The sequence below is a fragment of the Topomyia yanbarensis genome, chromosome 3 (genome assembly GCF_030247195.1).
Source record: "Topomyia yanbarensis strain Yona2022 chromosome 3, ASM3024719v1, whole genome shotgun sequence".
Lineage (NCBI taxonomy): Eukaryota > Metazoa > Arthropoda > Insecta > Diptera > Culicidae > Topomyia > Topomyia yanbarensis.
Window position 1 is genome coordinate 290493168 of NC_080672.1, and position 116117 is coordinate 290609284.

General features: G+C 38.2%; 4 protein-coding genes across 5 annotated transcripts; 3 read left to right on the forward strand and 1 right to left on the reverse strand.

The window, feature by feature from the left end:
- The first annotated feature begins 436 nt into the window (after positions 1-436).
- On the forward strand, positions 437-41336 carry LOC131693318 (uncharacterized). Of its 2 annotated transcripts, none has more exons than XM_058981039.1 (7): positions 437-1208; positions 13691-13800; positions 22997-23514; positions 23639-23833; positions 23892-24108; positions 24175-24364; positions 31348-41336. In XM_058981039.1, the coding sequence occupies exons 3-7, from the start codon at positions 23279-23281 to the stop codon at positions 41076-41078; spliced, it is 10569 nt and encodes a 3522-aa protein (XP_058837022.1). In that variant the 5' UTR covers positions 437-1208; positions 13691-13800; positions 22997-23278; the 3' UTR covers positions 41079-41336. The 2 variants fall into 2 exon arrangements, with proteins under 2 accessions (XP_058837022.1, XP_058837021.1); XM_058981038.1 differs by lacking the exon at positions 437-1208 and adding an exon at positions 10793-11189.
- Positions 41337-60245: 18909 nt separating this feature from the next.
- LOC131694048 (protein nervous wreck) lies at positions 60246-89621 on the forward strand. The gene is made up of 9 exons (XM_058982403.1): positions 60246-60766; positions 60845-61074; positions 78510-79593; positions 79651-79783; positions 79842-80398; positions 80525-80765; positions 80834-80953; positions 81037-81059; positions 84325-89621. The coding sequence occupies exons 1-9, from the start codon at positions 60746-60748 to the stop codon at positions 84964-84966; spliced, it is 3051 nt and encodes a 1016-aa protein (XP_058838386.1). The 5' UTR covers positions 60246-60745; the 3' UTR covers positions 84967-89621.
- Positions 89622-101754: 12133 nt separating this feature from the next.
- Positions 101755-103578, forward strand: LOC131689779 (protein lin-7 homolog C). Its single transcript, XM_058975072.1, has 3 exons — positions 101755-101806; positions 101887-102153; positions 102211-103578. Exons 1-3 carry the CDS (start codon positions 101770-101772, stop codon positions 102498-102500), a joined length of 594 nt encoding a protein of 197 aa, XP_058831055.1. The 5' UTR covers positions 101755-101769; the 3' UTR covers positions 102501-103578.
- Positions 103579-103720: 142 nt separating this feature from the next.
- Positions 103721-105231, reverse strand: LOC131689778 (actin-related protein 6). The gene is made up of 4 exons (XM_058975071.1): positions 105162-105231; positions 104957-105059; positions 103915-104904; positions 103721-103860 (listed from the first exon to the last, which is right to left on the reverse strand). The coding sequence occupies exons 2-4, from the start codon at positions 105034-105036 to the stop codon at positions 103731-103733; spliced, it is 1200 nt and encodes a 399-aa protein (XP_058831054.1). The 5' UTR covers positions 105037-105059; positions 105162-105231; the 3' UTR covers positions 103721-103730.
- Between the last annotated feature and the right edge of the window lie 10886 nt (positions 105232-116117).

The following is a 116117-nucleotide window of genomic DNA, read 5'->3' on the forward strand; positions in this document are numbered from 1 at the left end:
AATTGTTGGTGATGCATGATAACTGATTCAAGTGTAAAATCATTTAAATTAAACGTGACAATTTTTTACCGTGCCTAAATACAAAACAACACAATATCATTTCGTCATAGTAGAGTGTGGTAACGCGTTTTGATTTTTTAATTTCGTTTTAATTTTGTTTAAAAATTTGGAACTGGTGGTATACCCCGGTCAAACCATTCGGAATTCTGAATGGAGTCAGTACTCAAATGCAACAACCGATTCTGAAACCGATTGAGTCGGAATCGGTTGGTGCATTTGAGTTGGAATCCATACTGACTCCATTCACAAATCCGATTATTTTTTAAGCGTGCAAGAGAAACTGTTATACTGGTAGATTTTGGGTATTGATGAGCGTTTTCTTCCTGCACTAGCGACTTCGATGATGTTGACGTTTTTGCTTTCACAAAATCGTCTGTATTTTCATATGAAAACTCCCAAGGAGTCTGTCTGTATGTCGATCAGAGGATCTTTTTTTAATCTTGGTAGTGTCAAACTAGAAGAAAACTATTAAAATAACGTGAATCTGGTTTAAAATCAGTGATCCAATGCGTAATGTTTTTATTTGAATGTGCAAAACTATATATTCGTGGGTAAATTTTGAAAAATGGAAAACGCAGGTACAGGCGAGAGATTGTAATTGTTTTGAAGGAAGCAGCAGCGAATCGATAGAAGGGATTGATTATCGTCATTGCAAACGAAAAATGTAGTGTGGAATAGTTAGTTTTTGGTTTGGACAACCTTTCTATACGCATTTTGTTCTGATTGAATTGTGGCATTCGGCGCAAACATGATTTTTTTAGAATCTGGTGTTGGCTAGGTGAAAATCGAAGCAGGTATGGCTGATCGAAGGGTGTCGCAAAATTTTGCGTGATTGACTTGTCTCTTACGTCTACGCTCAAGCTAAAGCATCAACAAGATGGTAACGAAAAATCATTGGTTTATTAGACATCATCAGTATGATAACTACAATCAAGTGAAAAAATAGTCATATTCTATAAAGGTGGATCCAAAAACAAGATTTGATTGAAGTGAACATTTAACAAAAAAAAATGAAAATTATGTGTACGATATGCAACGAGAGGGCGCTCGTGTCAAGGTTGTTGCCAAAACTAAAATATGCGACTGGTGTCATCTAGTGGCATCAGCTACACATAACGGTACATCGCAGAAATCGATGAACATAAAAGGTAAATATAAAATTGCATGTTTCGGACAGCGTCTACCTGTCGTCCAGTGGTTTTATTGACCATCTTTCCTCGATAGATTCTCGAAATCGATAAATCATTACGCGGAATTCAGTTCTAGATTCTAGAAAAATACTTACAAATACAATAAGCAGATTGAAGGCTCGGAGCATGTAGCCAAACGCATGAAATTTAATTGATATTGAGAAAAACTAGTTTAAAGTTTGAATCGATGTGTTTTTGAAGTCATCTTACTTCTAAATTTTGTGTTTTTCACAACACATAGTCTACGACTTCAAGAATGTCGTAAAGTAATATAATTGCAGTAAAACAATATTTTGAGCAATGCTATATTTCTCCTTAGTAGAGAACAACTAGTTATGTAAAAACAATTTTTCTCCATTATTGATCAAATTGCTTAAAACCATCTTTGCGCGTAAAGAATACAAAACCTTTACCGAAGTTTATTATGGAATTTGCGTTTCGGCTACGTATCATCAAAATCCGACACTAACTTAGTGGCAGGACTAAGCTAGCGCCGGATTGACGCTAGTTCCAAAAAACCTTGCCGCTGAGTTCCAGCAATGTTGTAGTTGAAGTTAAGCACGTCTCTTGTGCGATGAAAACTGATGACAAAATATTTCGCAACACTAAGAATCAACATGTTTCATTGGCACCAATTATAAAAAGTATCAATGAGAGTACTTTAATTCTCGGCATTTTGCTTCATTTCTTATGACAAAAAATATTTTCAAGTCATCAGCGAAAAACAGTTTCCCTCCACGCGTTAGAACGAAGACCGCATCATTCACGAACAATGGAAATAGTAACGAACCTAGTGTGTTACCTTGAGGAACTCCGGAGACATTAGAAAAGGATTTAGACACGTCACCAATTTGCACGCTGACCTCGCGGTGTACAAGGTAGGTTCGAAGCCTGTGGCTGAATCTCGTGGTATATCCTGATTTATCAAGTTTTGCTGGCAGTAACTCGTGGTTAACTGTGTCGAAAGCGGCCTTAACATCTGTGTAGACCGTGTCCACCTGGAGTTTCTTGGATATTTTTTCTATGCAAAACGATGCGATGCTAATTAGATTAGTCTCAGCCGATCGACCAGGGAAGAATCCGTGATGACAGCACCTCGTTGATAAGCGCTTCGAATTTTTTTGGCGACTCTCAGCGAAGTGGTTCCCAGGTAGTTCCCGATGTTGCTTTTGTCACCTTTCTTGTGTACCAGAAACATGACTGAACACTTCCAATCATCGGGACACATTGAAAAGGTGCGTCAGTGGGATCGCTAAAACATCGGAACTTTTTTTCAGAACAGCAGTAGGCATAGCACTTGGTTCTGCACCATGAGACGATTTCGTTTTTTTATCTTGCAGAGATAACCTATTGTTCTGAAATCGGCCATGAAGACACTCGGGAAGTAGCTGGCCAATTGCATTTTCTCGCCGTCGTAGTCGTTACATCGCCATTGTAGACCATCCTAGGCGGAAGGCCCGTTTCCTTCCTCTTCGTATTAACAAAAGCCCAGAAACCCTTCGGATTTCGTCGTAAGTTTCGTTGGATGCGATTCATATATCCTTTGTACAGCAATTTATTGGAACTGCGGTACTCATTATTGGTTATTGTAAAAAAGCGCTTGAGAATAGGGCGTCGTCGATTTGTGTACGCACGTAGAACTTTGGCACGGATGCGTTTCTGATTTCGAGGCGTGGCGTTAGACCAGGAAGGCTTCCTGGGAGATTGATATTTTGGTACGGATTTTTGAATACAGTCAAGGAATAATCGGTTATAAAGATCGACCGCAGCATCTACGTCCACTTGATCAAGTGGTACACTCCAGTCGATCAGCAATAGGGAGCGGCGTAGTGCTACTAGATCAGCTTTGCGTAAATTAAGACGATTTACAGCTAAACCTTTTTCATATTGTGATGAACTAATGAAGGTTGTGGATATTTCTAAAGTGGGATGATAGTTATCTAAAGGAACGATCACACTGGAAGCTTCGCTCACAGGGCACTCAGGCAAAGCATTCCCGTTGACGAAGACAAGGTTAAAAAAACGAGATTGATGGTTGGAAATGGTGCTTACTTGATTTAGTCCGTGAAAAGCCATGCAGTCCAGATGTCAGCGGCTGGCTGGATTTGTTGTCCAGAAAAAACCCACATGAGTCTTGGTTGGTTGAAATCCCCAAGGACTAACATCATTTCGATTGCGTCTGCCTGAGAAGAAGCGCGCTCTATAGTCAGGATGGAGCTGCGTAATGGAGCAATCAAGTCGTAAAAGTAATTAATTCAAAGTAATTCTTCATCTGCGTAGTAATCTTCGCCCAAATTGCTTCAATATTTGATGACCTATCCACAACAAATTCAAAACCGAAAAACCCTGTAGAACGCGCGCTTATTCTGCATGTGCTAACATGCTTACAATTTCTAAGTAATCTGAGATAAGACATTGAAGTTACAAACGATTTTGTCTTGCGCACCAATGCAGTGCACAGTGTTTTAAAACGTCGTTTTCGTGCTCAAAATTAATAGCGTCTAAACCGTTAACTTTAGAAATATAGTTTGTTCGGAGAAGTTGTTGCCCTTATGATTGCAATATACTCCTGTAGATGTGCAATCATAAGGGCAACAACTTCTCCGAACAAACTATATTTTTAAGTACGTATTTAGTGATTAATTCACCTATAATATGATATACGAAATTTATTTTCTGAGCTAATTAAGATAGAGACTGTGTCTTCGGCAAATTTGTAGCAAATGTAACTACAAAAGAAATTGCTGAAGGCACCATATATCTAGCTGTAATAGTTTGCAAGTTATGGAACATATTATATGGAAGACCCCTTAAAGTTAGTTTTCTCATTATAACTTTTTTAGACATTCTCCCACCTTCTTGGAATCTTCCAAAAAAGTTATTTGCGGTATCGAAACACATATTTTTGCCGAACATAGTTACTTCCTATCTTTTGAATTTAAAAAGATATTCCAAATTTTGTGATATTTTTGGGGTAACTTTCACCTTAAATAATTCGTTAAGGAGCAAACATCATAACATTCCGGAAGTACTAGCTCTTTACTTTCATATAGTGGCTTGATTGTTAGTCGACACGATTCTCCCCGAGTGTTATGTTCAAACAATTTGCCATCGCAGTAGCATAAAATGAAATATTCAAGCGCACTGCGACAAGCAGCTTCATCTTTTCATTGTACTTTCATGGCCGTATAAATGCAAATAGAATAATTTAATAAATGCAATAAATAAAATTAGTTGAAATAGAATTACTAGAGTAATTATTCATGATTGACGAACGGGTATTGCATTAGGCCAAACTTTATTTTTTAGAGAACTAGTGACTTCTTCAATTTGCTTCTACTGGTGATTAGCAAATTCTTGACGAGTATGTTAAGTCACCAATTTGGACATGACATAGAAATGATAGAAATAGAAATAATCGGGGAGATTCACCAGATATACTGCTACTGTTGTACTGAGGCTGATGAACATGTAATTTAAGCAACCTTTATCTTTAGTTGGGTGAAAACTAATTAGGCATACTTCAGGACCATTTTTGAGCAACGCGGTGTTATATAGAATCGGTGCATTAAGGTGACCAACCAATTATGGACCCCTAAAGGAAGTGAAATCAAAGATAAACTCAAGATTACTAGGTCCCATACAAGCCATTGCAAAATTATGGTTCAACAACCGTGAACCGGCGAACTCAGTAATAGTATGCTCTGATTGACCCCTGGTTAATAGGCGTCGATCGCACCGACAAAATGCCATACACATCAAACAACGTTGCGAAAAATCATTATGTAAACACGTTGGTGAAGTCATTGCAAATAATGTACATTTGTAATGGAACAAAGCGAGTTATTTCGTTGAGATGAACAGGCCTGTTAAGCATGTCCGTTGTGATAGAAAATATGTTGGAAGAAACCTACACTTATATCAATACTAAATTATAAAATCTGCTGGTTAGCTGCAAGTTCGCACATAATTTAAGGTAAAAATTAGTTTGGATGACAATGGTAACAAGAACCATTGTCATGAAAACGAAGCATAAATTGACGCCGTTATATGTTTCGTAATGTGTCATTTGATTTCACAATTCAACTGTCACCATGACAGTGGACCGTTTTTATTGAGGGGTCGCACTTGAATGGTACATGGAAAATCGCTGACCACCCCTGATAAACGTTTAATTATTCAAGTACTTAACGACCTGTTCAGGGTATCATCCAAACAATATGTGGAATCGTTGGACTATATGGGTTAAAGTTTGCGTATAATATTTTTTTATTAGGAAAATTACGTTAACGTCAATAACATTTGCTAGCCTGTTTTTTTAATACAATACATGTACGATTCTGCTCCAAAATTACTGTTCTTGAAAGAAAACTGTCAGTGGATGTTTTATAAATTGACATAAACTCGAAAATGAAATTTCTTTCCAGTATTAATTTTTCACAAACATTACAAACACGTAACATGCACAGTACCAAATCAGACAAACTTATTGAATCAATAAAACATATTACAATTGTATATTTAAATCCAATTTGAAAATGTCCACCGGTTCCTCTTGGCTATCGTTGAAATATGAAACGTTTTCGGTGATATTTTTGAAAACTGGATTCTGTTTTATTTTAAACGATTAGTGATGAACTCATGATATTGAAACTTCGTAGACAACCCAAGGAATGTAATTGTTGCATCAAATCAAACAAATGCAGAGAAACCTGGCAGTGCAGGAGGTAAATACATTAAAAGGGTCCAAAATATATAGAGGTCCAAATTAGGTTGGTTACCCTATTTGCTGTCTTATTTCAGATATTTAAATACTTCTAAGAAAAATCAGTCGAAATGCATGCTGGTTATGTTAGACTGGAGTCTGAATTCTGGCAGAAGCCAACCGGAATTCCAACTGGGCTTAGAGTTATGGCTGAACTGTTCTGCAAGTTGATCGGAAGCACTCGTAATTTGCAGGCGACGGATTCTTGTATTTTACATTCTCAATCCATCCTGCGTCGATTTCGATTACACCCTATTCTCCAAACGAGTGTTAATTTCTAGTGCAACCTATTAATCTAAACAAAATAATCCGTCGCAATGTAAACTTCGAACATTCAAGTTTTTAGATATGGCTTGACTATTTATTTATTTATGACGTTTAAACGAGCAAATTCTTGACGAATTGGATTGTTATTGGAGCATTGAAAAATGTTTCCGGTACTAACGTATTTTTGTGTATTAGCGTATTTTCGACGTATTATCGGCGTATTGAAAAATTCTTCCGGAAGTAGCGTATTCTTAGTGCATTAGTGTATTTTTGACGTATTAAATGTATTAAGGTATATTGAAGCATTTCTCGTATATTTTTTTTCAATTGAGTATTTTTAATTCACTTTAAATGAGGAGTGAACTGCCCCGAGGGGCAGTCCACATCCCATTTAAAGTGAATTGAAAATGCACGAGAAATACTTTAATACACCTTAATACATGGGATGTATTTAATACATTGAAATACACAAAAATGCAGCAAGGATTTTTCAATACGCCGATAATAATCCAATTCGTTGAGTAATACACTATGGAGTCAAGTCATACAAATTTCACATTTACTTCGTGATAAATCAAATTCAAAGTCGGCGGTAAAACATGATGATGAGTTATCTTCTACCATAGACCATGCGGTAGACTTGGGTGGAACGCCCAACTCCTACTCTGCAGAAGGCAAAAAATTCTTCACATTTCCTTTCGATCATGCCCATATGAGCCTGCCTAGTTCTAGTTTTCCGTTCTAAGTTTATAACTGATTCGCTCTAGAATACCTATCCGTCTTTCAATTTCATTGCTTTCGTTTCTCTTAGTCTCAAATTTGCCGAAAATAGCCAACAAAATCGATACAGTAGAACCTTGCGGCAATTAAAACGTAGTAACATATAAACCTATTCTAAGACATTTTCTAAATTTTCCCTTTTAATGAAAAGTTTTAGAAAATATTGTCTTAGAGTAGGTTCCAAAACCTGTGACTAATGTACACATCCATATAAATCAGTTTCGGGCTAAGCACGCATTTGATATTTGAGAAACAATTGTATATGACATCCGCTGAAAGTTTCTCAAGATGTTCTAGTACCAGGAGAAACTGTAAGTACTCCGGAACAACCAAGGAGAAATTGTATTCGCTTCTTTTGTTTGCAAACAGTTTTTGTTCTGTGGAAATATTTGGGGGGGCAATAATTGAGCATTGGAACTAAATAATGAATGTCAATAATTGAACATCCCACTCAAAACCACCCGAAATTCGAACCAGAATTTTTTTATTTGAAATTCTAATTCGGAATATAGGTAGAAATCTTTAAAATTGCATTCAAAACTTTTTTTTTTTTTTTTTTTTTTATTTCGATTATAGAGGTTTTAACCTTAAGGTCATTCGCCTCTTCGGGTTAGAAAAATCTCTTGTGAAAAATTTCGAACCCTATGTGCGGGGTCGGGACTCGAACCCAGGTGCGCTGCGTACAAGGCAATCGATTTACCAACTACGCCACGCCCACCCCCTCATTCAAAACTGTTTCCAATTAATATCATCATTCCGTACATTTAAAAATAGTCCCAGGGTACGTAGAGCTTCTGAACGAGCTAACTCCAACACTTACTAGCATGAGTATGAAATTTTGTTATCAAGAATTTCCAGAAGTTGTGTGACCCTCGGCATGATACTGTACCTTGACGTGGTCCGGGGGCTTTTCCACCAGAGCAGTATTGCAGTGATGATATCACATAGAAATTTGGGATACGATTATTTTATTTTTAGTTAAGCTACATTGTGATCAAATTTAGTACTTAACTTGGCGACCTTTATTACCCACTTATGACACGGTCGAAATAATGTGCAATGTGGGCTTGGGACTAAGTACTTTCTGAAGAAACCTTGGGCTTAGCGACGAGCCCCGACTTGGGACTCTCCAAAATTTGGACTGTACCATGTCAGGGCTCCCGAAGAGGACAATATACCAAACAATCTTTGAGAGCCCTACGCGATAACTCATGCACACCTACGCCCGCGATCTCCAAAGCACGATGGTACCTCGTTGATAAAATGATCGTGATAGCATTCACAAATTTACAAACGCTAACCCACAGGCGCCCGTGTTCGCGCGGTCACGGGTCGATCACGCCCGGAAGTCTGCTCGATGGTCGCACGACTACAGAACCGAAACTATAGTCGCGAAGCTGCATACACGCCATCACACGCGACATAAATAGGCCCACGCGATCGTATATCGCTACCATACAAATGCCATGCTGCGAAAATTAAGTATCAAATTCACGGTCCGCGCGCGATCGTCTAAGAACACACGTGAATATGCGAATGGAAACACGGTCGTAAAATCGAATTTATACATGCGAAGTTACATGCACACTACCACACGCGACATACAAACGCCCACGCGATCGAACACGTTAACGGACAAACGCTGGAGCCCCTCGTGATGATGCACGAAATCGAGACGTCCCTGTGTTTGCACATGTCTGTACTGTACAACAAATATCATTTAGAATCACGACCCGCTGCAATTGATTTCGTCTGCAATTGTAGCGAGTGATTCCGACGGGTAGCTCTTCCGACACCCTAGCTCTACAGCTCCAGTAGAACAACTCTCGAACAAAAATCCACACACTTTTACGCTATTAGTGAGCATCCACGCCAGTTCAGACATGTACGCACCCCTGGACTCGAACGCTAAAACTTACATATTCCACACACAAACCACCACAGTATGGACTCATAATTAGACATATACATACATACAAAATTACATATAATAATTACAGGTTGCCTGTGTTCAAGGCATCATAGTTTCGTCCGTCAGGTCAAGGATGTATGAAACCCGGTAGCTACCACCCTCGGCCCTAGCTGCCCGTAAAGGGACAAAAAAAGGATTTCCAGAAGTTGTATGTACATTATGTTATGCTTTCATGTTGGCGTAAATATTCGCTCTGGCTTGAAGCCAAATTTAAAAACTTGAATGATCGAAATCTGCATTACGACGGATTGATTTTTTAGATGAAGATGATTCGATCGAAAGAAACCTTCGTTTGATTTACTATTGTTATTGAAAAAAACAAAACAAAAGAATCCGTCGTAAAGCCGAATAAAGCTAATATCATCTGAAAACCACGATTTAGTGCAGGGAGGAGATTAGACCTGCAAGTTTCCCAATATCTGAAAAGAATTAGCTAATGCTGGTTCAATAAATGGTCCTAAGGTAAGCCTGATTAATTATCCTGATCAACCAACCATCTTGAAGAAGCCATTAAATTCCTAACAAATAAAGTTTGGCCTAATACAATACCCTTTGGAAAGACATAAAATCCGCCCTAATAACTTCAATTCATTAAATAATGTAATTTTTGTTGCATATATTTCCTTTCCTTCCATCAATATAAACATTTAAACGTCAGAAATCCGTCTTCAATTTAATAATCAACACATCAATACACTAGTTTTATGCAAGTGTATGATTTGATTCACTATTTCATAAGACTTATGAAATAATTCATCAATACACATAATGAATTTCATTTGAATGAAAAATACACAAACACATCTTTAATGCTACTGTATTGCTATACATAAGAATTATGAAATAAATCATTAATAATCATAATACATCTCATTTCGCAAAAAATAACCAAATACGTGCCCCAATACGGTGGTTTGAATCGAAAATACTGAGGTCAATCACCCCTCGGAAGTTCCCCGATAGTGTTTTGTTTGTTTGTCCGTGATATGCATCTCACGCAGAATTTTATTTATGCACCGATAGCACACTTTTCTATCTGCCTCTCGTTTCTTCTGCTGTAAATTTTATGCATTGAACAAATTTGGTCTATAGACTTATCCGGCTGGGTTGGTATTGTGCTGCTTTGACGTTTAAATTGCGAGGACAAAACTTTTACACGGCGAATTAGGAGGCAAACAAACCGCTTCTGGGTCTGAGGGGAGAGCGGTAGCATAAAAATGCGAGATTTCAGTGTGCGTATTTTAAACGTCAGATATCTCAATCCACTCATTGAATGCTTACTAGTAGTATATGCATTAAAATGCATAAAAATCACAACAGAACAATAGAGAGGGGAATAGAAAGTATGCTAAATATGCATATTTTTGTATCTCAATGCACGAATTATTGTCGAATTGTCTCGGAAGGTGTTTATCTAAAATATCGATATTTATGCTTTAAAATATCGATACAGTATCATCCAACTTACACAATACATAATATTTGTATATGACATATAACTATCAAACCAAATACGAATTAGTCATTTAGTCATTAGTTTTTTTCGCGTGCTTTTTTTTTAATTCAATCTCGAGTGCTTTACACCGCCAGTGGATCACTGATGCGAAGCACCTTCCAGCACAACGAAACATTGGTTCTCCGTTTTCATTAATGTTTTTCGAACTTCGAAGATCGTTCGAAAAGGATGGCGCGAATATAGGAGTGCGCGAAAGCGAGAGAGCAACCGAGGAGGAGGAGAACGCACACCACCAAGAAAAAGATGGAAAATTATAATGGCGGCGCTGTCTCGCCGTGTCGATAATTTTCTCAAATTAAACGTATTAAATTCGGTTCGGGACGACAATGTTACGCGTTTCTGAACGGTTAAAGTGGCCACAAACCTCCGGGTAATTAGTGTTTGGTGCGGGCGTGATTTTTAGGGCAAATATTCCGTGAATATAGTGTCGAACAGCAATTGTTGTTTACTCTTGTGAGAAACTTTTTCACTCTTGGTGACTTCGCAGCAGCTCCTCCATTCAGCATCAGCCACAGCAAAAAGCTGGTACAAGATATAATAAAATAAGTAGAAGGGAAAATCAGCAGCAGCGATGATGAATATTGTTAACTTTGAAACTACAACTTTTCCTTTCTGGACATTGCACAATTGGAGGAAAAAGTGAGTGAATTGTGTGTGTATGATTATAGATTAGTTCCTAGCAAAGGTGTTCCACAGCAGAAAAAAAGAATGTGAAAATGCACTAGCAAAATGATCGCGGGAATCGATTGATTGATATCCCACCTTCGCCAAGTTGGATACAGGCGTAATAGCTAGAACCAGTAAACTTATATCTAAGAAACATCCAGTATACTAAAAAGGAATTTACATTCAGAGTCCTTTCATGCAAAAGGAACTCCATGTCGTCACCATAGACCCTACCCCGAGCCATAGGAGACTGCTTAGACTTTCCATTGCCTATCTATGTCTCTGCCTACATCATACAATAAGTACATTATAGCAGTTTCTCATGCGCTGCTCTTCTGGCTGACTGAATCGACCTGCCACTCTTCGCTCGCATCTTTCGTCCCGTTGCACAGTGTAGAGTGCTTTTTACTAGCGTTGCCAGAATGACGGTGACGGTAACTTGTTTGATGCAATAATAACTGTACTTAGTGAATTTTAAAGTAGAAAAAAAATCAAAATTTCTGCTATTGTCTGATTGTGAGTTTTGCAAGCAAAGTTTTTTTTTCCTAAACCAACTTTTAAGTTGGATTCAAGCTCCGTAAAGTACATAACAATAAGAAATACAACTTTGTTTCAAAATAGGCTAATAAATTGCAACCTACAGCAACACGGATTTTGTACCTTGCACATTCGCTAGTAGCTCCCTCAGTGTTGTGTAGCTATAGATGATTCTGTTGGTAGTTGTGTAGGTCTGGTGACGATGACGGTGGCCCGTTACTATACTCCGTGCCTCTCTCCATGCCATTGATCATGGGTAGCAGGCAGCTCCTGCTGTTGCTGTTGCTGCTCATTAACATCACTAATACATTGGAGTGATTGTGTTGTATACTTTACGGTATAGTTTTGGTGTCAGATAAAGACAACGTAGACGGCCCATCTGCTCTAGGAACACGTACATTTTTGCGTTGAAGACGGGCACTAGTTCAAATTATTCGCCCATTAAGTATTGCGCGAATATGAACAAAGTTTGATTCAAATTCTGTTGTCTCCGCGGTCTGGGTGGTGGGGTATGATGTACAGGAAGGTGTTATACGGTGATCGTTCTTTGGTCTATTTGTTTACAAACAAAAAAATTATTAACAACATTGATGTTGAATCCGAGGTGGTTTTAGGACTCATTGATCTTGATGCAATTCGCATTATTTAAATCTGTGCTGATTTGTTATAAATACACTAGCCTTGGATGTTTTGTTGATAGACCGAGACCGATCCTTTAAGAAAAAAATGACGTATTCCTAAATGCCTTTTTTACTTGTGTTCGATTGTTACATATTGCCTTCATGTACTGACTCGCGCTACTGCACCATTGTAGTCAGAGATATCTGCATTTAAAAAAGGGAGTTGTATAAAATTGTTCGGTTTCACAATCAATATATCTCAACAGATCAGGAAGAAAGACGTCCACCGTTTTCGCCGTGGGACACGACTAAAACTTCAGTTATAGCAATCAGTTTATGGGCTATCACTTTTATAACTGCAGTTGTTTTCTTTTGGTCTAGAGGTTGTACAAACTGTCAGATAGATATGGCATAAGGGCAAAAAATATAGGGGTATGCATAAAAGAGATAATTTATTCCAATCTAGTATGAATTAGTGTAATCGGTGTTGCACCGGTGTAGTGCAATGTTGAAAACAAAAATACATATTTGAATGTCATGTAGGAACGGCTTACACCGCGAGGTGTTATTACACAACCGTGTTCGTTCTTTATAGCGTAGTCGATTTTACAATTGCACTACAACACCATCGTTGCACCGACGACACTCGCTCGAATTTGAATTTACACGAAATTTTCCTATCCTAGTGTTGTAATAAGTCTCTCTTTCCTACACTACACGGATGTAGCGCCAATTTAAAAACGAAAACGCTATTAAACTTAGCAACGAATCAACTCTCTTCTCAATTGTCTCAGTGCTGGCTAGCGACTTTTACAGCGTTGGTATAGGCCATCCAGCTAACTGGCATCTCTATCTCTACATATAGAGTTTGACAATAGCCAGCATCATTTTGACAATGTCAAAATTTTTGAAATAACATTCATTGCTAAAATCAAAGCTGCTCTGATTCGGTTATCGAAGAATCGTTTGCGTTGGATAACCAATTGTTTTCATATACAATGTATCATCAATATTGGCTACGGAAGAGTGACTTCTTGCTTCCCTTGTGAGGCCATCCTCCTAATTTTTATCACATTTATGTCATTGTTTTTGCAGCACACTCCAATAGTGTAATACTCACACTTGCTGGATACGTTTCTTCCTGATTCGAGGTCGTTTCGTCTATATCGTAAATATTCTTGTAATATTGACGTTCGAATCGAATTTACACAATGTCTGAGTGATTTTTTTTATTTGATGTATCGTTTAGCTTTCTGTTAGGATACACATTCGATGTAAACTAATCCACACAATTTTCTTTCTCCAATATTTTTCAAGGAACATAAGGATTTGCATATATGTCACGCATGACCCCGCGACGGGCAACGACAGCAGTTTTTATTTCTGCGGATAAATGTAATTCGAGCGATTCACAAACAGGCGAAAACGTAAGTATTCGTGATAGATTTCTCTTTTGCCCTGACATTGGCTGTATACTGTTTCTCAGGAATTTATAGCAATGGCATTATTGTTTTGGCGTTTTGTTGCTACATAATCACGTTGGTTCACTCTATCCCTGTCTTGCCTTCGTTCATTCATGGTTGATCTGGCGAAGTAAAATAAATGATCGTCAGCATCCCTTCGATAGTTCAATGACGACGAATCGAGAAACTGTACGTATACGTGTGTGGTTCATTGAAAAAATAATGGAAGAGACAGCAGTCACAGCATCCATCGTGCGAAACACACATGAGTATGTAGTTTAGCATTCATCACGCACGTCTTTCGAACTTGTATTGAGCGTAGTGCACTGTAGGTGTGTGTTTTTCGGATAGCACCATTGATCAGCTCTGCTGCTTCTATTGCTGCTACTGATTGAAGTGAATAATGTTCGAAGAAAGGGCGAGACCCTGAGGATGATGAAAAATGAGTACGAAAGGAGAAGAAAACACCTTGATGACAATGAAGGAGGTGCAGTGTTTAATTGTGAAGAAAAAAGTTTTTCGTTTCCTAATCGTTTTCTCTCTTCTCGCAATGAAGTTTACATGCTCGCGCAAGGTTGAAGCTGGAGGAGGTTAGTTGGAGCGGTTGAGTTAAGTGATAAAACGAGATGGACGAAAAAGTGATAGAGAAATCTGCATATGGGAGAATATTGTTATACTGTCGTGCATTGTACATATCAGTACAGTCTGATGAGAAGAAAATCAGGGAAACACAAAAAGCAATATAAATGAAAGCATGAATATGTTGGTGAAGTGCTGTTGTTTGTAAGTAGTTGTGTGCTGTACAAAACATGACACCGAAGTGTTAGGCGTTATGTCGTCATGTTCAATTGTGATTTGTTTATTTGAACTAATGTGTGCGATCGCCGCGAATTGGAATTGAAGGATGTGTTTTCTTGGATTTAATTGATTATTGATGTGATAAGCTGCCACGATGAATTGTAACCTAGTGTTGAAATTTGAATCGTTGCGTTCCTATTAAGCCAATACTTCAATGGTGGAGTGTTCGAATGAAAGCGTGCGATACAGTTATGAAGTCCTTTAAGCTCTAGAAGAAATACATTTGCTACAGGTGTGAGAAAATATTAATGGGTGATATGATGTTATTCACCGGTCAAATCCTCAAATATGCTTGTAGAATATTGGGAACTTATTTTCACGTACACTACTTGAGGTTTGTTATTTCCCAGTTATCATTTTTAAATGTTCCGTCAGACTAAACAAACACTGGACCAATATGATTTGCTGGAGAATATTTTCGCCTTGCATTTCCAGGATTTTATCCTCCATTTGTAAACTGTACCTAATTACTGTTAGATTAAATATTTAAGTTGAAAATCAAAACAAGAAGCATTTGTGCATAGTGATATCCGAAATTTCATGATAAGTAGCTTGCGGACAGATATTAGGGCACACGCAACTCTTATCTTGAAACAGACATATTGGCATGCTGTATTCGTTTCAAAGCAGTTGGCAGTATTTTTGTAATCAGCATAGATTTGTAGCACTAGCCCTGCAATTGCCCTATTCATTACTAGTGCGCTGTGAAGTCTATCAAAACAGATCAATTTCTGCAACGGAATGCAGTTACAATACCAAGGGTTTGTTTTGCTTCAAGTACACTGTAAAATAATACGAAAATGAAATTAATTTTGGTTAAACCGTTGGACTGCGCGATTTACCAGGATTACGTTTGTCTAAATCATCCCATTGAATCGTCGACGACTAACGGTCGAAATTACTTCGACGGATCGAAAATGAATGTCGATTAAATGTCTCGGAACCAGATATTGTTTGTATACAAAACATGTCGCTAGACTGAAATCCATTAACTGAATAATTCCAGGCCAAATGCGAAAAATATGTTTTATTCGAACCATATTTTTTTTCAAATATTGGTAGGTAGATGTCGTAGCACGGATAGACTCCACCGTTTTTTTTATTTGATATATATGACACGACTGCGTTAGGACTACACAGATACAAAAATGTAAACTTGTAGTTTGTCCTAAATATAATAACTGGTACTCACTACATAGTTAAAAGATGTTTTGATAATTTAGCTATTGCTCTAGCAACCAAGAATTGATCCACTTGGTTTCATATGAGGTGACTTAAAACAGTAATCCTCAAGTCACGCTGTTTCTCCGTGCCGAGGATTGAATGGCTGACATCAGGACTATAATATGTCAGTCGCGCACGGGCCGTGGGTCTTACCCTTACTGTGTTAAGGAAACTCTGACACAGTGGACGTTTGTTTCTTCACCAATCGTGAGATTTAAACGATGGTCATGTCCCTAATATCCATTTCGGGGTCGCGATAGGCGATTATAAGCCAACCTGTTTGTTATCTAGCTGCTGCACAACAAATGCTGGTGATGAAATTTGAGGTGTTGTGATCAAGTATGGTTAGAGTAGCACAAATTAGTCTTCATCATAAACGCACAGCAACTATGAATCTATCCCGCCTTGTACAGGAAGCTTCTTTAGTCTTGGTTCAGGAACCGTATTGCCACAATGAATACTTATATGTTGGAAAACTACTCAACCCCGTCTTCGTGGCTTTCAACAAAAATGGCATAGCAAATCCACGTGAATGGCTCGTGCATGTGTACATGCGAATAGTACTATTGACGCATGTCTTATATCCGACCTCACAACTCGCGATATTTGTGCTGTCGCAATCAACATGACTGTTGATAACATAACCAAGAAACACGTCTATTGTTCGACATATTTGACATATAACGAACCTTCGGATGATTTCAAAAGGGTTGTATCACACTGTGGCAGCAATAGGGGTCCCTCATGATCGGCGGTAATGCAAATACCCACCACATAATTTGGGGCAGCTCAGATATCACTTTGAGATGCACCGAATTGACGGAATACTTAAGCAGTACAAATCTGCACATAATTAATGTAGGAAATCGACCAACATTTGCACGAGATGGCAGAGAAGAGGTGTTAGATGCACTTCTCTGTTCTGACAGTATTACGCATGAGTTGGCAAACTGGCTCGTACCAAATGAGCTCGAATCGTCGTTATCTGATCATATGTACATTGTCTTTGATCGTTTAAACGTTTCGCTAGATATCGTCACATATCAGGAATATATATTAAATGGTCTTGGCGACTAGGTTTCAGGGGTATCTTCCGACAATTGACTTAACGTGACTTGGATGAGATCATGGATAAAGCAAACTCACTCACAGTAGCAGCATACCAAGAGGCTTACCCGCTTCGAGTTATGCGTGATTCTAGAGGAACACCTTAGTGGAATACCGAACTTGTTCGACTCAAAATGTTTTATAGAAAAGCCTGGAATCGCAGACGCAAAGACGGGTTGGAAGCCTTTAAGTTAGCTCGCAAAGTATACAGAAATGCTCTTCGATCATATGAACGAAGTGGTTGGAAAAGCCTCTGCACAAAAGTCTCAAGTCTCAACGAGACTAGCAGATTAAATAAATTACTTTCGAAATCGAAAAACTTTCATGTCAATTTCATTAGAACTGCTAATAGTTAATATTCGTCTGACGAAGATGTAATACTCAACTGTTTTTGTCACACACTCTTCAGACTGTACGGATCCATCGCTGACGACTGCCCCTGAGTTTTTTTCAGGTAGTTCTGGTTCTTGCTCGTAGAATTGTGACAACCGAATCGATCGCTCAAAGAAACATTCCAGTTCTGCTATAAAAAGGACATAAACTCTTCAAGCATATTTTGAAAAAGGGTCTTACTTGTAATTTCGCAACAGGACACATTCCTTTAGCGTGGCGGGAAATACTGTAGAATTCATTCCTAAAGGTGACCGCCTCACTCATGAGGAGGCAAAGAGCTTTAGACCGATCAGTCGGTCCTCCTTCCTTCTCAAATCAGTGGAACGTTTAATCGACCACTACATTCGGAATGTTAGCTTGGGTGAGCACCCGCTGCATGCAATGCAACATGCATACCAGCAGAGGAAGCCTACTACCATCCTGTTACACAATGTTGTCTACAACGTTGCACAAGTTTTTTCACAAAAGAAATCAAATTTAGGAGTTTTTCTCGAGATTGAAGGACAATGTGTCTTTCGAATCCATTTTGCAAGCAGTACGAAGTCACTGGATACACGCAATGTTTAGCAACCGACATCTGTTAAGACAAGTAGAGAAACTGAGTGTCTGCAGATGTCCTCAAAGTGGTGTGCTGTCACCACTTCTATGGAACCTTGTCGCCGATGGCTTGTTGATGAAACTTAATGAGCTTGGGTTTCCGACCATATGGTTACATGTGTTGTTAAACAATGGTGTCTTCATGCGGGAATCCAAATAAAAAAAATATCAATGGTGCTTTTCACGCAACGACGAATTACAACAGGAGCTCGTCCGTTGCAGTTTGACTCTGAAATTATTGTCAAGTTAAGTATGTTGGGGTAACTCTTGCCTCAAAACTTAATTGGACAGCCTACATTAATCTAAAAATCAAGAAAACTTGCATGGTCTTCGGCCAATGTATATGGGCTTTCGGGAAGTCTTGGGGACTCAAACCCAAGTACATTCAGTTTCAGGATCTACACAACAATCGTTAGACCAATACCGGCATACCTTTTCGGTGGCAGAAGGGAGAAGTCATGACAATCCAATCAAAATTAAACCATCTTCAAAGATCTTTACTTGCGATAAATATACACTTGCTCCCAGTGACCTTACACTCACATGTAGTTTTCCTTTTAAAACTTTCAATGTTAGGATTTCTCCTAGCGATGAACGGCTGTCTGGCTGGATGGAGCGACAACTGGAGAAATATGTAGTTTGTGATACTGACGGTTCTTTGTTGGAGGTCCGAGCCGGTGCTGGAGTCTATTGTCGTGAAGTGAGATTGAACCAGTCTTATTCGCTTGGTAGATACTGTACCGTATTCCAAGCAGGAATCTTTGCGCTTCTGTTTGGCGTACAAGCGACAGTTCAACAGGGAATTTGCGGTAAAATAATCTATTTTTGCTGTGACAGTCTGGCTGCCCTGAAAGCACTTAGTTCGACAGATTCGAGATCGAAATTAGTAATCGCATGTCGAACGCAAGTCGAAGAATTTTACATTTCAAATGCTATCTACGTTCTATAGGTATCCGCTCATTTCGTATCTAGATTTTTGGTTCTCCATATATAGATGAATCTACGTACAGAGAGCTGAAACAAGGATTTGCTATTGTTCCCAACCCAGTGTGGTAAAGAGTTATAGTTTAAGCCGCAATTGAATGACAATATCTCTTCGGGGGTGTTGTCATTCTATTATCTCAATATCCGCTCGTGGCGTTGATATATTCACCTACTGTTTAAATAAAATTTCTAAATCCATTCCATTCTAATTCCGGGGGTGCTGAATGCTCTGTCTTAATTGTTCTGTGACGTTATTTTCCTTACCCCCACCTTTACCACTTCTCCAATCATTCCCATCAGGGAAATGATGAAAAATCAGATCACAGGAAGACACAAATCTCTTATCAACATGGGGAACGTGCGATTTGAGCCAATCGCTACTGATTCCTGATTCCACTGAATCACTGACATAGTAATGCAGGATCGGCTTCATATGGGAGGGTTGTCCCTGATACTTCTCTACAAACGCTTGTGTTCGCGCGATCTTGAATCTGTTGCGTCCGAAATTCCCTATCCTTGGCTATAGTACCATAGATCCAATGCCTTCAGATGGACCAATTTATGCAAACACGTTAACATACAAATGCTTAAGTCTTTCGCGATCATCCACGTAACGATTTCGCAAACGTCGTAACATCCCGGTGGGGGGAAGCCCATTTGGCATAAAGTAATTTAACATAACGTCGTTTGGCATAAAGTCATTTGGCATAAAGCCACTTGGCATAACCATAGCGCGATTCAAGTGGTCATTTGGCATAAAGCCATTTGGCATAAAGGTCATTTAATCGATTAAAACAAAATTGAAGATAGATTGCCATTTGGCATAAGGGCCACTTCGCATAATGCTCATTTGGCATAATGGCCATTTGGCATAAAGCCATTTGGCATAATAGACATTAAACCTAATTTCTCAGTTCTATTTGATTAACATGTAACCGAAATAATAGGATACAAAATTGGTAATTTTCTGGTATGCAGTTTCCCGAATTACCATTGCACGATATGGACTACAGTCGTGATTCACTGGTTGGTCAATTTTTGACTGGACCACTTTTTATTTGGAGCTCCGATAGTTGGATCTGAATGACAAAATCTCATGTCAAATTCATTTTGCCAATCAAACTGACAATAATTAGAGATTTGACTAGATGCATTTTCGGTCCAACTAGCGAATCAAATTCGTTAGTTGGACGACTGTCCACAAATTGCCTGAATTTTCCGGAAATACAATAAAACTACAGTCAACACTGAATTTGTCCTAAAAGACCTGCTAGGCAGCCAACTGCGCTTTAGCTTTCCACTTTCTATTGAACATGAAAATTTGCTTGAATTTTATTCATTTTAAAAGCAACTATGAATTTCTAAGAGTTTACATTATTCCGAATATTGTCAATTCTTCGAATGCTTTTGATTTCGATAATAACTTAAAGCGTCTGAGATTTTGCCTTCTTTTACATATATGTAGTAAATTGCTTTTAACTTTTAATTTTATTGGTTTGAACTTTTTTCTTCTTGTGAATATGAACTAGTCGAGATTTTTCCCACATTTCAATTTCGGAAAGCAAGATACTATATATCTCGAATTAGATTTCATATTGTATAAGGAGTAGTTAGGTTAAAAAATTGTAGCAATCCAAATATTCGTAAATTAAATGGTTAATACAATGGTTCTTCTTCGCTCGTTCCCTCTAATTGATTTGACATGAGATCTGTAGTTTTAAAATAGCCTATCATGAGCAAATTACAATTACAGATTTTTTGTTGCATGACATTTCACAATTTTTTTAACTTTCATGCAAGATTGTTCTAAATGCAAATATTCTCAATGCGCAAATTCCATACTTACTTTAGTTTTCTATGTAATCAATCTGACATAAAAATATTCTTCTCACTGAAGTTTATTCCTTCTTTCAAACATGAGCAGTTCTTGGAATCATACTTATTTCAGTGAATCAAAACGCCATAAGCATTTGAACGGGTACTTTCATACTTTATGCCACATGGCTCTTATGCCAAACGGCCGTTATGCCAAACGACTTTTATGCCAAAAGACCATTATGCCAAACGACCGCAATAGCATTCAATATCCTGTACATTTTATGCCAAATGGCTATTATGCCAAATGACCTATCATTTTTTTCTTATGCCAAACGGGCATTATGCCAAACGACTTTATGCCAAACGACGTTATGCCAAATGACTTTATGCCAAACAGGTTAGCCCCATTCCGGTGATAATGTGAACGTCTCAGCAGTTATATATTTTCAAAGACGGTCCTAAGCGTGAAACTCCCGCGCTCGAGCGATCATCAATCGATCACTTCCGGAAGTCGCTATCCTCGGTACCAGAAGTCGGTCCATACCTACAATTGGACCAATTTAAAGAATGAAAGCTCTCATATCACGTTCCATGGCGACATGACGGGAAACTCTAGTGATATGGCGTACACAGAAAACTAAATATCAGAATGACGGTCCGCGTGACCATTCAAGAACACACATATATGAACGGCCACACGGTTACAAAATCGAATTTGTACATGCAAAATCGCGTACAGGTTGAGCACAAGCGACAAACACGTTAACATACGAACGTTTAAGTCCTTCGCGATCATCCACGCACATCCACGTCCGCGATCGCGCAAACGTTTTAGTAGCTCGGTAATAAGGTGAACGCTTTAGTACTTACGAAGTTAAAAACGCGGTCTCAAACGCGAGTCCACAAACGCCCGTGTTCGCGCGAAAATGGATCGGTCATGTCCGGAAACCAGGAGTACTTGCTCCAAATTTGAAGCAAATCGGACAAGTCTAGCTACCGGACCAACGTGCCCGAAGTTTGTATGAAAGTTTTCGACAGTTTACATGGAGAAAACCCACTAGCGCGCATTTTCGCCGCTAGGTGGCACTGTATGCATCGCATCATCACTGTAAGTGAAAACAAGGAAGATTATTTAATTATCTACAACTTTGTCGAAGACTGCTAGTCAATCCGGCTTTGTAAAAAGAAGTTATTAAACTTTTAACGAAGTGATGTCTGAGTCAGTTTTGCATGGGGCCTAGCAGTGCATGGTTGTGTATCGGTACTCGATTCCCACCAACTATTATTTTTTGTGAGCTAATGGTTAGATTTAGCTGAATAGTATGTTCAGAAGATCCCATACAAACTTCGAGCACGTTGGTCCGGTAGCTAGACTTGTCCGATTTGCTTCAAATTTGGTTCAAGTACTCCTGGTGGGACTAGGAACCGACTCAGGGGTGGGCCGATAGGGGTCATTTTTTTCTTGTCACTCTAAGGTCCATACATTCAGTAAGACCAATAAAAAATAACGTTCATATTCACTAGACAACACGGGCGACATGAACGGGCACTCTAGTCATATGGAAGAGTTCACAGCATCTGAACCGTACACTAAAAATTGAGTACCAGATTCACGGTCCGCGCGATCCAAGCACACACGCAAATATGTGAAAGGCACACGATTATAAAATAGAATTTATACGCGCGAAGTCCCACACACGTTAGCACACGCAACATATAAACCCACACGCGATCGAACACACTAACGTTCAAACGCTCGAACCTTCGCGATAATACACGCGATCGCGAAGTCCCTGCGCCCGCACATATCTGAATCGTGCAATGAATATCACATTCAGCCGATTTTCTAGCTCTACAGCTTCAGTAGAACAATTCTCGATGAAAAAATATGCAAGCAAACTTATTGCAGTAAGGGATAATTTAAAAAAAAATACAGTTGTTTCATATTGATACTCTTCATCGTAGCAAAAGTGTAATTGCGCTGAAATTATATAAGTTTCTTAGGAATAAGCAAAACACGCATGGTTATAAAGTCTGTTAACCCGAATTACGTGATTTCTATCAATATTATTCACTAAAGAAAATATTGATGCACGATCCAAAACAAACGCCAAAGCAATTTATATGAATATTACTTGATCAATTATCGATTTCTAATTTGTTTTCGTTTCTCTTTCAGGTTATCATATTCAATACTTACCTTAACGTAATAACCAATATTAAATAAAACATTAATCATAAACAAAGTTTACATTAACGTACATCAAACCACTGTAACATAAACCAGCAATCATAGTAGCGGTTTTTCGACACATAACGGCTTAATTGATTGCGCGTCACTAAAGTTTTTAGTCTATCGGATAAACCAAGTTTAAAAATCTTCCATATCGGACATTGACTGTCCGGTATCCGCTCTGCACAGAGTGGTATACGACGGCAACGAAAATCGGTCTGGCAAAGTATGTCGCAGAAAGGACAGAAGCGATCGAATCGTGCCGATAATGATGGACCACCACCGAACAAGAAACGCAAGGGCCGCCCAGCGGTGTCGTCAGTGGAGGACGACAACTCGCTTACGTCCAACACCGGTGGTCCGACGACGCCAACTAAGAACTGGCAACCAAGGGCGGTCATCGACCTTAAGATGTCCAGCATCTATAACCGTACTGCACCGGAAGCACCGGCTGAACTGTTTAGGTAATTTAGACTTTTTAAAATAAATGCAGATATTGCTCATAAACCAAAATCAGAGCCTTTTTTCCTTACTGTTATCTTTGACATAAAATTGTTCCATTTAAAACCCTTTCATCTATGTAAACAGGAAGGATCTAATCAGTGCTATGAAGCTACCCGACTCCGAACCACTCGCAGCTGATGAATACTGGGTTATTAATGACCAGTGGAAACAGGATTGGGAGCGTGGCGTACAAGTTCCGGTGAATCCTGACTCCTTACCGGAACCATCTGTATCATTTTTACAAGAAAATCATTACAAAAAGAGACAGGATTTTAAGCTGTTAGTATACCTAAATCATATTACCTATATGGGAGTCTAACTTTTCTTCGTATTCCAGACCCAAAAACAAATATATTCGGATTACAAAAGATGAATCATTCTCACACGATCAGCACTACTTATCGAACACGCCAGCCATTTCTGAACAAGTGTGTTACTACGATCTCGATCGATGTGACGAGGCGTGGTTGAAGATTTTCAACGGAGAAAGGAATCTAGCCGGACTGGTGCCAGTGACAGACGAGCAGTTTGAGAGGGTTGTTGAAGAACTAGAAGTATGTATTGCTGATTGTTCACAGGATTTCGATCTTAACCATTATCCTTACTGGAATATTCCATAGGTTCGATGTTGGGATAAAATCCAGGCAATCATGAAGAGCGAAGAAGGTCTTGGCATTGAGTACGACGAAAATGTGATTTGCGATGTTTGTCGGTCGCCGGACTCTGAGGAAGCGAATGAGATGGTGTTCTGTGATAATTGCAATATTTGTGTGCACCAAGCTTGCTACGGGATTACTAACATACCGTCTGGTAAGTTGAAAAGTTGTGGGAACAGATAGTGTTTTGACGGTTCTATAACATGCACTCGAATTTCATTCGCCCAAAAGTCATTTGCCCGAATGTCGTTCGCCAGAAAGCTATTTACCCGAGGGACCATTTACCGGAATGTCACTAATCAGAATAGACGATTTATATGAACGCCATAAGCCAATATGGACCACTTGTCCGAATGTCACTAACCCGAATACACCGCATTCACTCAAACATAATATAAAATCAAATCAAACGGAAGGCAACCCTATGTTTATAAGACCATTTACTATTGTTACAATTCTTCCCACAAACGGAATACAACATAATAATACTAGTGTCCAACCAGCCAGCATGCTTTTTTAGCCATTCTGTCCCAGTTTTCGTTGCTATGGTCAGTTCATAAAATGTGGGATAGTGAATCGATTTTTCGGGGCTTTACAAACCAAATTTTTCAAATCGAACCGTGTTGCTCATATCAGTGCCGTTAAAAATCAAACATCACCAAGCGCCTATCTTCATCATGTTCTACATCAACGGGGATCAGAAAACTATTAGCAACAGCAACCACCGCCAGTTAAATCTTATTTTGATCACCAGAAAACAGTTTTGGGCATATCTTCGTCATAATCATTGATCCATTGCGCATCATTTTCGTCACCGACTCTAGGTATTGATTGGGATTGCTATGATTTTCCGGTTGCTGTCAGCTGAGAGAAAAAATCCACACCACCGGCTCCGTTGTGCCAGAAACACAAGAGTTTATTCCTTCTTTCAAACATGAGCAGTTCATTGAATTTGTATATCAAATAGCCAACGCAAGTAAACTGGCGATCCATTAGTAATTCCTTCTTTCAAACATCAGCAGATCTTTGAATCTGTATACCAAATAGCTCTAGCAAGTAAACTGGTAATCCATTCGTTTGCGTGGTTTACTTAAAAATAAGGAAATGATTCTTTTTCCTATAAGAGCATTTCTTGAAATCTGTATAACAAATAGTTCTTGCAAGTTAACTTGTTATCCACTCGTTTGCCCGGTTTACTCACACTTAGGAGTTGATTCCTTTTTTCAAACATGAGCAACTATTTGAATCTGGATGCCAAATAAGTTCGAAAGCAAACTGTAGATCCACTCGTTTGCCCGGTTAACTCAAACATAAGAACTGATCCTTCTTTAAAACGAGTAGTTCTTTGAATCTATATGGGTCATTCCACGCGAAGTGATCAAAAAAAGATGCAAACTTGAAATCGACCTTCACGGATTTGAACAAAATTTGGAGGAATTGTTCATCTAGGGCGAATATATAAAAACCCAAATTTTTGTGTCAATTGAACCACCCCTCGGGTCATGGGAGCACCCCCCGTTTTGGCAAATTGCCAAAACCCTTGATTTTCTTTTGATCATATCTCCGGTTCTATTTAATCTAGAATCAAACCACAAGATGGCTTTTGAAGAAAATTGTTCAAGGAGACTATAAAAAATATTATTTTTTGCCGACAGTGTTGCCAACTATGCAATTTTTTCAGTTAAATATTAAAAGTTATTTTTTCTCAAAATACGTATATTTTAATTTTGAAAGTTTTAATGCCATCGCGTTCCTCAGACATTTTTACATAAAAAACACTTATCATCCCAATATAATATGAGCGCATCCTGAGATATACCGTTTTGAAGGGAAAAACTCCGATTTTCTCATATAAAAATCCATTTTTATTGGCCAAAATTGAGAAAATCTTCAAACTATCATAAAAATCGACCCTGATCTGCTAGAAGCAAACCAAATACGTAGTTTTTCATCATTTCTCGTCTACTTCACGAAAAATTATGTTTGAACTCAGAATACTCAAGTTGGTTTTTTAGTGTTGTGCGCTTGCGATTTTATATGGGAAATTGCGGTTTTTTCTCTTCAAAACGGTGTATCTCACGATGCGCTCATATTATATTGAGATGATAAGTGTTTTTTATGTAAAAATGTCTGAGGAACGCGATGGCATTAAAATTTTCAAAATTAAAATATACGTATTTTGAGAAAAATTAACTTTTAATATTTAACTGAAAAAATTGCATACTTGGCAACACTGTCGGCAAAAAATAATATTTTTTATAGACTCCTTGAACAATTTTCTTCAAAAGCCATCCTGTGGTTTGATTCTAGAGTAAATAGAACCGGAGATATGATCAAAAGAAAATCAAGGGTTTTGACAATTTGCCAAAACGGGGGGTGCTCCCATGACCCGAGGGGTGGTTCAATTGTCACAAAAATTTGGGTTTTTATATATTGGCCCTAGATGAACAATTCCTCTAAATTTTGTTCAAATCCGTGGAGGTCGATTACACGTGCCTTGATCACTTCGCATGGAATGACCCATATACCAAATAGCTCTCGTAAGCATATGATAAATCCACTTGTTTCACCGGCCTACTCCAACTTGGAGATTGATTCCTTCTTTCAAACGTTTCTATGAATCTGTACTGAAATCGAAATTATTGTACATTGTGACAAAAGCTGTTTTCGTCCTATAAACCCATTCACCCTTATTCAAAACGACCGTTATGCCAATTGTCTTTCAACGCATAGCATAGTCTTATGCTAAATATTCAAAAAAACATAATTTCTTATGCCTGACGATAGGTTCAGTAAATATGCACAACGCCGCATTATTCAACATCGGCGACGTCGCATTTTTCCACCCGGAACACACAAATGCGATTTGAATCACATCGATGAACGTTACACTAAAACATGGGACGGAGAATCTTTTCTTAACAGTCAAAATTGACTCTGATTATGGTGTCATTCTGACACATCACCTACGACTATTAACACAGGCAACAATGTGAATAATGTATGGAACATTCAGCACAGTCCCTTGTCAATTTGCACAGTTTTTCACCGTCCACGGAAGTGTTGGCGAAGAAAGTATCGCTTCGTTTCATTTGGTGCTATACGTAGTCCGAAAGGCTGACATTATAAATGAAAAGAAAAATTTATTTCAGTTTAATAAATTTAATTTCCTGCTGTGTATTTTCGTTTCGATATTTTTTCGGGTGAATGGGATTCGGGCGAATGCTATACGTTCGCCCAAAAGCCACTTTCCCTAATGACATTTGCCCGACTGTCACATACACCCGAATGCCATTCACCCGAATGCCATGAACACCCAAAAGACATTCGCCCGAATGCCATATAAACCCGAATGTCATTCGCCCGAAATCCTTTCACCCGAAAAACATCGAAATGAAAATACAACACAGGAAATTAAACTGAAATACAAATTTTATTTGATTTACATTCAATCCTAAGAACCAAATAACGTTAAAGTTATACCTATTAAACAGTTAATCCTATTCTTTTGAGATTTAGCTGGCGGTGCACGCTGTGGTTTATTCAATTGAGATGATAATGATAATTCTGTCGCCAAAAGTTTTCTGATCTCACGTGGTTTCCGATCTCGCAATGACGGCGTTTGATATAGAGCATGATGAAGATGGGTGCATGGGGATGTTTCATTTTAAATATCCGACAAAGCAACAAAAACTGAGAGAATGGCTGTAGAAACATGCTTGCTTGCTGGACACTTGGTTTGTAATTTAGTTGAAAATGGGGTGGATAAAAGAGCCCTTATTCATATCATTAGTCAAGATGTCACCTTAATTCGTTGATAACTCGGCTAACTGCTAACTGGATTGCGCTTAAATAAGTTTCAACATCTTTGCTTCGTTCCTAAGAAGCAATACAATGAAAAATCTGACCTGAAAAATAAAAGTATTTTACATACTCGTGTTAGAGCAAAGTGAAAAGTCAAGTACAACGCACCCTTTTGCATCGTACCATTTAAGGTAATGGATTGAATAGAGATAGCAGACATTGCTCTAACTAATGCGTTCAAATGAATAGGATGCATAGAGGCGCTAAGATTAACTAGGGCACAGTTACCCTGTAAACATTTAGATATTTCGCTCGCCTATCATATTTTGATGAATTATTTTAAACCAATAAAATTTCGTTTTCTTAAAAATTCTACAGTGGTGTATTGTTCTTTTCATTCAAAATAGTAAAGATTTAGCTGAATCCGCAAATCTTTGCATCGTATGTTCGCTTTCCTTCGCGTTCCGTCCGACTTTGCTAACACTCAGTGCGATATAAACTAGCTATAACCCCTATGTTTGAGTCACCCAAGCAAACGAGTGGCTCTTAGGTTTGGTTGCAACGTGTTGCCGCTTTCGACGCACCGTGGGCTTGGCGGTGGACTCCAGACATGCATTTTTTATGCTTGGGGATTTGTAGCTTGGAGACCTTGGATTCTGTTGGTCCCTAGAATCTAATAACACGGCGCGCGCTTCAGGAGGTGGATAGAAGGGATACCCTGACGACTGGCAGATTGAATTATTTTTGCTGTCAATTCAACTAGATCCAGACCGATGCAGTATCCTATGGTTGTTGGTTCATTACGCATAATCGAAATGGGGGGATGGATTTTACCAATTCAAAACCATTCTAAAGTATAAATGACGTTTACTTTAGAATTGCCCAATGTTTAAATTTAAAATTTAAGTGAGCTTTTCAAAGTAATCCCCAGTAAAAATTGAGGTTTTATGGTAGTTTTATAGTCAATCATAAAACTTAGATTGCACTTGTAGCGTGCTATAAAACTTCAATTGTTACTTGGGATGGGACCATATCAATACGAATGTTCAAAATCTACCTAGTAATCTTGAAGAACCATCATCCATGTGAACCAAACCGGAAAGTAAAGTGGCTATGTTCCCAAATATAAGCAACTTTAAATAAGGTACATCGGGGCAAGTTCATTTGAACCTCTCTAATAAAATCATAAAATAAAGAATTTTCAATCTGCTAGTGGCATGTATTAGTACATTCTGTTTATTATTGTTAAAAAATGAACATGCATACACAATTCCTAGAAAACAATATTCCAGAATGCACCCTTTCCCAGAAAAGCATTACCCAGAAGTTCATTCCTCAAATATTTCCCAGAATTTTTGGTAAGATGGAGAAAGCACCCATATTAATTTGAATTGGGAAAAATCTTATTCGGAATGTTGTCCATTTTGCTCCCCTCGAAGAGTACACTGTTAACAGCATTGGACAATAGTAGTCTTTTTAAATATAATTTAGTAATGTAAACATACATGTAGGAAAAGCCTTAGAATTTAGTAATTTAAATTTAATTTTTGGGAGCCATTTGGCAACAATCATCGGAAGCGGTGCCCCCTTCTAGAATCCAAAAGAATAAAATAGGAACTGATGCAGTGTAAAACTTTTGAGGATAAGCCGTCGGAAGCGGCAATCCCTCGCAAGCGAGCCTGATATCCATTCGTGTACCCGATTTACTCCAACATAGGGATTGATTCCTTCTTTTAAACATGAGCAGTTCCTTGAATCTGTATGCCAAATAACTCTTGCACGCAAACGTGTGATCTTTTCGCCTGCCCGGATTACTCAAACATAGGGGTTGGTTTCTTCTTTGGAGCTTTCTTTGAATCTGTATTAAAATCGAAATGAATGCACAATTTGACAAAAGGCGAGCATATATCCTTTTTTGCATTGGACATGTTTCGTGCGTAAACGTACGATCCGCCCAATTGCTCGGTTTACACAAACATGAGGCACCAAATACTTTCGAAAGTATAACTTACGCTAAATGGTATTAAGTTTTATTCGACCAAATTTTGATCGTAGCACTCTTTATGGTACACAAATACTTCATGTAACTGTTTCAATCGTTTTCTATTCCATTTCATTATTTCACACGTTTCGTCACTCAAAAGAACGCCTAAAACCGAAGAAATACTCAATCATAGACAAACTCTCTTCGAGAACTAGCGAAAACTAAATCCGAATTTATATTATACGCACTACAATGCACTAATATTAGTATAGTATAGTATCTATTGGTGCTCTGTATTCAAAGATCGCAAAAGTAGCCTTCCCCATATGTATTGTGATCATAACAAGCATTTTTTTTATTAAGATTTCAGAGGTTTTAATTTCTGTCGCCTCTTTTTTCGGGTCCGAAAAATTTACTAACTACGCTATGCTCCCGCATTTTTGTGAATATAAGCTAAATGAAATGATTGTTACGAACTTGGTTGAAAAAAAAAACAGAATTTTCGGTCAAATAACTGAGCTTTGGTACTCTCTGGCAAAAGTTTTCCGGTTATAATTTCTTTTGGGGATTTTTTTTCTGGGATTTGGTACTTTCTGGAAAGTAGTTTTTAGGGATTTGATACTTTCTAGAAAATATGTTTCAGGGGAAAAAACTTCGGCATTTTATTTTCTGGAGAATGCTTTTCGGGAAAATGTTATAGAATCACTGTGTACACTGTACATCATATATTAAAAATCTACTAGACCAACCTTTGTGGGATTTTGTACAAGAATAACAATGCCCAGACATAAGATTCCACGATGACTTGTTGATTCTTAAAGCAGCCCGTAAAGTATCCCAAGTGTGGTCGGAGTTATCCTAGTGTAGGATCTTGATTTAATTCTTCCTAGCTTCATTTTCACTTGCTTATTTTTCAACCAATGCCGGTACTGGCAGTCTTGGACGCTGTTGGAAAACGATCTCGTTTTATGTATTGTATCACCAGGCTCTGAACAGTTAACTTGTCTCTAGAAACAGTAGAACTTCTTCCGCAATTTGCGATGGGTTATATCAACAATTCAGTTTCCGCATTTTGAATATGGTTTTTTCCTCAAACCTTTTTTTAAATCTGCGTGCGTCTTGCCGGAAACTGTTGACTCATAGACATTGCAGGTATTTTTACGTGGTTTCATTCAACATAGCTTTTCGTTTCGTGGATTTTTAAGACGAAATAAATAAATTTGAATGGCTTTAAAACGGCACGTAAGCGACTTTAGTGTACAGAATAAATAAACCAGTGAAGCATATTACGATGTCTATAATATTTCAAGTAACTAATCTCTTCAATCTTTCCTTCCTACACTTAACAGGTCAATGGATGTGTCGAACGTGCTCCATGGGTCAGAAACCGGACTGTGTACTGTGCCCAAACAAGGGCGGTGCGATGAAGTCCACTCGGTCCGGTCAGAAGTGGGCTCATGTTTCCTGTGCTCTTTGGATACCCGAAGTCAGCATTGGTTCCGTAGATCGTATGGAACCTATTACGAAAATCTCCAGCATACCGACCAGCCGATGGGCACTAATCTGTGTACTCTGCCGGGAACGGGTAGGTGCCTGTATACAGTGTTCGGTGAAAACCTGTAAAACGGCATACCATGTGACATGCGCCTTTCAACATGGACTGGAGATGCGTGCAATTATCGAGGACGAGAACGCCGAGGATGGAGTCAAACTTCGCTCGTACTGTCAGAAGCACGGCGTCCATAAAGGTAAACGTGATAATAAAAATTCCAACAACAATACGGGCTCGGCAACCGACGATGAAACTGTCAGCTGTGGGGAGGTGAAACGAAAGAAACGCAAAGACATGACCTCAGAGGAACGTAATCAAGCGCGGGCTCAACGCATGCAGGAAATAGAAGCTGAGTTTGATAAGCATGTTAGTGTTAAAGATATTAGTTGTCATTTGTTAGATGTTGATCAGGAAGCTATTCATTACATTTATAACTATTGGATATTGAAACGCAAATCCGGTCATAATCGTCCTCTCTTACCACCTAAGACCGACGATGTGGATATGGTTGCCCAAAATCAGGAACAGGCGGACGATTTAGAGAAAATGAAAATGTTCGTTCACCTGCGACAGGATCTCGAACGGGTTCGTAATCTGTGCTACATGGTTAGTCGGCGGGAGAAGTTGTCTCGCTCATTTTTCCGCATGCGGGAACAGACATTTCACAAACAGATCGCTTCCCTGTGTCAGCGGACAACTGATAAGAAAACTTTAGACGAATCTACAATCGATGTTATTATGCAAGCGAACCACGGTCCTACGATATATGATAGACTTTATTCAAGTGATTCCGTTAGTAATAGGGCAGTACTGAGTTTAGAGGATATGTTAGAGCGTATAATTGGTGTACATAGTAGTAGCAGTTCTGGAAGCAGCAGTAAGATTAATAACCGTAAACAACAGCAGTCGCAGCAGCAACATCAAGCAAAAGAAAAGGAAAATGTTGGTGCTAGCAATAAAAAACCTACAGACATTAACGGATTAAACAAAACCACCCATCAACGGCAGACGATCAACAAACAGGATAACAAACGAACATACATCAACGGAGTCGCACGGCGAAGTATTAGCGATATTTCTAGTGAGAGTGAGGCTCAGTCGCGACGAAACATGACCACAAGTGCTAGCTCTGCAGAAGAGGAGGATGTTAAAAAGAGTTCGCCACCGGCAACAAAGAAGAAAGCACGCCAAACAAAAGCTGCAGATCGCAAGCGAAGAAAAGTTGGCTCATCAGCTGAGAAAACCCGCACCAATTCGATGGCTAGCTCGAGCGAAGACGAAGGTAACGTTCGCCTGAAACCCGTGGCCGGTATAACTGAGATTCCACAAACTAAGAAAAGTAATCAATCACGAAACCAATCACTACGACAAATGGAGCGGGAGTTGGTTGACGATCGAATGCATCTATCGGATTCAAACGATAGCGACGAGATTGTACCAATTGTGCCACGTAGTGGTAGTCAGTCTGGGGTACAAAATACCTACGCAAATAAGAACATGTTGCACATCTATTCTGATTCGGATAGCACCGATAAGGATAAGACTGATAATACTGCTAGCGATTCGCAGCAACATCCGTTCCGTACCAAAGCAGCTATGAAAGAGTTTAATCTAGCCGAAGCGGACAAACTCAAGCAGAAGTCAGTTTCACCGGTGAAAACCTTGAAAACGGCAACTGCAACATCGACCATAACATCAGTGTCTGTGGGACCTCCAGCTTCTGTTCAAACAAAAGCTGAAACGAAGAAGACATCTGCAGAACAAGTCAGTGCGATAGTAACACCGGCAGCTAATAGCAGCAGCAGTAGTGGTTATGGTTCAACGAACAAAACTAACAAAGAAAGTGGTACCACCGCAAGAAGAAAGCAGGAGAAGGAAAAGTCTGCTAATAAACCGAACAAGAAAGAGTTTTCTACTGACTTCCTCGTCGTGCCTCAGCGTGAGGCTGCCAAGAAAGCCTCTGAAAATTTGATGAAAACCAACCTGGCCGCACCAGTGCAATCCTCCCTGCAGGTTACTTCCAACGTCAGTCAACCGTCAACTACCAAAAAAGAGGTTAAAGAAGGTCGAGATGCTGTATCTAGTAGTAGCAGTAGTAGTAGCAGCAGTAGTTCCAGTAGTAGTAGTAGCAGTAGTACTGGAAGTACAAGTTCCATTAGCAGCACTGGGAGCAACAGTAGTACTAGTAGTAGCAGTACCAGTAGTGGTATTAGTACAGGCAGTGGAACAAAAGACATTGAAGTTAAAGTTGCTGCTAACAACAACAGTAAACAAACGAGAGAAATTGTGTCTGAAGTGCCCCAAAAAGTTACAGCTGTCGCGAAAAGAAGTAATAGCAAACCTATCAAACAGCAACCCCAATCGGTAGTTGAACCAACACCAAAGCTATCGAGTGACAAAGACCGACATGTAGAAAAAGATAAGCGAGACAAAATACCAACCAGGGAAAAAACAGCACAGACTAACCGCGAAGAATCAGAAAAAGATAAGGCGATCGTCGAAAAATTGCGAGAAAATTCCAAAGAAGCATCATTAGTTGATATGCTGGCCTATGTACCTCAACGTCAAGCCGCAAAGAAAGCCGCAGAACACATTAAAAGCGGCATGGGAAAACCGGCAGAAGCAACGGCTGCTACTCCAGTACCAATATCGGTGCCGACTGCTACAGAAGAACAAAAAACAAAAGCTTCAACGAAGGCGGTCCTTTCTAGCTCAACAAGTAGGAAGGAAGAAAAGAAAGTATCTACCACTTCCAGTAGCTCAAGCTCAGAAACTAGTTCATCGTCATGCTCTAGCTCTAGTAGCTCGGGTTCGGATAGCGACGAAGAGGAGGAAGAGAACGACAGCAAGAAGACAGCTGGAGCTCCGTTATCAAATAAAGCTGCTACTACAGCGGCTTCCAAAGGTGCTCCAGCGTCGCTTACTGGTAAAACGGTATCAAGTGCCGTACGGAAAACAGACCGACAGATGCCCTTTCTTGACAAGAGTAAATCTTCCGAGTCTGGTTCCAGTTCTTCCTCGTCTGACAGCGATTCCGACTCCAGCAGCAGTCAGAGTGATGACTCGACGCGATTACAAACTAAAGATAGCAGAAGGAAAACCGTCACATCGAAGCGAGAAGCTAGTCCCAAGAAGCAAATCTGTCGTAAGGAATTCGAGTCCGGAAAGAAACAAATGGCAGCTACAGCAGGAAGCAAACCTGCGGCGAATGCAGCCTCACGTCCAACTGATAAGGCTACAGCTGCCGCTAAAAGAGAATCGCAATCTCCAGTTCAGGATAAAGCCGCTAGTACTGCCACTGGTTACAGAGAGCACAGCAAGGTTTCGACCGTACCCGTCGAATCTAAGTCGGGAAGTGGCAGCAGCATTGCATCCACAAAATCTGCACTACCCGTCAAAGATGCCAAAATGCCTCACGATCGATCCAGAGCTGCTGACTTGCTCAAATCGGGAGATCATTCTAAGAATGTCGCTAGTAGTAAAATGATTCCAAATCGTCGCAACTCATGCCTCGTGACGACCAATGATGTAAAACCTATTGCAGTAGTCGCGGACGCAACTAGTACTACCAGTAAGTTTGCATCGCTTCGAGGTCGACGCAAATCTGTTTATGTAGACTTCGAACGGGAACGAAAGGAAAAGGAGCGGTTGGCGGCCGAAGCAGAGAAGATGATCAAGGAAGAGCAGCAGAAAAAGAAAGCCACGGTTGCTGCGAAGACAACGGCTACTCAAAGAGTTGCAGCTGAAAAAGCCGCAGCCGCTGAGAAGGCAGCAACCGCTGAGAAGGCAGCAGCTGCTGAGAAGGTAGCAGCTGATGAGAAGGCAGCAGCAGCTGAGAAGGCAGCAGCAGCTGAGAGGGCGGCAGCAGCTGAGAGGGCAGCAGCAGCTGAGAAAGCAGCAGCAGCTGAGAAGGCAGCCGCCGCTGAGAAAGCGGCCGAAGCTAAAAAAGCGGCTGCAGCTGAGAACGCTGCAGCTGCTGAAAAAGCAGCAGCTGCCGAGAAAGTGGCAGCTGCCGAGAGAGCAGCTGCTGTTGAGAGGGCAGCTGCAGCCGAGAAGGCAGCGGCCATTGAGAGTGCAGCTATTGCGGAAAAAGAAACTGCCGAACAAGCTAGGACCCTTGAGAGAACTGCCATTGTAGAGAAGGTAGCGACAGCTACAGTATCCCCTATATTGTCAGTTTCGCCATCTGTTCGGAATCAGAGAACACCTCGAAGGGAACAGGAAATACCAGGTCGAGGCGAAAAACCGGATCGTTGCAGTAATCGTCGTGTTGGCCGAAATGAAAAGGAAGATGTAATACTCATTGACGATTCTTCATCGCGAAGCAGTAGTGGCAAGAAGGAAGATGATATTGCAGGAATTCGAAATTCTCCTTTAATAGTCGCAACTACCGACAAAGAGAAAGAAAAAATATTGATGATTCCAGAAACTCTTTCGCAGAGCCGAGTAAAAACCGATGAAAAGCAGGAGGATGGTGGTGTGAATGTCAGACCAATTAGTAGCACTGGCAGTGATAAATACTCAAAGATTCCAAATACTAGTGACAAAATTAACCTAAGTGGTAATGAGGGTTCAATTGGAATCGACATTAAACATATTGCGGAAGAACAGAAAGCTGACATTAAATTACCGGTTGCCATAAGGGAAAAAGGATCTTCTAGCAGCAAGGAGAAATCATCAAATTCACTGGTTGACAGCAAGAAAGATATTGAGATCATATCACTAGTGGATGATTCCAGATCGAATGATGGTCGCGACGTTGTTATAGTGGAAGATGGCTCGAATGATGCCAAAGTGGAGAAGAAAAACGAGGTTGCCAAAGTGGAAGAAGATAAAAAAGTATTTTCTAGTGAAGCGTTGCAATCAGTATCTGCACCTCAGACTGCTGCGACGAGTGAATCCTCTATTGCGGCAGTCGAGGAAAGAAAGCAATTTGAGTTAGAATCGCTGGCCATGGCTGCCGTTCCCCAGTCGAATATTCCCGTCACCTTATCGTCTTTCCAAGCAGCTCCAAACATGGACAACATTCCAACTACCACAAACAGTATGAGCAACATTATGAACAATTTCACCAACAGTAATACCAATAACAGTAGCAATAATTTGGCACCCAAGGATGCTGGATTGAACACTACTGGTGGTTTGTGTCAGTCGATATTCGACTTACTATCGCTGCCGGCCGTGAGCGAATCGGTTTCGGATGATACGTTTGGTTTGAATCCGCCTTTGAATTTTCCTTTTATGGAAGATGGCAAAGAAGATACCCAACGAGAAACACTCAATCTTGTTGAAAAACTAAGACAAAAGTACAAGAAAGGTACCAGCGTTGGTCATGATCATAAGCAGGATGAGAGCAAGGATTCTCGTTCCGAAATCATATCATATGATGATGTGAAGCTTTTTGAAACTGTTGGTCAACCAGTTGCATTGGACTACAATACCAGTAGTAAAGACATTCCTGCAATTGCACAAGCACTCGAGAAAAGTAAACCCAACAACGATGTGGAGTACTACAAGTACAACTCGACTGATGACGTTGCTAACTCTTTGCATCACAGTAAGAAGAACTTGAAAGAGGATCACCTGGATCACCTGACAACCAGACCGTCCGACGAGCGTTGGGTACCTCCATCAATGTTGCAAGACCACAACCAACAACAGCAACAACTACCTGCCACGATCAATGATAATCGAAGAATGCTTCACCAACAGCAACCACAGCCTCCCAGCTGTATGGAAGCAGCAACTTTGCTCAACAATCAATCCAGTTCGAGTAACAACCAGAAACAACAGTCGCATATAAGTGCGCAAGTGTCAGGTTTATTTGACAGCATGGTGCAACAGCAGACCAATCATCACCATCATCAGTCACAGCACTCGCATCTCGACGATATCAACCAGTTGCCCGAATTGGACTTTATGCAGACCATCAAAAGTGTTGCCAATCAAAGTGAAGCTACCTCAATGCTGTTTGAAAACTTACAGCAGCAGCGTCGTTGGAACGATATTATGCCGAATCAGAAGAAACATGAATGTTCCGTTATGCAGGAAAAAGAGAATATGTTGCTCAAACAACAACAACAGCAACACGATCTGAACGCCAATAATCATCGCAATAAACTCAATGATCTCAACAACTTTATGGATATCCAAAATCAGATGCCGCAATCTCAACCTCCACAGCAACAGCCTCAGCCACCAAACAGTTTGAATCCGCTGGAACAGTACAATTTCAACGAAACCTCGCAGTATCCTGGCGCTGTAGCTCTGTTCCCACCGACCAATGTACAGGTTCCCTTCCCATCACCTGGTGCTGCCATGTTTCCTCCGAATTTTGCCTCAAATTTCCAATCTGGCAAACCGCAACAGCAACCGCACCATCCAATGCTACCAACTGCTGCAGCTGGAGGTCAACAACAACAGCAGCAATCGGCGGCATCTATTCAGCAACCTGCGACAGGAACTCGTGGCGGTGGTAAGCCAGATGAAATGTCAACAGCCAACAATCTGTGCGGCGCAACATTTACCTCATCATCACATAACTTGGCGTTGACAGAAACTATTGTATCGCCGCCAACGCCTCAGCAACAGAAGCAACCAATGACACCACAGATGGCTGCATCACCGTTGTCTGCCATGGTATCACCCAACAATCAACAACATCCAACTCCAGAGCATAACTTCATGATGAACCATTCTCCAGCAATGATAGGACCACAGACACCACAGATGCAACAACAGCGAACACCGCAACAAGATAGTGCGGGCATTCTGCAGTCATTGGATCAAAACAGTGTACCTAAGAAATCACCTACCAAATCCTCGCGATCTTCCTCACGCATTCAAAATCAAGGCAACGACTCGTCAATTGCATTGGGTCAAATGAAATCCCCGAATATTAGTCCGGGGAAAAGTCCGAAAACGTACGATCCCAAGCCTCAGCAGTCGCAACCACTTGCAGACTCATTACGTGGAAAACCATTGAAACCCGAAGGTGGTGCAAAGCGGGGACCACGAGGACCACGAACAAACAACATAAATCAGCGAGGTGCTATTTCCGGGAAAGGCAAACATGGAAGGCAAGGTCGCGGTGGTCGACAACAGATCAGCTTTATGCCACAGCTATCGCATAATGACTATAACGACTTTGTAGGTGGTACAATACACACCAAATTAATCGGAACAGTGTACGATCCGGATTTTGATGATGATTTGGCGTGCAACAGCATGGAGAAACTGCGAGATATGCGAGATCGAAGGCGATCGATTGACTGTCGTCTTCAGGACACGTTTCGAGCATCGCGCGAACCTTCAAAGTCACCAAAATTCCCAAGCCTTAATCTATATTCGTCGCAAACTAGTACCCTTGGAACAAAACAAAATCGATCTTCTTTCACACCAACTTCACTACCACCTAATCTGAACTCGGGAATTGTGACCAGAGCTGATATTAGTGTGACACAACCCAGTGTCAGTACTAGTCTACAGGACATGGTCCAAACGGTGCTTCCAGGTCCTGTCGACATGCGGACTTATAACAGTGGTTTCGATTCTTCTACCAACACAGATGCCTACAATAATCATTTGCTCGGAGCATTTGCTAGTGGTACGGCTGATCAAACGCTCGCCGATATCGATGAAGATATGGAAAACGAGCTGCAATCGGCTTTGAAAGCCAGTAACAATAAAGTTGATACGACGCCTCCAGCGTCTGTGACGTTGGCACAGGCAGTTATTTCTCATCATTCTTCTAGCATGACGACAACATCGCTATCGTTGTCCTGCGTATTAGTATCTGCAGTGACAACCCTGCCTACTGTAATAGAACCAATTGAGCCACCTCAGGAAGAAACCAACGATTCCGATAGCATCACAACAAAAGTTTCCCTTTCGGATTCGCGGAACATCATGAAACTGAAGATCAAGGGACCATTGGCACAGTTGGACAATAGCTCGTCGTCTTCTACTACTACTCTGCAGCAATCAAGCGTGATGGAATCGAGTTTAAATGTTCCGATCATGTCAACCCCGTTGACAGTAAATGTTGGCGCTGGCTCGTCCAATCTGAGACGAATGCGTAAAAAAGAGTTGCTACGACAATACTGGACTCAGGATATGAACCACGACGATCAGACGGGTCTGCAAGTGGTAGATCAGAATCCTAATCTGTCGTTGACGACCGCAATCAGCAGAACGGTGGGTATACCAAAAGCAGTCGATTCGCTATGTACGATGCCAACCAGAGATGACTACAAAGATTACGGAGGAGTAGATTTTAAGAAAAGGAAGAAGCTTTCGTCAAACATGTCACGAGAGCTGCGTGGGCTGGTACCTACGGAACATGATATTATGGAACGACGACGGAGTGTTGGTTCTACTGGAAGCAACGGGTCGACGAGTAATCTGACGGTGGATGTTCCACCAGTGGTGAAGCGACGGTCACGAAACAATCGGACGGCCACAGTTACTGCAATGAATCAGCCGCAGGCGGCTCCCAAACTGAAGATCAAAATTGGTTCCGATGTGATGGAGGCTTCCGGTTCGTACAGTGATCGAATCCGCCCACCGAAGAAACGACTCGCAACAATGGCGCCCCCTAGTTTAGAAGATTTACGACGTGATGCGATGATGTTTGCTGAACAGATGATGTTCGACGATGAAGAGGAAGGCCGAAAGGCGAAAAAACACAAAAATAAAGATAAGGAGAGGGATCGAGAGCACAAAAAACGTAAGAAGGAAAAGAAGCACAAAAAAGATAAGGGTGAGAAGCTGGATAAAGTAGAGATCATCAATAAATCGGAGGAGGCGCCCCGAATTGTCATAAGGCTAGGGGTTAAAAAACCGCCAATTGATGAAACGATGAGTGTTCCGCTGCTGGATCCGACTCAAAGTCAAGCGAATTCCCCGGAAACAGATCCATTAGCTATAGATCTGGCCGATTTGCATAATAGTAACGACAGCAGCAACTGCAGTAGTGGCCACGTGAAACCTATGATAACACCGATCCGGCTGAAATTGGCAAGGAATTCATCTGGAGGAGGATACATAATGTCTTCGAAGAATAAACGTCTCACAGGGGATCAACAAGAGCAATTGAATAGACATCTATCGGAATCTTGCGAAGAGACTAAAACTTTGAACATTGTACTACCGAGGCTGGATATTCCGCTGAATACAGAAACTATCGATTTGAGTGTTGCTCCTCCGTCCATCGGTGACTCCACTCCACCGAATTTCAGCAGTTTAGCTCATTCGGATCGGGATCCCCCCTCCCCAATAGATCTACTTCCATCGTTGGAATCGTTCAAAACAGTCGATCTAAGTGCAATGTCTTCGTTTACTTCTTCCACTAACACTGCCTCTACCATGTCTTTCAACAATACCCTCGGTGGTGGCAATAGCAGCAGCGCGACAACGTTCAATCCATTTGGGGGTTTTATTCCACAGCAACAACAACCGCAATCCCAGTTGCAGCAACCGCAACAGCACGAGTTGACAGCGACTGCCAAAGATTGTGAAGTGAGATGACGGTTTATGTAAATAGTCGTGTAAATGTTTTATTGTGCAAATCTCTCCAGTCAAATTGTGTATATTATTTTCCTGTTGGTACTTTTTTTTAACTAGTAAGATGTGTTAATATTTTTGACGTTCAAGCGAAACAAAATCGTGAATGAAACTATTTTCTCGCTCCTTCGAGGCGAATATTTTTGTTTTGTATAGATTTCTACTTTTATGCATGTTTTCTGTGACAGATGACGGTACATAAAGTTTATTTTGTTTCGAGAATGTTTTATATTTTAGACTAGAAACACTCATTTGTTCAAAATCTGACGCACCTATCTTCTTAAGGGAACTAAAATATCCATCTGTAAATAGTCAATCAAAACGAAAGTTTTGAATCGAAACACTACTGAGTAATATGATATTTAAATGAAAAGAAAATTTATGAGGAATAACTTAGTTGAAGTAAAAAAAACACAAAGATAAGAACAAAAATAATAGATCCCGGCAAACAAATACTTACCGTAGTTCTAGTAAAAAAATAGAAGCGTATGTTATTTGTTCCAACAACAGCAGAACAATCTTGTTCGGTCTCTGTTAGCTATTTCACGTTTACTAAGACTACCTACAGGCGAACACATTTGTAACGGAAACTCCTTGTACGACTATTTTCAAAAAGTGTAAAAAGATAAGTGCAAAATTCAATCGATCTCGAATGAAGACGCTTTGCTCATTGCTGAGTAACCAAAATAAGCGAACGTCTATGTGTGCGCATGGCAGTTGCTGTTGTTAATTTTGTCGGGTGTGAAATTAACACAATGAGATTGTACGTATAAATTGCTCCCTTCCCTTGTTTTATGTAAATATTACCTGCGTAGCAGTATGGGTGCGACCGATTTTTCCTTAGTGGAAACAAAATAAAAGGAACGGCGATTGGCTCCACTAAACAGACCACAAAACGAGAATCATGAATACATCCTGTACATATAAATCTAGTTGATGAGCTACTTTAATTTTAAGAGAATAAGTTTTGTTTTAATAACGTTTAAGGAACAGAAATTCATTCATCTGTTGCGTGTATGTACAGTATAGTAGCGAAAAACAAAAGGACGTTTCACGTTGTTCAAATGAGCCACATTAGCTAAAATGAATTGTAAGTAAGAAAATATTGAAGAATAAATAGTGAAAGAGAATAAAAACTTCAGTTACGATTAGTATTAATTTTTGTGTCGTAATGCCTACGATTACTATACATATGGTTTGTCCAAATAAACTATTTAATTTATTTATGAGAAATCCCCTCCTTAGCGTAGGATTAAGTAATAGTAAACATAAAGAAAAGGAAAAAAGTAATATTAGTAAATACAGAAAAACACAAAGTGAACTAAATAAACTCTTTTAGGGACAAGTAACAAAACAACAAAAACAGTTGAACTTTTTAGAGAGGAAAGGTGACTAAGAAAATCGTAACTATCAATGTATTATAACTTTAATTACCAGGGCGAAGTTAAATTGTAATCTAACACTTGTGAAAGTAGAAAATTTAAAACAAACAATGGAGATAAATTTAAACTAATTTAAGTACGTCAGATGGCAACAAGTAACAAAAGCGAAAGGTAATTTGTGAATATGAGTAAATATTCTCTCTAAGTTTCTTAGAACAAGTAAATGTCAAATATCATGTATCAAAACATTATTAGACCTGGTAATCTTACACAGAGATGAGAAACAGAAAAATGCATTAAAAAACGCAATATATTTTATTATTATTTTATATTTAATTTCCTTTAAATCTCTGTAAATTATGAAAAATTTACAACAAAAATCAATATAAATAAATTATTCTTGCAAATACATAATTGGAAAATAATAATCAGAAATGCCTTTTTTTAACTGTCATAACGAAACCCAGAACTATAGATTTCGTGTGCAAACCACGCCTGTTCGAGGTTAAACAGCCACACAAATGATTCGAGATATGTTATCAATCAGCAATTAGCATTATTGATAAACGGACAATCTTCGTCGCTAGCAAACGTATCTCTCATTGTAAGTAGTGGAGATATAAAGTAGCGGCTGCTACTCAGAAGTCGTGTTTTTAAACCAAAAGAATCAAAGTTCCCGGGTTTGCTGGTTACCGATGACATCCCGTCGGGAATCTGGAGAATCCTTTGCCAAGAGGGTACGGCGGCGAAGGATTCGGTTTCTACGGACGGTGAGTAGCCTATCCGTTTTATATGAATTTGCGGTGGTATTGGGCTGGATTCAAGGGGAAGGGTTAATGTAGAACGCAACTTCTCAGTGTGCGTGTCTTAAAAGTTATATCTCAATTCAAGTTATTCTACACTACAGCACGTTATCATTGCTACAAACGAGGCAACAAGACACACGCCTCAACAAATATTCACTATGGATTTTGTTCTAACTTTCACACGCTGTTTCTGTTGCAGCGTTAGAATAGCTGGAACAAAATCCATAGAGTTTTTTTAGGCATGTGTTCTGTTGCCTCGTCTCCGGAATGCTCAAAGTGACGAAATCGATACAAGCTCTAATGCGGGACACTTATTTTCAGTACCTAAACTGAAAGGTGTTTTGATGAGAAAAGAACATGCTAAAGTAGCTATTGAATATTTTGTTTTTTTTTTAATATTTTAGAAAAAATGTGATTAACTACGTTTGCTATTGATGCATCTTTGACATAAACTCGTCAAGCACACGTAGCCTGAAAAAAGTTCGGGGGTAGCCCAAGAGTTTTGAAGTAAAATATCGATTTTCGAAACATCTGCAGGGAACTAAGTTTCAATATACATACATTGAAATCTAAACGATTTATTATTGTGGTTTTTATATGATTTTTATGCTGGTTTTCCAAGTTATGCGGATTCATGTATGTCTATTAGACCGGCAACAGTTTTGAGCCCTATTCTCACAGTCACGCCACCAAGTGACTAGAAGGAAATTGTGTTCTAATCACTAGATGACGTGACTATAAGAATAGGGCCCTTCGACTTTTTTTTCCGAACACTGCTAATTCAAATGGTAATTAGATGCACAAATCATACGCATAATATGAACTGTTTCCGATAGCTCTAGTTCACCCACAAGATGTTTCAAGTTTCTATAGCAATATATAGGGGAACCCGGGGCTATTCGGACCTACTTAAGCAAATCGCTCTTTTGGGTGGATAGATGTGAGAAAAGTTACTGGTCAAAATTGTTAGTTTGAAACCTCAGCTACATTTTGGTGCCATAAAAGGTTCATTTGCTAGGCGATGCACAGTGGCACGACGAATGACAAAACCCCAAAAATCAATGTCTTGTAATTCTTTTGTAAATATTTATTTTATTTTTCTCTCAGTTTGAATAAAGGTATCTCAAAATTTTACTATAATCGGATGGAAAATGAGTTTTTAACATGTCGTTGAAGAAAGTGATGTCGAGGATTTCTGTTCAATTCAATTCATTATAATTTTTAGTACCTTAGCGTTTCTAATGGCGATATCTCAAGAACTACATAGCCGATTGGAGCAATTTTAAGTTAATTGAAAAGAAGAATGAATATGCTAAACTACAGATGGGAGATTTTTGTGTAAAACTGATTTACGTTTGTTCCGCATCAAAAAATCCAATTAACAAGTTTCATATCATATCAATAATTTATCTTTATACGTCTTCCAATTTTTGAGATGGTCTCCCATGGGTCACTTATCATGAATCTGACTCAAAACTTAGTTTAGTTTCAAGATATATAGGGCTCATCTTGCGCATTTTTGCGCCGAAGTTGGTATATCAATGTTTTTGAAAATACCCATATGGAGGCGACCTGTAGCTCATAAATCTCCTTAACCCATTATAACCCAGCTATGTTAAAACTTTTGATAATTTATAAAATACTTCGTGAGCCCTCATATTATGCCGAATTAAGTATGGGAAAAATAAAATAACCCCTTTGAAACGTTTTGTTGCGCGAAAAACAAACGTATGAAATTTCATACGCTGGGCTGATAGAGTATCAAAAAATCATTACAGAGAAAATTCGGCTAATGTCCTTATATTCAGCATAAAATCGAATAATATCTTCAACCTTGCGAGATCATTAATTTAGCGGCTTTTTTGAATGATTTTAACACTTTTCACCTCTTTCCTGCCGTTTTGTCGCATGATTGGTTCCTTCCATTAAACCATCTTTCCTTCAATCTTTGCAATTATTTTAAGAAAAAGAACATTTTCTTACAAGAATTTACATAAAAAATATTCTGGTTCGAGCCAGGCATGATTTGTAACGTATTAAGCATTTGTTAACCTTGAATGCACTGATTCAACGTCAAAATCAGCGAGAAAATTGTGAATCCCCTCCGGGTCCTAAAGAGGAAATAATTTTGCCTTAGGAAAAAAAGATATCGGTGCAGCCTAGCGTATGAAATTTCATACCTTGAACTACCAGCAGAATTTTCGCAACTGTTTCACCAATTTCTTCCATTTTTTTGCACTGAGGCACATCTTTCATACCTCTCATGGCCATTCGTCCTCAATCCGAAACAAGAATTAGTGATTTAGAAGAAAAATTTAATAATAAGTATTGATCATATTTTGGTTTGAATTTTGTCCAAATTTGGCATTCGAAAACACAATGGAATTTTATAAAAAAAGATTATTGAGCATACACATTATAAATTATAGGTTATTAATTAACGTTCACAGAAGACCAGAAGTTTGAAAACGCCTTTATTGTATAACAAGTATGATCCTGAAATGTGTTGTTTTTGCGTATGAAATTTCATACGCTAGGACATAATGGGTTAAAAACTAATTGCCTAAACAACATCATATTACCGAAAAATTAGTGATTTTTACTAGTTTTGTCTACCATTTTTGCTATCCGATGAGCTTGGCTACTATGATTAATGTTTATATTAACCCTTTAACGACCAACGCATTCAAATGGGTTTTTTAAAAGTAGCCGAAAAAATGAAATATGGAATATCAAAACTGATAAGAAATGGTTTTAGCGACCCAAAATTAGTTAAAACCCCAAGTTTTAGCCACATACACCAATTTTTATAATTTTGTTACAACTTTGTATGAACAGGTGCCACTGTGCGACGATTTGCAAACCTCTACGTTCTTCCGTCTCTTTACAATGTAGGGGTAATTCGGACCTCCCTAAGGGGCAATTCAGACCGTCATTTTTCTTTAATTTTTTCGCAAGGGAATTATATTTACCTATGAATTAGTTACAAGAGACACTCCTTAAGAAGCAAAAACATCAATTGCTTTGCAAAAGTTTAATGTGGTATGTCACAGCTGTCGATTGGCGGCCCTTGTATTTTCTTTGCTGTGGCGTGTGCAATGGTGTGCGCAGCCGCTGAACGGTGGTTGACGGAATAGGGGGTCCGAATAGGCCCGTACATTCATATCGCACAAATGTGGTGAGCGTCTCGAAAATATCTCTGTTTTGACCCAAACAAAAATCATTTCATAAAATAGGAGCTTCAAGCTTTCCAAAATACTTAGGGTGGGTGCTCCTATAGTTGAGGGGTACCAATAGTTGCAGTAGTGGGTTATACGCCTAACTAAGGTACCAACCACCAGTAAATATTTTTTATATCGATTCATCGCACTAAAATTATGCGACAATTGAACTGTTATGCTTGAAATTTGGTCAAATAACTATTGAAAAAATCATTTTCTTTGAATTTTGAGCTCCCTTGCACGTATAGTTGATCTTATGTACCTATAGTTGCAAGACCCATAAAAAATCAATGGGATTTGCAACAATAGGAACCGAAATTAGCGATTACACCACTATTGGTACATGTGTTCCTATAGTGGTACAAGTGGTTTTGAGTATATACATTGGTTAATAAACCATCTTTATATTTTTCGCATGAAGTAGGGATTGAAAGCTTTAGTTTAATGTATTAACATTGCCCATAGGTCTTTTCATCAATTTTTGAACAAAAGTTTTCCTTAAGTATGCGACTATTGGTACATCCACCCTACCTTTTATTTGTTCACTTTTATTTGTTGCTTAAATCATGTGTGTGACGTGACTAAACACTTTACGTGACTTTTTTCTCTCGATTCTGAAAGTCGACTCGGGTGAGGAGATTCACCATTGCGGTTAAATGGGTGTCTCACGTCACCCGAAGTGACTCTTCAGGCACGTAGAGTGAGGTGAGATTAGTCGTCTCACGTCACACGCCGCGCAGAATAGTGCCGGTTGTATCTCCTTTCTACAAAGAACAAAGAATCAACTTCAGCTCTCAAAATCAATGTTTCAGAATAGCGGTTCCACGAATATGTACGATAGTCAGAAAGTCTTGCCAATGATAGACATGTTCTATGAGTGAAACGTGCAAACGACTTTTCGTCGGTCGAACTTTTGCTGTGAAAATTTTTTATGGGTTCACAATGATAAAAAATACAATTTGGACAGCTTTTCGAAATTCGAATTATTTTCAAAGTTACAGCTGTTAACTTTGTTAACATGAGTTTGGATTTTATTTAATTTCTCCCGATTGGTAGCATCGATGCTGCTCATTATTCAACCAGGTTAAAAGTGATAAGTTGTTCTTCTAAACCAAATTGTGCATGACGGAAAAAAGATAACTGCAAAAGTTTTTCATAATTTTAATAAATAAATTTAAATAACGGTGATATACCAATCGATTTTAACGCCGTTTCAGCCTAATATTGTTTTATATTTTATGATAAACCATGCGCAAAAATAAAAACGCTTTTAATCCACCTCACAGTGTGATGAGAAATTTCTTATAACTCTTATCACACTCTTTGGATATTATCTCCATTGAGAACATTTAAAACTGGATGTTTCGCAATATTTCTGATAACACATACTACATGGGACTGTGGCAGGACTCAGAGAAACGCTCAAATCAGCATACGACCCCATCAGTGCTAGAAATCTCAAAGGCTACTAATTACTAATGCTTTGTTAATAACAAATCTCAGTTCTTCAATCAATGCATTGTGCAGGGAAAACTGAATTTTCCTAAATTGCTGGCCCGAAAAAAAAATTGAATCTCTTTGAAGTGCATATTCACAATACTGCCACTATAAGCATTACTGTCCCATGTGCTATGGGATTTCCTATACACATGGGATAGTTTGCGTATAGCGGCAGAATAGCGTTTCCTCAAAGTTCCAACACGACTGAGAATAAAAACTGAAACTGCAGCGCTTGATATCACGCTATCTCTGAAATGCATGCGTGCATAGTTCAAACTTTGCTTTATCTATAGTTACTTCCCAGTAAGGGAAACGCAATTCTGGTCTATGCGGTACGAAACCAATCGAATAACTTTTCTGTATTCTCTTAAGGATACGAAACGAAACGAAATTTTAATAGAAGATGCTGTTCGCAACACGAAATTCTATTTTGACGAAAACATTTGCGAACTACAAAAATCATTTAATACAGGGAAAGTTAATTCTTTTTAATCAGGCATTGCATTCATCGCTCATATGAGTAAATGCGTTCAGATAAGTTGCTACTGCAACAATAAAAACTCAAATTTTCACACGAAAAGTTATTGGCACTCACACAACTTCTCCAGATAAATACAACGTGTTATTTCTCCGGATAAATAAAACCTCCGGAGAATGAGCGAATGAGTTTATCACGGTATACTTTTTGTGCTCGCTGCCTTGCTGTTGTTATTCCAAAACACGAAAAAACAAGTCTATCGTACTTCTTTGCACCTATTCTTTAAAATTAAGTGTATATTTTGACACTTTTATTGATTTCCACGAAATTAAAATATTATCACCTTCTCCGGTGAGAAGGAAAAAACCAAATAAATTTTATCCGGAAAATTATTCTCCGCTATTTGTGAAGACGGAGAATTTTGCGACTCATCTTATCTCGGAAAAGAGCGACATCGGATAAGCTTCCTCTCGCGCGAGTGAGAGAGAATTACAATGCCTGTTTTTAATACTTTTGTATATTATGAAAAATTGTTGTAACTCATGCGATCGAAGATTAAACAATTTTTTCCAACATTTGTGACTGCATAATTGCATAAATAGTCAGGAAAAGCCATATACATTATTAGAGCAATTACCTCATTTCTAGTTAGCCCACGGCTTACTGGGCCACAGAAGCAATATCATGGTCAATATCTCATGCCCGATCAATACAATCAATAAACTATTCAAAGCATGTTTTCTTCCCAATAATATAAAATCACATGTAGGATTATAAGCGACCGCAGTCAAAATAAAAAAATTATACTTGTAACAACTTAGTCGCTAAAACCTTAATAAATTTATATTTGATCTACCGTTACAAATTTTTGGAAAGGGTAGATCATTACCTTTCGAACTGTGAGTCTGTTTCATCGGATTTTTTTTTACAAAATATTAAATTAATATTACTCAAAGCGTTAAAAAAATCTTAAGAATGCTTTTTTAAAAAGGAAAACGGGTATTGTTTTCGTATTAGGGGGTTATATACAAAGTTGTGGCGAAAAAGTCAGCTAAGTTCGTGATTTTTTTAAAGTGTTTTATGCAAATTTTATTTGAAGAAGCGAAAGACAGTTCGTACTACTACTATCAAAGTTTGAAAAAACAGATTGAATTAAAAAATATATGCAAGGTTGGTGAAGTTATGGCCTATCCCCCGAAACGTGTTTTTGGTAGGGGCTTGCGGTGAACGCTCTCCAAGCCGAACCGCTCAATAGAAATCAAAAAGTGAAAAGATTATTGAAGAAAAATGAATTGTGGTGTATTTGAACGGATCGGTTTCCCAATAAAAAAATATTTTCCGATAAAAAAAACATGTTGACCAAAAAATTGTGTTTTGTGGTGTTAAAAATTTTAAACAAAAATTCATTGCGAAGAATCGAAAATTATTGGATCAAAAAGGAACCGTTCAAGTACACGAGAATATTAATACAAACAATTCAAAAAAAAAAAGAAATTATGAAGATCGGATGAATAGTTTTTGAGATATCACGTTCACTGCAACGGTACTTTTCAAAAAACATAGTTCCCAGATAATTGTGTTTAAAGTTTTGCGTTAATTTCACTCGTGGAAGAACCTGCGCGCTGCGAACGGCTGTAGTTTGCAATCTGATGCTCCGACCTGAATGAAATTTCGCACAGACATTTTCAAAAGTATGTACTTTCAGAATATTCAATAATTTTTTTTTCAGTTTTTTGAGTTCCAACTTTGTATATAACCTCTTAAGCGACACAAACTCGATTTTGAAAATTTTCTCTTAGCTTAGCCCACCCCAAAATTTGTAAACTAGTGTTATTAAATTTGTAAATAAGTCAACCTGGTGCAGATATCTCAATTACCTTTGAATATGCCGTTGACGCGCGAGATGGACAACTTTTCTCTGTGATATAATTGTATAAAATGAATAAGCTGTACTTTGAATCAAATTTTCATTAGTGCACCATGCGCATGACATATCAGGTAAATCGTTGCTCCGATCAGTTATCGGAATCTGTACGGTCATAGATAAATCGTTATCATTTTTGTGTAAAAATGATTTAACCAAGAAACAGTTATACAACTCTAAAATTAATTGAATTCTGTCTCAGTGGACTCTGTCTCAGTTGACTCGTTGACGTCGAGCATCAACGAGTCAACTGAGATCTAAGCCCAAGTCGTTCTGGATATATTTGAACGAGCAGCGAAAAGAAACCGGTTTACCATCTTCTATATCATTTAATGGAGTCGTTGCCGCTGCCAATTTAACTCATCCAGGACAATTCATCACCCAATTTGCGTCGACAACGCTGCCATTCTTGCAGAAAATTCCAAACTTAAATCTAGCTTCCTGGGGCCAGATGGAGTTCTCTATTTTTTTTCTAAAAAAGTGCATAAGCAGGCTTCTTTGACAACTTCGGCGAGTCTTCGTGTTATCACTCACTACTGGAACATTACCTTCCTGCTGGAAAACAGCGCACATATTTCCAGTTCATAAAACAGGAAACAAATCGAACATTGATAATTGTCGGGGAATCTCGTGCTTAAGTACCATATCAAAACTATTCGAGCTGGTTGTTTTAGAACCTATTTTCTTTCACTGCAAACACTACATCGCAGATGACCAACACGGTGCCTAAACGACCAACCTGCTCTCAACGACCAATCTGCTCTCGTTCACAACATATGTACTCTATGAATTCGCTGACGGATTGCTAAACGATGCTATGTATCTGCGGTATTCGACAAAATCAACCATGATATCGCAATAGCAAAGCTGGACAAACTCGATATTCATGGACAACTTCTGCGCTGGTTTCGTTCCTACCTCGATGGAAGGCAACTACTTTAATGACGTCAACATCAAATTACAATTTCACCGACGACATGAAAATGTTTCGACAAATACGGGATAAAATCGATGTCGAGTTTCTTCAGAATAAACTGAAGAGCTTTAGTATGTGGTGTGATCTAAACAGAACGGTTTTAAACCAAAGTAAATGTTCAATGGCTACGTTCACGCGGAAACCCATCCGACTCAGTTTAACTACCATTTATTCGACTCGAGGATTTCAAAATACTCTAACTGCAAGGATCTCGGAGTCATCATGGGTTCGGCACTAACATTGAAACCACATACTTCATACAACGTGGATAAGGCATCAAGACAGTTTGGGTTCATCATCCGAATAGCGAAAACTTCAGGGACGTATGCTGTCTGAAATCGCTTTATTGCGCGTTGGTCCAGTCAACGTTAGGATATTGTTCTGCTGTTTGGAATCCGTACTACCAGAACGGGATTGACAGAATCGAAACTGTCCAACACTGGTTTATACTCTTTGCCCTTCGACATCTCCCATGGTGAAACAGATTCCAACTGCCGAGCTACGAAAACCGTTGCCAGTTAACACACCTCGATACACTCAGTTTCCGGAGGGACTGCTTTTGAGCCTTATTCGTCTTAGACTTACTCTCTGCCAGAGTGGATTGCTCTACAATTCTAGAGCGCCTGAATCTTCAAGCCCGCATTCGAACACTACGTACTAACTTTCTTCTGTGACTACCTTTTAGGAGACTACGTTCGCCACAGCGCTGTGATCAGACTTCAGCTAGTTTTTAATGAAATTGTCACCGGATTTGACTTCCGCAGGACTATAAATAGGATTAAAAACAAATTTTTGTCTATCCTTAAATGTAACTAGGTTAAGAACCACCATTGGGGCCAAGGGGTCTGTTTATGTTTATTATCCTCACCAACAGGCCCCTTGGCCCCAATGGTGGTTGCTTAAACTAATTACATTTTAAAATTGCCAACATTTTCGCTTTTATCGCATTCCGCGTCCGGTTGAAGTCAAAGGCCGTCGCCACACTGTTAAAAATTCGCTGGAGTCCGGCAACAGCGCTCTGGCAACCATAGTTGGTTATCCTGTACGGAACTCGCAGAAGAGAGTTATTACGTAGAGCTCGAACGCGGGCTTGAAGATTCAGACATCCGAGAATTGTAGGGCAATCCACTCCGGCAGAGAGTAAGTCCGAGACGAACAGGGCTCGAGAGCAGTCCCTCCGAATGCTGAGTGTTTTTTATTTATTAACAGATTAAGGCCGAAGTGCCCTGTGCCGTATACAAAAGATTCCTCCATTCCACTCGGTCCATGGCCGCGCGTCGCCAGCCACGCAGTCTGCGAAGGGTCCGCAAATCGTCTTCCACCTGGTCGATCCATCGTGCTCGCTGCGCGCCACGTCTTCTTGTACCGGTCGGATTGCAATTGAGAACCGTTTTCACCGGGCTATTGTCCGACATTCTGGCTACGTGCCCGGCCCACCGTAGTCGTCCGATTTTCGCGGTATGACAGATGGGCGGCTCCCCCAACAGCTGATGCAACTCATGGTTCATTCGCCGTCTCCATGTGCCGTCTTTCATCTGCACTCCACCGTAGATGGAACGCAGCACTTTCCGTTCGAAGACACCAAGTGCGCGTTGGTCCTCCACGAGCATGGTCCAGGTCTCGTGCCCGTAGAGAACTACCGGTCTAATCAGCGTCCTGTAGATGGTCAACTTCGTACGACGGCGAACTCTGTTCGACCGAAGTGTCTTGCGGAGGCCAAAGTAAGCACGATTTCCTGCCACGATGCGTCTACGAATCTCTCTGCTGGTATCATTGTCGTCGGTCACCAGTGAGCCCAAGTACACGAACTCTTCAACCACCTCGATTTCGTCGCCACCGATGCAAACTCGAAGCGGGCGGTTCTCATTCTCTTCTCGTGAACCTCTTCCTATCATGTACTTTGTCTTCGACGTGTTGATGGCAAGTCCGACGCGCTTGGCTTCTCTTTTCAGTCTGATGTAGGCTTCCTCCATCTTCTCAAAGTTTCGTGCAATAATATCAACGTCATCGGCGAAGCCAAGTAGCTAAACGGACTTTGTGAAAATCGTACCACTCGTGTCGATCCCTGCTCTTCTTATTACACCTTCCAGCGCGATGTTGAATAAAAGACACGAGAGACCATCACCTTGCCGTAACCCTCTGCGTGATTCGAAGGGACTCGAGAGCGTCCCTGAGACACGTACTACGCACATCACCTGATCTATCGTCGCCTTCACTAATCGCGTCAGTTTGTCCGGGAATCCGTACTCGTGCATAATCTGCCATAGCTGATCTCGATCGATAGTGTCGTATGCGGCTTTGAAGTCGATGAACAAATGATGTGTGGGCACATTGTACTCGCGGCATTTCTGCAGTACTTGGCGAAGAGCGAACACCTGGTCCGTGGTAGATCGTTCGCTCATGAAACCCGCCTGGTACTGCCCCACGAACTCTCTTGCAATTGGTGATAGTCGACGGCATAGTATTTGGGAGAGTACCTTGTAGGCGGCGTTCAGCAGGGTGATTGCTCGGTAATTACAGTAATCCAGCTTGTCGCCCTTTTTGTAGATAGGACACACGACACCTTCCATCCACTCCTCCGGTAAAATCTCCTCCTCCCAAATCTTGGTAATCACCCAGTACAGCGCTATTTGGTCAACTCCAGCGGCTTTATCTCCTCCTGGATTTCTTGGAGATCCGGAGCCGGTAGTGTAATGTCTTCCGCGCGTGCTCCCAGGTGCGTTACCGTGCCATCATCGTCGTCTGCTGCATCGCCGTTCAGGTGTTCTTCGTAGTGCTGCCGCCATCTCTGGATCACCTCACACTGGTCCGTGAGAAGATTCCCGTTTGTATCTCTGCACATGTCGGCCTGTGGTACGTGGCCCCTGCGCGAGCGGTTCAACTTCTCGTAGAATTTCCGTGTGTCTTTAGCGCGGTACAGCTGCTTCATCGCTTCGCGATCTCGGTCTTCCTGCTGGCGCTTTTTGGTCCGGAAAACCGAGTTCTGCCTGTTTATATCGCGCCTCATTCGCCCTCGTGCTGTGTTGCAGCATTCTCGCCCATGCTGCATTCTTCTCTTCGACTAACTGCTCGCATTCGCCGTCGTACCAGTCGCTTCTTCGGTCCGGGCCCACCGTACCTAGTGCAGTGGCTGCGGTGCTACCTATGGCGGATCGGATATCTCTCCAGCCATCTTCAAGGGCAACTGCGCCTAGCTGCTCTTCCGTTGGTAGTGCCACTTCCAACTGCTGCGCGTATTCTTGAGCCACTCTGCCATCTTGTAGCCGCTCGATGTTTAGCCGCGGCGTTCGGCTTCGACGAGAGCTATGCACTGTCGAAAGTTTTGAGCGCAAGCATACTGCAACCAGGTGGTGGTCCGAATCTATATTCGCACTGCGATAAGTGCGGACGTTTGTGATGTCCGAGAAGAATCTACCGTCGATTAGAACGTGGTCGATTTGATTTTTTGTTACTTGGTCCGGTGATCTCCAGGTGACTTTGTGGATATCTTTGCGAGGGAAGAAGGTGCTTCGGATTACCATTCCACGGGAGGCTGCGAAGTTCACACATCGTTGGCCGTTGTCATTTGATACGGAATGCAGGCCTTAGGCCCGATCACCGGTCTGTACATTGCATCCCTTCCTACCTGTACGTTCATGTCGCCGATGACAATTTTCACGTCTCGCAGAGGGCAACCGTCGTATGTTTGCTCCAGCTGCATGTAGAACGCTTCTTTCTCGTCGTCGGGTCTCCCTTCGTGTGGGCAGTGCACGTTGATGATGCTGTAGTTGAAGAAACGGCCTTTGAATGCTGAGTGTATCGAGGTGTATTAGCTGGCAACGGTTTTCATAGCTCGGCAGCTGAAATCTGTTTCGCCATGGAAGATGCCGAAGAGCGAAGCGTATGAACCTGCGTTGAACAGCCTTGATTCTGTCAATCCCGTTCTGGTGGTACGGATTCCAAATAGCAGAACAATATACTAACGTTGAGCGCACCAACGCGCAATAAAGCGATTTAAGACAATATACGTTCCTGAAGTTTCTCGCTATTCGGAAGATGAACCCAAGCTGTCGTGACGCCTTATCCACGATGTATGAAGTATGTGGTTTTAACGTTAGTGCCGAATCCATGATAACTCCGAGATCTTTGATGTTAGAGTGTCTTGGAATGCTCGAGCCGAAGAAATGGTAGTTAAACTGAGTCGGATGGCGTTTTCCCGTGAACGGCTCGGGGTTAAAACCATTCTGTTTAGATCACACCACGTACTAAAGCTGTCCAGCTGTTGGTGTTGATACAACAAGTAAACAAATATGCAACCCTTTCTAGTATCCAATATAATGTTTTCTGATCTGCCTGTGAATTACGATGATGGGATCAAGTCTCCCCGGGATCAAGTTTCCTCAGACTCTCATACATTATAAGTCAATACGCTATGGACGTCAGTAGAGTAAGGTGGGGTAAAAGTGCGGGTGGGGCAAAAGTGCGCATAGGACTTTTAGAAGCACACAAGCGCTAGAACCTGGCAACTCTGAATGGATTTAGTGTATCATTAAGTCAACTAATCGCACATATGAGCATGAAAGGTTTGAATATATTGGCTTGAAATTAAGGGAGAAGGACTATTTTTCGATGATTTGATATTATTTTTTGAATTTTGGGAATCATAAATTGGCTGTTTGAATAAATCAGGATCTATAAAACTACAGTACCCTAAAAATCTTCAATATATGGTTCGTTGCGAGATATATTTGATTTGATGAAAAAAAAATCAGTAATTTTCGTAACAATTGAATAAGTTAAAAAACTGACAGTGGGGTAAAAGTGCACATAGCATATCCGCCCCAAATCAAAAGAAGCGAGTGAAGCTTTTTATATAAAAATTGAACTAATTCTTCCATGATTTAAAGAAGGGACCAGCATCTTCAATAACTGCGAGCTCACCGGTCAAATCACGACTGATATGAGCGGTTTAGAAACAAAAGCATCAGAATAACTGGTTCCAAGGAAAAATATAGAGTGCCGACAGCTCAGAGTAATTAAAAAAGAACCAAAAAACTATGAATATGTAAATAAAGATGTATTTCCAATATAAATAGCATATTCGCAAGAATTCTTGTAGTGATCTACCCAACTATAACAAATAATGATGTTATCAGGGGTGACAGTTTGATCATGAACCACATTGTCTAAAAGATGACACATCCAAGTTTTTTCAACATAATGGAAAACTGAACAACATCAACCGAGGCAGAGGGAGGGGTACTTTTTAGTAATGAAGGAAGAGTAAGAGGGGATGGATATCCTAAAATTGATCAGTTTAATTTATGGGCGGAAAAAAATCGGCTATATTAGCTGTGTGCACTATTGCCCCGTGCTATACGCACTCTTGCCCCGACCATGGGGCAAAAGTGCGCATTTGAGTATTCATAAGAAAATAACTATTTCTCGGATTACAAGCAAAACCAAGAGATATCTAGTATTACGTTTTGAAGATGTGTGATGACAGTATTAATTTGTAATCATACCGATTTTCTAGTGCTTTTCTACCAATAGTTATTTTTACGAAAACTGTTAGGTGCGCACTTTTGCCCCACCTTACTCTATAGCGTATTGACTTATAATGTAGGTCAGTGCCATAAAATTTTGATCCATGGATCGCAAGCAGAGCCGTAGCGTGGTCTTCTGGCGCCCTTGGCGGAGTGTCAGTTTTACACCCCTGTGGTATTTACTTTGGGTTTATTTTTCAGTTCGACCTTTAAACAATAATTTGCGTACATGTAAATATTTATGAAATCGACGATAGGTGTATGGAGGCGACAGACAGGGCATCTGTTCAGAAGACTGTATATTAGGGTGCCAATGGCATGTATGGGAAATAGAAGACCATCGAATTTAATCACTACAGCATTAGCACCTCGAAAAAAAGCTCTGCAACATTTTAACTCTATGCCAAATGTTTTAGAAATGCATGAAACAGCGGTTCCTGTATCTTCTCGTATAAAAATTATACTGACAAAAGTTGCCTTTCTAGTAGGGGAAAGAAAGTAACAGTGGAACTATGAAAACGTATTGTTTTCATAGTTCCACTGTTACCCTCTTTCCCCTACTTTTAGATTTTAAGCTGAAATTTTGAAATAAAAATTAAGAAATAGCTTTTTTTTGAATTGACACCAAATTTCGACATTTCATGGATTTCTTAAGCAATTGGCATACAAAAAAAAACAAATAAAAACTGCAACTCAAGTCCTTGTATCATAAAAGCATTTTTTACAACATTACACCAGATCTCGACGCTTAATGACATTGTTTTTGGATTGCGCTCAAATTTTGCATGGGAAATTTTTTTCGACCAGATATATTGGCATTCTGCAGTATATCAAGTATACTGAGGACACAATTTTAGGAACTTTTAACTGGTTGGTGGATTATTGATTAGAGTGGAAATCAATAGATTTGAATTGCCAGGGCCAGTGCCGTATCGGCATTCCAGTTATCCATACAGCACCCACCCATCTTTCTGCACAGGCAAGTGAACCAAAGATGCCTTTATGATCTATCGCTGACTATGATTTTCACATATTCTTCGTTCCAGTTTCTAAGAAAATAAGTTGCATCCAGTTACATATCGTGTGAAGATAGATGACCATATTATTCATTTATTCGGACTTATCTTTCAAATTATATCCCCCATGATCTGTCTCTTTCTTCATACTCTAGTTTTCACGTTGCATCTGGCTCTAGGCCCGTTCCTAAACTAACTCTCCTTAAATGACCCAAATGATCCTAAAATAGATGTCGAATAATTGAACTGGGGTCGACCATATCCGATCTTCTTTCGGATCTACTAAGTATTCTAATAGAAATATTCAGCTATGCCAGATATATGGAAGGTTTGCTTAGATAAGCTCAGAATTGTAATATTTTGTCTAAAGCAAACATTACAAAATTACATTGCTGGCGACAAGACTTTTATATAGAACTAATGCGTTTACATACCCGCTCACAAAGTTGAAATCGATGGTGTAGTTATCGATTCGAACTTGATATGCGTGGATCTACGAAAGGACGGAATTGGCTGTTCCAAAAACGCCTTGCTCCAGTGAGCGAAGATTTTGAATGGCAATTGCATCGGACGAGACAAAATGGTGTGTCACTTCAAACTAGTGTTGGGTGACCTTTGGCGAGACTACTTTGCGTCTTCTTCGATAAGGATCGTCTGCATGATCGGTTGTTTGTACCGCGCGTCATGCATGCAGTATTGCACTAATTACAAGCGAATGGGTCTTTGTAGCAAAAATTCCTGTTCTCTCTTGAGGCCATCAATTTTCTCCCTTGAGAGGCTGTAATTATACCAGTAAGAGGAAGCTCTGCCACGAATCCGAAGCTAACAGCACCTGGTCTTAGACATGTGAGAAGAAACAAGGAATAACGCTTCCAGGAACACCGAAAATCTTATGTGATATTTCAACCAGAGATTCAACATAGTGCGGGATTGGAGCTAGGTTGGGGATGTTGGGACCTGGCAACGGGTATTGCGGAACTCCTGCCGGCATCGAGCAGATTTCAATTTTCACGGTACGGCATGAGATTATTTTGTCGATGATAATTAGTCTAGCTTATTCTACGAGGTATGCTAAAAAAGCTTTAAAAAGGTGCTGCTTTACTGCCCATGATCACATTTTCCCCTCGTCTCTACGAGCGGAAGAAGTTTGCAATAATTTTCGCTATTTTTGTTGAAATTTAAAATCATTGTCTTGTTCGTTGTTTATTCTGAACTAGCAGAACCGCGGCGTAGTCTTCTGGCGCCTTTGATAGAGTCTCAGTTATGTGCCTTTTTGCTGTCTACTTTGTTTTTCTTTTTAGTTACACTTTCGAACAATAATTTTGTGTGTACCTGGGAATGATGCTCCTATCCTGACTTATTTTATGACTCAACCTCACTTATTTTATAAAACAGGCCAAGATTTTAGCGCCCCCAAGGTTGGCGCTCTTGGCCAACCGCACGGTACGGCTCTGATCGAAAGTGATCAAAACGTTTCTGGTTCCAATCGGTCAACTTTCCGAGGAAGCACGAGAGTTTCGGAACAAAGATTGTTCGGTCGATATAGAAGTGGACACATCAAAAAATCATCTCGAGTTATAGCCAACGAAGATCGTTTTAAGCGATTCCTTTGTTTGCTGATCGCGTAGTAACAGGTCTTCGAAAACTACCTAAAACAACGATTAAATCGCTTTCAGTTGATGGAACGACTATGCTGATGTATGACGACGAAGGCGATAACTCATCAGACAATGCCAAGTCAGCCGAGCCAGCAGAGGAAAACTAGTTTATCATTATCCCAATAAATTTCTGTTTGATTAAGCTATACTGAGATAAGCACCAAAATAATTTTCTGAGAGCACCAAAATAATTTTTCATGCGAAAATTTATTTTTAGATCATTTGTCATTAATCATTAAAATAAATAGATGTTTGCCACTTCCCTTTCTATTCTATTCTACAATTTATACTATGTATAATATTATACAGCATATCAGTAACTCGATTCTAATAATATTAAGATAAGCGAAATTAACTGAAACTTTGAATTGTATTCATCTACATTGCATATTTCTGCGGCTGCAGGCTTACGCGGAATAATCAAGATAGAATGGAGAAGCATGGTTTCGCATAGCAAATGCAGCCATATGTCACAACAAGGTACCGAAATCATCCACCCTCGCGAAAGCACTTCTTATACGGCTGACATACCAACACCGTGGGGTTCTCTTTGCAAGTCCTTTTGTTTTCGAAGCTCCCGTGTTGGAGCATTATCGTATGACTACTAGTGAGAGAGCACTTTCTTATGAACTTCAACGCGAAGAGAGCGAGAGAACGGACGAGAACATCGATGGAAAACTTTAGGCATTTTCATTTTCATTCACTTTGGGTGAATTGGTCAATCGATATGTGTGTAATATTCGGTCGATTAGGGTGTTTTACATTAAGAATTTTTTCACTGCGTTAGAATCGACGAAAAATGTGAATTCTAGGAACTTTCGTGTTTGATTATATAAAAGCTGAACAAGAAAATATTGGATATTTCATATCGGGAAAAGCTTTACCTTTCTCCCTTATAATGGAAGTGTGTGTAAAAATCGGGTTGTGAAAATGGAAAGGAAAGGAAATTTTTTATCTGTTATTGATTAGAGTGCAGTTTGAGACACGGGTATATATCGGAATTGTTCTTAACGGATCGTGACCTGCGAATGTTATTGGATTAATATTCTCTGCCAGTTTCACAAGGAGAGTAGTGTACCAGAACTTACGTTCTAAAGTTTTTTCCTCATTTCTGACAGCAATAGTAGGCTGTAAAATAGCACAAAATGCAGCCTCCTCCACGGAAAGTAAGCTGCCGATTCAACAACCACCTTCAAAATTTATCGTGCTACATCTTTCATCGAAACTTTTTATATCAATTGTAGGGAAATTATACAAAATTTCTGAAGAATCTACACTCGGAACAATTAGCCAAGCTTGCACTAAAAAATCAAAATGAGTGCGAACTCCTTGAGGACATCCGCCAGTTTACGCTCAAGCGTTCGGCTATCGAAAAGTCGTACAGCGAAGCACTATTGAAAATCTCATCGGCATATCTCAACAAGAAACAAGCCTGCATACCAGAAATTAAAATGGATGGAGCTGAAGAGAAATGGTAAATATACGTTTCGATACTTACATTTGATTATGTTTTTTGAGTTAGAAGGAGAACCGACAGTTGGACAGCTTGATAAGGGAAATTAAAGCTTAGAAATTCTGCTCGATCAATGAAAGTTATTTACTCACCTTTGTTATAAACAAAAAAACTGCAAGCGACAGCCCTATGGAGCTGCACGAGCTGTTGGACTATGACTACACTACTAAATGTACAATACATTCAGAATATTTCATTTGTTGGTATACTTGGATATATAATAGTAATAGTTTAAGTATGATGCACTTGTTGATCAAAATTCCAATTAGTGTAAAAAAAATTTTCCGCCTAAGTGACAGTTAACATTAAATACTGATGCTCATGGTTTTTCAACAAAAATTACTTTTAACGTGCTACATTTTTTGACATGTTTGTTTTTCTATGAACATTACACTTTAGAATTAGCCCGCTGATGCTTATTACACGCAATTTTCCTACAGCTAGGCTCAAATTTAGGGTTACCAACCTAAATTCCATATTTTAAAGGACATGTCTTTAATTTCGACGACTTTGGGGTGTGTTCTTTATTTTATTTCACATGTCCTTTATTTTAGTCTCAAACCTAGACATATTTCAAACGATCAAGTTAATCCCGGGAAATTTTTTTTTCAATCCTCATTTTTATCCTTCCAGTGTTTTTTGTCAATAAAGATACTTACCCACGTATACCCTTCGTGACTCAAAAATCCTTCGAAATGAATAAAGTCGGCTTCACTTAAAATTCGAACGCATTATTTATTTTATAGCAGCCTCGAGCTATTTGTACAGCGTACTGAATCGTCTTTCCTGTATTCTTTAACATCCGCTTGATAACATACAATACTTTTCGATTAGGCGAAATTGCGATCAGTTGGGTGGATAAATATCCTTGTGTACGAAATCCACTTTATTGTCCAGGTGCCACTGTTTTACCTCTCGGCTGTAGTGAAAACTTCCCAAATCTAGCCTTAACTTCATTGAGCCTTCATGAATTAATACATTTCTCCAAGAACTCTCGCTTATTGAGCTTCGAGTCTATAGTTTTTTTTGAGAATGAAAAACTATTTTGAGTCTGCAGAATTAATGAGGTGTCCGAATTCTAAGTGCAAAACGATTAAACATTTCATTAAACATTTCCTTAATTTGCTCTCAACCAATTTGATAACCTTATCAAATTGCAAGGCTGCTCTCGAGATGTGAAATAAGGAAAACCTCACTATATATTGCTCTGGTATTGGTACGTGCAACGACATATAGACTGATTTGCTTCTTTGACTCGATTAAGAATGCTACTGAACTATTTCTTTAGTTCCTCGGCGTATAATTGATGATATGCGTGTAAACTGGTATCAACATTTTTGCTTCATATAATCACCAAATTTTTGATGGCTAATATCGCGAGCCAATGCGTTGAATAAAAATATTTTACAGAATATAGACCCCATTCCAACCAACAACTTAAAATGGGTAGATAGTAAGAATAGGGTTGAATAGGGCTTATACAAACCAAACAGTTGTGATTACAGTAAAACGGGAAAATATTGATCGCCTTTTCAAAAGTGTTTCAAATAACTTCCTTAATCGAGTAGATGTACAGGGTCCAGCAATTAAAGTAGGGGAGACCGGGGTTAGTTGGCGGTGTTTTCAATTTTCATTTTTTACGGTAGATCTTGCAAAATAGAAAACGTTGCATGAAAGGGCAGACTGTTGGAAACATCTCTGAATTTTATGAAAATGTTTGATACGTTGTCTTCATTTCTAGAGACAAAAATATGTGACGCGGAAAAGCCGCCAACTTACCCAAGCCCCGGGGTAAGTTGGCGGTATGTATGGGGTAAGTTGGCGGAATTCAAGAAAACAAGCAATCGAATGGAAATTCGATTACATCAGTGGTCCTTATGAAATGTGCCGATTGTCATTTCAATAAACCTGTATATTATTCGACACTTTTCATTATATGTCAGTCTCAATACCCCGTTATTTTTACTTCAACGCGTACTACATATTCGAAGACATAGTTTCGAAATTCTTCAGACAATTGGCCGAAAAAATTGTCCCCTGCATTGACGAGAGATACAAGAAAAAAATTCTCTTACTTTGAGGATTTAAAAATTACTTTTGTGTATGGATAGGTGTAATATCTATACTGATACTGAAAGCTCTTTTCACGCACTATCGAAAAATATAATCATTCAGGGAAACCACCTTAAATTACACAAAATATTTAAAATCAAGAAAATTTACAAAGTATACTCTAAAACACAATATCGCCCACAGCTTCTACAAAACAAAATGTTTTGCAACAAAAACACATTGGATAATGCGTTTCATATTACTTGAGGTCACAACGAGAAACAGCGCGTTATGTTTAATAGAAACGGAGAAAAGGATTCCGCTAACTTACCCAACCGCCAACTAGCCCCGGGCTCTCTTACTCCATAAACATGAGCACAAAAGTATAGTAGAACATTTTTTTATTTCAAATCAAGTGTCAAATCCACTTGAGAATAGTTATTGAGTCAATTCATGTTTTTTTTGTCAGGTAACCTTAGGGTCATTCGCCTCTTTTTCGGGTTAGAGAAAACTCTTTAGAAAAATTTCTAACCCAGGTGAGCTGCGTACAAGGCAATCGATTTACCAACTACGCTATGCTCGTCCCTAGTCAATTCATGATACTATAGTAGGATGCAACCATTTGACAGCAAATCAAAACCTAAGAACATATTGAAAGTTGCCTGCGGTGAACTTCTAAAACTTGAATCCATTCAGCCACAAAATATTTTCAGAACTTCTAGCTTTTCATGTTTAGGATCAATTGGGTGAAGATCTGTCTGTGATTTAGACATGATTAAAATACAGTATTTAAAGTGCATGTTTTTCACTATGTTAAAAAAAGAAAATGGCAATAATAAATACATAACTTTTTTGGGTTTATGTTCAGTCTCTGCTCCCATAATTCTGTACACTACCAAAATCCGGTAGCAGCTGAGTAGAGAGGAGCGATATTCTACATCAGCGATTCTGAAGTGTAGAAAAGAAACAGAATGGATCGAAGGGGTTGGGTTGCCGCGGGAAGGATAATGTGTTGATCTCTTGCTTAGAATCGTGTCTCTAATTGGAAAGGGAGGAATTCTAGTTCTGGCTGTTGGGCGAGTTTTTAACAATATTCATTATCTCATTCCACACCTTCATTACACTAGTTTACAGCATTCCTGAACTCAATAAGCTGATGGTCATTTTCAATTTAATTTTTTGAGGAGTTTTGAAACTATTCTGATTATTAATCAACAAAATTTATCGGTACTATTGTTTATTTGGTGCCCCTTAACATTCTCTATAACTTGTTACTTGACACTTTATCCCTATCTTTTTTTCATTTCGCTGCTATTTAATAGTTATCACAACATGACCTGATCACAAATGTTTTTGCATGCGAAACGATGTGATAAAAATGATTTTGCGTCAAAACAAAAAGAGATGATTGAATGGAGTCAACATAGAATTGTAGAACTTGCTGAGACGCATTATTCCCATAATAATAATGTTTATTATTTACTATTTTAAGAAAATTAACGAAAATGCTAATAATAACATTAACTTTAACTAATTTACTTCTAAAACAATGCTAAATTCACTTAACTGAAAGCTATTAATACATTTTTCGCTGTAAAATTTTCTTGGCTTTCGAATGAAAAGAAAAAAGTGCAATAAGTGCCATACTTTCTCAATTAGAGATAGCAATAGTAAAAATGAGATAAAAATATCCAAGTTCAATAACCCAGACACATGAAAACATAAGATACGTGTATCATATTAAAGAACAAATTAAGACTAACAATATGAATTATTAAAATGATGATGTTAACTTTTTTCCTTTTTTATTTCGACTATGTTAGTCACATTTTCTTTTTTACGATTTAACGACATTCAATTAGCTAGAGATTACTGGGTAGGGAAAGTTATGAAACTTAGAGCCATAGTACTCAAGTGAGAGCAAGGATGTTAAGTAAACAGATCGGAAAACTAGAAGTGGCAGGGTCATTAGAACAGGCTTAATATCGTGCGGGCTTAATTTTTGCCTTCTGATAATGAGGGTCGAGCTTAGGCAGAATAACTACGAATCACCCGAGATGATGTTAACTATTAAAATTTTGGAGAAAAGAACGAAACTTTGATCAAAACCGTGAAATTTCAAATACATTTTTTTGAAAAGGTTACTTAAACTCATTAGCTGAAACATGTGAGGGAATCACTCTATGGGAAATTTCATCACCGTCCCAATGGATCTGAAAGATTTGAAATACAAAGTATACTTTTTGAATTAGAGGTATTTTATAACAAATATGTTTTTAACATAAAAAGTTCAATAACTTGGTAACGGTTGAGATTTGATGGTAGAACGTTTTTTTTCTCCAAATATGACAGTCAATGATCCCTCGAGAGGTTCTTAACCATGAACCAAACACCCTGTATGTATCTCGGTTTGGATAAACGCAATACTTAGTAACCGCATTCTTTGCATATCACTAAGACAGACAGAGATACGGAAGTTGAGTATTTGCGGTTGTCCTCAGGGTGGCGTTCGATCACCTTTGTTATGGAACCTGGTTGCCGATGGCTTGTTGAAGAAACCCAATGAGCTTGGATTTCCAACCTACGGGTTTGCTGGCGATTACCAAATACTAATTACTTGCATCGGAACAATGTTTGACTTCATGCAACAAGCATTAAGAGCTGTCGAACAATTTAAACCCAAACAAAACTTCAACGGAAGAAGCCAAGAAGCGAACAACAACCGGGGTACGCCCCTTGTAGTTCTTTGATTCTGAGCTGCTGTGTGCAGATCAAGTCAAATACGTTGGAGTTATATTAGATTTTAAACTTAATAGGTCTGCTTACACTGAGTTCAGAGTTAAAAAAAAGCGTGCATGGCCATTCGTGCAGAGCAGACGAACTTTTGGAAAGACCTGGATTCTCAAACCTAAATACATCTATTGGATTCACACGACAATTGTACGTCAAATACTGTCTTAAAGATGCCTTGTGTGGTGTCAGAGGGGAGAGTTGATGACGGTTCAATCGAAGCTAAACCATCTGCAAAGAATGGCGCTGATGGCGTTGAATGGCGCTTTCACCACAACTCCGACTGCTGCTAAATATCAAGCCATTACACATACACCTCAAACAAGAAGCACTATCATGTGCATACAAACTGCAGGTTACTGGGCTTGGGAACAATAATCATGCTGACCCTGCTACCAGTCATACACGACTGTGGTCACAAATGATTACATGGGGTGAAGATATTCTAGCTCCCAGCGATATTACACTGACATGTAGTTTTTCTTACAGAACATTCCATGTGAAGATTCCCTCCCGAGAGGAATGAATGTCTGGCTATATGGAGAGACAACAAAAAACGCAAGTGGTTTGTTACACTGACGGTTCTTTGATGGAGGGACGTGCTGGTGCTGGTGTCTACTGTCGTGAAATGAGATTGGAACAATCTCACTCGCTAGGTAGATACTGTACTGTATTCCAAGCAGAAATCTTCGCGATTATGTGTGGGGTACAATCGGCCCTTCAACAGAGCTTGTTCGGCAAAGTTATAAACTTCTGCTCCGATACTCAGGCTACAACCAAGACCCTTACCTCAGACAAACCACGGTTCAAGAAAGTGATCGCGTGCCGAACCCAAATCGAAAAGCTAAGCATTATCAACACTATCTGCCTTGTCTAGGTGCACGGACATTATCTACCTTGTCTGGGTGCACGGACGGTATTACTGTAAATGAATGGGCTGATGAATTGACTAGGGAAGGTGCAGCGATTGACTTCATTGGTTCTGAGCCCACCCTACAAATTTTGACAAGTTGGATAAGAGAAAAAATATGGTCCTGGGGTTCGCCTGAGTACCGCAATTATTGGAGAAATCTACAAACGTGCCGTCAAACAAAGGCATTTCTAGAACAACCGTGCCCAGTAGTTTCGAAAAATATCCTGCATTTTTCGAAACATCACTGCGGCATGCTGACCAAGGTTTTAATCGGCCACTGTAAACTCAATTATCACATGGCAACTACTCACGCGCTGAGACATTTTCATGTGATCTTTGTGAATTCTACTGCCGAACCTCAGCAGTAGCGCAATTGCGATTTCGAGTTTTCGGCCGTCCTTACATAGACAACACCGCGTCTGGACGACTGAAATTCAGAGACATACTAAAGTTTCTTATCCAATACGGTATAGAGGTTTAGGCTTACTCGCAGGAGATTTGAACTACTCCTGAGTTTAACTTACCTGCTGTATGTAGTGATACACGACACTTCAATATACTAAAATACATCGCCTAGGACATCTAAGTGTGACTATAAAATATCCTACATCCTTCAAATCCGTCTGAGGTTCAGACTTTAAGGTTTTAAACCTAAAATAAGTCTCTTTCGACGTCCAAATAATTTTAGAAAACGAACTTTCAGATATTATAGGAAGAAAAATTAATTATTAGTTTTATAATACGTGACACTACGTACTGTGTAGTACCACACCTATCTACGAATTCGTATGGTTTATCTACCACGCATTGTATAAAACATAGTTGAACAGGTAGAGATTCAAGATATGAACTTTTAGATTTTTTTTTGATTTACAACCAATGTCGAATCCTAAGAGTGTTATATTCTTTACGGCACGTTCAAATATTACATGCACTATTGCATATCAATCATTCGATGACTTATTACCTCACTGCGCTTGAAATTATTGTTATTGGAAGTCTTTAATAATTTAGATGAACGAGCTCTAATATTAGCCCAGATCAAATTTTCTGTGAATTCTCCATTTCATTTATAGAGAATCCCCAATATTTTTAAACACTAAAACAAAATGTTTGCCTTTAATTTAACATTACAGAGTTAAGGATTGAAGAATGCGCATTAGAATGGCTCGAATATGACATTTTTCAGCACAGCACTTTTTGAGTTCCTTCTGTGGTCCCAAATGCCTGTGCCAAATTTGAGCGCGGTAGGTTGCTTCTCGGGTTTGCGCGTTGCGTTCAAAGTTTGTATGAGATTTTATATGGGGGAATCAATTATTTTGCATTTACGTTAATGAAGATAGCTATTTCATTCAATATGAAAAACCAGCTTTATAAAACAATAGTTCAAACCTTGGTTAACAACTAGCTACGAGTTTTTTAAAAAAATAGTTATAACGATTTTAAAACTTATGGTTCAATTCAAATGCAGAAATTCATTATTTCTTCCAACACTGTCAGTACACCACGACACCGATACTTTAAACTTAAATAAATGAGAATATAGTCATCGCAAAGACTTGGTACCTTTGAATGAAATGTTCAGAATGAATTGCTGAATAACATAGACGTAGCCAGAAAATGAAAAGAAGAGGGGGTGTGGCCCCAGTTTCCTGTTTAGATAGTTTAGTATAACATAAGGAGCACATCTTCAACGCAGGTTTATACCGCCGAATTAAAATTTAACCTTACGTGTTTGAGTGCTACTATTTAAGGGCTCTACTGTTATCTCATTTAAGTTTATAAGTGTTACATTTTTTAAAACCGTAAAACGGCTAAGAGTCAGAATTTAAAAAAAATGCATTTCCTTAGATTCCTTGATGTCTCGGAATTGTTTCTATTGATGTTTTCGTTTGAGAATCTAGGAACGAAACCAGGATAGTTACTTCAAACAGGCGTTTTTGTGATGAAATTGAGTTAGGATCACGCAAAACAGAGGTGATATTAGCGAACCAGGCACTTCAGGTTAGAACCCAACGCGATTTCCAGACCAGAGTTAGTTTTTGCCTCAAGCAAAAACAACACGTAAATTTGTAGGTGTAAATCCTAAATATTGTAAATGTTATTTCCCATGACAAAGGTTGTTGTATGATTCATATTTGGATCTCTCAAAATATTAAGATAGTTCAGTCGTTGACATTTACAAGGACGTAATGATTCTTTGTCTTATACAAAATAATCTAAATAGGGGACTGGGGAATACACAAGACCCCCCACCCTCTTCTTTTCATGTTCTGACTATGTCTATGTCATTCAGCAATTCATTCTGAACATTTCATTCAAAGGTACCAAGTTTCTGCGATGAATATATTCTCTTTTATTAAAGTTTTTAATGTCGATGTCGGTGGTGCACCGGCAGTGTTGGAAAAAGTAATCAATTTCTGCATTTGGATTTTACCAAAAGTTTTGAAATCGTTATAACTATTTTTTGAAAACTCATAGCTAGTTACGGTCTTCGACAAAGTTGTTAACCAAAGTTTGAACTATAGTTTTGTAAAGCTGGTTTTTCATGTTCAGTGAAATAGCGATCTTTATTAACGTAAATGCAAAATAATTGATATCCCCATAAAAAATCCCATGCAAACTTTGAACGCAATGCGCAAACCCGGGAAGCAACCAACCGCTACCAAATTTTTCACAGGCATTTGGAACCACAAAAGGAACTCAAAATGTGCTGTGCCCGCTAGTTTAAATCATTTTGAAGTTTTCACATACAACCGCGAGCCACTCTAATGCGCATAACAAATTTGCATATAAACTGGTAACATTATTTTCAAATAAAAGACACCATAATCCGTTATTGAATTTCATTCGGTTCAGACTTTTGGTTCCGAAGTTACAGGTTGGTTAGTAAGATCACACTGAAATTTCCCATGGAAACCGTTTCAATCGTAATACTTCAGAGGCTCAAAATCTATTGAAAAAGTCACCAAATTACTTCGATTCAAACATTCTTTGAATATATTGTCCACTATCGACGATTCCGGAAGTCCCGGATTCCGGGCATATTACACAATTAAAGTCACATCGGTTCTCCGGTGATGACTGAGCCGATTTTCACAAACCAAGTCTCAAATGGCGGGGCATAATATGCAGTTGCGTGTTGCATCGCCCCTCATCACTTATCCTTTCACCTTCGTAGTTCATCACCTGACCCCCCCCCTTCCTTTTTGGACCACTTTCACACCCACATTCCTTTCATTCACCCCGCCATACCTAAATCGTCGCTGTTGTGCTATCTTATGACAAATGCCATTTTGGGGTAAACTGAGTTAGATATGCAACATTACTAATCTGAAAATTCTCTACAAAATGGCGTTTTCAGAATTTTGAAATTTTGCTTGGTTACTGAGGTATAGCGAAAAAAATGATGAGAAATTGTCAGTTTTTTGCTTTAAATCACTGTATCTTGGGATTCGCTTAAGTAATGTAGAAGTTTTAGATGTTTTATATGTAAAGCCGATTTAATCCACCTAGCAGTGAGATGAGACATTTCTTACACATTTCACTATCGGATTAGTTTGCAGAACTCACGAGAAGTAGGCACCCAACTAGAGGTGGGATGAAAACAGTTTCTAGTCTTGCACGAATAAAATCTCGAATAAACTGAATAAATTATAGATATCAACAAAACGACCGAAATAAACAAGTAAAGCAAAAAATGAAATAATAGGTTTTTAAATTCATAAAATGAGTAGAAAAATTAATGTAAACCAGAATTATAATATACGCGAATCAAATTAGAATAGGTTATTAAATAAAAATTAAGATTATATTTAGAAGTACTTATAAGATTAATAGAATAAATTGACTCATACTAACAAATTGAATGAAATAAAACGAATGACTGAACATGAAATGCATAAAATTAAAGATATGAATAAAATGAACCAAATGAATCAAATGATTCAAATGGTGGTTTATTTACTTTGTGAGTTGCGTGAGTACGAGTGCAACGGGTGCTCATTAGGGTGTCCCAAAATGACATCATGTTAAAAAAGTCATCGGGCTCACTTCTTAAATGAAAGGTTAGGGTATTAGGACCACTTTCTTCTTCGGAGTGAGTTTGCTAAAACGCTTCCTACTGGTGGCGACTTTTGATTTTTTGAAAAATGGGCCGATCTTGGATAAAATTTCAAATTTATGCCTGTTGAAGTGGTCCTGCACTGTCTTAGATATTTTTTCAGCATTTTTTATTTTTTTGGAGACCCAAACGGAGAAGTTTGGTTAGTTAGTTTGTACAAATTTTGAATTATAAGAGCGGCAGAGCCATTAAAACTTAGTAAAAAGTGAAATTTTTGGTGTTTTTCAGTATTTTTTCTTCAAAACTGGGTATCTACAAAATTTTAAAAGTACAGAAAATACTTTAAATAGTTGAGCCGAATGAAGGGGCGTAATTTTGCTGAAGAAAGTGTATAGCTACGGCCAATGGGGTATAAGTTATTTACGTATTGGTTAAATACCCTTTTAACATTTTATGATATTCATGAAAAATAACACTGTTCTACAAAATAAAACAAATTAAGTGGGCTTATTCCGCATATTGTTTTTCGGAAAATAAAAGGAAAATTATGAAAAATGGCGTTTTTCGCTTGTCTCTAGTGCATCAGAATCGGTTTTTATGAGCATTTGACGATATTTTTAAAAAATATTTTCTATACTAATAGCCACCTAGCGGGTTTGAAAATCACTAAAATTAAACAAATATGTCGAGTTAATGCTAGGGGCAGATCATTTGTGATGCATTTTTGAAAATCAGCGAAATTAAATGCATTTATTTCCATCAAAATAGAAATTCATAATGTATTTTGCGTTGCGCGCAATGATTTTGCGTTGCGTGCAATGTTGTTTGCGTTGTGTGTAAGACGTCAAAATCCTACAGAAAAACTAGCCCTACATTTAACAAAACGTCGAACAAAGTGGATCAGCGTAGGACGTTTGCTAAACAAACTTTTCTGCGAAGGAGTGCCAAGCTGATGCAAAAATGGAAATTAAATGCATTTTTTCTAATTTGATGCAAATTTGTTATACATTCTTAGAGTGATCTGCCCCTAGAGTTAATGGCAAGTTATGGCGTATATTTGAAGGCTGAATTGATTAACGTACTTACATTTTATATATAAAGTCTTATTTTCATGTTAGGAACTTTGAGGTGGAGAAAAATGCAGAAGAGTGAGGTGAGTGTTGAAAAACTGATATTTACTGTTTAGATCACATAATTCCGAAATAGTCAAATTTGGGGCAAATATCCTCGAAAAAGTTTTACAACAGAATACAGCGCATCTTCTGACGCAATCGTTTTGTTGAAGATGCCTCCTAGAAGTAATTATGGAGAATTAACTCTTCAATAAATAATTAGAGACTTGGCGTCATTAGCAAAGTTATTATTTTTTATAATATAAGTTAAAAAAAAATCATCAGATGCTCATTAAACCTCGTCCTGACATACTAAAGACGTACAGAAAACGTCATTTCTCATAATTTTCCTTCTATTTTTCGAAAAACAATGTGTGGTCAAAGCACATTTGAACTGATTTACTTTTTGGAACAGCATTATTTTTGATAAATAGCTAAAAATGTCAAAGGTTATCTAACAAAAACTTAAATAACTCATACCCCATTAGCCATAGCTATACACATTCTTCAGCAAAATTACGCCCCTGAATTCGGCTCAACTATATAAAGTGTTTTCTGTACTTTTAAAATTTTGTGATACCCAGTTTTGAAGAAAAAATACTGAAAAACACCAAAAATTTCACTTTTTACTAAGTTTTAATGGCCTTGCCGCTCTTATAATTCTAAATTTGTACAAACTAACTAACCAAACTTCTCCGTTTGGATCTCCAGAAAAATAAAAAATGCTGAAAAAAATCTAAGACAGTTCAGGACCACTTCAACAGGCATAAATTTGAAATTTTATCCAAAATCGGCCCATTTTTCAAAAAATCAAAAGTCGCCACCAGTAGGAAGCGTTTTAGCAAACTCACTCCGAAGAAGAAAGTGGTCCCAATACCCTAACCTTTCATTTAAGAAGTGAGCCCGATGACTTTTTTAACATGATGTCATTTTGGGACACCCTAGTGCTCATCTATCACATTCGAGCTCACGTAACTCCCATGTAAACAAACCACCGAGAATTGTCAAGCGAAGTTCATCCGGCTCATTTTGTCGGTTGGTGTAAAACCTAATTGAATCAAATGAATCAAATGATTCAAATAATTCAAATAATTCAAATGAATCAAATGAATCAAATTAATCAAATGAATCAAATGAACCAAATGAATTAAATGAATCAAATGATTCAAATAAATCAAATGATTCAAATGAATCAAATGATTCAAATTAATCAAATGAATCAAAGAATCAACTGAATCAAATCAATCAAATGAATCACACGAATCAAATGAATCAAATGAATCAAATGATTCAAATGAATTAAATGAATTAAATGAATCAAATGAATCAAATGAATCAACTAAATCAAATGAATCAAATGATTCAAATCAATCAAATGAATCAAATGATTCAAATGAATCAAATGAATCAAACAATTCAAATGAATTAAATGAATCAAATGATTCAAATCAATCAAATCAATCAAATGAATCACACGAATCAAATGAATCATATAAATCAAATGAATCAAATGAATCACACGAATCAAATAAATCAATTGAATCAATTGAATCAAATGATTCAAATGAATAAAATAAATAAAATGAATCAAATGAAATAAATCAATCAAATGAATCAAATGAATCAAATGATTCAAATGAATCAAATAATTCAAATGATTCAAATGAATTATATGAATCAAATGAATCAGATGAATCAAATGAATCAAATGAATCAAATGAATTAAATGAATCAAATGAATCAAATGAATCAACTGAATCACACGAATCAAATGAATCAAATGAGTCAAATGTATCAAATGAATCAAATGAATCAAATGAATCAAATGAATCAAATGAATCAAATGAATCAAATGAATCAAATGAATCAAATGAATCAAATGAATCACATGAATCAAATGAATCAAATGAATCAAATGAATCAAATGAATCAAATGAATCAAATGAATCAAATGAATCAAATGAATCAAATGAATCAAATGAATCAAATGAATCAAATGAATCAAATGAATCAAATGAATCAAATGAATCAAATGAATTAAATGAATCAAATGAATCAAATGAATCAAATGAATCAAATGAATCAAATGAATCAAATGAATCAACTGAATCAACTGAATCAACTGAATCAACTGAATCAACTGAATCAACTGAATCAACTGAATCAAGTGATTCAAATGAATCAAATGAATCAAATGAATCAAATGAATCAAATGAATCAAATGAATCAAATGAATCAAATGAATCAAATGAATCAAATGAATCAATTGAATCAATTGAATCAAATGAATCAAATGATTCAAATGAATCAAATGGATCAAATGGATCAAATGGATCAAATGAATCAAATGAATCAAATGAACCAAATGAATCAAATGAATCAAATGAATCAAATGAATCAAATGAATCAAATGAATCAAATGAATCAAATGAATCAAATGAATCAAATGAATCAAATGAATCAAATGAATCAAATGAATCAAATGAATCAAATGAATCAAATGAATCAAATGAATCAAATGAATCAAATGAATCAAATGAATCAAATGAATCAAATGAATCAAATGAATCAAATGATTCAAATGATTCAAATGAATCAAATGAATCAAATGAATCAAATGATTCGAATGAATCAAATGAATTAAATGAATCAAATGAATCAAATGAATCAAATGAATCATATGAATCAAATGAATCTAATGAATCACACGAATCAAATGAATCAAATGAATCAAATGAATCAAATGAATCAAATGAATCAAATGAATCAAATGAATCAAATGAATCAATTGAATCAAATGAATCAAATGAATCAAATGAATCAAATGAATCAAATGAATCAAATGAATCAAATGAATCAAATGAATCAAATAAATCAAATGAATCAAATGAATCATATGAATCAAATGAATCACATGAATCAAATGAATTAAATGAATCAAATTTACTTAATTCATCCAGTGAATACAATGAATCAAATTAATGAAATGGATCAAATGAATAAAAAGAATGGATGAACAAAATGAACAAAGTAATAAATAAAGGAAATGCATAAATAAATCAAACGAATCAAATAAACAAAATTAGCTGAAGTGATAAAATTAATAAAAAGAAGAAAATGGGCAGAATTAAATGCTTTGATTAAAATGAAAAATTGAACAATGGTAAAAGGTTATAAATTAATATAAAGAAATAAATTGAATCAAATAAATTATTTGGATGAAATGATTGAAACTGAAAAAGAGTCAGAATATTAAAATGAAAAAACTGAACAAAATGAATAAACTGGAAAAAATGAGTAAAATGCATACAATGAAAACAATGAATAAAATATGTTAAATGAATGATATGAGTAAAATGCACAAAAAGAATAAAGTGATCAGAGTGAATCCAAAGAATGAAACGAATGAAATAAGTAAAATAAACGCAGATTAACAAAACGAATAAAAAGATGCGGAATGAAATAATTAATTAAAATGAAATGGTCAGACATATATTTGAAGCTAAAAACATTTTTGAATTAAGAAAATGAATAAACCGGATTCTACGAATTTGAGAACCATTGCATCAGAAAGTTTTGAAATGTTTTTGAAAATCCCATCTTCTGAGAAAAGGCTAATAAATATGCAATGGACTTTCTAGGGCTTCCATCTTTTTTTGGTTTTATTCTTTTTGTTTTCATGCTTCTTCACTTGACGGCGTCGTTTTAAGATTATCTGGTGTTCGAGTGGGAGGTTCACATCGTCGTCTCTAGAACCTCTTCCTCTCTTGTATTTTGTCTTCGAAACGTTGATGGCAAATCCAATCCTGCTGGCTTCAGCTTTCAGTCTTTGAGTATACATTTCATTCAAAATTCAATAGAGATACGAATAGTTTAAATATCGCACGTGGAATGTCTCTTCTGAAAATTTTTATCGTCAAGCTTTCATATTACCCAGTTAAGCCAAATATTTTTCTAATATAGCCATGAATTTCCTTAATTATAGTGTGGATACAGGCTTTGAATACAATTGAATTAAAGTTGAGTTGATGTAGCAGCAGACAAAAAATAGTTTCGCAATTACAATTCATAAATATTTCAGATTGGCAGAAGATCTTATCACACAACTTAGAAATGGATACAGAAATAGCTAGATAGATACAATAGAAGAGAGAGAGAGAGAGAGAGAGAGAGAGAGAGAGAGAGAGAGAGATGGGGGAGGCGTGTGAGAAATGGCAAAGGATGGTTAATGCAGTGACATTATTTTTATAGGTATATTATTATGATATATTGATTTCTTTCATCATCATAAATAATGTAAGAAGTAATTTTTGCGCCATAACCAGTATAACCTAAAGCTTGCAAAAGAGCTAAATTTTCGCTAGATTTTTAGGCTTCAAACATACAGTTGCTTTCGGTGACGCCACGAGTATAATTATATGAGAAATCTTTTATCTCACTACTAGGTGAATTACTTGTTGATCAAATGTGTATTGATATGCCATCCAACATTTACCTCATGATTGAACGCAATGCCTAATCCAAGGGATAAATACTACAACTCACTGTTTCTTTATCAACACATTATTTTGTCTTTGAAGTGAACTTATATATTGATTTTTGAGAAATAGTTAATTTATTATAAAGGTAATTCACAAAATGTTCTCAACATCGAATTCCTTGAATCACGTAGATGTGTTTTCATACCCCGAGATTCAAAATCGGTTTAGTTTTGCCCCTAAAACACCAGTAACGCAATACTCTGTATGAAACAATCTCATTTTTAGTTAGTGAAAGCGAGGAATGAAAACACAAAATGTTTAATATCTCCGCCGCTTGAGAACGGATTTTAACAATCTATAGCTTGTTGGAAAGGTATTTTCATAAGCTTTCTGTTTCTGTTTAGTTCACGCGATGTTATTGCCTTGTTCGAAAGTTATTCGCCTCAAACCGGCTTCGCTTTGGCAAAATTACCCATATCTCAGAAAGTAAACAACATATCGAAAAACAAAAATAATAGTGTCAAATGGGAGCGTTAACCCTTTCTTTTGAAACTAATTTTGTTAAGATCGGTTTAGTGGTTGCTGAGATAATTACATGACATTTTGTACATACATACATACACACATACACACACATACAGACATGGTCTCAATTTGTCGAGCTGAGTCGATTGGTATATGAGACTCGGCCCTCCGGGCCTCGGAAAAAGTTTTCAAAATTTGAGCGAATAAAAGTAAAAATGTCTGAGGAACACAATGGCATAATAATTTTCAAAATAAAAATACATGTATTGCGAGAAATATGCAGTTTTACTTTTAAATTGGCAATATTTCATGTTTGGAAACACTGTAATTAAAGATTACTATTTTTTCTAAATTGCTTGCTCAATTTCCTTCAAAATGCATCTCATCGATTGTTTCTAGACCGAAGATATTAATAAAAGTTTCTAATTGCTGCTTTTTTTCTATGAAAAATTTTCCATGCACAATTATGACACGCCATAATACACGCCTACGACACGTGTGAGTGCGACTTTTGTTTACATTTACAGTGAAAACTCGCAACATAGTCAACCGAACTTCGTGATATTTGAGAGTTTAATACAGAATAGATAGAAGCATTAATTGTCTTCTTTGAATTGTTCTTACCATTTTTCAGTTTCAAGATATTCAATCTCAAACTTTAAAAATCGTTTTTCTCGAAATGTGCTAAACGGCGCTTGTCATAAGATAGCACAACAGCGACGAAATAAGATAAAGGATTTCTAACGCATCCTCCACTCTCACTCTTCTACCCCCCTCCCCCCTTCCCCATTCTCCCAGCTTTTCAAAATATGATCACTTGAAGATAACATTGAACTCACAATGATTAAGCCAATAAAATATTATACTTTTTTGTTTAAAGTGAGTCAGTGTCGACTTTCTTAGTAGTCATGGGATACGTGCTAAGTCCAATAAGAATGTAATCGACATTTCCACAATTATATTGAACATAAGCAGCTAATGAATCATAGTTTGGAGATAGGCAATGGCACAATCTCACCACTAGGTGGATTAAAACAGGTTTTTTGGTTTCATTTTCAAATTTAGCACTCGATTTTACATTGAAATTATTGTAAAGTAAATTGTATGAAGTTTTTCAGAGTGGTATTGCTGTAAAAAATAATTAATCTGATGAATCGTCGTCCTTCCGTTAAGTAGGTGGAGCATCAACACTTCCTGTCTACCTTATCCTTTATCCTTCCCCGTGAACGATGGAGATGGGGGCGGCCGGCAATGATGGCTATCATGCTGTTGAGGTTTTAATATGGGTCGGATTGGTATGAATTCCTACTTACCACTTCCTAAGCAACTCTTATTAGATAATCAGCAGTCAAACATGATGAAGTCAGTGTGCAATCCGCCAAAATCTTCGTCACAACGCAACGCAACGCAACGTGGTATTGCTGTAAAAAATAATTAAAATAATTAAAATATCTTAACAGGAACATGTGGAGCGTTTGGCAGACAGTGTTGGAGGAGAACGAAAAGCTTGCCCGTGCACGTCTGGCCGCTGTCGAGGTTTTTCAGCAACAAATCGCAGATGAAGCAAAATTACTCCGGAGTGGTAAGTTAGGAAGTAGCAAAAAATGCATCGAACATCTCGGACAGGTTCAGAAAGAACTCCAGCTCTCCGTGCAGGACATAGATAAAACGAAAAAGTGTTACTTTGACGAAGAACATTGCGCCCATGATGTACGCGACAAAGCAAGGGACATTGAAGAAAAATTGAAGAAGAAAAAAGGATCATTTTTCCAGTCGATAACGTCGTTGCAGAAAAACAGCGCACGAGTGACATCGCGCAAAGAGCAACTCGAGGAAAAATCGACGGGTGCCCGAAATGATTACATTTTAAGTCTGGCGTCGGCTAATGCACATCAAAATCACTATTTCACAATTGATTTACAAACGACGATGGCGACGATGGAAAACTACGTTTACGAACGAGTTGCCGATTATTTAGCTCTGATCGGTCGCACTGAACTGTTAACGTGTTCAGCAACGCAGAACTCATTTGGGAAAATCCGTGACCAAGCGCAACAGTTGACGCGTGAGTACAACCTGCAGTGCTGCTACCTGTATTATCCAGTACTGAAACAACATATTCAATACGAGTTTGAAGCATGCGACAATGATCCAGTCAGAAAGATTACGGCAGATCACGAATCAGCCGCAGAAACATTGACTAGGGAAGGTAAACGTTGGGCTGGGCGTGTAGCACGCGAGAACAACGTGATTAGGGAAAATGCGCGCAAATTAGCTGTGTGTACAGCATTGCGTGAAGCAGGCCATCGTAATGATCCTAATGATCAAAATGGACCCGACCTGGAAACGAAAATCGAAGATTTTCGCGAAAATATTCGAAAAGCAGAAACGGCCAAGTGCAAGGCTGAGGCTCGATTGGAGTGTCTTAGATGCGGAGGAATCAACGTTGACGATTGGTTACAAGAAGCTGAAACACTCAGTGTTCAAGAAATGCCACGCTCGGCAAGCTCGTTATCTATGCGAACCGATGCTTCAGGGCAAGGGGTTTGTATTAATTTGCCAATCATTCGAATGAAATAATATTACTTTATCGTGTTTCAGGAGAATCCAAGTTCTGATTCATTTTATGACAGTGATAATGCTGAGCAGGATCAGCCGTTATCCGAGTCGTCGCCGGCATCGAAGCAACCCGAGCCACCAACAGATGAATTCGTGGAAAGCGATGAGGATGATGGTAAGTAAACTTATCCACGTGTTGCAGCAGACATAATCAAGCTATTATTTATTTGCAGATTTCGAAGTAGAACAGGAGCGCCAAAAGATTGAACAAATTTCTCACGGTTGGGACGATCCTATTCAGGTAGACTGGGGAGCGGAAGAAGCAGCAGCTGCTGCCGCTGCTTCTTCTGCAGGCGCTACAATACAGCAACCGGCGGGACAAACATTCAAGTGCACGGCACTATATTCTTACACAGCGCAAAATCCTGATGAATTGACAATTGTTGAGAGTGAACAGTTAGAGGTAGTTGGTGAAGGAGATGGTGATGGGTGGCTTCGAGCTCGTAACTATCGCGGGGAGGAAGGTTTTGTTCCACACAACTATTTAGATGTGGAACGGGATACACCTGTAGATACTCACACTCCAGCGCAACTTTCAACACAGATATCATTCTCTTCTGTCGACTACACCGTGGACAATGAGGATCAAGATCAAATGCAAGATTCCGGCCAGTCACCGGATCAAATATCAGTGATCTCGGCTCCAAGAAAAGTACATCAAATGTATTGCATTGCATTGTACGATTATGACGCAACAGCTGAGGATGAGCTGACCTTCGAAGAAGGACAGGTATGTTAATGGACACATTAGGCACCCTGACAAGCTGTTATTTTGCATGCGAACGCTATATATAACGTTCTATATAGAAAGTAGTTTTTATCTATATCATCACATTGCAATATTTTAATCTCACAGATTTTCAAACTAATCACGAAGAGCCCTCACGGTGTAGATGACGGATGGTGGGAAGGTGAGCTGAACGGAAAAATCGGCAACTTTCCCTCATTGGTCGTAGAAGAGTGCGATGAAATCGGCGAGCCGTTGACTGACGCTGAGGACGAATCTCCGCCACCATCTGCTCCGCCATCATTTGCGGCACCTGCACCACCTCCGATGGTTCTTCACGAAGCAACGCCTCCGGAGGGTGAGAGTCCAAGTATGTTTAATATCAGATTAGTATGGGTTGACATATAATGAGCATGCACCAACTGCATTTCGTTTCAGATCTAGATAAAAATAATTCGGTGCCCGAAGTTGATCGGTTCGAATTTGAGTTGAACAACGATCAACACGATAAATATGGATCACAGTTTTCGGCCCCACCGCCATCTCAGCCACCACCAGGTAAGGCAAAAATAACATATTTATCAAACACACTGCTTGTGTATGACACACTTAACTATTCCATTTCCCATTGCGCTGCTTAGTGGTTATATGTGAGGATCCAGAGGTAATGTATAAATGATTATTTTTCATGTTAAATACTCGAATGTGGTACGCCACTTTTTACTTGAACTGCCATAACAAACGAAAACGCACCAACATTGATAAATTTCGAGAAACATAACACGGTGCTACAGTGATTTTGTACTTTTCAAGTGGATTTTCGGCGATAAAATTTTTTTTACGCGGTCATTTAAAAAAAAAAATCCTATGCAAACATAGCGTTCTGTCCGAGTGGGTAGTAAAATAAGCATAAAGTTGGAGTTTATTACTAGAGATTTGTCGCCTTTTCATAAGTTTACAAAACAATCGCTTAAAATCACTGCGTTTGTGCAAATGAAATCCTCGTATATAGAGAATTACAAACGTGCGCATTAGAGGGTGCACGGAATCAAATGATATCACAAAAAACGTTCGTCTAAATTCACCATCGTTTTCAAACTTTCAGGCAGTAAAATAATACATATTATTGATTTTTTCTGTGCTCAATGCTGACAATGCTTAACTGTAGGGGAGACTGAGGAGACTTGACCCCCTTTTTTATTTTTCAATCTACCTCAGTGGAATTATAAAAAAACTATGTATTTTTGTAGTTTTATATTGTTTCTAGGGTTGACTGATAATCATAAAAAATTACATGGAAATATTATACTGGGCATTTCTGGAAAACAACAACAAAAATGGAAAATTCTTTGAATAGTGGAGACTCGATCCCCAATTTGGGGACACTTGATTATTTTTTGAAAACGTGTTTAAGAGAGCATGTAGGGTAATAAGCCTATTTTTGCCCTGTTTCCATTATCATCCTACCCATCTGAGGCCTTTGGTTAGAGCAGCATCTGCCATCCTTGCTCAACGCATTGGCTCAAATGGTATTGCGATAATTGGGGTACTCGATTAGTTTTTGCTGCGCTCACTCAAGATTTTCACCATTCTCAAGACAATTTTGTTATTATATTGGCTCTTAATAAGAGATTCCGCTATGCGGAATGCTTATATGCATTTTACAAGTAAAAATTAAGTTTACGAGACATTTTATATATGTAGAAATAGTTTACTAGACAGCATAGGGAAGATACAATAATTATCTTTGTACTATAAATGCTCATTTTTTCAAAAATAATCATAATATACACGCAATCTCAAATTCACACAATAGTCAAATATACACGCAATCTCATATTCGCACAGTACACATATTTTTTTCAAAAATCAATTGAAATTTCTATAATAAATATTCAATGTGCTAGCTTTTGTTAGTAATTACAGTTTTCAATCGTATTGGAATGCTAAACATTAGTTTTTGTATGTATTTAACTTAAATTTTATCTTATTCCTCTAAGTAGTGGTTTCTAAAATCATTCTCATTCCAATCCGGATAGTTTCGCACTTTTTATCGAAATACTCCCATTTATTTTTCTAATCAGTTAATAAACGGGGTCCGCAGTGGAGAATCCATAACATTCAAACAATTATAAATTTACTCTAAACGTTTTTTTTTGCACGCTTTATGCTTTAGGTTCTCTCCTGATCGAATTTCCAATATCAACCTTTTCTTAGTAAAAGTACCATTTTATGGAAGCTTTGTTTTAAAATTTATTTTGAGATATTCATCTTAAAATACACATTCTGATCCATAATTCCATCAATGAATACCCCATTTCTAGCACTTCTAGTGGACATATAAAACTCCATACAAAAAGTCCACTGTCTCTGCGCTTGGCTGCTGTTATAAGGCTTTTACGTACAGGTCTGATTTCGATTTTCTCCATTCGAAACAACAGTCAAAGATGTTGAATTTGGACTCGTAGACAAAGTTTACAATCTTTCCAATATTCCGATAAAATGTTTCAATGTTGTTTAGTAAATAAAAAATCAATTCTTTGTTCTTCTCATTGATGAGCAGCTTCTTGCTCAGAACAATATTAATTGTCCGTTCTCCATACATTACGAGCTGTGCCAGAGCAGAGTTATACTTAAATGCTATGATTCAATTTATTTATCATGTGTATAACATTAATTACTCGATTTTCCCAATTTTTTCTAATTAAGATCGTTTATCCGTCATCGTAAATTGTTTATAGTTCAAGTTTTTCGCAATATCTGCTCTACGTTTCGCCACATCAAAGCTTTTAATGACATTTTAAAAAGTTGAACGCAACCTTTGAACAATTTCAAACATTTCATGAAGTAATTTACCTTCATTTTGGTGAGTAATAATTAGTTGTCGTCCCATAATGGCAGCTAGTTTACTTTTTTAACCATTATGTTAATTTTAGGGAATTGCTTAAACTAGTGTAGAGGAAACTGTGTCAATGAACACTTTTCAGTAGTCATAAAATCTATTTTTCTAAGTAAAATAAAAAAAAAGAAATAACAGGTCTTAAAATTGACCAATTAATTGACTTTTCAAAAGTGTACGAATGTGAAATTGTACCATTTTCACTTCAAGTAATGATTTTTTATGTGTAGTGTACGGAAACTTGCACACTTTAGAATACAAATCATAAGAAAATGACAGATGATGATTCTACTACCACATTTACAAAACAATACCTATATTAAATAGCGCAAACATTTATGAAACAATATTAAACATATACACTAGAGGTGTACGAATATGAGATTGTGTCACTGTATACTGTAGTAAACAATTACAGTTAAGTTTCTGTACGATAAAGTGTTTTTTTTTTTTTGTTTTTTATGCCAACAATGACTTTAATTGTTCTGGTGTGAATTTGGTTATTTTCAGTGGTGTGTATGAAGCACGGCGAAGGGGATCAAATCTCTACAAATTTGAAGGGATCAAGTGAACCCATAGCATCTATTTCAGCAAACTTTAGTACAAATATAGTTGAACAAAAAAATCAGCTCAATCATACGTTTTCATATAACTGACGTTCTCTTGTAATTCTGTATGCAAAAGTATAGTATGTATGAAAATTTAGAAAATAAATCTTCTTCAATTTTTCTGAGATTTTTTTCTTTAAATCGGTAAAAATTCGGTTACACATGTCAAATTTCTTTTTTTGTGTTAATGAAATCTATGTTTAGATAAAACTACGCAACTTTCTAGTATATTCGATTAATGTATTCTGATCCGCCTTTGAGTTACAATAATGGGATCAAGTCTCCTCAGTCTCCCCTAATGTGTAGAATTATTAAATATACCTATATGAAACGAGAACCATTTGTCTATCGAAAAATAAGGGTTATTGTCGAAATACTGTAAAAATTGGATCTGACCATTTTCTTTCTTATTTCTATCCCAGGCAGAGGAGATGGAATCAAGAGCAGATGCAACAGCAGCTGGTGCTAGTGAAGATTCAAATCAGCTAAACTTTGCTCACATTATCGTAACGGCTGCCACTCCTATGCACGATGAACCTGAAAAGAAATTCCTTCCGCCATCTGAAGAGCAAGAAGCGGACCAGGAGGATCAAACGACGGAGATAATCGAAAAGCAGGAACAGGAAACGCAAGAAGTTAGTGCAAAGGAGAAATCCAAAGTAGAATCTCCACCGAAAGAGCAACCACAGAAACAGCAGGCGCCACCAACAAAACCACCAACACCGCCAAAGCCTGCTAAGCCACCGTCACCGCCAAAACCGGCAAAACCCGCAACACCGCCAAAGGAGAAGTCAAAATCGCCCCCGCCATCAGTACAGGACTCAATAGAAGAGGATCCTGAAGAGGAGAACTTACCCCCTCCAATTGAAGAACCTGCAGCTCCATTCGAAGCCACTTTCGAGGCCAACTTTGAAGCCAATTTTGCTGTCAATTTCGAGGATGCGTTCGGCAACAATCAAACAGAAATACCGAAACAGGTGGTTGGCGGTCGAGCAAGCATACCGGAGGAACTGGAACCACATCAGCTCGCGCGCTTGCAGAACCTCAAAGAGTCTAATGCATAATGACTTGGCTATTAATATTAGTCGATTATTCCCAAAGTAAGCCTGACCAGAAATAAAACAATCCGGCTATTTGAAAAGAGAATCAATATTAATTGAACTAGGTGTATAAACTCAATTCATGACTGCTAAGAAACCCCAACAGCACAGATGACCGTATTTCAATACGTTTCTGATTGATATGTACTTGACTGTATACATGGTGATTAAAAAAATCGATTTATGCTCGTCGGTAGTTAGTTAATATAATATCTGCCATATATTCGTTCTCAACCTGTTATCCTTACGCACACGACATTCCGTGGTACAATCACTATTGACGTGGTCCATTATTCAAATTCAACTAAATTCGATGTGAACAAGAACATGTCATTACAGTGAAGCTGTTCAGCCATTATTACAGGACCAGTAGTGTTAAATGCGTAAATTGTAGGCCTTTTAATACAATTTTTTCCGCGCATGTCAAGTGCAAGTCGCGTCTTTCTTCTGACGGACAATTTCCAAACCGGTGCACGCTACATACAATGTGATAAATCAATCCAATATTTTAGAAATTTACAAGTTCAATGTTTTAAATCAGTCCAATTTACAGCCTATATTGGCTACATTCAATGTATCTAATGCTGTAAAATGTAAAATAAGACATAAACTGCAAGAAATTCTTTTAATGATAACTTAAAATCCTACTTATTTTCCATAACAACCACCATTGCCACCAATCAGACGGGAATCGTTGAAAATAGACCAGTTTCGATAGTGTCAACAACTAAATCAATTCAAACCATAAAATATGATCGAAATACAATGTTTTGCTAACAATTATAAGATAGACCATTCTAAACTGTTGAACAAAAACCCAACTAATGCCTATAACAAACTAGTCTATAGTAAAACCTAACATCTATATGAGAAATGCGCATTCTCAGCTTATCATGTACAGCGCGATCTGAAGCATAGTTAAACATATACTAACATTAATCGAATAGAGACATAAACTATTATCGAAAAAGCTTTCTATTTACTATCCAAATAACCACGAAATCAATTCTATTGCGTACATCGTATTAGTTCAAATGTAGTCTCATCGCGTTAGTACGTAGTATCCAACTAAACGTTCAGTTACGGTAGTTTGCATCCTCCTACATGGAATCATTTATAAACCCATACATAACAGATGTTGAAACATGTTTTGAAATAATAAAGTTAGCAATTTATCGATGAAAGTTAAAACACTAGAAGTTTCAGTTATTGCTTGAAGCTATAAATATCTATTAGACAAGTACAAATACTAGATTTACTTTTATTCGGAGCTCCATCCAATCGAATAGCAATTGGGTCCACAAACCTCTTGTAACATTGTAGGTTATTTCGTTTCTCCTGCTAAATTTTCAATACTTGCTGCAATGGAGTGCATTCTATTATGATTGATCTTCACTACAGACACTTTACTCTTCAGTGTTTATTTAACATCACGCTTTGAAAACGAGCCTTCGAGGAGTGAAATGCCTGAGTTAAATATTTGAAACACTGCTCTTATTATCATTCCTCAATTTAATCCTTTCATGTCCATGTTGTTTATAACGTTTTTAAACAGCTTTAACTTTTGTTTTAGGCAAGATTTGTTCACAAAAATGAGTAAGACTGGTAACTAGGACTATTTTCTTTCATTTGACCGCTTACAGTTATAATTATCTGTAGAAGTACACTCAGGTTTTTTTACGCTGGGGATATAGAAGGCGTAAATGAAAATCGCGTGAATTTCAAAATCCGCGTAAATGAAGACGGCGTAAATTTCAAAATCCGAGTAAATGAAAACCACGTAAATTTGAAAATCCAAGTAAATGAAGACCGCGTATATTTAAGAATCCGCGTAAATGAAAACCACGTAAATTTTAAAATCCGCGTAAATGAAAACCGCGTAAATTTCAAAATCCGAGTAAATGAAAACTACGTAAATTTGAAAATCCACGTAAATAAAAATCGCGTAAATTTAAGAATCCGCGTTAATGGGAAACTCGTTAATTGATACCGCGTAAATTCAAAAATCCGCGTAAATAAACACCGCCTAAATTTCAAAAACCGCGTAAATTTCAAAATCCGCGTAAATGAAGACGGCGTAAATTTCAAAATCCGAGTAAATGAAAACCACGTAAATTTGAAAATCCAAGTAAATGAAGACCGCGTATATTTAAGAATCCGCGTAAATGAAAACCACGTAAATTTTAAAATCCGCGTAAATGAAAACCGCGTAAATTTCAAAATCCGAGTAAATGAAAACTACGTAAATTTGAAAATCCACGTAAATAAAAATCGCGTAAATTTAAGAATCCGCGTTAATGGGAAACTCGTTAATTGATACCGCGTAAATTCAAAAATCCGCGTAAATAAACACCGCCTAAATTTCAAAAACCGCGTAAATTTCAAAATCCGCGTAAATGAAAACCGCGTGAATTTCAAAATCCGAGTAAATCAAAACCGCGTAAATTTGAAAATCCACGTAAATGAAGACCGCGTAAATTTAAGAATCCACGTTAATGGGAACCTCGTTAATGGATACCGCGTAAATGCAAAAATCCTGGTAAATGAAAACAACGTAAATTTCAAAAACCGCGTAAATTTCAAAATTCGCGTAAATGATAACCGCGTAAATTTGAAAATCCACGTAAATGAAGACCGCATAAATTTAAGAATCCGCGTTAATGGGAACGTCTTTAATGGATACCGCGTGAATCCAAAAATCCGCGTAAATTTCAAAAACCGCGTAAATGAAAGCCGCGTAAATTTCAAGATCCGCGTGCATGACAACTGCCTAAATTTCAAAATCCGCGTAAATGAAAACCACGTAAATTTCAAAATCCTCGTAAAAAATACCGCACAAAAAAACCTGAGTATGAAGTGATAGCTATTTGTAGGTTGTCTGAAAGGAATCCGCTGGAGTAGTGCTGCCAGGTCAATTTTCAGTTAGCGGTGCAAAATGAGATTTTGATATATCATCAATATCTCACAATATTAAAGAAAACTGATAGAACCTATCAATTAGACTGTCTACGACTGTCTTTTCCACGCATTTGGGCTATTGTAGATATTCTAGAAGAATTTTATTGGACAGTTGCGCGTTAGAAAAAAAATTGAGCATGAAATGGCTACACACCAGTAGCTCAGGCGACGCAAAAAATGCTAGTATCGCAAAATAAAAGGTTTCTTCCAGTACACGGAAGTTGCTCCAGAGCAAACAGGAGCAAAAAAAATCGCTCCTTTTTATTCCGGTTTGCTACCAGAAGAAGAAAAAAAGAAGAAGAGTACAAGAACGATTTTCTCCCTGTTTGTTCCGGAGTGCTTCCACTTTCTCTTGGTACTAGAACAAACCTAGTTTTCTTTGCTCCCAATCTAATTATTTTGAAATTCTCAAAGTAGCAGCTTTTATGACAAAAAATCATTTTGTTGTTGGATAATCATAATCTTCTGACTTATATATATAACAAGATCCTCGACTAGATGTTCGGGCGAACGAGGAACTAGGAAATCTAGCTAGTGAATGGAAGGAAAATTGATTTGGCTCGATATAAATATCCGAATATAAATTCGTTAAAAATCACCATCGCATTCAATTTCGCATACGTAAATAACCATTAGGTTTGTTCCAGTACCAGGAGAAACTGGAAGTATACTCCAGAGCAAACAGGAAGAAAATCTTTCCTCTCTTTCTTCTTCTTCTGGTAGCAAATCGGAATGAAAAGGAGCAAGAATTTTTTGCTCCAGAGCAACAGGGAGTAACTTCCGTGTACTGGAACAACCCTATTATATCCAAGTTTGTCGGCAAGGTACGTATACCGATTGTAGGAAAACTGCTAATCGATCGTAGCGCTAGTTGGTGTCTTACTGATCGTTATGTCATTTAAAGATGATTTATATTATTTCACACATTGAAAACTTGACTTGTCACCGCTTGAAGTTAATACGCTCAGAAAAAGTTGAATATTGAGAATACATACAATTACGAAGACAATCGGAAATGATGTTACTAATCTTCCAGTTGATTAACTGGCTGCTCACTATTATAGATAACGATAGGTTTTGCCAACGAATTTCCATATATTTTAATTTAAATATGTTTGATTAGCTAACTAGAAGTAACAAAACTGAGGTTAGTGCTTAACCAAATGCGCATTCGATTGGACAAGGTTCCAGAAAAGTATTTATGCAGGTCTAATATCTATACGACCTTGAAGCGCTTAAACAACCCGTCACCCAAAATTGCTGAAACGTAACTATTGAAACAGCACAGAGTCTATAGTACTTGTAATGCGTTGGTATTCTGTGTAGCAATAATTATTTAGGGAATGATATTAAAATATATACAAGTTTCCTCATCATCCTCATCGTGCGTGACAGATAGATTTGGAAAAGGTTAAAAACGTGTTTACAGACACAAAATAAACATTTCACATGTGCATCGGAAGGTTATAAAGGCTGCAATTAGGCGATATAAAAATGTGTTAAAATAACGTACAAGATAAAGTTGATAAGAACTAAACCATGAAACCTCTGTTACTCTACCACGAATCAACTTATTATTAAATGATTATGTATCTGAACCATCTGCAAAATTGTCATAAACAGAAACTGAAGTAAACGGAACATACAAAATAAGTCAACAACAGACCTTTTTATTGTAATCGACTTCCGAAACTTCAAGACCCCGAGGACACGATCTATTCATCCTCAGTTTTTCTCGCGTTGTCAATGTAGTGATGTCTAAAGACAAAACCTATTTTAATCCACCTAGCGGTGCAATTGTGCCTTTCTCAATCATGAATCACGAGAATGTGTGCGTTGTTTATATTCATTAAAAGAGTTCGAGTTCTAAAATTTTGAAAAAAAAACAGCCACGGTAATATTGAACTGAAAAAAGGTGCGAAATCGGCAAAGTCCCAAAAGGTCGATTTTTACAAAAAAAAATTTTTTCGAGATAACATAAAATCTCGACGTTTCATGCATTTTAAAGATGTTTGGCATCAAAAATACGAATTCGATTTCTGAAATTTCATGGGGTCCCCCCTTTGAAAAAAAAATTTGAGTTCTGGCTTATATGGGAATTTCATATGTGACCGGACGATTTAGTCTATATTTCCGGACCCATATAAGCGATCCGTACGAAATTTTATAGACATCTGTGGGGATATTATAGCTATCATTTGGAACTAAGTTTGTGAAAATCGGCCCAACCATTTCAGGGAAACTGATGTGAGTTCGTAAATTTTGAAAGATGGCCGCTTTTCCCGGGCACTTCCGGAACCGTCTATGGTGGTCAATGTAGTCAACGAAAGTTTGGTTGGCCGTCGGTGACCTAGAACAGCAAATTTAAGTTGTTTGAGAGACATTTTAGCGAAATTTTTACCTTTTTTGCTTTCATCGGAGTATCGGTTTGAATCACAATTTGCTATGTGATCGCACGCCACAACCTGTAACTCCGGAACCGGAAGTCGGATCGGGATGAAATTAAATAGCCATTTACGGGGACGCAATACCTTTCATTTGAGGCCAAGTTTAGTCGAATCGGTCTAGCCATCTCCGAGAAACCGATGTGACTGTTATTCTGAATTTAGATACTTCCGCCGGGGCTTCCGGAACCGAGGATGGTGGCCAATGTGGCCAAATAGACTTTGAATGGATGTTAGTGACCAAATACTACAAATCGAAGCAGTTGTGGTCATATTTTGGAAAAATTTTCACCTTTATACATTCATTGCAGAATTTATTAAAATCGACATTTTCTGCGTGTTCGTACTTATCACCCTGTAATTCCGGAACCGGAAGTCGGATCCATTAGAAATTCAATAGCAGCCTATGGGAACGTTGCACCTTTCATTTGAGACTAAGTTTGTCAAAATCGGTTCAGCCATCTCTGAGAAAAATGAGTGACATTTTTGGTCACATACACACACATACATACATACACACATACATACACACACACAGACATTTGCCGAACTCGACGAACTGAATCGAATGGTATATGTCACTCGGCCCTCCGGGCCTCCGTTAAAAAGTCGGTTTTCAGAGCAATTGCAATACCTTTCTATTGAGAAAGGCAAAAAGCAACCGCCGGTTTATTTTTCTTTCAACATTCTTCTTTCCGCAATCTTCCTTGCCGACAAGGGGCCTATACTAATTACATAGGGCAATTGTAGAACTTTTCGGTCTTAATCTCGCCCCCAGATACGATTTAGAGAGATTTTGTGAGCTCCCTCTTCTTATATTACTCATATTAAAATTCATTATAAAAAAAGGATAGTAAAATTTAAAATTAATAAAAACGATAGGCACAGTCGTTTATAAACATTACAAGCAAATTCATGACTATAATAAACTGTAATCATCTGCTGTAATTTTGTATGCATTCCAATCTTGCACAGTCACTGAGCAAAAAGCATCTGAGAATTTCATAAGTCTCGGCATGTGAACCAACCTTCTGACGATGTCATTGAACGTTTTAGAATGTCATAGACAGGCTTATGAATTCATTGATCTTTATTCATGCACTCCATAGACGTACAAATAATGTATTTCATAAAACAGTCTTATGACTTCGCTCCAATATATGCCTTTAAGAATTTCATAAGTTTTTCTCATGAAACCCATATGATATCTGTTATTGATTCTATAAAATTGTGTTTTGTTTTTCATAAACGCCAACCAGGAGTTAATAGTTTCAGCACTTTTTGATTACCGCTGTTTGAAACAAAAGAAGTGAGATGTTCAGTCAAATTGCAACAATTTTAAATTGTTTTTATGTTATTAAATAAATTACTGTGAGCATTAAATCTGTTTACATGGTTATGATTTTTACAGAAGATATCCGATTATTTGAAATGAAATAAGTTGTGCATATAATTAGTGTCTGACGCGTATTTTATAATAATCAAAATCATTTGAGAAGTAACAATCATTATCATTCAGTTGTCAAGTCCAGTTTCCCAGTTGTCTAAGCCCAGTTTCCCAGGAAATATTGACGAAGCGTTGCTCATTATGTACAAATTTTAATATTTAATGAGAGTTTTCTCTTCAATCTTCTGAAGGGATCTATACTTGGCGGTTAATTTGTCCCGAATTGAGTTCTACAAGATGACCACACGAATGAACTCATGAGGAATGACGTTCATGTTTGACAATTGTCAGTGATTTGTTTACTTTGTCAGTAGCGTGAGTTGGAGTGCAACGGGTGGCCATCTGTTACATTCAAACTCACGTAACTCCCATGTAAACAAACCACCGAGAATTGTTAAACGAAGTTCATCCGGCTCATTTTGTGGGGTTATGTCGGTTAGTGTAAAACCTAATATCCTCTCAAGGTTGATTTTTACTGTTGATTTTTTGTCTACTAAAAATGCTCGAGAAATGTCAGCCATGTTCTTTTTTTTATATAAATGCACAATAATATCCATAAATAAAAAACTTATGGCATTCATTCGAACATTGTAATGAATTTCATAAGACTGTTCTATGGAAATCGTTATTTCTACTATGTTTTCTACTTATAAATGTCAGCAATTTTCGTAAATGGGCACCTATGGCGTTCATTCGGACATTTTCATAAATTTCATAAGACTGTCTTATGAAAATAATAAGAGATGGATTTGGAAAATTTCCCCTCCAAATCATAAGACAGATTTATAAAATCTATTTAAAATCCTTATGTCTGAAAGTCATAAGACGTTTTTATGGAAATTCAATGTAAATTTTGCTCGGTGTACCTACTAATATCAGAACGCCTTTTTTTGAAAAGGGCCAGTAAACAAAATGACTGAATCGAGTAAAATGGGTTTGAAATTTTGCTAATATATTTCAATCTGCTATTTGAAAACGAAGGCGAATTTTGTCAAAACAATGCCCATATTCGTTGTAGTTTGATCTATACTTTGATAACATGCAATAATTTCTGGAGATTTTACTTGATTTGAGGGGATTTTTGCTCAAAAAAGATTATTGGCCCTTTACTTTCACTGTATAGCATATTGGCCGTTTACCTTCGGCCCTTTGCCAAACTTTAAATGGTTTTTGGCTGTTGGCTATTATGTATGTTTTTATGTTTTAGAAAGTATTCTGAACACTTTTAAAATGTTCATAGCATAATTTCACGCGCATTTGATTAAAGTATTATTAAATTAGACAAACAGGATCTAGAAAAGTTCTAGTTCTACTGATTTGTCCCAATTTGATTATCAATCAAGATATTGAAGCAATTTACACCTTGGGGACCATCCATAAAGGACGTAGCATTATATGGGGCAGGGGGGAGTTTTGTATTTTGTGATGATGTGTGACGACAGGGGGGTAGGGGGTCATGTCATGCTACGTAGCTTTTTTAAAGGGGAATAACTAACATAGCTTTTCATTTTTTTAAAAAAAAATTGCGGGGACAAGGGAGGGTAGGTTTACCGTCAAGCTACGTAATTACCAGGGGGGGTATTTAGAAGTTTGTGACGAAATGCTACGATGGGGGAGGGGGGTGTTAAAAATCACTCAAAAAAAGCTACGTCATTTATGGATGGTCCCTTGTACGGTTTTTTTTATTTATTTGACAATCATACATTTCTTACTGGATATTAAACTCGATAGATTTCGATCAAAAAGTTTATTGGCCTTTTACTTCAATCGTGTGGCTTTTTGGCCGTTTACTTTTGGCCCTTTGCTGAAACGTCAAATTTTTTTTTGGCCTTTTACTAAACTTATTTTATTACGTCTCAAAAAGAGTTATGGATATACTCAATGTGTTTTAAGCGTTAATTCAATTGGCTAGGTAGTTGAATGCATTGTCGATTTTCTATTTTGCATATTTCTTCGATGGTTTGAGATTTTTAAAAAGAGAATACTAAGAAAAATGCTTTCTTCTGTTTTATAATAAAGCATTCGATTATAAGATTTTTGATTGTGTTTAAGTCATTTTCAAACGAAAAAAGTAAAGGGCCAAAAAACCAAAACAAAACAAATATGTTTATTGGCCGTTTCCTCAAGTAAACGGCCAATGTATTATCGCACACCAAGCTAATATTGGCCTTTTACTCAACATAGCCATATGTTTTTCAATTATTTTTCTATGGCATTTGGGTTTTTACAGGTGATAATACTTCGAATAGAGATCCTGAATATGAAATAAAATGAAAATCCCAAATCTTGTTTATTGGCCCTTTTCAAAAAAAAAGGCGAGAGCTGTTCAATCCAAATGCTAATTTGATGCTGCACGTATGTTCGTCCGCATTTTTTTTGACAGGGAATTTTGAACTTTTCAAGTGACCTGCACGCAGAAAAAAGATTTGAATTAGATTCAATAAAATGTGGTTTAAATTCAACAAATAAAATTATTGGTCGGTACACAAATTTATTTATTGAATTCAATAAAATTTATTGATTGATTCAATAAAAAAATTATCGTTCCGTTTTTGCCTTTCTCATATAAAGAAAGGCTATGCAATCACTGTAAAAATCGACTTTTTAACCGAGGCCCGGAGGGCCGAGTGTCATACACCATTCGATTCAGTTCGTCGAGATCGGCAAATGTCTGTGTGTGTGTGTATGTGTGTGTGTCATTTAAACTCACACAATTTTCTCAGAGATGGCTGAACCGATTTTCGCAAACTCTTCATCTGAAAGGTATAACGCTCCCATAAGCTGCTATTGAATTTTTAGTTGATCCGACTTCCGGTTCCGGAATTACGGGTTGAAGAGTGCGGTCACACAGCAAATTCCCATATAAACTGGTACCAGCATGTTGTTCAAATGATGTAAAACATATTAAAATTGATGTAACATTACTCTAGTTTGCGGGTCTGGATCACTAATGATCAATCAAAGCAGCTTTGACCACATTGGCCACCTATGACGGTTCATGACGCCCCCAGGGAACCCGCCAAGTTCCTAAGCTAATATCACACCCATTCCACAACGAATTCTCTACAGATTTTTACAAACTTGATTTCAAATGAAAGATACAATAATGCCATTGACTGCTGCTGAATTTCATTCGGTTCTGACTCTTGCTTCCGGAGTTACAGGGGTGTTAGTAAGGATACACTGGAATTTCCCATATAAATCGGTACAATCGTAATACCTCAGAGGCTAAAATGGTCACCAAATTACTTCTAATCGCAGATCTAGATCACTGATTGCCAATCAAACATTCTTTGAATATATTGTCCACGATCGACGATTCCGGGATTCCGGGCATATTCCACAATTAAAGTCACATCGGTTCATCGGGGATGACTGAACCGATTTTCTTAAACCAAGTCTCAAATGGAAGGCAAAATATGCAGTTGAGTATTGCGTCGCCGCCCCTTCTCCCCCCCCCCGCCTTGCCCTTGCATCTCCCTCCTTCATCACTCCCATCCTCTTGGACCACCCTCACGCCCGCATTTCCTTCATCCACCTCGTATACCGAAATAAGATGAAGGATTTCTGACGCATCCTCCATTCCCAATGTACTAACCCCCCATTCCCTACACGTTCAAACCCATTCCACCAACCTTTCCAAATTATAATCACATAAAGATAACATTGAACTTATGCTTATTAAGCTAATTAAATATTATTCTTTTGCCTTTCTCATATAGAAAGGTTATGCAATTGCTCCAAAAACCGACCCTCTAACCGAGGCCCGGAGGGCCGAGTCTCATATAACATTCGACTCAGTTTGCCGAGATCGCAAAATATCTGTGTGTATGTATGTATGTATGTATGTATGTATGTATGTATGTATGTATGTATGTATGTATGTATGTATGTATGTATGTATGTATGTATGTATGTATGTATGTATGTATGTATGTATGTATGTATGTATGTATGTATGTATGTATGTATGTATGTATGTATGTATGTATGTATGTATGTATGTATGTATGTATGTATGTATGTATGTATGTATGTATGTATGTATGTATGTATGTATGTATGTATGTATGTGTGTGTATGTGCGGATTTGTTAACAAAATGTTCACATCGGTTACTTGGACATGGCTGAACCGATTTTTACAAACTAAGATTCAAATGAAAGGTATAATATTCCCATGATATTTAATAGCAACCATTGAATTTCATTTTCAACCGACATCTTGTTCTGGATTACGAGTTGAAGAGTATGGTTACAAAACAAAATTTGTTGATTTGTCCACATCGGTTTCTCGGAATTTTCTGATCCGATTTTGACAAACTTGATTTTAAATGAAAGGTCCATCAGCTGCTGTTGAATTTTGTGTGGATCCGAGTTCTGGTTCCTGAATTACAGGGTGATACGTACGATCACGCTGCAAATCCCGATTCTAACGAATTTTGCGATGAATGTAAAAAGGTGAATTTTTTTCCAAAATGTAAATACAACTGTTGAATTTGTAGATTTAGGTCCCCAACAGTCATTCAAAGCCTCTTTCCACACTGGCCACCATCGACGGATCCGGAAGCATCCAAATTCAGAATAACGGTTATATTGGTTTCTCGAAAATGGCTAGACCGATTTGATCAACTTAGTCTCAAATGAAAGGTGTTGCGTCCCCGGAAACTGATATTAAATTCCATCTCCATCCGACTTCCGGCTCCGGAGTTACGGGTTGTGGAGTGCGATCACATAGAAAACTCCGATTCAAACCGATACCGCGATGAATGCAAATACGTGCTCTTATATATACTTACCAAGTGTAATAAGAATGAAAGACATTTTTATAATGTTATATTGTACGAACCAGCTATTAAATCATAGTTTGGAGAAATGAGAAAGGCACAATTGCACCTCTAGGTGGATTAAAACAGGTTTTTTATTAATTATTTTATCGAAATTAAAAGAAAATTATTGAAATTAAAAATGTTTTTATTGAAGGCAACATTATTTATTTATCATTGGACAATATAGTCTAAAATGGGGCCAGATTTCTGCCCTGCGGTACACCTGATATATTAATAAATTAAGCCGATATACAAGTCTAGTTTCACACAAAACGTTCTGTGCGTAAGGTAGAAGGGCAGCTTGTCGGACGCTCCTAACTTGTACAACTTCTTCAGAAGAATTTCATGGTCGATTTGGTCAAAGGCTGCTTTCAAATCTGTGTATATAGTGTCCACTTCTGTTTTCTTCTTCATGCAATTGATGCAAGTTGACGTAAATTCAAGCAGGTTCGATAAAATAGATCGCCCGGGCATGAAGCCACGTTAGTCTGGTGAGATATAGCTTGTCGTACGGTTTTTGATGAATTGATTGGGAACAATTTCAAACAACTTATCACGGTGAATCTAGACTACCCATTTTATGACTATGTTTCACACATTTTTGAGAATACTATTTATACGTCAAAAAGTGGATAGATTTTAGTTATGAACGAAGAGTACGATTAACGCATTTTCGAGAATATCATCGACAAAGAAAAATGAGTAAAAAGTATATCTCACAGAGAAAAGAAAGTTTACACTTCGACGTGAGATCATTTTTAAATAAGTGTTCGTGTTGCAAACAACGTTTCTTTTTTACTTCCGCGATCATTTATCAAAGTCAGAGAAATATGGAGAAATTGAAAAACAAAAGTTGTACAGTATTTACGCATTACCGACTTCTTCTAAGAAGTAAAAAAATGGTATTTTTTACTTTTTCAAGAAAGTATAAACTATACATTTAAGGAACTGCCGAAAAAAGTGATGAGGCTCGATGCGATCATTAAGACCAGTTTCTGTCATAATAATGACATCGAAGTTGCAATCATGTACAGCAATAAAAGCAGCATTAATTTTGGTTCGCAAGCCGAGTACGTTCTGGTAATAAAGCCAGATACCGTTGAGGTGATCATGTGAAAAATTGGGAGATTGTATCTGCAGCTTGGTAAACTCTTTCATAGTGTGTGTAGCATCAAACCTAGCTTCGGGAAAACATATACGCTCTTTACTTTTACCTAACGAACCAGGGTAGGCTGGCACCAAAGTCCCTCTAAACATTCGTAACCGAGCGCTCGTTCGTTACACACGCGCGTTGTTTGGTGTAACATTACCTTGAATTAGGTGATATCGGTGAAAGTGTTCATCCCAGCAAGGGCTGGAGTATAAACATTATAAACAATTAATTGTGTCGGGTAGTGCGGTGCTAAATAGTTTTCTTACCTGAAAGACGGAATTGTTTAGACGAGCTATAACAGCTCTCTACTGCGTGAAAGTCAAGCGGGTGACGGATAAAACAATCGCAGGATCAATTCACCTACCAGCTCATCAGGAACCAACTGGTGAAGTGTTTCGTTATTACTTTTCTTATCGATTTTATATTATTGTTTTTGAATTCTTTTTATTTTAATTTAAGTTAAATAGTGCGGTCGAGCGTGTTGCTCTCGCAACAACATGGATAAAGTAGAAGGATCTCCCTCCAAAGATGAACACCGCCCCCCTCCCCGAGTCTAGGTTTACCAGGATGGATCCGCTGGTCCTTGGGTGGTATACTTTCGGCCCAAAAATAAACCGTTAAACAGCATAACTGCTGCGCGGAAGCTGACAAAACGTTACTCGGCCGAAACCGAGATTAAAAAGGTTCAGTCAGATAAACTGTGCGTAGTCGATACTGACTTGAAACAGGCCAATTATATCGTTAGCAATAACCTCTTTACGATGGTGTATCGTGTCTACATTCCTTCTCGTCATGTGAAGATTGACGGTGTGGTAAGTGATGCGGGTCTAACTGTTGATGATCGCGTGAATAATGGGGTTGGCTGCTTTAAGGACCCTAACTTTCAATCAGTTAAGATTTTGGAGTGCAAGCAATTGCACTCAAAATCCATCGAAGATGGGAATTACTATCTATCAGACTCGTTTCGCGTAACCATTGCCGGATCTGCACTTCCGAGATACGTTTAAGTGGGAGGAGCTCGTCTGGCTGTGCGTCTGTTTGAACCGTGGGCCATGAATTGTTCAAATTGCAAGCAGCTAGGTCATACAGCCACCTACTGTAGCAACAAGCAACGGTGCGGCAAATGTGGGGAACGCCATGCGGATGATTCTTGCAGTAGACCCGCTGAGAAGTGTGTTTACTGTGCGAGAATCCGCATGCACTTTTGACATGCCCAACATACAAACTTCGCGCGGATATACTGAAGCGATCCGCCAAAGATCGCGCTACCTATGATGTCCTATGTCAATATGAGAACGGAAAGCTCAATCATGCCCAGTTAAGCTCAGCCGGAAATGAACTGGAATTCTGGCTGATTCCAGTTCGTATTCCGGCTCCGGTGACAACCGATTCTAACTAGAATCGGTTGTGTCACTGGAGCCGGAATACGAACTAGTACCAGCCGGAATTCCAGTTCATTTCCTGCCGAACTTTACTGGGTGACTGCCTAATCAGTGTCATATATAGGGTAACCAACCAATTTTGGACCCCTAGAGGAAGTGAAATTACGTGAACGTCAAAAAATATTTGCTTGCCTATGATTATTAATACAATACATGCACGAGTCTGCTCCAAAATTACTGTTCTTGAAAGAAAACTGTCAATGGATGTTTTATACATAGACATAAACTCGAAAATGACATTTCTTCAGAGTATGAATTTTTCACATTTCGGACCCTACCACACTAATTTGGACAGTATTCCAAGCATATTTTGAACACACTGAATATATTTCGGAAACAGTGAAGTTTTTTCTACTAAACTGACTCGTTCTCTTTGCAATATATTTAATGCATGAAAGAAGAACATAAGCAAATCAGTGAGTGCCAATCAAAAATGGTACATTAATCTTTACATGGAAGGCTGACTGCATGAAGTATTTTTTTAGTTCTATCATATATATAGAAATACTTTCGGCACAATTAGATTACTGCAGACTTAACAAAACAGCATTAAATGTTATGCAATAGAGTTAACAATAATATATTTCGTGTAACAATTCATCTGTAGCAGTATTATGGAGTAACATCCTCAAGTGGATGATAAATCAAGGTTAAAGTTCGTCAGGAATCTTCTTAAACTAAATATTAATTTTTAAATCTTTTGTTTACGAGGTAGTTTCTTGTTATTCTTTCTAAGCTCAGTTTTTCTTTGTTTCTCTTCCTTTACTTTCCGTTTTTCTTCAGTGTTCGCCTTGTGGTATGCAACTGTTCGGCGCAATGTTAAAACAGCATGACTACGTCGATTGAATCGTGATGTTCCTGTTCGTGTGAGTGTTTCAAGCGATTCTAGAAATTCAGCAAGCACACTCTTATTATCGTTATTTAGCTGTGATATGTCTCTTAGATTTGTCAACATATAGCTCGTCGAATTCAACAAATTCGAATTACAAATGTTCTTCAACATGGATTTCAGAAGGTCATATTATGGTCTTCAATGAAATGTCCCTCAATCGTTTGATTTTCGACATCCACTGGTTTGAACATTTTTAAATAATTTGACCAAAAAGAGCAGGCGACCTACCGTTACGAAATTTTTCGCTTTTTGATTATTCTAACTCGATAAACAAATAGCTGTCAAGAAAGAAAATCGAGGGCTGTCCAAAATAAGTTGATATCAATTTTTAAGATATATTGTGGGCACCATTTATTTAAGATTTTTTAGATAAAACAATACGAAGAAACCTTTTCAAACACGTAATATGCATAATACCAAATCAGACAAACTAATTAAATCGATTAAAAATATTATAATTGTACATTTAAATATCCAATTTTAAAATTAAAAATAATTCAAAGAGAAAGAGTTTGTAGGTCAGTTTAGTAGAAAAAACTTCACTGTTTCCGAAATATATTCAGTGTGTTCAAAATATGCTTGGAACACTGTCCAAATAATTAGTGTGCAAGGGTCCGAAACGTGAAAAACTCATGCTGCGAAGAAATGTTACTTTCGAGTGTTTGTCAATGCATAAAATATCCATTCACAGTTTTCTTTCAAGAACAGTAATTTTGGAGCAGACTCGTGCTGCATTAAAAATCATAGGCAAGCAAATATTTTTTGACGTTAACGTAATTTCACTTCCTCTAGGGGTCCAAAATTGGTTGGTTACCCTATTTTTCGTCGCAGCACAGCCGTTAATCGATTAATCGAATCGTAATAGACTTTTCTACGGCTCATGTACGTACACACCACATGACACAAATACTACGTTATAAGCTGGTGGAAAATAATAAACAAAGACGGCAAAAGTAAATGGGATTGTTTTCAACCAGGAAACTTCATTAGTGTTCGTGAGACCGGTCGCAAAGAACTCAATTGGGCATTCCTGAAACCACGGATGCCAGGTGCACAGATTTATCTGTGTTTCACAGATTTTCGATATGCTGCAAAGATTTTAAAAACTGCACAGATTTCCACAGTTTCTGTTTTAATGCACAGATGTGCACAGTTTTCTTGTACAATGCACAGATTTCTAAATTTGTTACCTTGCCCTTAATTTTTGCCTCGCGCGAAACCAAAAAATCCATATCTTGTGTTCAGTCAAATTTGTAAGTTTTCCTTAACACAGATAGACATTTTTAAATGGGCCGCGCGCAGATTTTTCAAAATATCACCTGGCATCCCTGCCTGAAACTGTCAAGTGTCAACGCTGTTTTGGGTGTGTATCATTTTGATCGACGTCTTGTGGGAAAAAAACAAAATTCTTTGTGAAAATTGGTGAAAATCTTTCTATTTTTGGATAAATAAGCCGTGTAGGAATGATATAGAAGAAAGTAACGAAACTTTTAGACAAAGATTATTCTTTGATCGCTCTATTTCGAGGAAAACTATAAAGTGGAGAACATCTGAAATCGATCGCTTTTGAATTAGTTTTACTTCCCATAGAACTCGAAGCTAAAATGGCCAACGTTTGTGAACCATTAACGCTTGCCAAAGGTAAGTGCTAAATATTCCAACTAAAAATAAGTATGATGGTGTGTGCTTCCTGATTCATTCATTGTCACGTTCCGTTGCAGATGTAAAACGTTCGATCGAACTGCTGGAGAATTTACAAAGAAGTGGAGAAGTGCCAGCTACAAAACTGGCGGCTTTGCAAAAAGTACTTCAGAGTGATTTTTTGAATGCTGTTCGTGAAGTATATGAACATGTTTATGAAACTGTTGACGTTCAGGGTTCGCTGGACGTTCGAGCGTCTGCTACTGCTAAAGCAACCATAGCTGCATTTGCGGCTAGCGAAGGTCATGCTCATCCACGAGTAGTTGAACTGCCAAAGACTGACGAAGGTTAGTTTTATATTTCTTAAAGCATAATGTAGTTTATACACTTCCTCCTGCTATTAGGTCTAGGTTTCAACGTCATGGGCGGAAAAGAACAAAACTCGCCTATTTACATCTCTCGAATTATCCCTGGGGGTGTTGCCGATCGCCATGGTGGATTAAAGCGAGGTGACCAGTTACTATCCGTAAATGGAGTCTCAGTCGAAGGTGAAAATCACGAAAAAGCTGTCGAACTACTGAAGCAAGCTGTTGGATCGGTCAAATTGGTAGTCCGATATACACCAAAGGTCTTAGAAGAGATGGAACTTCGTTTCGATAAGCAGCGTGCTGCTAGAAGGCGCCAGCAATACTAATAATCAATACAGCAGTAGTGCTGTCTATAATTCAATATTAACTCTTCAAAAGTGTTAGCAAACTTTGGTTACTCTTATTAGACAATCCAGGAGACGTTTGTTTGATAACCGGGACTAGAAAAACCTGTCCAATGAACATTTTTCGTTAGTCCGATTCGTTTGATGTTGGATCGAATCATTATTGTTGGACATCGCGTTCACCAGAGTAGTTAGAAGAAAAAAAGAACAAATAATCAGCACAGCAAAAACGTCGCATGGATTGCCTAGTTTGGTTTGTTCCACTTAATCCACAGTAATTTTAGTGAAACAGTTTGTGCGATTGAAGATGGGGGATAATTGGTCGGGGTTAAGTCAGACCGGACTAAGTCGCAAAACTTCAAAAAATGAGATATTGATAGCATAGGATACAGAATTTCTTCAGCTACATTCGACTTTTGCCATATTTGAAATATGTAACAATAAGCAAGAATTATGGCTAAAAGTAATTTCCAATTATCATGTAAAAGGATGCTGCGATTCAAACTTTAAACTCGTTTTTACATTCGAAATATTTAGTCCGGTCTGACTTAAAACCGACCAATTCAAGCACTTCAAGGACCCTCAATGTTTACAAATCTAACCTTATTGAAGAGACAATATTGAATTTAGCAAAACTCGTTAAGCTGTACGCACACGTGACGAACAGGACAGGGATAAAAAATCAAATATTCAGCCCTATTCTGCATTATACGACGGATTACATTTTCGAATTAACGTGGTTCGGTCGAAGCAGGCTCCCGTTGGATTTTGCTGTCGTTATTAAAAATGCAAGTCACATTCGTTCAAAAGAGCGATCCGTCGTAACGCAAAACAAAAAGGCTCGATTTGTTCTAGCTATTTCAACGCGTCAACAGCAACAGTTCTACCAGCGATGGGCTAGGTAGAACAAAATCCATAGCTTTTTTGCGTGTATCCTATCGCCTCGTGTGCGACCAGCTTTAAAAAGAACGAATCCACAACCCGCGTTATCGTTAATGAATTGCCTACAAAGGAAGCTCTCATACCTTTGTCCTTATTTTCTAACAAATTGTGTGATTTTATTTGTACTCTAAACGTCGTCAAAGTTTTGTTTTTTTACATTTAATTTTCATTAGAGCCAAGTTTGTCAAATAAACTAACGTAGAGTTACTGAGTAGAATAAGCTTGTTGGGACTCTTACTTCTCTGGTGTACGCCAATAGTTGAAACGGTTTCAGTTTTCGTACTTTTCTACTAGGTGTTTGATTCCGTGTTCCTCGTACTGACTTCGACTCATACAGGATTTCAGGAAACTAAGAGACTGCGAATAATTTCGTCCTCCCAACCAAGCATAAGAAATCGAGCTAAAAGTTTCAAAGTACTTTAAATTGGAGGTAAAATTTAATTCTTTAACTTACTCTTTTGGAACAGTAACATGAACGCTAAACTCATCAGGTGCCAACGCTCGAACATCTTTCTGTATTCGAGACTGCATTCCGCTAAACAATGCACTCCCTCCGCACACAACAATATTATTGAATAGATGAGGCTTCGTTTCACCCGGGCAAGCGTTAATAGCAAGTACAATTGCTTCCGCGATCCCCATCTGCTGAATTCCGATATCAGATGGATGAAATAATACTTCAGGTATAACAAAACGTTCGTTATTCATTCGTAGAGTTTGAAATTCTTCATTGTGGTCGTTACTCGGATCCAGCGTTTTAAGATACCCTCGACGAATCTGGGTGTAATCTGGCAAAACATATTCCCTGATAATTCCATTTTCAGGGTAACGTTTTCGAGCAATTCGCATATCCTCATTAAAATCTTGTGAAACAAAACAACTGTCTTCTTTAACCTGGTTTATCACAAATGATTCATCCATAACGTTCAGTTGGCGATAGGAAATAATTTCTTTCAAATGGTTTGTGAGTAGCTTTCCACCCACGTCAATTCTTTTGATAGCTTCTTTAACCTTAGACCCTTTAATAAAAGGGACAATATGCGTGAAACTGTATCCAATATCTACCACTACACAACACAATGGTTTCTTCTTTTGTTCACCATGCGTGTAGTTAAATGCAGCCAAGTCAACCGCTGTGGTCTTGCATACAGCGTCGCAGTCGTACTCTTCATATAAAATTTCCAGCATCGCTTCCTGGATGGACTGGAAGTTAAACAACGGTTCCGTAATTAGTAGTGGAGTTTCAGAAAAATTTACCGGGCAACATTCTTGACTGAAAATGTAATCCCACACCGTTTTCTGAATATCCCAGTTTACTAGGTAACCTCGCTGAAAACAAAGTATGTAGAAGAGCCCAGAAACATCTCGACACTCGTCAATCTGGCTTCCTACGAAAGGACGTCTCCTTTCGGACTTGGCTTTGGTTATGCAATTGGGAACCACTCTACAAGAAACATAGATTAGATGAAAGAAAATCAACATCGCGTCGCTTATACTTTGGTTTATTCCAATCGGACATTCCAACTTTTGCGTAAAATGCCCCATTATCCAGGACGAATACATTACTATCCGACATTCTTTCACGCTACTAAACGTTTCCTTAAAATTAATAAGAGATGCAAAATAATATATTTAATATTACAAAAATAAATTAATATGTAGTCAAATATTGTTCGCAAATGTATTATTTAATAAATTTACAATTAAATCTTTTTCACTTGATATTTGATTGTTTACAAAACAACAGTGTATATATTATATAGTTCCTCTATTCATAGTTGGGCGGAGACACTGATGAGTGTCAATACAGAGAGAATACGAAGAGAGACGAATAGTGTGAAGCCAAAAATATTGTACGTTTCATTAGAAACTCGCCATTCAATCATTGTGAGACAATAAATTGGATTAGCGCATTTGGTAAAAAAAATGCTGAAAATTGTCGAAAAATATGTATTACTTAAGATTAATGTGTGGTAATTGTTCACTTTAATTACAGTTGTCAATGAAACTGACCGAAAACAGTGCTTCTAGACACAAATTGGTTAAATTAATGTCGTTTTTTTATTAAAAACACCGGGGCAGTGGATTGCACTAGTTTTGCACTTTCTAGCAGAAGTGGGAATGAAACACGTCTAGTGGCCTGCTCTTCTACTAGAAAATGCAACACCAGTGCAATTCACCGCCCCGGGGTTTTTCAATGAAAAACCCCATAAGAGTGCTCCGCTCTTACGGCCAATTTCTTCACTGGATGAAACCCGTTTTTCGTTGAAAACCAGTTTTCACGTTGCTGGTGACCAATTTGCCGATAACCGGTTTTCAACGTAAACCGGTTTTCATCCAAGTGAAGAAATTGGCCGTTAAAGTATGCACCTCTAGGGCCAGATCACTCTAGGAATGTATAACAAATTTGCATCAAATTAATAAAAATGTATTTATATTTCCGTATTTGCATCAAATTTGCACTCCCTCACAGAAAAGTTTGTTTAACAAACGTCCTACGATGATCCACTTTGTGCGATGTTTTGTTGAATGTAGGGCTAAATTTTTGTAGGGTTTTGACGTCTTACACGCAACGCAAAATACATTATGAATTTCTATTTTGATGGAAAGAAATGCATTTAATTTCGCTGATTTTTAAAAATATATCAGAAGTGATCTGTCCCAAGGTTTTCCCAAGATTTTCAATTTGAACCTGCCAGGGGATACGTCATGGCCTCTTGGCCACACTCTAACTCCCGGTCAAACCATTCGGAATTTGATTCAGTATGGATTCCAAATCAAATGCAACAACCGATTCTGAAACCGATTGAGTCGAAATCGGTTGTTGCATTTTATTTGGAATCCATAATGACTCCATTCAGAAATCCGACCCGGTTCCGGAATGAGTTTAACTGGGCTAGAGTGCTCTACAGCCTACCCCTGGAACCAGCATATTAAAACGGTAGTACCCAGTTAAGCTTATTCCGGAACTGGTTCGGATTTCTGAATGGAGTCATTATGGATTCCAAACCAAATGCATCAACCGATTCCGACTCAGAATCGGTTGTTGCATTTGATTTAGAATCCATACTGACTCCATTCAGGATTCCGAATCAAATTCCGAATGGTTTGACCTAGAAAAACTCTAGAAAGAGAACTGCGGAGACTCCATTTTGGATCGATTGGATTCGCGTTTAGCTGTCAAAAAACGAATCCAATCGAACATTGCCTATCCTTATAACATTGGACGTGTTGCCATACAATGCCGGGGCATACGTTGCCAAAAATGCTGTTTTTCTCTCCGCAGTTCTCTTACTAGAGTTTTTCCAAAGAGAATAGGGAAAGAGACGAATAGTGTGAAGCCAAAAATACCTTATTGAGCAGACCAATCGTGCAATGTAAATAAACATTACTCATGCCTGAGTTGGAGGAGATAAGTATTGTACTTCTATCAAAAAAGAAATTTGAATTTTCGTCAGAATTTAGTTCAATCGTGATTGTAAGGTGCATTCTAGAGTATATGTATGAGTAAAAATAAGCTTTAGAATTATTTCATCTCTTTGTTTCGAAATGCACATCGTTTGATAAACAAATCCATCGATCGACATACGGTTTGTTTTCAAAATATAATAGGAGTCATTTAAAGTGCTGCCTGTAGAAGCGGTTGCCAAAATTCTAGTGTTGAAATCATCATAAAGGGAGTGTTGCCGTTTTGACTGATTTTCACTCTTCGTCTCTTTCACTATTCTCTTTGAGTTTTTCTAGTTTGACCGGGTATGAGTGTGTTTTCGATTAGTGATGTCTGATTTTTGCAAATAATCGATTATCGCAAAGAGAATAGTGAAAGAGACGAAGAGTGAAAATCAGTCAAAACGGCAACACTCCCTTTATGATGATTTCAACACTAGAATTTTGCCAACCGCTTCTACAGGCAGCACTTTAAATGACTCCTATTATATTTTGAAAACAAACCGTATGTCGATCGATGAATTTGTTTATCAAACGATGTGCATTTCGAAACAAAGAGATGAAATAATTCTAAAGCTTATTTTTACTCATACATATACTCTAGAATGCACCCTACAATCACGATTGAACTAAATTCTGACGAAAATTCAAATTTCTTTTTTGATAGAAGTACAATACTTATCTCCTCCAACTCAGGCATGAGTAATGTTTATTTACATTGCACGATTGGTCTGCTCAATAAGGTATTTTTGGCTTCACACTATTCGTCTCTTTCCCTATTCTCTTTGGATTATCGTATCGGTTAATCGAATAATTTTTGAGAGCTTGATCAATCCCGGTCAAAAAAATGCGGATGAACATTGTCAGGCGATTTAAACAGTTTGACGTTTGACTCAACTCGCCTGGGCTAATTGCCCCTAGGAACAAATGCAATTTGCGATTGCGATTTAAAGGCAATTTCAACTGATTCGATTACTCGGCCAAGATAATCGATTAAAATCAATAATCGATTAGGTAGTAAATCTTAATTTGTGAACTAAAAAAAAGGTCGCTCGGTCTATTTTGAAAATTTGAGACGCTTGCATATTTTGTTTTTCCTTTTTCATATTTAGCGTTAGCGCATTATCTTCATAAATTATGTTGTCGATTAATTGATATCAGCTAATCGATTTATTCGATTATACCGAAAGCTTCTAATCAATTATTAATTTGTCGATTATTTAAAAAATTAATCAATTATTTGCTTTAATCGAATAAATAAATAGCACCAAAAGTACTCAATTAGCACCAAAAGTTCGAATACTGCCAATAAATAAAAATATATAAACTTTCAACATTGAGAAAGAAATTACATGTGACCTCAATATATGATTCTTCTGCCCATCCGTATGTATACCCTTTTCAATATAGGCTCTAGATTATCTACTATTTACGGTTTTCTTTTAATTATAAATTTTATTATCTGTTTTCCAATCGAAAATGTCCACTACCTGGAATTCTACCTACGTAAACTGTAATGCACGCTTCCAGAATACTAGTCCTTTTAGTATTCTGGAAGCGTGCATTACAGTTTACGTAGGTAGAATTCCAGGTAGTGGACATTTTCGATACAAGGTAGACTGCCATCGATACAACGCCAAGCGGAGCTCTATCTGGTGAGTGTTTAGGAATTCGAAAAGCGCAGGATCTACCTGTAAAACTCAGCATTGCAGCACTCGTGAACCAGTTGCTATACTGTAAGATATGCACAATTTACCTTTTAGACAACTTGAATGTAGGGTGGGCGTAGCGTATTGGTAAATCGATTGCCTTGTACGCAGCGCACCTGGGTTCGAATCCCAACTCCGCACATAGGGTTAGAAATTTTTCATAAGAGATTTTTCTAACCCGAAGAGGTGAATGACCTTAAGGTTAAAACCTCTATAATTGACATAAAAAAAACTGAGTGTATTCCTGAAACAAAAGCGCGAATGATTTTGCCGTTAAGATTAACAAAAACCGCATGGTTTATACTTCTTTAGGTGTTGGGATCAATATGACCCCAAATGAACTTTCAAAATGCGATAACTTTATAAGTTTTGCACCTAAAAATCTAAAAATTTTTGACTTTTCCTCTTTCATGAGGAGCAACGGTTTTCAATAAAATTCAAAATTTTAGCTCATTCCTAAAGGGCTGTACAAAAAAAATTACGAATAAGGTGTTAGCGGGTCATATTGACTCCGATTTCGAACTCAGTTTTAAGACACATTTTCAACCAAATCTGTATGAGCTAGTACTTAAATTGTACTTAACTTAAAATTTTAGTTTCTAGTGGATATTACCGTTATTGACCTAGTTGGTCAGTGGGAATCGGTGGTTTGTTGACAAAATACTAGGCGGTACAATAGTATTCTCGTAATATTGATCAAGCGACAATGTGGTCAATCAATGAAAGTGATTCCAAAACTTTGTAATATGCTTGAAAATTCATATAAAATCCCATCTAAAACGATATTGATATTCTGATTCAGATATTGACCCTGGATTCTACGTGAAAGTATCTGGAATATCCGGAACATTCGTAGAACTGGCTATTTCATGAATGTAGTTCTGGAATTCTGAAATCTTTTGAAAACATTTCGGAGTGAAAGGTTGACCTATTTTTCACATAAAGACCATCCAAAAATCCGGAACATTCGCTGAACTGATCAATTCATAAAGTTGGTCCTAGAATCAGGTGTTTTTATTGTTTCTTAAATTCAATGAAAATTCGGAGCCACCGATTCCCACTGGCAAACTAGGTCAAAAACGGTAATATCCACCAGAAACCGAAAGTTTAAACTCTAACAAACAATTTAAGTACTAGTTCATATAGATTTGGTTGAAAATGTGTCTTAAAATTGAGTTCGAAATCGAGGTCAATATGACCCGCTAACATCTTTATTCGTTACAAAAAGTTACCACGACTATGACACTCACTGTTTTCGAAAAATTTCAGAATTATTAACTTAAAATTATAAGAAATAAACCAAATAAAATGTTTCGAATCAATCAGCAAGAATTATTGGTAATTGTTTACTTTAGGTACATCTTTCCTTGTTAGCGGAAAACATGTTTTTCTTTTAAAAAAGTGCTAGTTTAATGTTGTAGATTCTTAAAAAAGGGGCGGAAAGCGAAAATTTTAATAAATAATAAATAAGTTTAAAAATAAGTTATACCTATTAACCTTGCTCGTATGGCTATTGTACTCTCAAAAGTAAGGTTTTTGGCGAAGCTAGCTTAATGCGGCAATGTCGCATAACCGAGTCCAAGGATCCGAAGCGGCGCATAGCTGCTGAGGATCCGCCGGACGAGGTGGCCTTGTTACTTGTCCTAGAAATCGCAAACAAACCTGTGATCCACTCGTTTGCCCGGTATACTCAAACATAGAGACTATTCCTAATTTTAAGTCCGACTGAGCGACAGCGAAGTCGGACAGCATACGAAAAAAACGATGTGGCGTAGCCACATTAGTCAGCGACAATATTTTATTTATTGTCAATGAATAGTATCCTATTGTTACTAAATAAGACATTGATACGGATTATAGAACAATCACATGAAATCTACGTGAAAAGTGGAGAATCACATCACTTTTCTCGTTTCTTCAATATATATTTTTTAGTGTATATCAACCAAAATGAACCAGTACACGCTGCGTTACAAAGCGGTACTTTCCGAGCCACCGCTCGACCGAAATGACATTTAGTGCGCTCTTTGTTTACTTGGCTGATCAGCTGTTCATAGGTTTTCTAAAAAACAGCTGATCAGCCAAGTAAACAAAGGGCGAACCAAATGTCATTCCAGTCGAGCTGGGGCTCAGAACGTAACGCTTGTAACACAGCGTCAGCGCATTTTAATTGATACGCACCTGTCTCGAGCTACTGCGTCTTCCAACGGTACGAACTCCAGTGCCACCGTCAGACGACCACGCACAACCGAGGTTCTGCCGGAACGATTCCGTTTACGCTAAGCTTTATAGTCGTAGCGGAGGTGGGCTCCTGGTACAATCATCGACAAAATCGAAGACAAATCATAACGTGCGTCGATCTATGATCGCCGAATGCTGCGTTCCCATATCAACCAACTCCGGAGTCGTCTAGCTGCTGACTCAATACTGAAGCAACCTACCAATCAAGCCACCTCTCGTCATCATTCGTTACAACTCGACATCTTATTGGGTGTCTGGAATCTTCCACGTCAACCTTCTACACCATAGCATGAAGTCTCGACTTTCCCATCAACGTCATCGATATCAACATGAACCGAATCCGCCATCGAAGTCGAATCCGTGGTAAATCTGCCTAGACGTTCTTCACGAATTGATTTAATTGTTAACGTTCGCGTTTTATTCCCCTGCTATAAGAACGATCCGTAAGCAAGTGTCGGGGTACAAAAGGCGGAAAACAAACTGACAAAGGCTGACTTTCACTGGCTGAAATGGATACACCGAACACCACTGTAAAGACAAATCGATCTGCTCCGTTCGAAGACTTGGAAACAACTGATACATTTATAGTTTATTTAATATACCAATATGCTATGTCATGCGATTAATTTTTTTCAAATGGGAGCCGAATGTAGCATTACGATGTTCAAAATATAGGGTAGACGAGCTCTTATTCATCTCATTAGTCAGGATGCCACACTATTTCGTTGATAACTCGACTTAGAGCAACTGGATTGCGCTTAAATAGGTGTCTTCGTTCCTAAAAATCAGTGCAGTTAAATTTGTTTCCTGGAAAATGGAAAATGCTCGCTTTTGTGCGAACCGAAATGTCGAGTACGACGCACTCTTATTCATCCTTCCATTTGAGCTAATGCGTTGAATAGAGATAGCAGATACTGCTCTTAGGGGAAAGTGAGGCAATATCGCCATGTGGGGCGAGTTGAGCACCCCAGTTTTCCAAGAATCTATGAACAATTTTCGATTTTTTTGTTTGCACGAATACTCCGTCAATCACCATTAGATGATGTAATATTTTAATTGCGACATAAAACAACTCTTAAATCACAAAAAATACAAAAATCTGACGGGATGTCAAAGAACTGAAAATGTTATAAGAATCAAGCTATATGAAATAAGCATACGCATGACGTATGTGGGCGGTAATTGAAAAATGCATACATTGTCGGAATATTTAACGTCTTTCTAACTATTTCAAGCATAAAAATAATTTAACAAGATTTTATAGTTTCCATAAAAAATCTGCGAAAATAGCTCTACAGCATGGGGCAAGACGAGCACCATGCGAATCTCATATGCTTTAAATTCCGAAAAGTTATCCCTATGTAAACGTTTTATATCTGAAGCTACTACGAACGGTGAATAATAATATGTGCGTTGCGTGGCGTTGTGACGATGATTTTAGCGGATTGCACATTGGCCGCCCCCATCTCCATCGTTCACGGGGAAGGATAAAGGAGAAGGTAGACAGGAAGTGTTGATGATCCACCTACTTAACGGAAGGACGATGATTCATCAGACTCTTCCATAGGTGTCGCGGAGTTGGTAGTTTGGAAGGGTATCAGGTCTAGGATTCGCTCCAAGCAAGCGATGCGACCTGTAGAGCATATTTTATTAGGTAGTTGTTACGTTAGTCTTCGAGTGCACGATCACTCTAAAAAGAGATCTTGTTTAGTTTTTGGTTCTTTTTAAACTCTGGGTAGCCGGCTACCGAGAGCATACTATGTTCCCTAAACAAAAGCAATTTGAAGTCCACACAGCCGACCGTGGGAGTATTGCCTAGAACAGCTAATCTTATCTGCGTCATGGGCCGGATCACTATTTATTGCAACAGTATTTAGACAGAATTAGCTACTTCTTCTCTACGATATATTTATTGGCTTGAAAACTACCGAGCGATAAAACGTTATAAGGCAAAAATAGCGCGAGATGTTACAAATCAAGGAAAGTATTTCTTATTTTCCATATCGGATTGTTTGAGGAATACAAGTATACGAGCGATAATAACAAACACTGAAGGGAAATATAAAGGATTGTTAACCTGATGCACGGGCTTGTTAGCAATAACGGAGCTTGAAATTAGGTTTGTGGTGGACGAGCACGAGCGGGAATTGAAAACAATAAATGAACTCGTTATCGCTTATATTTGATCACTTTTATTTGGAAGCGATTTCACGCGGGACTACTCGTGAGCTGGTTTTACCCGATCGATGGAAATACTTTGGGTCTTCTGATTTATCACCAGATCCATATACTTGGTCGTATGGTCGTTGTAGAGATTTCTTGACAGCACCGTGGTGTAATCATACGGCGATGCGGTTCTGGTATGAATGGGCGAGTGAAAGCTGCTACGGAGACGTCACAGTAAAGCGGTTGGGAACAAAGCTGTATGGTGAGTTTCCTGAGAGTTAGCGAGGAACTCGTTGACTTGAGTAATTCTTGAAGTTCTGGGTCGTTGCTCTGATCTAATGCCATGGTTTTGTAATTTATATGCGATGGAGAACTGATCGTGTCCACCATAAACAGTGTATCTGCTGCAGCGTTTTGCTTGCCGGCGATGTGTTTTATATCTGTTGTGAATTGTGAAATAAACTGCAGCGCTCTCTCCTCGTGAGGTAGACGACAGGCAGAATTCGAAGTCATAGCGTTTGTTAACGGATTATGATCGGTGAAGATCGTGAAACGACGGCCTTCTAATAGATGTCTGAAGTACCTGACAGCCATTTTCATTCCCATCAGCTCTCGTCCGAACGTGGAGTAGTTGCGTTGACCTGATGTAAATTTTTCCGAATAGAAACCTAGCGGCTGCCAGACTCCGTTGGAAAATTGCTGCAGAACAGCTCCAGCTGCAGTGTTGGAAGCGTCTACAAATAATCTCACGAGTTTCTCTGGATCGGGGTAATACAACAGCGTTGCTTCCGCCAGTGATTTTTTGCAGTTCTCAAACACTTCAATTGCCTCCTCACTCCATTCGATGTTTCGTGAATCATTTTTCTTGTTGCCTGTGATAAGGCATCTCAGTGCTGTCTGCATATCAGTCGCTTGACGTATGAATCGTTTATGAGAGCAAATCTTCGAAGATTTTTGACTGTCGTTGGTCGAGTAAGTTTCTGTACTGCTGTCACTCGACTGGGTAATGGTTTCACCCCGTCATTACCGACCAAATAACCAATGAATTCAACCTCTTGTTGCGCGAATTTGCATTTTGGCAAGTTAATGACTAGACTGTTCGAACGAAGTCGATCGAAAACTATTCGCATATGCTGATAATGTTCTTCAATTGATGATGAAGCGACGCATATGTCATCGATAAAGATGACCACGAAATCGAGATCTCTGAAAATCCTGTGCATGAATCGTTGGAATGTTTGGCCTGCATTGCACAGGCCAAACTGCATTCTGGTAAATTCAAAAAGGCCGAATGGAGTTATTACGGCCGTATTAGGTATGTCTTCTTTTTCCACAGGTATCTGATGGTATGCTCGTTCAAGGTCTAGTGTGCTGAATATCGACTTACTGTGTAGAGCGTTCAGGAGGTCGTGTATGTGTGGTACTGGATATCTGTCCGGTATAGTACAATGGTTCAGCTTTCGATAGTCTCCTACGAAGCGTAGCCCTCCAGACTTTTTGGGCACACAATGCAGTGGGCTCGCCCAACTACTGCTGGACCGGCGACAGATACCAAGATTCATCATAGTTTGGAACTCCTGCTTGGCAAATGATATCTTATCCGGTGACAACCTTCGTGCTTTACATGCGACGGGTGGTCCTTTTGTAATTATGTGGTGAGTTATAGCACGAAGTGTTGACGGACGTGTTATAACCTTAAACTCTTCAAGCAAGTGCCGGAATGAATGATCATAACTGACAGTTGTAACATCATGTAGAGGCGAATGCACTACGCCGCCTGTAGCTCTGAGATGTGTTAGCCCGTCTATGATGCATTGATGTTTGAGGTCCACCGTTAGTCCAAAATGGGACAAAAAGTCGGCTCCAATGATCGCGGTGCTAACATCAGCTACAAGAAAGTTCCAAGAGTATCTTCTGCGGCGTCCAAGATCCGCGTGCAGGAAACGTTTGTCAAAAGTTTTTATGTTTGTTTTGTTGGCCGCGTGCAAAACAAACGGAATCGGTGGTTTGTTTCTATCTTGTTTGGTAGCGGGTAAGATCGAGACATCTGATCCAGTGTCGATTAAAAAACGAACGTTGTTAATCCTGTCGAAAACGCTTAAGCGGCGGCTTTCCTTGTTTAAGCCCACCCCGCCGTGGCAGATGGGCTGGTACTTAGTTTTTTGACGAATTTTCAAATGAGCACGGCGCGCGGCACTGGTGTGCTTGAGTACCGTACTTTTTGTGGTACCAACAAATGCTGTCATGGTCGCTTGTACCTTGTCGAGCACGCGAAGATGACCGGCTTCTCTCACTTCTACCTCTTAGTTTCCGGATCACTGCAGTGAGATATGCGATTTGCTCTCCAAGCTCCTCCTGACTGGGAAATGCTGTTTGCGAATTCGTGGCTGCCACATGCATATGCGAGAGGGAAGATTCTACCATTTTATCTGCCATTTCTGCCAACTTGGACAGTGTGCCGTCGTGAATCGTCAAAACTGTTTTGACATTTGCGGGGAGCCGGTTTAAAAACCATCGTCGACTTTTAGTCCAGCCGCCAGGTCCTGCATTTTGGCCAGTAGATGTATCGGCTTCATGTCGCCCAAATCGCAGGAATTCAGTATTTTTTCCATTTTAGCTTGTGCCGACATTTCAAAACGGCTCAGCAGCCTGTCCTTGATGGCCTGATACTTGTCATATAGCATAGAAATTTTGAGGAGGATTTGCAACTAAATCTGAAATGTGGCATAGAACGCTCTGATCCACTTTTGCGATTATGTGGTAAAATTTTGTTGCATCACGAGTTACACCAGCCAGCACGAACTGCGCTTCGGCTTGAGCGAACCACATCGCCGGATCGCTTTTCCAAAAGTCAGGCAATTTGATAGCAATGGACGCCGTCACTGTTGCATTTAGGTCATCCATTTCATTTGGCATTTTCGCTTTTCGGTTGAAAAAAAAAGTTCGATATTTGCGCAGAAACTTTAAACGTGGAAAACTTGATAAAAACGGTTGATATTTTTTACGGATTTTATCACTTCGGGGTCACCAATGTGGTGGACAAGCACGAGCGGAAATTGAAAACAATAAATGAACTCGTTATCGCTTATATTTG

Excerpts from the sequence above, each read along its gene's own strand:
- LOC131693318 (XM_058981039.1), top strand. The coding sequence starts at position 23,279 with ATGTCGCAGAAAGGACAGAAGCGATCGAATCGTGCCGATAATGATGGA. Across the intron at positions 23,515-23,638 it reads GCACCGGCTGAACTGTTTAG|GAAGGATCTAATCAGTGCTA; the intron begins GTAATTTAGACT and ends CTATGTAAACAG. Across the intron at positions 24,365-31,347 it reads GATTACTAACATACCGTCTG|GTCAATGGATGTGTCGAACG; the intron begins GTAAGTTGAAAA and ends TACACTTAACAG.
- LOC131694048 (XM_058982403.1), top strand. The coding sequence starts at position 60,746 with ATGCAGCCTCCTCCACGGAAA. Across the intron at positions 80,399-80,524 it reads TGACCTTCGAAGAAGGACAG|ATTTTCAAACTAATCACGAA; the intron begins GTATGTTAATGG and ends TTAATCTCACAG. Across the intron at positions 80,954-81,036 it reads GCCATCTCAGCCACCACCAG|TGGTTATATGTGAGGATCCA; the intron begins GTAAGGCAAAAA and ends TGCGCTGCTTAG.
- LOC131689779 (XM_058975072.1), top strand. The coding sequence starts at position 101,770 with ATGGCCAACGTTTGTGAACCATTAACGCTTGCCAAAG. Across the intron at positions 101,807-101,886 it reads ACCATTAACGCTTGCCAAAG|ATGTAAAACGTTCGATCGAA; the intron begins GTAAGTGCTAAA and ends GTTCCGTTGCAG. Across the intron at positions 102,154-102,210 it reads ACTGCCAAAGACTGACGAAG|GTCTAGGTTTCAACGTCATG; the intron begins GTTAGTTTTATA and ends TCCTGCTATTAG.
- LOC131689778 (XM_058975071.1), bottom strand. The coding sequence starts at position 105,036 with ATGTCGGATAGTAATGTATTCGTCCTGGATAATGGGGCATTTTACGCA. Across the intron at positions 104,905-104,956 it reads TCCGATTGGAATAAACCAAA|AGTGGTTCCCAATTGCATAA; the intron begins GTATAAGCGACG and ends TGTTTCTTGTAG. Across the intron at positions 103,861-103,914 it reads CATGTTACTGTTCCAAAAGA|CTCGATTTCTTATGCTTGGT; the intron begins GTAAGTTAAAGA and ends TGAAACTTTTAG.